Genomic DNA, 121,973 nt, shown 5'->3' with positions numbered 1-121,973 from the left:
GAAGCACGCGGCGATGCAGAGCGCCGAAATCGGGGGGGGGGGAGGGGCGACAAAAAAAATCAGAGAAAACGGCTGTCTGGAAAGTGGCCAGAGAGCTCGGCCGAGTTTTCGGCAGCGTCTCGGCCGAAACTCCCCAAAATGGGAGACTTCGCAAATATTTGCAGCTAAGTTAAGCTCAGGCAAAGCACTGCCCTGGGCGGCTGGCATCCAGCACACCCCTGCGCTCAAGAAAGATATAAAAGCCACGGGTGAATCATTCTCCCTAATTTTATAAAGGTTAAGGAGTCGGAGCTCATGGAGATTTAAGCCCTGTCTTCCTCTGCGCTGAGCTGCTGTGGCTGACCAGACGGGTCAGGAAGGAAAAAAAGACGCCGAGAACGGGGCTGGGTGACAAATAGATGCCTAAATTGGGGTTATGCAGCAGCGAAGTTCCCTGGCTGTTTTTCAGTGAATATGCAATTATTATAGCAAATTTGAAGAGGCTCAACGTTGAGGGATTTGCTCCCAAAAGGGGGGGGGGGGGGGAAGAAAGGAAGTCCATCACACTTTCAGCCTAAGCCGCGTGGCGAGCCTTGCGTTATCTGGCATTAAATTACTAGCCTGGTCTCGCCAGCGGGAGCATCTGCTGGGGTTGGACACGGCGCTTTTAAAGCCGGCAGCAGCGCGGCCCCACGGTTCATCGGCTCTGCTCTCACCACACACATCGCCGCATCCGACGGGGCCCCACTGCGAAAGGTCTCGTTGCAGCCGCGACGGATCAGAGGGGATGCGGATTTTGCACATGGCGGAGGGCTGCGCGCTCAGCGCACGTGTGCGCGAGGGTCTCCCGTCGCGCGGTGTCCCCCCCCGCCCCGGAGAGGCATCCCGGCGGCTGCGCTCCCGCCGGCGCTGGGATTTCCCTCGACGAGCCCTGCAGATGGTGTTTGTTTGCTCAGCTAGGAGGGAATAAAAAAAAAAAGGGAAAAAAAAAGGGAAAATATTTGGTGCGATCTGCTCGCAGGCAGCGTCAGGCACGTGGTTGGTGTGAGCTGCCGGGAACCCGCACTCAGAGCTTTGCTTTTTTCCCCCAGTTCTTCAGATTTCTATTTCCCAAAGATCAAGGCCCAAGTCTTAGCTGGGACGAGCCCCAGCTGAGCCCGACCCCGGGGAGGGGTGCCGAGCGGGCCACGCGCTTCGCCCCCAGCAGCAGCTGTTTGGGCGTCGTTTCTTCAAACGTCAAAAAACCCTAAATTTCGCGCTAAATTTCGCGGCAGGTCAGTGATTTTCCCGCGCTCCGTCCGGGCTCAGCACCTCCCGGTTCAGCGGGACGAGAGGGACCCCGGGGAGCACGGCGGGACACCGTGCCTCGTGCCTTTTACACGCAGAGGCGAGAGCTGAGCCGCAAGAAACACCCCCCCGGTACACGCAGCTCTATGGCACAGGAGACGTCTGTGCGGGGCTCTGCAAATCAGCGCCCCCCCGGTTGCAGGACGGAATTCTCTCTGCCGGGACTCGGCCTGAAGCATTGCAAACCCTCGCGTTTAACATCCCTGAATTTTTTCCTGACTTCCTTCCTAGCAGGAGAAAACTCGGGAAAAAACACCGCACACAGAGAAGAAGCTCTCCCTCCCCCCTTTTTTTTAACAGGTGAGGATGTTTTTCGTTCTGCGGAAATCCATACTAAATCCAAACAAAAATCTATACTAAATCCAAATTAACACCGAAATGGTTCCTCATGATTTATGTTGTTATAATAAATAACAGCAGCCGCGTACCGCTTAGCTTGTGATTAATGATCCTTATTTACAGTGCACTCAGCTCAGACCTGCAGTTTACAATTACAAACATCAAAGGAGAGTTCAACTTTTCTTTCCTCCTGGATTTTGAGGCCACATCATCAACCGTGCCAGAGCAGCTCGGACGGCTGCATTTCAATTCGCAGATAGGATTTGCCCTAACGCAGCTGCCAGAAGCCGTGCGAATGTGACCCCAGAGCTGCTGCGGTGGTTTCCTCCCAACTGGGGCACGTGAGCATCTCCCCCAAAACCTGCCTCTTCACCCCAAAAGCTCAGGCAGGGCTGAGCCCCGCACGGGACAGACCCGAAAGGATTTTTTTGATGAGTGCTTCTTTCTTTTTTTTAACAGGAAACACCATGTCCCTAATTAAAGCTGAGGTCTGGTAGCAAAACAGTGCAAAAGCAGCATTGCCAAGCAGAGGTTTGTACCTTAGGCGTGCAGATACCAGCTAAAATTTCGGTAGCACGCATGCTGCCAGTGGAGGCTCATTGAGCAACTCCGTGGGATTTGCTAATCCTGCTGGATTTTGCAAATCCCGCTCGACAACCCAGCCCTATTTAATCCAGCCAACTTCAACCTGACGACAGGGGTGATTCACAGCAGACGTGCAAGCTTTGCCTTTGCTGCCACCCACTGATGTGCGGCAAAGAGCTATTTACGGGCAAAATAGTCCTGAACCGAGTCTATAATGAGGACGGTCCAATGCTGAAGGTGCACGTAGCTGGTCCACTGGCATGGCAGCACCTGCGGCTGCGGGTTCCTGTGGAGGCTCGGTGCTGCGTGAAGCACCAGCCCATGAATAAATGCTGCTTTTGGGGTGCCACCCTCCCCAGGGAGGCTTAATAATTTCTAGGGGGGCACTGAAGGCTAATGAAAAAGGAAAGAATAAAGAGCTCAGCCCGAATGACCACTCTCCTCCTTTTTTATCCCAAGCCCAGCAAAAGCTGGGCTGCCCTGGTTGGAAGGAGCACATGAAGATTTGTGAGACAGGGGCTTCTAGGCGCCTAGCGAGAGCAATCTGCAGGCACAGCCCGGCGCAAGGTGCTGTGATTGGCATTAAAGCCAGGCCCCAGGTTATCACACACCAACTCTCAGGCTGTGATACAGTGGGCAAAGAGGATTCCCCTTCAGCTTTGTCTTCTCTCTTTAACAGCATTTTAGCTAGGAAGCTTGCAGAGCAGGATGTAGTCCCACTGCCCATGGCAGGGTAGACTTCAGTAGGTTTTGGGCTAGGGCTCCAAACCTGGACCGTGCTCCTGACTCGCCTCAGCTTGGTCTGGCCCAGCTGTTTTGGGGAGTTATGCTCAAGATTAGGGTCAGAAAGGCATCTGGAGCTCCTACACCTCATGTAACTCCCAACAGATGGTGGAGAAGGACAAGGATCACCTGGAACATCTGGTGCACAGCTCTCTATGGGGGTGGGTGCCTGTGGCTTTTCATTTGCTCTGCTGATTTACTCCAGCTGAGGCCCTGGCCCGTAGCAAAACAAAGAGTGCTGCTTCGCTGCAGAGCTATTAATCCCTTAGGGTTGAGTTGGGTTGGGTTGGGTTTGGCTTGGCTTGGCGCATGCCCAGCAATGCAGCAAAGCCTCATGGCACCGGCCGCTGCCAGCTCAGGGCAAACCTCTGCATTCAGCCTGGCAACTCTTTCAGCAAGGTGAGCAGCTCTGGAAGGGGTAGTGTTTCCTTTAACTAGAAGGCAGCCTCTGCTCTAATGAGGTGCTAGAAAGAAGCTCTAATTAACTGATTTTCACCCTGGCTGTCTCCAGGCCTGCCTGCTTTGGTCACTGCTTTGTTCGTCCTTCTGAAAATGCAGCAAGCAGGAAGGTTGTAGCCTCTACCACAAGGCCAAGAGGCGGGTGCAGTGGTATAGCCCAGAAAGCGTTAAATCTTGCTAATCAGGCTCGTGACGAGCTTTGGCCGCTCACTGTGAAGCCCATGGGAAGCTGCAAAGCCCCTCCGTAGCCCGCGTGGCTGCGGGTCGCCAGACAGACCCCGCTCGGTAGCAGCAGTCCTCTCGGCATGCATCTCTCTGAAACTCCGCCGGCATCATTAAAGGCGCGCTATTAACTGGATGCGTGGCCCCAAGGGAGCTGTTTTAATTGGATTTCAAGCTGGTTGGCATCATTTTAACTTAAATCCATGCCCATTTTGCACGAGAATAACCTGATCAGGTTTGGGTACGGGGGAGGCAGGATCATCCTGCTTCTTCTTAGTTATCGCCCGTTGTAGCACTTTAATTTGCAGGGCTCCGACTATGAAATAGCCATTGCGCATTAAAATGGATGGCTGCAAGCAAGCCCCTTTAACCGGCAACAAAGATGCAGACAGTGGAGGGCTGCGAGCTCACCTTGACTTGCTAATGGAGGTAAAAACCTCAATTTTTACCCTGTCTTCACTTGAATTTTTATCTCGCGCGCCTTCCCATAAATCCTCTATCGTGCCTTGAAGAGGCGCTCTTTTTCGTTTGGTTGGTTTTCGGCACCAGCGAAGACCTGACCTCCTTCGAGAAGAGGCTTCCAAACCAAAAACGCTCCTTCCTAATGGAAGACCCGCTGCTTAAAATTCGAGACCCCACGTTAAGCTGGAGGTCAGGGCCGACGATCACGTTGTCGCTTTGGGCTTTAAACCTCGTGGGAGCCCCAGCATTTCTCTCTCTCATCTCCCAGCACGTGCCCTCCAAAACAGGGGGAAAAACCTGCGGCTGACGAGACGCCCTCACCCCGGAGCGCTGGAAGGCACCAGCAGGATCCCTGGGGGCGGCTCAGGTTCCCAGACGTTTCGGGGTGTTTTCGGGACCCGAGTGACCCAACGGGTGTGAGGTCGGGCCCCAAATGGGCTCTGCTCAGCCAGGCTCCCTGAGCCGCCTTTCGCCACCGGCACCAGCGCCAGGCACGCAAACAGCGCGAGGAGCGAAGCCAGCGGGAAGCTAGCACCGGGCACCCTCCATACTAATGTTGTTCTTGCTATTTCAGTGCCATCTTCCTTGTTTCCACCCTCTCCCTGAACAACTAAATTAATTACAGTGATTTTTTTTTTTTAAGTACTGTTGTAGAATAATAATTTCGGCAAATTCATTCTTGTCGCTCCCCACTGCTTCCTTTCCCTGCCGCTGTCTCCTCTAACACGCTGCCGATATTTTGTTATAACTATGCAAGATCACAGCTGTTGTCTGCAAAAAAAAAAAAAAGGGTAAAATCACACTATGCGCTGTTACCATCCAACAACAATTTTTTTTCTTTCACTAGCTTACAGAAAACATTTCCCCTATTAAGTGCAGGAGCTTACATTTTTCTTGGCTGGTAAAAAAAGACAAAAGAAAGCTCGCAGCAACTTCAGCGAAACTGTACAAATTTAAGGAGGCCCGGGCCCCATTCTGAGCCTCTAACCTTTCTGATGAGCTTAGCTCCTGCTCAGGGACCGACCCGCAGAGCTGCCTTGGCCGCCCGGTGACTTGGAGGGCTCTGGATGGACGTACGTTGGACGCTGGGAGGACACACTGGGGTTTGCGTTCGTGGAGTGGTTCTCCTAAAAATCCCACTCTGAAACCGCTTCGTCTTGCAACCCTCTTCTGAAGGCAGCCCCTCCTCCCGCCTCTGATTATGCCCATCCATCGGTAGCGCGAGGATTGCTGCAAGCACCGAAGCCAGGGCAGCGTCCCTGCCCATCCCCCAATGTGTAAAGGCTATTTGTAATTTTTAAGACAGATTTTAGCAGTTGGTTTCTTGGTATGTGCTCTGTATTCCCAGCTGGCCCTGGAAGCAGAATGCAGCCTCCTCCGGGAGGACAGAGGGGAGGATGAGAGACCCGGCGCAGGCTTTCTGAGGCAGCACAGTATTCGCCTCTGCGTTCAGCGTCCTGGAAGCAACGCTGGGGCACATCCTACCTCAGAAAAGGACATGTTGAAGCTATAAGGCTCTGTAGGGAGGTTTGTGATATGGCAAAAAAGATAACTCAGCCTCTAGTGGTATCTGCTATGTACAACGTACCTGCCAGATGCTTCAGTCCCCTAAACGGTTGTAACTATTTCTCTGTGGGCTTCAATTAAATTCCCTTAAGTACGTAAACTTTTGCTTGTTTGGACTAATACCTATAGACTTGATTGCAATAACAGATGTTTTATTTTTACCTGTAAGTATCAATGGAGAGCATATATCATGGCCATGACACGTTTTGTATGGAGCAGATGTTTCTATTAATGCTACAATTGGGTGGAAATTCAAAGGATGCTTTTTGCTTTTTTAAAAAAATTCTATTCTACCCAATTAAACTACAACTTGCTGAAGTGTTCCAATGAATCATTTCCTTTTTTTTGATTAGTAGACTCTAAAGGGACAAAAGAATAGCTTTGTATCACAGTTTCCCTCAATTAAATGTAAAGTACATCTGGACAGAGTCTGAAGATCCATCTTTCACTGGCAGTTGCAAAGCCATCGACATAATAAAATAATACTCTGATTGGTATTACAAGACTGCATTTAAATCATTGGCATTCATGCTCTGAGTCCTTTGCAGGGAGCGCAAGCCCTCCATTAGAGGAAAGCTTAATTTTATACTGTGATCTGTTTTAAGATATGCAATGAAAATGAGGAAAAAAAAGCTTTTGCAGAGCTGGAGACATAATAATAGAAGCTACACTGAAAGTCTGGGCAGCACTTTCAGTTACTTATAAACTGCAGCTGTCAAATGCATTCTGGAAAGAAGCTGAATTCCAGTTTTAATTACAGTCAGCAGGTTGAGGCATAATTCAAGGCTCGGTAAGGCCTTCCATCCATAACAAAACTCCTCCTGCTATCAGTGAGAAGTTTACACAAAGGTCACGAAGAAAATGCGACCTCCTTGCAGTAGCTGAACTCTGAACTTCTGAATCCCACTGTAAAATCCTGAACATGCTTGATATTTAAAGTACCTATTCCTTGCACGATTATCTTGGTGAGCCTTAGCATCAAATGTGAACTGAACTAGTAAAGCTCCTCCGATGATCAGGGCAAGGAAGGCTTGTCATTGCAGCTTTCATCTAGAGTTTCCCTGGGCTCAAATTAGCTTTGAAAAAAATAAAAAAAGAAAAGAAAAAGAAAAAAAACCCACTCTGGCTGGAACTGTGTACGTGAACCAAAAATCAAGTGTCACATGTGCCCTTCCAGGCCTTACAAGGTAAGTGTGACCTGGTTTTATCGGCAGCCTCTCCTTTCACCAGCAACAGTAACTTTGTTGAACTCAAAAGACTAAGTTTGCTATGTGCTTAAATAGCGCCACGTACACCAACATGCTGGCCCAAAATGGAGTCCTTCAGGCCTTATGCTGATATAAACAATAAAGAGCAATACAAAACTCTTCCATTTACTAACTGTTCTGGGGGAAAAAAAGCAAGATGTGCTGGTATGCTGCACTCAGCTGCTGGCGGTCTGCTGCTCAACAGTAAGCAGCAATCTTATTTAAAGCCAGTAGGCAGTCTTCAAAGAAGAAAATCATGCCTTATTACATGGGAAAACACAGCTACAGAGTTACGAGGGTGGTCAAGAGTCTGGGGTGGAGGATGAAGAGGCAGAGCCTCTTGGGAGAGGGAGGTCGAGCAGATGCAAGGATTTTCTGAGCACGGGAAACATGCTCAGGGAAACAAGACCTTTTAGAGCAAACTTCTTTGTATCTTGCTTCCGCTGGAAAGGAGAGGCTCTGAACGTCGGTCAAAAGGACAAAGAGGGGCCAGTTGGTGGAACAGTGTTCCTGGGCTGGCTGGGTCTCAGAAGCTGTGTCCTTGTCCTCCTCCTCTGCTACAGCCCGGGACGGGCCAATCTGCCACAAGGAGACTGACTGGCAGTCAAAGGTTTTGGGAATGACAGATCAGTTCTCCAAGGTCAAATGCTCTCTTGAGGTATAATTGAACCGGGGGTACCGAATGCCAGCAACTGCCTGGAACTACAAGGCTTATTCTAGGAATTACATAGAGCTGGTATAAACTAAAGGAACAAACCAAAACAACTGGAAGCACTGATTTTAAAATAATTATATTTATACTGACATAACCCACATGTACAGATAAGCTTTATGTCATTACCAAAGGTGGCCCCCACCAACGGCATACGCAACTCACAGTACATAACACCTACATCCTCACAACACCCCCGCGAGGTAGGGCAGGGCCACGAACCCCATTTTACTGGTGGGGAAACTGTCAAAACCGAGCGACTTTCTCACGGTCAGCCAGCAGGTCTGTCGCCGAGCAAGGAGCGGAGCGTGGGTTTTCAGAGAGGGCAGCCGCGGGGCTGCCTTTGTGTCAAATGCCCCGCGCTGCCGACAGCTCCTCTGCTCCGTCGCGACCATTCCTACTGTAAGCAAATAGCCACCAGCAGCAAGAGCAGGTGATGTCAACTAAGTTCTCACAGGCATAAAAGCAATCATAAAACAAGAACTGGGAGGGGAGGGAAAGAAAAAAAAAAAGAACCTGTGGAAAGATCAATTTGATTTGTAACCAAATGCCAGTTTCAACTGTCTACCATGCTCCTAGTAACAAAATATGCGCATATCCAAAAAAAAAAAAAAAAGTACTTTAAGAAAATGTGACTTTTCATTCCCACCATCCTAGAATCATCCAAAACAGGGCAGGAAGAACTCCCTGGGGTCATCAGGTCTATTCCCCCGCCTTTGATACCCTGTGGTTGGGTCCCTTCAATAGATGGAGCTTATGGTGCTATCTTGGCTACTTGTGTCACAGCTGTCTGATGCCATGTCGGGACCAGTATCCGCACTGTCAGGATCTGCTTGATCTTTAGCAAAGTTGATGAAAACCTGGAAGTTTAAAGGAAAATATTCAGCATGTGACAGTCTAAAGAATTAATAATATAAATGAATAAAAGAGAGGAAAGGCTGTTGATTTGACTGTGAGCCTGGAGAGTGCGCTCAGGAATGAATTCATGCTGGATTTTGGAATTTCAAATGTAGGGCTTCTTTGGTCTAATGTAAATAAATGGATGCATACTCCTATACCTCTATGCCTGCACTCAACTGAAGAGAAACCTAGGGATGCGAAGTTAGAAGTTCCTGTATAAAACCTAATTGTCCTGCAGCTCATGCTTCAAAAGTACTAGTGAGATATACTGCTGTGTAGCAGCTCTGTTTGTTCACTGTGTAGTACATCTATATTCTTATTTTACACACCTATCTATATGTAATTGGCATCCACACTCACATATTATATAGATAGATAGATATGATCACACAGTCTCCATTTGAACAGTATCTAGTGAATGCACAAACATTATTACTAGATCACACTGTGATCACATTTGGACATACACAAATCTACACTGTCTTCCCACAAAACATTACCTGGGGCTTCCTGCTGTATGTCTGCCTGTTTCTCTCACACCCACAGCTCTTTTTTAAAACAATACCGAGGATCTCCTTACCCCCTCCTGCAGACCTCTGTTCAACAATAGACAGCATTATAGGGCTGCATTTTTGCTCTTATCTCTGGGACCGACCTAACACTCCAGGCACCGCTGCTCAACAGGATGCTTTCCTGTGGGTAGTCTTTACAGTTGAGGTGTTTCCCGGATTTTGATGCCAGTGGAAATGCTCTTCCAAGAGAAAATGGAAGGAACATAACCACAAAGCTGAGTTTGAAGTAATGCTAAATGAAGTTGCTATCCAAATATGGTACAAAAAAGAGCAAAATCAAGAAAATTTCCAGGATTAGTGGACAAAGTCTACTGTCAGGAAGCCTAGCACTAGGCTCAGGGGTGATCCATGAGCCTGCCCTTTGTGGAACTGCTGAAATCAACAGTGTTGCACAAATGTGCCAAAAGGAGGAATAGATCCTTTACGCTACAGGCAGCTTTCTATGTGCGTTTTCCTAGCACCAGCACAGGCATCTGGAGGCAGTAGTACTGATAAAGTGCCCCCAGGAGGATTATGGATGGAAATCTCTTTCAAAATGCAGTCTATTGTGTGCAACAGTCCATTATGGTAACCATCAGTCTGCTCCCCTGTTAACAGTTTTAAACGGATGGCCACACATCTTTAATTCCTTACCTCCTCTAACGTTGTTTGACTCACTGAAAAGTGCCTGATTTTGAAAGCTGTTTTGTTGGTTTCCAGAAGATCAAATATGTTTGCTACTCCTCCTGCAGAGACTGGTACATGATACTCCACCATGTTGAAATGCCGATCCTGTAAGAACAGGAATGAGGGGTAAAGTCAAGAGACTGCCACCTATAAAGGTCAACAGATCCGATGGCCTTTTGGCTGAATATGAAAGTAAAGAGGAGCCGAATCATGGCAGAAGGAAGGGAAAGAGGGCGTGTTCTCTCCTTCCAGCTCCTAAAGGTGGAGAAAATTGTTTTCCAGTATTGCCTAATGTTTCCCCATTGGCTCATTTTGTGCTTTTTGTAACTGTGGGATGATAAATAAGCCCCTGAGCCTGGAGCTGTAAGGAAGCCACAGCATTTCCAACTCCTAGTCTGGTGTTTTGATTAATGCACGGATTGGGTTACGGGACTGGGGTGATGGGTGGGATTCATGGCTCAGTTACTCCGGTTTTATGCTGATTCTGTTATTGGAAGCACTTGACCAACACATTTCCCACTGAATATAAAGTGAATGTCCATGCAGCCCAGGGCTTTACTGGAACCAGTCACAGGAGCAGAAGTTCACCTCACTGAGATTATTTAAGTCACCAAGGAACTTGGGTGCTCCAACCCTCAGGCAATGCTGCTGATAGGACTGTCAAGTATGTGCGTATGAATCCCTTACATTTTGAGAGCATGGATCTATGCGTAAAATACGTTATAAGGCGTGTGTCTTACAAGATACTCTTGGTTAACATGAAGAGACTGAGCGGGCATCCCCTGATTCTATTTATCCTGTTTACCTTCAGGCATGTATTTGGAAAGTGTGACTTCATGAATTGTGTCAGCGTCTCTGTGCTAACTGTGTTGCTATTCAAGTGCATCTTCACAGTGAATCCTCTTCCAAACCTGGGGGAGGGGGGGAAAAAAATCACAATAAACACAGTAGGAAAGAAAAACAGAGAAAATCCTTTGAGAGAGCTGCACAGCCTCTTTGGGTGAATCTAACCCAGGCAGAGCACAACGTGAGTGATGTCAGCGATGTTAACCTGGGGTGAATCTTAATAAGGAACTGAGCTATCATGATGCTAATAAAATTGAAGTTCAACCCCACCATGTATTTTCCATTTTTAACACTGGGCAGATTACTTTGGGGAACACATCTCTTGAAGTTGGAAAAAAGGCTGCATGTGAGCAGAAAACACATTAGTTAACACAGAATTTCAAGGGTGTAGTATGAAAAACGAAACAAAACAAGGCTTTACTGTGATGCCTTATTAACAAAGGTCTCATGAACTGAGCCCTCAGTACTATCATATGTAAGTAACTCCATACGCCATTCAGTAGAAGTGAAATAGGTACATTTTACTGACCTGCTCTTGATATGCTGCAATGAGCCAATGCACTGAAAACTTCCATTCACCATAATAGCCAGCCTGGTACAGAGCGCCTCACATTCTTCCATGCTGAAAAAACAACCGAGGAACTCTAGTAAGTCATTGTGAAGGTATAAAAAAATATAACAATCAGAGAACATTCCTAGTTTCCCATAAAGCATTAAAGTGTGGGTCTATGGGGGCATCTTAATAGTGTTGAGTTCCCACACTCAGCCACAACAAAATCCCAAACCTGTCGCAGCTCAGTGCCCTGAAGCTCTGTGAGAAGCAGTGGGGAGTTTGAAGGATGGGCCTCTGCATACATCTTGCAGACCCTGAAACCAGAGACAAAGCCAAACCAGCCCTACCTGTGGGATGTGAGTATAACTGAGCATTTGTTCTGCACTTCCTCACTGATGATTTTCCAGAGGTGGCGTTTAGCATTTGGATCCATTCCAGAGCTCGGTTCATCCTATAGGGAAAGGCAGGACTGAAGGCAAGCTTTCACACAAAATCTGGTCTTCCTAACACTTGTGCTCTTTTGGGGCTCATCATTATGTTATGTTTTCTTGCAGTGACCCCTAAATCAGCTTCCATTGGTACAGATCTGGGAGAAAGACTATCTTAACTCGCATTTTGAGCGTGATCCCAGGCTCCCTTTGTGCAGAGGCAAGTCAGCTTGCCTAAGATCTCCATCCCCATTGCCCTTTGGAGCTGCCTCACTCCCCTAGTGACTACAGTGGGAACTCTGGGTCACCAGGCTCCCAGCCTCAGTTGGACTCCTTTGAGGATCTGTGGTAATGCCATCTAAGATCAACCCTACTGTGCATTTTATACCACACTGTTTTAAATTCCTGTAAACACTGTAGGTGCAATCTCAAATGAAAAGCTATCAACCGGCACTTGGCCCTCACATGCACCTGTGTTCTGCATCTCTCTCATGCTGACGAGGCAAGTGAGACAATAAGCTAGAGATGAAAGACGGTACATTGTCTCCTATTTTATGCATTGCTGGTAAAACTGTTAGCCAGTCTGAGTGCTAAATTGTTATTGTTGAGGATAACGCACTATATGAGAAAGAAATAAAACAGTTTGGCTTCTGGCAGTAGTCAGTACTAGGGAAATTTCCCCACCATCCATTTTATTGGGACTTTGTACACAGCAAAAGCAGCTGATGTACGTGGTGAGAAGTAAAGGCAGAAGTGCTGGATGCAAGTTGGGGCAAGGGAGATCTTTGTCCGCTAGGGATCAAACATAACACTGGGAAACCTGCTCACAGACCACTGTACAGATTCAAAACTCAGCAAGTGAAAAACTGCTCCAAAAGGGATATTTTAAAAATGGCATATCTCACAAGAAAAACTGGAAAGTTAGAAAGAAAGAAAAGGAAGCCAAATCTAGAAGAAATAGTTTTACGTTCTAAGCTTGAGGGAAGTTGCTCTTTTGCCTTCCTACAGATTTGGAAGTCTTGGATGCCACTCTTCTGCAGAGACTGTGCAAGCTAGTCGAGAGCTCTTTTAATTTATCAAGATCAAGAAACAGCCAGGGACTGGGAAAATTCAAATAGCAAATACAGAATCTCTTTTTGACCTCTGGAAGATACTAATAGAACAAAGTAGCAAATCCACCGCTCTGTTAGGTCCCAAAGCAAGTTTCAGTGTGTGCTCGAATCTAAGCTTTCTGCTGATGCACATGTCATCAGGCCAAGTGCAGGCATTTGGGGAGTGCCTTGTGGGCTGTGTCAGAGAAGGCTTCACTAGACCATCAAAGTACCCTTGCCAGCCCAGAGACTGGCTCATCTTTCACCCAACAAGTCCACCGTTTCTTACCAGTAGCAAAATTGATGGATTCCCAATGAGAGCCAGAGCGGTTGACAATTTTCTGTTGGTGCCATAACTGCACATAGAGGTGACTCTGTCTTTGTAGGCCATCAGATTCAACCTGTGGAGAAGCTGGAGTATGATCTAGGGGAGAAGAGTACTGATTTTGAAACAGTGTCCATGAATAAATTACCAGGTGGACGCCTATTACGAATCTTTTTGCAACCCCTCGTTAAACCCTGTCGTTTAGGAGCTGGCTCAGCAAACACTTGTAAATGCAGCACCTGCAATCCTGCTTCCTCTGAAGTTTTTCCATGGTTTCCATGAATCTGCTTTTAATGTCAGACCACTCAGCAATATCAAACTCAGTGTGTGCCACACTCTGACTCCACAGTACAAAGGAGATCTGTTTCACACAACACCCATCTGGCTGCTGAGCAAGAGAGCCCCAAGCCAGGATTTCAAATTTTGCCACCACTAACCTTTATTGTTTATTAAAGGACTTATTAATTCAAGGTAAAAGCTCCCCATGACTGAAAGGTGCCTTGAGTTAAGCCCCAGTGTTACTCACTCCTTTGATCTCTCTCTCGGGGATGCCATGAAGCCTAGCATAGTAATACATGTGCTCTTCCACTGTCAGCAGGTCATCCAAGGCATCTTCTTGGGGACAGTAGCCAAAGAGAGACCAGTGTGCCTCACCAATGTCATTCAAGGACCTGCGTAAGGAAGTCAGCAAGTCATTTTAGACACACTGAATGGCCAATACCTTCTGTGAAACAGATGGCAGAGAGAAAGACATGCCCCTTCTTCCTACTCGCCTTCCCCAACCCTTGAAAGAAAATGCTACGAATGCGCAGACCTTAGCCTTTTGGGCCCTCAGTTCTGCAACAGAAGAACTGTGTTTGCAAGGGCAGTTAGCCATGCTGTCTGGTACCTAACTCTCCAGTTACTTCCAACACTTTAGATGGCTCAGCTGCCACCAAGCCTACTCCACCCCAAAGAGCACTTTGGGATGAGTCCTACTGGTCTCCAGATACTAGCTCAGAAGCGTGATCATACTCAGCTAAGGATCTGATTCTGACCCCATTTGCAATAGAACAAATTGAAGAAACACCACGGAGAACAGCAGAGATACAATAGCAAAATACAAACCCCAGGGAAACAACTCAAAGGGCTGGATTCCCTGCCTTGTTCTTTTTTACTCCATTTTTGAATGTTTTATATTCTTCCTTAAACTTTACGTTTCTTTTCCTTTGCCATCCAACCTTACAAACTGTTCTCCAGGCTGATTTGCTCATGTGCCTTCCCCAAAAATCACATCCTCCATACCCAGAATGGTCCTGGACCTGCAACCTTCCGCTGGAAGCTCCAATATCGCCTGTCAGCATCTTAAAGATGGTTGTCTTTCCAGCACCGTTCACACCAAGCAGGCCAAAGCACTGGGTTGCAGGAAGGAAACACAGAAATGTAACCACACTGTATTTATAAGGCAGAAATATCGCTCTGAGACAAGTACTCAGTGCAGCTTGTCACTTCTTTTCTCTGGGCCCTTGAGTAAGATGAATTACACGAGAGGCAGAGGTACTCAGAGCATACGAACATTATAATGGAGATTGTTTATGGTGCAATATACTGCAGCTTATATTAGGACCATTTGTTTAATATGGTGAAGAATCAAGGACGTGTCTCTAATAGAGTCATTCCTTTTACTGCAAGGTGCATTTTCACAGTGAGCCCATCTGACAGGCCAAATCCCGATCATCTAATTTGTGCAAAGCCTCCCATTGACAGGAACAGAGCTATTCATAGGAGTGAGGGGAGTGAGGTTTGTCCTGTCATTGGTAAAACCTTAATGTGACTCAAGATTTTCATCAAATAATCTCACTAATGCACTACATTAATAAGATTAAGAACTTGCTCCCTGTAGTGCAGTTTAGTATCTCATGCTAAAATCCATGTTTTATTGCTAAGGTTGGAGATATGCAGCTCTGTGTTGCATAAGCAATCACCATTGTGCTGATAATTACTATTATTTTGATATCATTTATAGGGACTGGCTGATCTAAAAGCTGTGTGCTGGGCCCAGTGCAACATCGATCCGAGGCTCTCTCCTGCCTCGAGGTCTGTGCAGGGATGGTAGCCCAGCACAGCGTGTGGTGCAGGGCCAGAGCGTCTGCTGACAGATGGGGTATGGCATCCAAAATTCAACCGGCAGCTGGTTGACTTCTGCAAGGAGTTAGAAGCCTCAGTGCCAGTTGTGGCTCTGAAAAATCCTCTGCCAGAAAATCAGTGGCCACATTCTCCACGCGAGTCTGCTCTCCTCCTGCCTAGCACCCTAAGTCCTTTCATATGCCCAGTATCACAATGGGATCCAGGCAATTCAAAAAAGCTGGTACCAAGGACAGCTTTCAAGCTTCCTCACAAGTCAGCTGCAAAGCCTGAGATAGGATCTGGTTTCCAGAGGCTCTGAGAACCTTCCTTTGGGTCTCGGAGCTGCGCTGTGTGCTCCCATCTTTTCTTTCCTCACGGGTTAGTATTTTTACAGGTAATTGAACTGACATGACCAAAGAATGCTGCTTCTTTGAAGTCAGTTTTAATTCCTGATTCATGAAATGTCTATCCAGCTGAAGTGATTAGACCTAACCTGACGGAAAAATACAAGCAGATAAACCTTACTCGCTCCGTTTCACATGCGGTTTAGTTTAGGTGGATCATTGCAACTGGACAAATACTGCTGTTGTCATTTACCATATAGCAACAGCTTCCACAGTGATCTGCCATACGCACACCGGGTTAGGTGCTGTACAAGCACAGCATGGATATATGTTGCTCTAAGTATACCCTCACCACTGTCCCACCCGCTCTTTCTCTTTCCAGGGTATTCAGACCGTCATTTGGTGTCCCAAATCCACGAGGAGCCTTTGGTCACCACCATAACACAGAGAATCAATAAATAATCAGTAAGTGCAAAGCAAAGGAAGAGAGAAGGAAGAGGTGCAAAACAAACCATTACAGTTGTGCCAGGGTTGAGGCAAGGACTGCGAGAGAAGAAGGTAGTAGGACTCTCTGGATCTGTTCCAGTTCCCCCCCCTTCCCCCGGGGCAGGAGGTACTGCAGCTTTCCCCTGGCTTACCTCTCCAGCAGGAATCCCGAGGCTGACATTCTTCACGGCCACGATGCGTTTGTGAGGGAGGTGGTAGATCTTTGTGAGATTCTGAAGCTGCACCACATCAAAATCGGCTTTGCCGGACTCCACCCGGTTCCTCTCCGCCTGGACGTCCTCATCCTCATCGGCCACGGGTAGCAGAAGCGACGCTTTGCCGTGCACTCTGTCGAACAGGAATCTACGGGAAGGGCAGAGGGGCCCTTACCTTCTAGTGAGCGCAGCCAGTAGTGGCCCTGTGTGTTTGGGATACTAAGGAGCCTTCCTGTGAGATCCCAGGGCATGCAAGTATACACAGAGATGCAGGCGGTTTCAATTCTGTCCAACTGTTTGCTCCATTTAGGGAATTTAAAAACCCCATGTTCTCTTTCTGCCTAAGCTTCTTCTGTTGTTCAGCAAATACATTGAGCTGGGGCAGGTCCTGCCTTGTGGCAACGCTTGCAGTGCAGGTGACAGGACTGCTCTAGCAACAGCTCTGGGGACCAGCGCTCCCTCCTCCCTGTGCGAATCCAAGGCAGAGGAGATGGGGGCAGACGCAAACAGAAAAGGCTCTCAGTGGACTGACTCCTCTTTCCAACTAACTATCAACCCACTGAACCCTGAGCCCTGAAAGGAGGCAACAGTTCAAGCCAGCAGGGACTACCAAGGGGCTCCAGTAGCCTGTATCTCTATTAGTTAACACTCTAATTAGTGGTAGATACTGGGACTGCTGCCAGAGAAAATGTACTCTGTGTTTGCAAAGTATCTCGGAGATGTATGGGCTTCATTACTGACAGTGATGGTGCGAGAGCCCAGAATTAAACCACTGAGCACTGGCTTGGTCCGCTTTCACTGTGAGACTCCAAACACTACTTACTCTAACATGCTACTCCAGGCTTTCTGGATCATCCCGTCATGAACGATGAGACGAACGGCAAAGAACACAGTGCCCTGGATAAACATGGCAAGCAGCTTGGATGTGGTTTTGTCCAGCTCAAAGGTTTTGTCAGGGTAGTCCACTCCATAGGCTTTTAGGAAGCCCAGCAGTGCCTGATCCTGTGACAGTTCAATCAAGCCATAGCCAAAGCAAAATTGCGGGAACAGAAGGAACGCATGCCTCAAGTTTTCAGCGAGGTCACGCAAGCCCTGAAAAAGAGCAACACAGTCACTGCAGTTTTTATTCGTGGAATAAATTCATCGATTTCACTGTGGGGCTGAAGTGTAACAATTACATTGGGATTTGCTAGTGTCTCAGAGCAAAGATAAATTGAGAGTAAAGAGCTCCGGAGACAGCTCGTTTCACAGGTACAAGGTCAGAAAAGTCAACAGGCAGCTCTGAGGCTGTGAACAGTTCACCCATAGCAAACAGCACCCAATTCCTGAGACAGTCCCTCACTGCTGCTCCGGCTGCCTTACCCAGTGCATGCAGCAGCCAGGAACCTGCCCGGGAGCCGGAGCTGAATATCGCCTGCTAAGCTGCACAGCTGTGTCGTGGCACTGTGCTTCCCCACAGCTAGGAGCCGTGGCACCAGACCACTGCAGAGCGCCACTCTCAGGAGGAGCATGGGCTGCTCCCAGTCCTGCTCCTCCGTAGCCCAAGTCCTATCAGTTCTCCTTGGGCGACCATGTCCAGAAACACAGGGTTTAGCTCTAATAGACATAGAAGTGCTTTTCCAGTTAATTCATGGAAGAACAGCCAAGTATGCAGTCTAGCAGTTATGAACTATCTATGCAGAGATTTGGTACGTTTCTAACTAAAGTAGCAAGGATTAGCACGCACAGCAAAGTGGAGGGGCAATAAATTGGGATGGAGAGACTCTCTGCCACAGGGGCACAGACAGATAAAAGAACATAACTGTACATCCCTAAAATCCAGGGGTTTGTTAAATGGGCACTGTCAAGCTGGAAAGCAAATTCCAATCCAACTATTGTTTTATCAAGCAATTACCCTTAAAAAAAAAAAACAAAACAAAACCAAATATAAAACATAAATTTCAACCCACTGATTCCCAGGGAAATCTCTATTTAAGAAAAGGCTTGACTTCAGGGAAACATCAATGTCTCCAAGTCATTTTTCATCCTTGCAGGCAGAAGATGATTGCATTACAGATCTAGATGACAGACGGCTGTGTGTTAAGCACAGCACACTTTAGACTCGGGGCAATGAAATCTAGTTGTGACTCTCCACAATTTGTACTGCAAGAACTTAACAACGGTTAAGTCCCCATCAACCTTGCATCAAGCATCCACACTCACTTCCTGACCTTCTCTGCATGGCAAGTTTCTATCCTTTTTTTTTTTTTTTTTAATATAATCTTCCCTCTCTCAACATCATTTCTTTCTTCTCTAAGAGAGCGGATTTACACAGCCAAGGAAGACTTATTTCCCCCACGACCTACCTATATGGAACCCCCTTACATCCTGGGACTAGCATCCTCCACTTGGCCTGCCTCAAAAATCTTGAAACCAGCCAGCTGCTGAGGACTTGATTCAAACCCAAACTCAACAAGATGATTCCTGTTTTACCCAGTTGCTGGTGGAGACCCCAAAGGGTCAACTGAGGAACTGAAGCACCAGTGGAGACCTACCTGGTCTGTGGCCTTTTCCTGGGAGAGCAGAAACACAACCGAGTGAGTAATGATGGTATTGATGCCAAAAAACAAGTTGACACAGACGTAAACGATGAATGCCATTCCTGTTTCTTTGAAAAACCCAGCCAGCAGGTACATCCATGAAAACGTTGCATATCTATAAATCACCAACAGTGCAGAGAATACTACAGTAACTCAAAGAGTGGTTGAAAATCAACAACTAAAGACCTCAGCTCAGGAACCTATACTTCAGGCACTACATAACAGTGCTGTTTTGGTGTGTTAATAGATTTTCGTATTATAGGAGCTTAAGGGAAGAAAAATGGCTTCTAGGGGAAAAATTCCACTAGAATTTGGAGAAAACGTTTATGATACATGTTTTAAACATGTAGTCCAGATTGAAAGAAAAGACAGACTGAGTGTAGGATTCAAAGCCAGAGAGAGAGTTTTGCTAAATTTTCCTGTTTTATCTAAATTTGGCTGGTTTTTTTCCCCCTCCTTTCTGATTTTGAAATGTTTCTGTATCCCAAACTTTGCAATAGTTCAGTAAGCATGTGCTTACAGCGTGGGCTGTCACTGTGACCTTGAATATTTCATGCCCTTACTTAGAGGTTGCTTTGAATAAAACAGGCATGACAACAGCAGTTTAGCTCACTGCTCCTTGAAGGAGCAACCAGTCACCTTTTGTCAAGTGTACACAGAAGAAACAGAGTCCATGTATTTCTCCTTAGGATTCCAAATCACAGCAGCCTGCAATACACAGTTTCTCACTCTGTGCAATGATATTTAAATAACTAAGCTCCACACTTACCCGAACAGTAACAGCAGAAGAAATACAGCCAGTAAGTTATTGTTGTTGCAGAACGCTGGTATCTGAAAGGCTGAAATAACTCCTATTGAGAGTCCAATAGGGACCATAAAAAGTACCTGTAAAATGATATTAAAAACATGTTATTAGGATGATAATTCTTAAACATTTTTCTAGAACTATACAGAAGCAGGAATGCCAGGTCTGAATTTGGTCCCACAAGTGCTGTTTGGGTTTTCTAAGGGAAATCAAAAGCAGGTGGGGTCCCAGCCTTCCTCAGATTTTGGGAAGACTTGCATATGAATTCCCTTAAAGCCTTTTTGAATAGGCTAAGCTTCAACATTCAGGACTGTGGGCAGAAAGTGCCTTGAAAAAACGATGCAAATGAAAAATACCCCTTTGGGTTTCCCTGTTAGCCTTGTGGTCAGACCACTTCATTGTGCCCTGTAAATCTGCTCTTTATAATTTTGTGTTAAGGCAGAGACCTACCAAACCTCTGCCTCGAGAGGTTCCTCTTTTCCCCCACTTTGGGATTTAACAGAATTTACTGGCAGGGATTCACGGAGAAATATCAAGTTGCCGAGAGCGCTGGATTAGTTTCAGCCCGCTGAATACTGATTGTGGCAAGGACTCTGGGGATTTTTCCACAGACAGATTTACAGACATGCAGTGCTAGAACGAGGGCCCAGAACAGGGAAGCAGAAACAGTCCTGCTGCATCCTTGGGCTTCCGCACAGTGGCTTGGGGCTGCTTTGCCAAGCCGGTCCGCAGCCGCGCTGCCTTCAGACCCCTTTCAAACCCCTTGCGCAAAGCGGGAGGTACTTGTGCTGTTGCCCAACCATGCCAGCTCCTATAAAAAGGCAGTTTAGGATATTCAGTGGTGAGCGCCCTATTGTTAGGGCTGCTTCGTTAGCAAGCATTGGTGTTACCGTAACACCTAGAAGCCTGAGCTGTGCTGGGTGCTGTGCAGAAAGAGCCAAAGCTCACATTTCCTAAGGATTTTTCGGCCCTCAGCCCTTACCAGATCAAACAGGGGCTGGCCACCTAAATGCCCTTGAAGACTTCATATTTTCAAGAACTGATAACGTTGCTGGGATTTTAGACGCTAGTAGAACTGCACCAGTGGAAATTTGTAGGATATGTAGAGCTGATCACCATTACGGCATAGCTGGCCATGCCAAAGCTCACAAGCAGAGACAGCCTGCATGTGCAGATCTCCAGCTAAGCGCGGGTTTGACATTGTGCACTGCAGGTAATTCATAAGACACAAAGCACTTCAGCCTACAGACACCATGCATATTTATCCTCATAGCCCAGTGATGCTTTCCAGCAGTGCTATTAACCCTCTTTATCATGAGGGAACTAAAACTTCAGGGAAAATAAGGGCATACCCACACCTCATAATGCAGCACAGCGCTAGGGAGCACAACTATCTATAGGAACAAGGTGGTAAATCTACGCAGCGCAGTGCAGCATTGTAGCAGGGAACTTGCTCAGGTCCTAGAAGACATATAGCTGCATTAGTAGCTTTCCTTGGCTTAGAAACTTTTACAATATGAAATCTTCAAGTGAGCGTTCAACCCAGCCAAGGATTTTTGCCCAACGGAGGACTGTCAGCTGTCAGCCAACGTAGCACCCTGCATTCCCAGGGTTCTCAAAATGACTGTAGCCTCAAGCCCCAAATCCTTACCCAGATGCATAAAGCCTGCATGACAACTAATCTATCCCTGGAAGCTAACAGAAAAGCAGCTTGGTGCTTGCATGCTAAAATTTAAATCAAGCTCTGGCCTGTTCTGTGTTGCTTTCATACAAATGTGCCGAATGTTTTGCATACACTCGAGAGAGAAGGAATGCCTTGGCTTAGCAAACTCCAGTGTTGCGGTTCATATTTAATAGTCTTCAATGCCTTTGAGAACAATTACTACATAACACTCTTGATAGTGATAATATTAATAAGTCTAGGCAACCAACTTTAAATAAAGAACTTTTTCCCCACTCTGCTACTGAATGCTATTCCTGGTGCATTTAAGAATGTGAATTATTTACCAGGTCATAAACGAAGTTAGTCACCCAGTAACTTGTCATTCCGATGCCTGAAATATGCTGCAGTTGTTTGGCTTTGGTTTGATGCTCTTTTACTACATATAGCACAAAACTGGCTGTTGTGATAGAGTAGCCAACCAGAACAGACATCGAAACTATGATATCAAGCAAGCTGTTCAGCCTGGGGAGAAAAAGCAGAGAAAGATGTACATGGTGAGTCAAAGTGGTAGATCTCCCTTATAGCAGAGGCATAGTTTGGAGCTCAGAAGCAAGAAGGTCCTGATTCAGTACCAGTATTTCTTGCTGAACATAGCGACTAATGATGGCGGTAGGTATTATGCCTAACAAAAAGCACTGACAGCAGTGAGTCATAACACTGTACCATAATATTGATTAGAAAAGCCAAGAGAAAAAATTTGTAATTATTACTGTTGTGCCCAAGTACAACAGCATGTGATGCTGTAACTGTGACCTCCAGATTTATATGGGATTCTGTGAAGAAACCCTAACAGGAGTCTCTGTGGCATGAAGGACGCTACTCGTGGGTAGTGGGAATGAAGGGAGGAAACAGAACAGTTTCATCGTTTAAAGGAAGTTATATAGTAATTTAGGCTGCTTATGGTTTCCAGGAAGCAAGTTTGCTTCTGTTGCAGCTAAATAATTCAAGCATCAGTCAAATGAATCTTACATTACTTGTTCTTGACTCTGTCCTCCAGGATACGGGTGAGCTGACAAGAAAATACCTACAAAAAAAGAAAAAAAATTAAAACGTGGCTAGCTTAAAGCCTCCTTTGCCGGTTCTTGAGATTGGCAGTAGTACAGAAAGCTGAGGCTAGAGAAGAAAAGCAGACCAAAAGCTGGGTTTTTTGCTCTGTCATCTTGGTATGATCTTGGGCAGGATTGCGAGTGTCTCTATTAGGGCTTACTTTCCACATGTGCCAAGTACCTGACTCCACTTAGATGCTCAGCAGATCTGAAATCCAGATCCTGGCATCTGCCCGACTTTAAAGGCTACACTGCTCACTTCAGTAAGAGCACTCCTACGCCTAAAATTAGGCACATACACATGGACCCATGTATTTTTGGTTGGATTCCTCAGCACTGACTCATTCAAAATTGGTGAATATGCTTTGTTTTAAAGTTGCTGCCTGATGATCTCACTGCATTTCATTCGTTCCTTTACCATAAGAAACAAATCATTCCCTTTCTCCACAACTATTATCTTCCTATTATATATGTTTTTCTCAATATGGGCATCTGTTGAGATGTTAGCATAAAACCAAGTAAACTTCAGACACTTCTATCTCAGTTTGGCAATGACTTAATTCTGAACAATTCTGTCTTATGCAGCTAGAAAAAAACCTTTTGCCCAAAGAAACTACATAAAATTCAGTTACTGGGCTGATTAGCCCAGTGTGACATGCATGTCTTTTCCAAAAAGAACCCTTAAAAATGGGTTTGTAACAGTCACAAGCAGCAAGTGACAAATGTTCTGCTCACGTGCAGACATCCTCAGAAGGTTTGCTTTAAATACTTCTTTACAAAGGAGAACATCTAGCCCAAAATACAGTGGTATCATTCATCACGGTGCATTTGCTTTGTTCAGTGGCAATTTGTGTCTACAAAACAATTTCATAACAAGAGGAGGAACTTTGTGGGGCTCCGTTAGGCCAGTTCCAATCTCCAGCAAATATCCGTGCAACTACAGTCCAGTCTCTAAGACTCTAGCACCTGCAAAAAGGTTTTAGTCTAAGATGCTTATATGCCTAAAAATGAGGTTCTAAATCCATATTTAGGCACTCAAATAAATGCCTCAGGCCTCAGAGAGGGCTGGAGAACCTCTAGCTGCTGTTAAATCAAAAAGATTTGCTAGAACACACCATCTCTGAAATTTAAGCTCCTTACAGCCAGGTGCTTGACTTTCAGTAGTTAATATGAGACAGAAGAACTATTTTGTGCTATTTTCCCTAAGAACGAGCACTCCGACATATGGGTAGAAAGGAGGAGACTGCAGGTTTACTTGATCAAGTGCCATACTGAGCATATACATTTGAAAGGGAAGATTTCACATGAAATTCATTTTTGAGGGGGAAAATCTCAACCTTGTTGTCAGTGAGCAAAATGGAATTAAAAACTCAGGTTGCTGATAAAGACGTGCAACAGCCAGGAAATGTTTCCCTTCTCTAAAAGGGAGAGAGAAAAAGAGATACAGTCTGTCTAATCTGTTAATGCTTCACTATAAAGCCATTTTTCTTTACTGAAGCTTAGGCTAGAAGTCAAAATTTCCATTTCAATGCTTTCTCTTTTTTGTTGGTCAGGATTGAGAGAAGAAAAAGCACCATATACATAAGTCAAAAGCTATTATGATTTGCTTAGTGACAGGGTAAAAAGCTCTTTATGTATTTTTTAAAAATATACGCAGTCTAAGTCAAATGTCTAAAGCAGGACTGGCACCTCTCTCAAACTGCTGAAATGACAACACACTTTTATCTGGCCATTTCAATGGTTCTTAAACTGTCATTTATTTGTCATAACAACAAATAGCTCTAGCTGCCAGGAACACACCACACAGACGTTCTGTCTGTTCAATTGTATTTCAAAGTGGATTTACACTACCCCAGGGGAGCTATCCTCATCCATTCATTTTATTTTCCCCATTCTATGGATGGGATCATTAGTGAGAAGTGGAGAATTATCTCTCTGGACATTTACTACTATTCATTTTTTTCCAAAAACACATAAGCAGCAGGTCAGATGGAATAAAAAATGGTGCTATTCTTTTTCACTGAAAATTGTTATTTTGCTGGTATAAAACTATCTCCAGGAAAACTTTCCGACTGTTCACACAAGCTTCCTGCCTTCGCTCTCACTGCAGCATGCGCTGGGAATACAGAGAGATGGCAAACTTCACCGCTTAATAATTCAGCTGCTCTGGGATGTTTGTGCCGCTGGAAGCGCTCCGCTCGGGTCTCCTCTCTCCCCACTGGGGCAGAGGCTGCAGCTTTGCAATATGCTCTTCCCGCGCATACCAAAGAGCTCGACCGTTCTGACCTCGAGGGCATGCTGCAAATCTCAAGTGCACTAGCCAGCAGGTATTTCAGGACGGTGGTGGGACAGAGGTGCTGGTTTTGCTTGTTGTGAGCTGAGCTTGTTGGGAGGGGAGTTTCAGAGCATCAGGATGTGGAGGTGGGAAGAGAGACATGCTGTTTTGACTTTGTAATCAGCATCCTGCCGTGTCTTTAATTCATGGCATGACACGCAAAGCTTCAGACCAGATGCCTTCTTCCATTGTATTTAAATTCACAGGCATCACTGGGGAAAAGCCTTATGAGCAAAGCGACCTTGTCACCTCTTTCACTCTCACCTGGAACTGCAGCCAGCTGAGCTGAGGGGGACTAGGTACGACCAGCACACGGCTCAAAGGCCAGTATTCGTCAAAGAAAATCTACCGGCAGAGCATTTCTGCACACAATCACTAGTCTTGTCACACCCCACAAATCTCTGAACAAGATCTCTCAAAATGCCATCAACATAATTTTTTCCTCTCCCTGCATCCCCTTCCATTGCTAGAGACGTATACATACACATAAATATTTGTGTCCATGCTGCACTTTTAAGGTAGGCTTAACAGCAACCAGTACGATAGGGCGCTCCAGTTTATCAGTGGGAATTTGGATTGCTGCATCACGTTAGTCAGGAGAAGCTATGAGAACTGATAACCCCAAATGGGGCAGCAACACTCTTTGGAGTCTGCGTATGTCACGTGTCAGAGGAAAAATATAGCTGAAAATTGTTTCTCACTTAATCTCACATTAATCTCCCTCATTCACATTCACAAACACATGCACACACACATCCTAAGTTCCTCTCAGCAGAAGGGTGAAATATTAAAATTAACTCATCTAAACCACCCTTGGAGATGACCTAAAGTAGTTTTTCTGTGCATAACTAATGGGCACCTCTCAAAAGGCAGTTTTTCCAGTACGATGGTGAAAGGCAGTAGGACAAATAGCAACCATCGCCAATTGTGTGATAAAGGAAGTATTTTAGGGTAGGAGCTAGGGGCTTCTTGTTCAACTCTACTGAGTCTTTGAGAAAGATTTTATGTGATTTATTCATATTTTTCAATTCATGTTTTTAAAGACATCCATGTATTTGGGAATAAAGAAATGGGCTCAGTGAAATCAAGATAAATGTTGTCACTGATTTCAACAGAACCGGGATATTCCCCCCAATGGGGAGGAATTATCTGCTCATGTAAAGGCGGCACCTACCATATCTGGAAGTCTCATTTTTTGGCAGGTTAGCTCGAAGAATGAAGTTGTTCAGGCTGTTCAGATAGGCTGGAAGGCTGTGATAGCCTTCTGGATTGTACCACACCTGCACACAATTGGGAAATTAAAACAAATTGGGAAAGAAATTGTTAGAGATAATATTTTGGTTTGTTCTGCTTGCACAAATGAATCTTTCCATAGCTGTTATGTAAAGTCATAAGATCTACAAGTCTGAGTCCAAGTTTAAGCACTGAATGAGTATAAATGCATATTTCATTTTCAGTATGAGTGGTTCTACCAGCTTCATTAAGACCTAGTTCCTTTCCCTCCTGGGAGAGAAGAAAGAAGTGCTAGCTGGATATGTACAGAAAGGATACTGATACTTGGTTACTATGTAATGAGTTGCTCAGACCTTAGCAATACCAGCAGTGGAGACTTTCAAAAAAAGGCTAGAGCAGTTAAACATCTAACTCCCCCTGAAAGCCAGTAGGAAGAGGTGCTCTAGGACAGAAAATAGCCACATAATCTCAACATCCTCTTCGTTCAGCAACAGCCGTTCCCCTCCCCATGATGAATTTTATTGCTTATGCCACAATAAACCTTGAGTACTGAAGGGGAGAAACAGAACACAGGACACGCACTTTGCAGGGATTCACCATCACTTATTTCGGGCACAACACACAGGCCCCAGGTCAAAGGTGTAAGTTATCTACCAAGGACATCACAAGGTTTAGGCTATTAAGGTTAGAGACTTAAACACAGCCCATAGCGTTGTCTTTGCCTGTTCCGAGTCCTCAGTGATTTTATTCTCATTGGCCTAGCAGAGCAAGCACTGCTAGAGGAAAAGAAGGCTGGAAGTTTGCCCCTAGTTCCAACACTATCGAGGTTTCCAGGTACTAAATCTGACAAGTAATAAGCAAATAGAAATAGCTTTCAAATCTAGGATAAGTCTGTAAGATGGGAGGGGTGAAAACATCTGCAAACTGAGCACATGAGCTCTGCATGTTAGCAAAACAATAAACCCTGTGATTCCCTTTCACTGGAGCTACCTCTGAAAACAGCACTGCTCTTGCAGGAACACTCCCCATGGCAGTCAGGTTTTGCAATGAGATAACTGGATCTTGTCAACTCTCTTGCATTTCCTGCTACTTCAGATTTCAGCCTTGGTGCTTTTAACACTGATGTGTTACAACATTTTCACTGAGCAGAAACAGAGAAACCGGTAAATCAGAATGTACAAGCCAGCTCTAGTTAATGTATATACGTTCTCTCATGAGAAAAAGGTGCCACTAACTTCTCTTTTCACCTCTGTATAATAAAATTTTAAGAGCAGAAAAATTGTTTCCTGCTAGCAAGAGAAGTCAGACCAATAAAGAAGAATGGGGAGAGGAAAGGAAATGACATGCAAGTCATCTCCCCCCCGCCAAGCTGCGGCTTTCAGAAGGATTCGTTTTATCTCCTGAAATATCTCTGTATTCACAGCACTCCTCCTCAGTCCCACGTTTCCTGTGCTATGATGAGCAGGAAGAGCTTAGTTACCTTAGTCAACGTCCTGTTGGGGGGCACAGGTCTGATATCAAACTGGAGATCTGCTGTCAAAGGCAGCCCGAAGCTCCAGCCACCATACCTGAGTGGAAACCAAAGGGAAATATGTTATTACCCTCATCTGGAAGTGTTAAAGCCTTGGCTGGTGTCAATTAGCATGGGCTCTGCTGAGGAGCTCATGTAGTGCATGCCCCTGTCACCCCAATTAATCCTAGCTTGACTTAAAAGAGACAATACGGAAGAAAAGAGCTTGTGGCAGTATGTGCTGTGAGGCCCAGCCAACACTACTGCAGGAACCCTTTTGTGGGAAAAAAGGGAAACAGAAACTTGGCAGCTCTGTCACAAACCTGTGCTGAGAGCCTCTATCTGAAAAACACTTTGGAGCCACGCAGACTCCTAACCTGCTTGGCTACCACACTGGAATAAGATGAGTGCATTTTCCAAGAAGATGAGCAGCTTAGCTGAAATCAGTGGACAGATGAACACATTCCTTGACTACCTTAATGGCAGGATTTGTCTGCTCCAGGCACATTGTGCAGCTCTCTGTTGCAGAGTCAGGATACCCTTATAGCTCTGTTTTTTCTTGTGTTCCTTGGCACAAGAAAACACTCAACTTCTAGCTTCACTGGAATGGATGCACTTGTTGAAGTGAAGCACACACTGAGACTTCAGACAACCAAACTTTGATGAAAATCTCTCCCTAGGGTTTACTTCAGGACAGGCTGTGTCAGATCTTCCTCTTTTTTAATATTTCTGAGCCAGACAAAGGCTTGTCTGCAGATGCAGCCATCAGCCTATCAGGTGCCTGACAAGTTATCCCTAGGCTATCTCTGCTATGATGAAGCAGAGCACTTGCAAGAACTTTTACCTATAACTCTGTCATCGCAGTACATTTTACCTCCTTTCATCAGATTCACAGAAACCACAAGCAGGGAGGCCCTTCTATTCCCCTTCCTGCATTGTCACCTCTTAAAGCACAGTAGAAGCTGCCACAATCTGGGGCAGGAAGAGGGAAAGGGGATAATACCCCCAGTACTGACCCCCAAACCTCCTTCTACTTCCAGCCATCAGTAGTGCAAGACAGCAGTACAAAATAGCTGGTTAACTGGAATACCATATAATGGAATTATATGTATGAGAAGCTGCTGCCCCCAAAACAATTCAGAGGAGAGGGATCGGAGACTGATGCTGCACCGTTTTTGCAGGAAGTCTTTGGCAGTTGCCAGAATGTAGGTCTCCACATTGTGCCCTGTGAGGTTATAAAGCGTCCGCGTGGAGAAGGTTCTTCTGTGAGGGGGAGAGTAGTCCGTCGGTGGACATGTCTGAGAGGAAACAAATGAACAAAATCATTTGTGTCATCATTTTAGTTAAAACTTGGTATTTCAGAACAAGATTGAGAGCAGGCAGTGACTACATTCTGGTCCTGGGACTGATTCCTGCAGAAGCTAGTGATCTGCGAATCAGGGTGCTGAGACACCCAGCATACATCCTTGTGTGCTGAACCGAACACGTTTAGCAAGGTGCTTACAAAGACACCTTGAATCTACACTTCAATTCTACTGACAACGGTGAGACCTTGAAATGTGCTTGGTGCTAGGTAGGAAGATTTTTGCTGAATTCAGACCCGTCCTGTTTATCAGAGCCTCAGAGTGACTGCACAGACAATGGCAGAGGGCAAAACAACTCACAGAGCAGCAACCTCAAACTCTTATCTTCCATTCATTAGCAGCCACACTGTATGCTTTTGCTGTATTGTCAGTCTTTGGGAATATTGTCCAGAGCTGCAGAGAAACCTTGGGTTAGTCCCAAATATGTAATTTAACATGCTGAGGGTCAAACTTGTATCAACAGCTTCATAAGGTTGAAACGTCCTATCAGACAGCATGCTCGCTGCTTCTTTCAGCTCATACATAACAGCAACCTTAGCCTCCCCATCATGTATCTGTTCATAACTTTGCATCAGAATAGAAAAAATAGCTTCTCTCATGCTGAGGAACACCTGCCTGTGCCTTCTGGAGGTGGGAATCAGCTTCAAATATTATCCTGACTTACTGGAAAAATGATGCCGTACTTTTAATGATGCGAAATTAAGACTATGTCCAGAAAACTGCATAAAATAGCTGCATTTTAAGGAATGACTAGGAACATTCAACTAAGTACATGCTTTATCTTACAAATAGCATCACACTGTGCCTTGGGTCTTATTTCCTACTGGAAAAAGCTGAAGACTGGTGAACAGCACTGAAGGGAGGTCAGCTGGACTCCAAGCTCAACACATTAAACTGTAAGGTCCTTGGGGCAGAATCTGCCTTCACCTTAAGCGCATATAAAGACACTAAGCTCAGCAGGGCCCATATCTGGTTCTGTATGTACCACTGTAATGCAAATTATTACTATTAATCATCGCTATTTATAATACTGAGCAGAGTAAAAGCAGATGGATCTACACTTTGTGTAAAGTTAAATTCTGAAGAGCAAACAGCAATAATAGCTGTGCTTTCATACAATGACAGTGCTGTATAAAATGCAATTTTCCTCTTGAATACATGCTCACCTCTGCTAAATGGGACAATCACACAACAGTCAAAAACACTACTAAACCTTCTCCCACCAAGAGGAGCTAGGCAGATAGATATATTAGCACGTGATTCTTCTGAGGATGGTGTTTCCTTCCTTCCCCCAAACTGATGCAGTCAGTGGTTAGTCAGGGTACAAAACCAACAAGGCCATAAAAGAGACAAATCTGAACACCGGAGTTCCCCTTAGTATTGTGCCGGCCCACAAAACCACACACACCCTGCAAGGCCTCCCAATGCCCCATGTTCATTCTGTCTCCTCTGAGTTTATTCAGTTACCTGGATGCCATCCGTGCAGTTGCAGGCAGAATACTTAGCTCTTTCATTTCCACTGGTAATCCACTGGCCAAGCATGTCCTCAGTTAAACACCGTCTGAAAGCGAGCACATTTTCCCCTGAGGTTCTCTATGTTCAGGTGTGCCAATGACACTAATGGCTGTCACGTTTAATGACAGCAAGGATGGCAGTGCATAACTTAAGCAGAAGAGCAGACCTTTCTGTCAGCCCTGGGTGCTCCAGAGAATATCCTTCCTCCCACTGAGTTCAGTGGCTCCCAGCAGACAGCCCTCACTACTGCTCTCCGTGCCTGGATTTGTTCAGCTGATCAGCAAGAACCGAGACACTGCCTGACTCCCACAGCAGAGAGCGTAAGGAGTTAGCATGCAAAGGCCAAAATCATCTTACAGTTCAAAACTAGGGGCTACTCTCACTGCAGTAATCAGGGAGTTCTGTGATGGTTCAGAAGTTGTGTCTAGTTAGTATAAACATTTGCATGCAGGTCTGCCCAGGGTTTACTACCGATTTCTTGAAAACGTATCTGCAGAGCCCTAGGCAACCAGCCCTTATGGCACAGCTTCTAGATGTAGATAAAAACAGCTATGCCGCCAACTTTCTGGGTGGGTTCAGTGCTACAAGCGGGTTATTGGCAAGGGAAGGACTGCTTCCTGTGTATGAGAATAGCCTGCTCTGGTCCTGGCATCCTGTCACCACCAAGCTGCTCCTTTACTACTCAGAGTAGTCAAGGAGTCCACTTGCAGTGGTGAATACTTCTGCAGGCAAACAAAGTCACTGGTGTCAAGGAGCTGGGACTGTGTGGAAGTCCCAACTTCAGCCTTAAAGTGTAGTATGATTTACTGTCTTCAAAGATATTTAGTCTTGCACTGGCAGATATGAGCATTCACTGCAAACTAAACAGAAGCCGGGCAGACCCTCGGCAGGGCTGAGGTCTACTTTGCACCGACTGCAACTATGCAGCTCCTGGTTCAGGACTGATTTGCATCCCCCCAGGTCAGCCTGCGAGCAGAGCAAGCTTGCTCCTGCCTGTAAAAGGATGGTTAGACATCTCCTCAGTGAGCTGAGTCTGGAATTTCCAAACATCTCAGGGGGATGCAAGTCCATCTGAAGACAGGCAGAAGATACTTTTTCTCTGCATGTGGCACCAACATATGAAAATACCATAGATGATCAAAGACTGTTATTAAGGTCTGATGGCTATTAATGTTAGGGCAGTTCCTCTTGCAGATCAGGAATTTAAATGGAAGACCAAGAACTACTTACGAGTTGCTTTCATTCATGCATGTGTTATCTGTTCCAGGGAAAGAAAGCATCGAAGCAACTAAAGCATCTGTGGTTTCATTAAAATTCCTAAGATTTAACAAAAGAAAAAAAAAGAGAGAGAAATGTTCAAGGTACTTCTACTACCATTGAGCAGAGGAAAACTGTGCCTGAATGAAACAGGATTTATCTAGGATGCTAAATAAATTATTATGTTAGGTGCAAACCCTGCAAACAATTTAAGAACATACAACACATTAGGGCATCCATGCAGGTTTAAAAGAACTGCTCTCTGCTTAGAGCTGCACACCTACTCCAGCGCTTTGTTGCCTCCAGAGCTAAACAAGATCTTGATGCACTTTTGGACAATCAAAATTCTGTTCCCAGGGACAACCATCTACTGCAATTTTCAGGGCGATGTAGGACTAGCACTAGTTCCACTCTTGTCTCAATCAGCTCTCACATCTGTGAAGTCCATGTGCTGTAGGCCATGAAGTCCATGTGTTCTAGGTCATTCAAAGGTGCTTCTCCCTTCCAATCCAGCTCTCTAGCAATCACCCATCAGGAGAAATAGAGAACTCAAAGAGACAAGTGGTTCTGGCTCCTTCTCCCACCTAGCCTTACTGAAGCAGAAAGGAATAAGCAGTCCTGGGGGAAAATACCTTAGAGTGGACGTGCATGATTTGTAATGATGTTTAAGCTAAGTTTTATACTTGTGACTTAAAGCTGAGAACTACTGCAGAAAGACAGGATTTGACATCATGAAATCAGAATGATACAAATTATACTACTTTGGTAAATGCTTTTTTTAAGCACAATGAAATCATTCAGCGGTGAAGTTTTAATGACACTGAAAAAGTGCAAGCCCTTCAAATGACTGCATGCCCTGGACAAGCAAGGCCTGGGCAGGAGAGCATGTCCTTTATTGGCAGAGGGGAGGGTGATGCAGACAGTTCACCAGACAGATAGAATTTGATCCCAGACTTTAATTTTGGAGCCAACTGATGTGGGCGCTTACATTTCTAATTAGAGGAAGAGATTACATATTAAAAAAAATCCTTTTGGGGGAAAATGGCTGCCACAGGGCCAGAGGTCTCCAAAAGCAAACACAGTATTTCTCACATATTTCACAGTTCATTCCAACAGAGAGGTTGCTTTTCTAAAGCTCTCTGCTGGGCTGAGCAAAGCCATCTTCCCAAGAGACCCACTAGGAACAGGATTTTATCATTACATGGTTATCTGCATAACACTTTTCCACTGGATTTGCTTAGAAATAAGCCTGATGGTACAACTGGATCTTTATAAACCAATAGGTGCAACGATCAGAAAGAATACCACTCACCCAAAAAAGTCTGCCTGGTCAGATGTGCCATACAAGGAGGGGGAAAGAATCAGTTCTGGATATTCAGTCTCCTTAGTTCTCAGCGTCCCAAGTCCCATGGCAGCCATCACAAAGAGGACTGGGAGGATGACCTGAGCAATAAAGCCTCTGACATCCCGGCGAGTGTGGTGGAACCTCTTAATGAACATAGCCAATGTCTTCTTGAGCAGCAATGGCAAACCCTTCAGGCTTTTCGATCTAATCAGAAGCTGATCTGGGTACAGAAGAAAAATGCATTTTGTCAAGGATCAGCACTTGTGAAATGCAGGGAACCAAAGGTTAGAGTACTCCCATAGCTAAGTTTAGCTTCCTGCTCTCCTTTACAGATGGAAAATCAAAACTACAAAGTTGGAACATATGCAAGTGTGCAACAGTGTCAGACCTAGGACAGAACTCAGGTTTTGGCTCCAGAGTCATGTGCCCAAGTAACACCGATTTTCTGCTTGATTTCAAATATGTGTGCGTAGCTTATGTGTTCTGACATCTTGCAAGAGGAACACAGACTTCCAGATGCAACAAGTCATCTACCTCCTACCTACCCAGCTGTAGCTTACCAGGGAAACATATTATTCTTTTATATTTGCAAACTGAAAATTCTCATCATTTAGAAAGCAGGTCCTCAGACACAAATCAATAACAGAATTCATTTTGAAACAAGAAAACAAGGCACAAACTAATCAATCGTTTGCATGGACAAGGTTGGGGCATACTAAAGACAGAGCCAAACCCTGTGCAACCCATTCTTCTTTATGAAATATTCATCTATGTAATACAACACGAAGCAAATCATCTTCAGAGCTCTCATTAGGGGAGACATAAAACACTTCTCTACACATTTGAGTTACTGTTTATGGTGCTGCACATTTAAAGCGCAGGTCAGCTGTGAGAAGTGAGTGTGAAAATACCTCTGTGTTGTCCCTTGGCTGCTTCCCAATCTATAAATGATAAGTAAAAAATCATAAGTAAAAATATGTTTCTATTCTGTGAGAAAGGAGATGCAGCCAGCTATTTGCTCATTTTTAGGCAGTGCTACCTTCTGCAGCCCTCAGTCCCTGAGACACACCGGTAAAGCTTGACACTCGTCTGAACCTGATCTTACCCCACTGTCTGGCCCTTTGAGCTGTTGACCATATTGGAACGGCTGGGACAAAGCAAAAATCAGGGAAGAGGACCCAGCTCAGAGCTCTGCTGCCTTTGCCGCGGACTAAGGGGATTCCACAAAGTTTCTCTCAAATTGTGCTAATTGTATGGAATTAATCCTCTACAGCAATTACAGCAATTACTTTCAGAGGTATACATTTGCTCTTTCACCCACACACTGTATTTGATTAGATTAAAACCTGAATCAATTTAAAGGAAGGTGGATGCAAACAGAACCCCTCTGTAATTTATTCTGTGATTCAGACTGTTCCAAACCAGTGGATCTAAACAACTGTCGAGCACTGTACTTTCATTGATTTACTGTTTCATGATTCCTGGTTGGGTGAAACTTGGTCTTCAGCAAAGAAAGAGGACAATGGAGCCTGAATCAGTACATTTGTCACTGTTTGCATCTCGGCCAAATCTGGAATAAAACCTGGAGGTAAATCAGTACCGTCTCTTTCCGTGAAGGTATCTGTGCTCACAGACATTTCGTCACTGCCAGTTTGACCACTGGATCCAGGCAGCTGTTGGGACAATTCAGCATCTTCTTGCTGGTCCTTCCCTAGTTCTTTTGTCAGATTGAGAAACACCTATGGAGCAAGAAAACATAAAGGAAGACTGGTCCAAATGACTCCATTTACTGAAATGATAATCAGAATCCACTCTCCTACACACTTCTGTAGCCCCTATTCCTACTCTGCAGCTGCAGTTGTTGGGGCAGTTGTTTCCTTTATACTCTGACAGAGAAATGCTCTTTTTTTCTGTATAAAATTTCTGTAAGAAGCAAAAGGGTCTTTACCCCTTTTGTCCAGCTCCTTCTCAGCTCCTGTTTCTCTTTCCCCTGCTGCAGCTGTAGAAACCAAAAACTTTGCAGCTACCTCTGACTTACCTTACCCTAATACCATTTGTTACCATGACTAATGAGTAGGAGTAAGTGAAGCTAGATTTCAGCTCAGGCCCTCGATAACTCTACTCCTCCCACACCCACACGGTGAGAAGTAATAAACAGGTGGCTCTCCCCACACGGCACATCACTGGTGACGAAACAAGTGGGTTTATCTCCCTGGGTATTTTCCTCCCTCACCTCTGACAATCCGGACTGCTTCCACACTGCGACTGCACGCACTCAGGGGGTTTGCACGTGGGAGCACACTGGCAAAGTGGCTAAGCATGCACAAAAGGCACCCAAGTTACACGTAGCACGTACAGTACAATTTGTGCTCTTGCTGCCTTGGGAAAGCACCCAAAATAGGCAAGAAATTCTGGGCAGAGCGGAGAGACAGACTCCCTGCCTCCTTTCTGGAAGACATGAACAGTGCTCATCACTGAAAGCTCCTTTCTTGTTTCTGGCGTAGCTAAATGTTTGTGTTTATTTGACAAGAGATTCCCTGTGGTCAGAAAGGGGTTTGTGATAAGAAGGTATGCTTGCTAGAATCAGTCACATTAGACTCTGAACAGGCACAAGGATGAGTGTGGTCCTTACACCAGCATCTACCACTCCCCAAAGAATTGACTCTTTCCATTCTTCCACTGGGAAAAACATTCCTAATTAGGAGCAGAAGCAAGACCACCTCTCAGATTGAGCAGCCAGTCAGCAAGAATTACCCTGAGACGCAACAAATCACTCACTTGTACAATACAGCATTCACACAGAAGTTTATCATTTAGACTGTTTGCTAACTCCCTCCCTGCTGATCGTGTTTGCAGATAAAACCCAAATTCTTGAATTCAAACACAATTCACACAGCACAATTCAAACAGAAGTTCACCATTCCCCTCTCTCTGCAGGCTAACTCCAGCATCTTATTTTCTGGGTAAAATGCTAAAAAGCACTTAGCAAGGTGAGACAGGGTTACACTATATGCATGAATATATGTATAGATTTATATATACATCTACACATTCATAAGGTTTTTATAAACGTAACACAAACAATGAGCCAACCAAACCACATCTTCCCTGCCCGCAACTCTCACATCCAAAGTATGCCACCATCTAGCCCAGAAAACAGAGTTACACACTGCTGTGAAGTCGATCTCCACAGCATTTCATTAAATTGAGTGGATCCTGAGCTCATACCTCTTCCACGGTTGTGTTTGAAATCCCATAGCAACCAAGGTGGAGATCATTCAAACTGGTATCAAGGGCTCTGAGAAGTGCCTGGTAGGCCCCAGAGACTGCTGACTTGAAGGGTGGAAGCACGTACACAAGCTCTCCACCAATATCCTCCTTGAGATAAGCCTCTGAGAGGTGTGACTGGATCAGGGAAGTCACTGCTGCCGTGTCACACTCCTCTATCATGTTCTGAAAAAGGAGAAAAACACTCTGTGGTCAGTGAGAGGGCTACAGGGTTGAGCTTCCAACTGCAGGATTCAGCTGAAATCCTGTCTCACAGCATAACCATGTAGGTGGTCTCTCAGTCCACGCATGCAACACTTCAGTTTAAACATCAGAGAGACAAAATCAGGTTTGTGTCCCTCGAAGGAGACACAGGAGGTTTAATGCCAAGACGTGGTACAGATTTTCTCAGGCTCCACACTGCTAAGGAAAAGCTGAGTTCTGGGTACTTTGGGGACCGTGTTGTGTGCAGCTGGGGTCCATCCAGACTTGCACGTTCATGGCTGGGCTCCCTCTGTCTGCAGAGGTGCTGGGATTGGGCTGAATTGACTTCTTTGCACCTGCTGGAAAGCTTATAGTAAGACAGAGGAATAGCCTTGCTACGACAGAGAGCTGACACCTGCACTTGGCTGCCAACACAAGCACACTCTTTCTCCAATTAAAAATGGGGTTTGCACATGGGTCCTTTTTTTTAATTTTCTCTATCTATACTGCCAGCAATTTGGAAGAGAGGGTGATTTCTCTCTGTATCTGCACATGAGACTATGTGCTGGGTCTACAAATGGTACCATAATAAATAATAACAAGATCAGAGTTCCCCCCTCCTTGCACGCAGCAGAGCATTTTGCCTCAGGTGACACACCATCTACAGACTTGCCTGTTGGCTTTATTTCCCTGCACTCTTGACTACACATTGTGCACGTGGCCTCGCCTTTAACCCTCAGTGAGACCCTGTTCCTTCCTCACAAAGCAGCACACTGATGTTCCTGCTTCCAGAGGACCAAAGGGGCTGGTGCGGTGGCCTTGCTGGAGAGCCTCCCTCTGCTTTGAGGGGAAGTGGGGATGACACGCTCTGTTAGCATCTCTCCGAGAAGCAGTGTTCACACATCCAGACCTTCAGGAGTTCTTTGGTGCCTCTCTGCATCTAACACAACCACTTAGGTCCCGCTGCCATCTTCAGACCTGTCACTCAGCTCCCGCTGACAGCCGTAAGTGCCTGCATCCCTGAACAAGCCCTGACGGTCCCCCTCGGAGATCAAGGGGCTGAGAGCTCTAGCTTAGCGCAAAGTGGGTCTGCAAACCAGGCAGATCTCTGCCTCTCCCCCCAGCAGTGCCTGCTGGGGCGGCCATACTCACAGGACACCGAAAGGAAGCTAAGGCCCAGCAGGGAAGAGAGGATGAAAAGGACTGCATCGCTCACCTGGCGTGTGGCTCAGGTTCAGAGCTCTGCCTCCTCTTTTAGAGCAGCAATGCTTTGTGCGGAGGGGCTGAAGCTAAGTCTCCCAAGTCTGGGGGAATGATCCATATAGCCTGTCTTTCTGAAGGAAACTTATTTAGAAATAAGTGGGTGAATACCCACAGGGCAGGCAGAACAAGCCGGAGAGCAGAGCACATCCTAACCCCGAGTGTCTCAGTGGCTGGGCCATATGGAAAAAGGACAGCTGAGGGAAACAGTCCGGCATATTCTTGAACCTCCATGGCCAAAAAATGTTCAACTCAAAATCTAAAAAAACCTCCCACTGACTTTCACTTGGGTCTTCTAATGATACTAAGAGTGCTTCCTCCTACGGGTCACCCAAAACTAAGCACATGTGGGTGCTGCTGCCTCACTGTACCAGTCAGAGAAAGGCAATAAAGCTCCCAGTAGTCATTTTTAAAGCTCTCTCTTCAGGGCTTGTCTTACTGTCTATGAAACCAGAAAGCAAACCAACTGAGAAATAGCAGGCAAACATTCCCAGAGGTTTTCTGTGCTTTTGGCAGCCAAAAAGAGCAATGACACTCTTTTCCCCACTCACGGCATTGGAGGAACATCTGCCTAGCCCTTCAATTCCTGCTCAGCCTTCAACTCTCATGCAGCAAGCAGAGCTCACTTGCAGCCCACACTGCCTTTTTCTTGTCACAACACACTGTTCCAAAACAGATTATTCTAGCCCTGGTCCACACGCTTTCATCCTGGAACAAAGTGGTCACATAGAGAAGTTATTCCACAAAAGTGAAATTACACTGGAACACCCATTCCACAACAGGAATGTGAGGCTGAGATGAACCTTCTGCAACACGCTTTATTTCTGTGGGACACTGTAACTTGTCTCTTTCCTTCCTGTCACACAACTGACTAGGCTTCCCACCCAAGATGTCTATCATAAAAACAAACATTTATCTTCATTTGAGTCTGAAAATTTGGGATGAACTCTGACACAAACCTTCGTACACAAACTTCTATACATTCTCACATAAACCTTCTTACACAAACCTTCTTTTTGGTGAGAGTCAGGTGGTATCCATCACCAAATGTTTCCTTGAGATAGAACGGTGACCCACAGCATTTGAGCCCGCCGTGCTCTAGGAAGGCAATTCGGTCACTTAGAACTTCCGCTTCATCCAAGTGATGCGTTGAGAGAATAATGGTTCTGCCTGGAAAACACAGAGCTGATGTTAGCCAGCACAGAATAAGCACACATAATGATGCGAGACAGGTGAAAGCTGCACTGAATTGGAGGACGCAGAGTATCAGGTGAAAATACACAGCACTCTTTTGGAATTAATAGTAAAACTGGACAAACGGCAGCAGCAGAGAAACTGAAAGTCAGCATAACATAATCTGCCTATTATGGCAAACCTACATTTCCAATGACACTCTGAATTTACAAGAAGAACCCAGGATTTCCCCAGAGGAATCTGCAAAGTCCCAGTTCCCCCCAGTTAATTCTCTGTGGTCTCCAAAACTCAGAGTTCAAAGCCACTGATGTCTTATTTTCAAAAGTGACACACATCGCCTTTGCCACTGGGTGGCATCTTGTCTCATCACAGTACCTTTTTTATTCTTGGAGATAATTTCCCAAATACTCCTCCGAGAGCATGGATCCACCCCCGTGGTTGGTTCATCCAATATCACAACCCTTGATCCACCCAGGAGGGCAATAGCTATAGACAACTTCCTCTTCATCCCCCCGGACAGGGAACCAGTTAGTTTATGACGATGGCCATATAGTCCAGTCTCCTTCAAAGTCCTTGAAAACAAAGAAAAAACAACCCCCAAAGGTTGCACATCAGGAATATTTTAAAAGCAGGTAATCTGAAAACAGCATACAACATAACTGCAGATGAAAAACTGCTCAGATGTGGACTGCTCTGCTGAATGGTCACAGTGCTGAGAGATGATTCACCCTGCAGCTCAGCCACTGGGATTTTATTTTTAACATTTTTTAGGGTGTTTTCTGACAAGCCAAGGTTAAAGGCTCAACCTCATGAACTGAGAACATCAAGATCCAAATTCCCTGTGATGGTCTGGCTGCGTCACTTCTTTGCAGAACCAATAAAGCTGGCATCATCTGACTGGTTGATTAAATCTCTTTCTGGGGAAAATTGTAAAGAAGCAAGGACCCAGACCTTAGGCCTGTAATTCATCTCCAAAGAATTGCCACAGAAGCTTGTAAACCCCCTGGAGAAGAGAGCTTGTTTTCTTACAGCCACAGATTTCAACACTCAATATATTCCTCTAGTCAGGCCTTCTCCATTACTTGGACTCTAAGCTGGGCACACAGCAGAGCTCAAAATCATGCATCTGAGCTTTGCAGTGGCAACGGCACCACCGCACAATGAGTAATTTTGGCAGCCCTCTCCCTTCTCCAACCCTGCTATTTTTATACCTTTTCACTTCTTGGAGAAGCTCCTCTTTACTCCAGTGAGGGACTTTGATGTACCCATAGAGCAGCAGGTGCTCCTTCGTGGTGAGGTAATTGAACAGCACGTTGTGTTGCATACACACACCCATGTTCTTCCTGATAACTTCCTGGTCAGTCTTGATGTCTTTGCCATAAACAAAGATAGTACCTGATGATGTAGGAAACAGCCCAGTCAAAATAGATCTGAAAGGGAAAAATAAATAGAAAAGGAAGTAAAAAAGGAGAAAGCCACAAGAAATCTTTCATGGCCTTGTACCCATCATCACTTGAAAAGTTTCCCTACATCACCATCACGCTCCTTACAGCTCGAGACCACTGAATACAGCTTATTCTGGTGTCTGCCAATGCTTTGGCAGAGTGGTGGCTGGCCATCATCAAAGGGCATCCTCCTCCACCTCTGCGAGAACGCAAGGGGAAGTACCGAGATCACACACTGAACTCTGGCTACTTTTAACGTGTACTTTTATCTCCATCAATCTTCCCCTTCCCAAGTCAGACCACTGTGCATATCCCATACCTCAATACACATGAATCCCCTCAGATTCCAATTTAATCACTGGAAATTCATATAATGCAGTTACTCTTCATTCTTTGAGGTTTGGCTGCAGTATCCAGACAGCTTTATATTGCTAACCACATCAGAGCTTGAAAACCACATCTCATCTTGCTAACCACATCAGAGCACAGAAATCTGATTTCACTGCCATTATTAGCAAGAAATGGGGGAGGACTTCCAGACAAGACACCTCATGGAGGGCAGCACTTTCATCCGGCTCAAGCAAATAATTACCTACCTAGCAATGCCTAACAGACCTGAGTCAAAGGCCTTCTGCCCAGAATAACTACTTGCACAATATAGGTCATTTTTAATGCTGTCCTGCAGAGACTAAAGGGAGAAGATGCATCTCAGACTGTCCTTCACCTTTCCAGAGCTTTTCTCTCTCCTGGGACTTTTAACCATCATTAAAAAGAAAAGGAGAGGTAACTTGTGACCTTTCTCAGGATTTGAAGTCTGCACTAAGTTTCTAGAAGCCATTATACTCTTCTGTATAACAACTTTGCCTACACTTTGCGAAGAGGGCATGAGATGAATTTATAACTAGCTGAGATGAAGCACACACCTGTCAGTGTTTTTGGCTCTTCTGGGGCTTCTACTTATCAGCTTATTGTGGCTTTCACAGTGATACATATATATGTATGTGTATATCAGTGGGAAAATTAAGTTCGACAGGTCTGTTTTAGTGCTGTTATCTAACATTTGAATAATAATTTATAAAAGGAAAGGCTGGAAGGGCTGAAAGGCCAACAGATTAACCCACTGTCCTCCCTGCTCAGAAAACGTGTTTGTACAGCTGAAATATACCATTACTAAGCTTTCTTGCTGATACCACTCAACTTTGGCTTGTGCACAAGCTACTGACAGCTTTCCGAGCAACCTAACCCTGGGCACCAAAGCATCACGGAACAGAATGCTGAAACAGTTGCTGTGCCGTGTACTACAGGAATCCTGCAGATTAAGCAGCATATTCCTAAGCAAAAAAGGACCCTTAATTCTAATAGATGAAGGTACTGCTTAGGTTGTCAAAGAGCAAGATAAAACTACAAAAGAGATCAGGCCTCATAAAGCATCTTATCCAGCCTCAAAACACAGTGCAGCCCCACTTGCTCTCTCGTTCACCCACCAGGCCCTACAGAATAAAATAACCCTGCTTTAAAGGAGACATACATGGTCGTAGTTTTCCCAGCTCCATTGTGTCCCAGCAGGGAAGTGATATTCCCTTCATAGAAGTTCAGGCTGAGGTTCTCCACTGCAGCTTTGGATCCATAAATCTTTGTTATGCCATGGAGGGAGACTCCTAGGGCGAGATGAGTGGGCTCCGGTTCCAGGTGAGGAGGGGGCGCACCTTCAACACCAAAGGGAAGGGTCAGAGGACAGTTATTGCACTGAAGCAGATGTTTGTGCTGCTTTTTTCATCTCAGAGATAACCAGGGCTTTTTAAAAAATAAAATGTAGCAAAACTAAATGTGTTTCAGCTGGGAATGTAGAGAACATTTTGTAGGATCTGTATCGTTTTGTGCTCTTCAGAATTTCTCCCTTTCACTCCTGCAACTTCTAGTAACTCCTGACAGTAAGCATTAATCACTTTCAAAAAGGTCCCATATTTAGATGTTTCAGGGCACCTAACTTAATCTATGCTAAGCAAGCAAAGAAAAGCAGAGGGCATAGAGCAAAACTACTGAGATATTTTATGTTAGGTAGCATCAGCAAGCTCTTACCTGTGATCTCAGAATATTTTACAGGTTAAATATTTAAAGAGATAAAGGCAGAAGCACACATCCCTTTTCCCAAGTGGAAACCTGTATTTGCTTGTACAAATAAAAGTGTATTTCTGCACGGAGCATTGTAGTGTGAGATAGCTATATCCAAGGTACCTGCCCACCTATAATGTACACATACACAAATACACATATAAATATCAGTACAGGATTTCCACACCAAATAGGAAGTAAAATTTAAAAGTCAAATCTCCTTTCAGATAAATAACAGCTTCAAAGCTTTCCTGTGCTACAAAATAGGGATCAACACAGAAACGTGCTCTCTGAGTGTGTCCACTGAACTAACGACTACAAACAAAACAGTGGCCCTTTGCACATTTGGCTTCATTTACCTAAGACATAAGTTAGCATCGTTACCCTAACTAGCATTCACATACATATCTTATTGTTGAGGGTGGCTTCTTTCCTTAACACCAGCTTGGTGAAGAGAAGGGCTCTTCGTTTCTCATTCCAGAAGGGGATATAACCGTTGTATTCGATCCAGTAAGATGGAAGCAATGGAAAATACCAGGGAGCAGCCATACCATATCTTCCTGCATTGAGAAGAGGAAAGATATTCAAGCATCTGCTTCTATGGGAAGCATCACTACTGGGGTACGCTCAAAAAAACCGAAAAACAAAAAAGAAAACAAAACAAAAAGCACACTCTGCAGAGATCTCTCTCCTCTCTTGGTGTGTTCATGTACTACCGACACTTGGTGGAGGATTCTCCCCTAATTGACATAGTAGGAAGCATTAGCTAATATATTATTCCGAGTAACTTCATAGCCGGAGGGCTGGAGTACTTTACATTTTCCACTGGGTAGATTTCTGCGTGCCAGTGAACTGCTTCATTAGGTGGGGAAGAAAAGCAAAAGACAAATGTACTGTCTCTTGCCCACGGCAGGAATTACTTTTTGAAATCAAATGATATAAGTAACACAACACAAAATCACTTGCCTGACAAATGCAGGCCAGCATGCTCTGTTCTCATTTCCACCAACCAGAGAGCACACGCATCCTCCCCTGTCCTTGGTCTCAGCTTATTCAGGGGTCCCAACTATCCATGTGATAAGTAGGGGAACCCTAACGCTTCCCTGCTCTGCCCTGTCCCAGGATCCGGTAATACTCTCAGACACCCACCAAGTCATGCCCCTTTTGATCCAGAAACAGAGGCATCCTGTGTGCACAGGTCCTCTTACTGCCTTAATCCCGGAATCAACCAGTGTTGCATTCACTGTTTTCTACAGGAGACAGTACTGCACCAGCCTCGAAGCTTCCAACCTTACCTGGGAAAACATTCCTTATATACCATCCCAGAATGAAGTAAATGAAAGAGTCTATCAGGATGAGCCAGCACATCCAGCCAAAGGAAGTGTTGTCTCCAATCATTGGGGATTTATACATGTTGTCCCACTGCAGACCTGCAGAAAGGAATTTAGAAATACAGACAAACAGAATCCATCTTAATGAAATGTCGCAATCATGACAGCTCAAAGCACAGTTTTGTCTACAGTAAACATACCTATGCCCTGGGCCTCATATCGAGCAATGTATTGACTTGCATAACTGAATGCAGTTGGAGACAACAGGCTCTGTGGAATAAAGAAAATTGGAAACAAAGAATTTATGAATTAATCTCAAAGAGAAATCAAGACAGTCAACAATCAGGTACCTCACTGGCTTGATCCAGCAGCCAGAAATATTAGCGAGATTTTTTCCAATAGTCACAAAGAGCACTGGACCAGGCCAGTGATGGGTGACACTTCCAGTGACAGGCTATAATCCTGCCTTAAGCATCTTCCTTCCTTTTGTTTCCCATACTCAGGGCCCAACTTCCTTCCTCATACAGGGCACTAATTTTCCATGAGTAAACGTATACTGAGATATAAGGAACATGGGTAATAAACTGCCTTAGGTACAGAGTCACACAGATGGAAAGTGAAGAGCTTAAAAGCAGAGTGAATATGTTTTTGAGAAATTCAGATTAGGTTTTTGCAGTTAGGTAGCGCTTGAGAATTACCTGACATGCGGCTTATAATTTTACTACTCACATTAATGGGTGTCACTTCCTGAATTCGGTGGACTTGAACAAAACAAACCTGGCTTCTGGAACCTAAGTATCTAGATAACACCTACATAATTTCTTTGACAAGAAATTATCTACCTATTTCTACCTGTGGCAAGAGGCATGGTTTTACATCTCTTTCATGGTTAGGAGTTTGAGCAGTAAAGGATGAGCAGAGCCAGCTATGAGAGAAACAGGCATGTGCAACCTCCGTTCACAGCCCTGCTATCTAAACCCCTTACTGAACACAGCCTTGCTGTTCACAGTGGTTGGAGCTAACCCATTTTGCTTTGCGACTGGAAAAGACAAAGTACATAGCTCAAACTACTCGGACTCAGCTGACAGGCTGTAATTTATTAAAATGCCACAAGTATTGCTTTCAGTCATGGGACACAACTAAGTTCAGGTTTCCCTCAAGCAGGCCACAGACACCTTTCCTCTTGTCACATGCTGCAGCATTTGTCAACACCCACTCCTGGAGTTTAGAAAGGCACCAAACTCATGCATATTTGTGACACAAGCCATAACAGAAGTGGAAGCATATGGAAGGTTAGTGTCCGTTTTCACACACGGGATCCTTGTTACTGAAAAGCAGAACTTACCAGTAGGCTCTTTACAGAGAAGCTCAAATGATTCTCAATGACAAGCAACACGATGAAGGGGAAGAAGGTGAGGATGTATACGAGACTGCCCACCAAGGCCGCTATGTTGGTGTTGTTGAAGAAAACACTGATGAAGTAGCTCATGGCTATGATGGAGAGGCTGTAGTCCATGAGGTACAGGAACAGGAGTGCTGTGTTTGTTTTCGGAAGGATGTCACCCACTTTCAGCACAATGATGAGGAAGGTGACAGTGATTAAAAGGAAGATGGCACACTCTATGAACCAGGCAATGAAATGGCTGCTGGCATTAACGCCCATCATTTTCATGTACTACATAGAGAAAGGTGAAAGACAGAACCACAAACAACTCCTTATTAAGGGATCTTTTTGCTGATATCAAACTGCTTCATTCTTCTCTTTTCAATGTCTCAATAGGGCATAAAATTAAAACATGTTCTTCCACATTTTGGCATACTGCCATATTGCTAACCAGGGAGAAACCAAGCATTCATGTTTCTGGAATGCCCTGTGTTTGCAAAACAGTCCACTGCAAAGGGCAAGGCAGATAGGATCTACGAGTACAAACTGTTGCAGCCCACAAGCCCCAAAGCAACTCCTGCCTTAGATTTGCTGCTTTTCTAAAGCATTTTAGATACTTTTAAGAATAATACTATGGAACTGGGTGGCTTGAGTGTAAAAACTCTTTTTTAAAGTGTCTTTGAAATGAAAACATTTAACCCTCTCCAAAAGACAATAATAGATAAATTAGCATGGTTATAATGAAGCAATATTAATTTATATTATCTGATGAACGAGTCCATAAGACTTGAGCAGAACTGTAAATTTATATTGCAAAATCCCAAAGAAACAACAGCTGCTGGTGTCTTCTTGTAGATTCTTATACACCTAAAAGGACAATGAAACTGGATTCCCAAAACTAGGGTAAGGGGCTGTCAACTAGCCACTGGGATTCATTCATTTTAATCTCATTACAGTTCATAGAGTGCCCTTTCTTCAGAATGTTTTTTGGTGAACCAGCATTTGTTTCCATGGTACCAGATGAAAAACAAATCTGCTCAAGCTTTTGTTGCTTGCTGAAGCTTAGGTTTTACAAAAGTTCTTTGCTGTTCATCTCTGTTGACTTTGTGCACAGTGAAAACCTGAATTAATTAAGTAAATTCCCTTTGTCTCAATGTCATTTCTTTTCCAATAGGCAACCTGAATCAAGAACTCCATTTCAGAGGAGCTCATGTAAGATGTAGCACCTTCTGAAATATTAAGTATAGTAATTTCAAGGATAGGAAATAAGTCCACTTTTCATGTCTTCATTCCCACTAGGTATGATTCAAAATAAATTTTTAGAGAGCTTTTAATCTTCAGCCAACTTGTAATTTTGTGACATCCCAAAGTTTCTAGTATTCAGAACTACAAAGTAACATTCTCACCACTTTAAGGGCAAATGCCCTGCATTTTTACAGTTTTGAACTTGGTTACAATGTCAGAGTTCAAGCAGTGCAAGACAAACAATACATACTCAGAATATCTTTTTCCTTAATGCTCATTTTGCTTCATTTAATACTGCACATGAGATGTACTACTCACTAATAAGGTAAATCTGTTTATAATTTTGCATGCATACCTCATAAAGCCTCAGATCTTTCTCTTGAACAAGTGTTTTAACAAAATCAGCTATAAACAGTACCCAGGCAGCCATCAGAGCAAACGGAAGAGAGTAGGTCACGCTGGTTAAGAACCTGTAAAAGGCAAATGCAGGCTTTAACCGAATACAAAATATTCTGAGGATTAAGGATTTATACTGAATATATTTTTCAGAATAATACTTTGGCACAGGAAAAGACATGCTTATATTTCAAAACATGGAGTATAATTAATAATTACAAAAAAGGCTATTTTGCCCTTGCAATGGATTTTCTGTTCATGAAACTGCTGAAGCAAAAAACTCCTGTTTCAATTTTTTTTTTTTCCCCCCCAAACACAGGGGTATTTCCAGCCAGATTCTGGAAGCAGTTTCGCTCAGTACCACCACTGGCAGGAGCAGGAACTGCTGCTGGCAGGGACATCGCCTGGCGCTCTGATGGGGAGCATATCTCAGTTAGCAAAACCACAGCAGCCAGCCATGACTCCCAGTTCTGTCAATAGATATAATGGCCAAATTTTCTCATCAGGCCATATATATCTTGTTACTCGAGTTTGGATTTAGGCACTTCCCAGCAGAGAGCCATATCTGCCCCACTAGCCCACAGGCAGCTGTTGCAGACCGAGGCCTGCAACGTGGACTTCACAGTTCTCTGCTCCTGGCTTTAACCAAAACCTTCCTCCCATGGCAAATGTGCCCAGAGAAAATAAATAACAATGGCCAACAGTAAAATCCTCCTTCTGGGATGGAAAGCGAGTTTTTATAGCAGGAGATTCACTTCATTGTATCTACAGGGCTTATGCTTTTCTTCTTTATTTCTAGACCTGGCTCTAAACAAATACCAGTGTTATTCCTGGGAAAAGTTTAATGTACAGTAACAGTAAAAAATGAACTTTGGGGTTTCATAATTTTCTCCCTGAAAAACTGAAAATTTTCCCCAAAGCAGTGCTTTCGGGAAAGGCTTCTGTACAAATGAACCCATATTTATAACATGCAATAAAAAGGCATTTCAGTAGCTCTACTTTTTCTTTTTTGGCTACCACCTTGTGCATGATCTCTAGGCTATTAAAAATTCAGCATTTCCCCACACCTTCTGTACAGCAGTATACAAGATTCTCTCCATTTCCCTAGAGGATGGCAACCATGCGATAACAATCAATACAGGTCCATTTTATAATGACTTCTCCTGGATGCAATTCCAAAGCCTTTAGGTATTTTAATAATTGAGCAAACTCATGTCCCTCTGAACCTGGGGTAGAGAGGGAATGCTGAAGGAAAGCTGGTTTTTTGGCAGCCCGAGAACAAGAAAGGGAGCAGATAACCCTGTACTAACCCCCCCAGCAGCCAGTTAATCAGGGTATGGAAGTATCTCACAACAATAACCCATATATTTGCTGCAAGAAGTTGACATTTGGTTTGAACGCTTACTGCCTGTGTGCTTATAGGAACACTAAAGTGGCAGGCACTTTGTATGCAGTTACCTTAACAAGAGATTATAGGTCCCTAGCTGTTCTAAGTGGCGGGGCAACACATGAGGTTAATGCGTCTGCTACAGCTCCCACTGCCTTTTAGCTCACGCAGGAGAGATGCAGACTTTTCCAGCAGAAAGAGCTTCCAGGTCCAGCCCGTACTCTTGGTCCAAGCAAGACACTCGTATCGTCAGCTGTGGCATAAGCGTCCCCCCCCCCACTAATATTTGCTGGACGTCCTTCAGTGCTTTGTAATGGACACGAAATTCCTTCCCTGTGTGCTTTCCACCCAGTTTGGCCACCAGCTGCGGTCAGGGTAGTGACTCTGAGGAAGTACCACGTTGCCAGGTTTCCAATGCCAACCAAAATTGTCTTGCCAGAGGGCCAGGTCCTCAGCTGCGAGATACTGGCTTCTCTGTATTGCATTTGGCAGAGTTACAGTTTATACTAGCTGCAGATCTGGCTCAAGATGAGTGGAAAGGAAGATAATCCAAAACTTTTTGATCTGTTTTATCATTCAAAACTTATTCTGGTCCACACACTGTTCACACTGCGCTGCTCTATATGATAGGCTGTTAACCCTGACAGCTCAGTGCATCAAAAGCTCCTCCGTCTTCCTTCATTATTGTGGAGATGAATGGTACAATTTCGTCCTCCCTCTTACTCTTCTTAACATATCTGTGAGAGAGGCACCTGCCTTGAGAACTATTCACTATGCACTGAATATTAGCTAGAATTGCTGGAATGAACAACAAATACCACAGCTAGATAGCAATATCCAGGAAGGAAGCTCATAAACTTAGGGACTCTTTTTTGCCCAATAAAAAGATTTTCTCCTTCTGTTGTAGTGTCTGCATGTAAACACCTGCAGAACAAGCCAACAGTCATATCTTTAACGTGCATCCTGCCAATTCAAATCTCAGTTCCACCACATGTGAAACAGGGACAGCAAGTTTCACCTGCTGTAAAACCCACAGTTACTATGACAATTCAGGTACATACAGAGCACTGAAAATAGAAGATTGGGCAAACTAATACTAGACTCCAAAATTCCCCCTTTTCTGACCCCTGAAAAATCCCCAAAAGGAATTTTAGATTTCTATCCCGTGTGAATGTGGTGTTAAGGAGACCAGTGCAGCGGGTGAACTCCATCAGTCAGGTGAGATGAACTAACACAAAACATGAAGACAAAAAGTCACATAGACTTACATATCCTTATTATAGCAGGGGTAAGGCATGGCCTGGACTTGAACAGCTACATCCTCTGGACTCTTCCCAGTCTGTAATTCAATAATGGCTCTTTCAATGCTGTCCTGGATATAGATAAATGCCCGGCTGTAAATCTGGCTCTGCGAGGTTGAATTGTGCGGGCCCACTGTCCAGATCCGCTCCCTTATTCTGTTGGTGGTTTGAGTGATCCTGCTGCTCATCCGGATGGTGTAATTGAGCACAGGAGGGAGAGCCAGAGCCCCAGGAACAGCATGTCGAGGGGTGCTATGACTTGAAGGCAGCTTGAAAATGATACCTTAGAAAAGAAAGGGAAAAGGCTTTCCTTCACTCAGAGTCAATAGCAGGTGAGCAGTACACCCAGATACATAAAAACTTCCAGTTTCTATTAGTCTTTTCCACACTACAATCCCTCATCCAGTTCCTTTGCTACGCAAACAACGCTCAGATGGGTAGGCTGCTTACGGTCACCACTGAGGGTCTGGAAGCAGAAAGCACACATCACTGCAGCCACTTGTACTTTCAAACATGACTGATAATCCTGGATGCTAAATACCGCCTCTTCCCCCCCCCCCCCCCGAGCCTTAAATTCTTTTCCCACTGAGCATTCAAAAAAACAAAGGCTCTCAAAATAACCAGCTGTGTTTGGAAAAATCTTGGAGTTAACATGGACTGTCACACATCTATCGTGTATGTCATGCAGCATGTGCACTGTTTGTGAATGTACCCAAATGTACTCTGGCAACAGATCTTGCATAGTGATGCTGTAACCTAAAAACCTCACGGACACTGTTCTAAAGAAGGTAGTGTCCATGGCCTACACACATTTTTGTGCACACAGGATCTCCTACAAAGCTGAGAAATGTCTTAGAATCTAAGAGCTTTGTAAGTTCCTGTTAGGCAATGGCATGCCGTAAATATAGTCTGACAGGTAGGATATCTTTTTGTTTTAAAATGCCTATTTGAATAGAGGCAATGCCACAGAGGGTTCTCTTTCCAGAATATTTTGCATAATTATTCCATATATAAAGCATGAAATTGAATGGAGGACAAACATGGAGGAAACTTGTCTATTCCTGTTGAAGCATTAATATTATCATGGTCTGATGTTTGAAGAAAAGGAAAAGTTTATGCCAATACTTCAGTTATGATATGTAAAAATCAAACAGGTCAAGGGATTTATAAGTAAATCCTAAAATCCTAACTGAGGAGGTATTATGCCTTTTTTTTTTTTTAATTAAGCCAGGTGTTTATCATTCAAACTAAGATAATTCCCCCCCCCATCCCATTCTGTGGTCTGACCTGAAGCTTGCAATCCACTCCTACAAATCTAAAAGCTGTGACCATGAAGAGACACTGTAGTATTGATGTGTTTGGCTGGAACATGTTCTAATAAAGTGGACAGCCTTGTATCTTTCTTGAGTAAAGCACTTTTTTCCCTTTAGAGGGAGGCCTGAGAGAAGGCAGCTCTGTCATGAAGATCTACCAAGGGCACTGAAACTTTGTTCAGCTGAGAACTAACCTGGAGAAAAGACCAGTCTACCAAAGGCTTTCTATACAAACAGTGAAGGTATAAAAACAGGTATGTATAAAAAGGAGAGTGTAAAACATACCTCCATAAGGAGGTCTGAGTGTGCTGGTGCTACACCCACTGGGTAAAGACCCATTGTTGTGTGGTTGGAGTCATGACCACAACAGTCACTGATGAAGAGCCAAACCTGTTGCACTGGACTCTCACCCTGTACGTAGGCTAACTCTAATCTACAGGGGAACCTGAGACTGTCACGTACTTGCAAAAAGTTCATTCTTCAGAAAGAGCTCTTTGGCCACCGTTTCCATTTCCTCTATGTTTCTGGCTGCTTGAATGCGATTAAATGAGACACAGGAGGACACATTTACAGCAAGAGTAGCTAATGTATTCAACTGATTGACAATGTCAGCATTGTTCTGTAATTCCAGCCGAATATTATCTGGAATAAAAATAAAAATAAGTAGCATCACCACACACAACAAAAGAAGCATCAAATCATTTTGCTCTTTACACTAACAATGACATCAGGAAGGAAGAAAAAGCATCATAATAACCATTAAGTGTAAAATACATTTCTGCACTTAACAGGGCAATGAAAGCATGTTGTTGACCCAATTTTTATGTTAATCACTTGTAATATACGCGTGAGTTTGCCCTTGGGAGGATGCCAGCAATGGAATGTGACAGCCATCCCAAATCAGAAGTTGCTGCTAACCTGCTGGGTTTTTAGACTCGCCTGTGACGCTCGCCATTCATTCCACATCTAATGGTTTTCAATGTAATCAGCACATCAGCTGATCTGCTCTGTCTCAGGGGAGAATGTGCTTTTTCCAAGCACATCAAGCAAAAGGTAGGTCTGTTGTGCTGATGTGTGTACTAAACCTGATAATGCAGCCTAATAAAGATACTGCTGTTTCCTGTCTGTTTTAAAAGGTGACTGCACAATGCAGTGTAACTAATATGGAACAGCTGCTGCAGGGACCATGCTTTTATTGGGAGTGCAGACAGAGGTACTACTCGTGAGATGACTAATATGCAGGGTTCGCTGTAAACAGTAGGTTGATATCCTTTTGACTGTAATGGACTAAAGTCATCCCTGGCTTATGCTGAGTTTTGCTTGCATAAGCCAGATCTGTATTTACAGGTATGACCATCCACTGAAAAACGGGAAGGGGCTATACAGCCAGCTAGGAAGGGGCTGCGATCACTGCGCTGTGCACTAACAGGGTACGTCACCATCACCTCTGTTAGCTGACAGCTCCCATAATGCAGACCAGGAACTCCCACTGTGAACGACCATGCAAGACTGCTGAAGAACAGAAAATTCCGGCAGAGTATCTTTCTTAATGTCCTTGACTTGATCAGCCTGGGTTCTTTTATTTGATCCCTTCCTTTACTGCTCTGGGAAACTTTTAAGCTAAACCCTGATGGTGATGTTAGTGAGCTCTCTACAACATTTCCCAGAGTCCCAGGTAGCTCATTTGAAGTGATAATTATGGCTAAACAGTGTCCTCCAGTGGCCGCAATCAGCTGCAGAGATTCCCATCCTGCTGTTCCTGCAGTGTTCCTGAGCAACTTCCCTTCAAGCAAGCCCTTTGCTTTCTAGCAGTCTTTGCCCATAGGCTACTAGGTTTTCAAATGACAGCTGAGATTGCCTTGTGCTAAAGTATCAGATACTGGCCAGAGGAAGAGCAGTACCAGAGGATGGATGCAATATGGTGACTCTGGAACTACCAGGCCTGAAGTACAAGCAGGAGGGCTGCATACATGGAACAACTTACCCAGCTCATTTATTTGAGTCAGCAGTTCAACCGCATCCAAATCCACCATGAGCTTGATAAAAACCTGCACAAAGGGATTCTGCAGGGCGTTCTATCAACAAGCAGAGAGAGAAAGCATCAGTTTGACCACAAACCCTGTGAGCTTATTCAGTGTATTTCTAAAATAACACAGACCAGCTTCCTTCACAGCATTTGTACAACCTCCTCCTACTCCTTTCTTGACCTTCCATTTTTCACTCTGTGTGTCACGATGGGAAAATGTTAGCAATGAAAAGGTCTTACAGAGCCCTGTGAGTCCAAGCCAGTCTTGGAATCAACAGATGACACCTACTGACACCACTAGGCATTAGACTTCCATGGAAAAATCTTGGGCCTGAAATCTTTGTTAGTAAATGTCACTTCTGTCTGTTTTAAGTCTTATGAACACAGCCAGAGTGCAATGGATGGGGTCCAACATGTAGCTAGGAGACCAGCTGTCAGATTTTTGTTTGTTTGTACATTATTCCACAAACAAGTGCAGTCAGCAGAGAGTATTTCATTTCACTTTTACATATTCCGCCCTGGATTTTCTCACTGTGCCATGGAAATTGCAACACATTCCAGCCACTGAAATTAACTTATAATGCTTTAGGGTTCCAGAGATCTCATTTTTATAGAAAGCCACAATAGTTTTGTAAGAAAAGGAGACAATTTTTACGGTGGAGAATGCAAAGCAAGTATATGAAACACTACAGCATTACTGCTTTCTGCATCCAAGCAAAGATAGGCTCCTTAGGAGGGGGAAAAGGAAATTTTATTTAGATTCACTGAGGTACAAAGACATCTTCTAGCTCTTATGTGTGTACCCAGAACTACATGCTTATTATAGGTACTTTTTCATTTTCTGAAAAAGTCATTTCTTGCCTGGTCTTGGCTGGCTGGATCACTCCATCAAGCAGAAAGTTAATTTACAAACTGCAGAGCATTCCCCACTCATCTTAGCCCTCCAGCAGGCCTCAGCATGGCCAAAGTGTCAGGGAGCATATTACAGACAAATCATTTCAGAAAGAGGATTTGCATGGTAAGGTGCTTCAGGAGTATTTCTGTTAAGGGAACAGGCAGGCATGGCTGGGAACTGTGAACTCAAGAATAGAAGCCTGAGAAGGGTTTCCTCAGCTAGAGTAAGGTCTCCCTGAAGCCACTGGAACCCCAATTTACTTCAGTGAAGAAAACCATCCTCCCAAATCCCTCTTGCAAGAGGCACAAGGGAGATAAGACCCTCATACCTTGATAATCGGAACTGTTTGGTTTAACTTAGTGAGTGAATTCATGATGACAGGAGACTTGTCCAGCCATTCCTGGGACTTCAGGGATAGGTCAGCCATCTGCTTCAGGGTTGTATTAGACTACAAAAAACCCACAACACCACATAAGGGTCCATTTATTCATTGCCTTAAAGCTTTAAAAAAAATAAAAATAAAAGAGCCAAGACCAGATTTGGTTTCTTTAGGATTTTTCTTAGCACCCTATAACTGTTTGGCTAAATGCCACTTTAACACATGCTGAAATTGGATGTAAGGCTCACATGCAACGTCTAGAGCATGTCTTTGATGCCAGCTTTCCTTCTACCATTATCCTGCTTGCCAGCAAGTGCTGGTTAGCCTTTGTCCTGGGAGACATCTCTCTATTACTGGCTGTAAATATTGGGGTGATACTTCATAAACTGAAGGCCTTAAGAAAATCATATTATAGATATTAGACCAACAGCAATTGTTTGGCAGTAAGATTTATATAAAGACAAAGGATGAAACAGCAGCAGAACTAGGAAAAAATACTTGGACTAATACTCCAAACAGGCAGAAAACAGACTTTGCTTCTCAAAAAAACCAGTCTGTGTTGGACACAAATTAAAATCCCTTTCAGTGGGCATATCCTGATGTACTATGAACAGAGTCATACCTTCTCCATGATTGCTCGAGTTTCTGGAGTATCTGGTGTATAAAGGATCTTCCCAAGCACCATTGGTTTTAAGAAAGACCAAATTAAAGCTCCAGTAGGGGTCTTGACCAAGTCCAGGTAAAAGGATAAACAGAATTGTGCTGCAAGGGGAGAAAACCAAACAAATTGCATAGAGCACAAGCAGACCAGACACAAGAAAGCTACCAGTGCATTTTTCCTGTCTGCCCAGTTTGTTGCTGCATCCAACAAATTACTTCAGAGCCCTCCTCACTGACTGACATAATCTGTCTTGACAAAAGTAATCCACCACCATCTCGTATTGCTGAACTCAAGACAACTGTTTAAGCCAAGATTCTCTCCTTGAAGGTTAAATGGAGTTTTTGTGAACTCAGAGGAGCTAATGTCAGTACAGTCAGAAAAACTACACATCAAGAAAAAGCAGTGACCTGTCAAGCCCTAAAACCAAATCATTAGCAATTGGGAAACAGTGCGGCATCAAGCACTGCTCCTCTACAGATGCTGTTTTCCTTTTAACTTTTATGAAAATAAGCCACCAATAAATAGAACAGTGCAAATTCTCAGCTAGCATAAATCACCAGCTCTCCAGAGACATATGGGGGAACAGCTGATTGCTGAATCTCTCTGGAAACATTTGGGTTTAGCTCCAAAATGTTTTTGCCTCAAGGTAAAGCCAAACTTACTGGAATCGTGAGGAATCCCATATTTCCTCATCAATTTTTGGACATAGGCATCCTCCACGGAAGAACTGTTGCTTACATGGTCTCCAAAATCAGGAAGCAAAGACTCAAAAAACAGGGGTGTGATTTCCTGGTTGCAGAGAATTTTTGACATGGACTTAAATGTGCCATGTGTTATCTTAGAGTTGTTTGATTTCAGTAAGGTCTGCAGAAGAGAAAAAAAAAGGAAATAAATCCTACATGTTAAAAGCATCCCATTCTGAGGGAAAAGAAGGATGGCAGAATTAGAGAATTCTAATTCTTATTAGAATTAGAGAGCAGGGATTAAGCATTTTTACAGATTTCTTATCAGAAGTTCTTCTCTCTAGAAAACAAGGGGCTTTCCTTGGAAAGCCTGAAACTACCTGCATATTCTTTTGCACCCTTACTTGAACACATGAACATAAAACATGCCCTTACGGCTAACCTTTGCTATGACAGCTGTGGGAAATTCACTTCAAGGCATGAGATACAATGCAGGAATTGCTTGTAATGTGTGTAATGAGGGTGCCTGACAACACCTACACACCCTGGGCTACAAGAGAGAGTTTGTCACACAGATGTGCACATCCCTTATCCCCATCCAGTCCATGACTACGTATGGTCCTGGTGTGACTGAGTAAAGTGATTACCAGTGCTACCTGGGCTGCCATTCACTGCAGATCAGAGCAGGAGGGGATGCAGAACTGGGTGAATTTAGTAAAACCTTTAGAATGGGTAACAGCTGTCAGAGCAGGGCTGGACTCATATTGAATGTTTTGGGCAGCTCTGAGGGTGCCCAAAACCTGACCCGATCTAGTGCATGCCTAAGCCGGAGCAGATTTTTGCTGTTGACTTGAATGGTTTTGGATGGCCTTTAGTGGGCAGTTCAGTACTCCAGCTGTTTTCAGAAGCTGTCCCCTTCCACTGCACCTGGATATTTCCTTGAAAGTCTACCCTGTTTCGAGACAGTTGTTCATCCCCCTGCCCCTTAACCATGTCAGGCACATGACCGTCCCACTGCTCCAAATCAAAGCACTCACCAGAAGGGAACATGGGAGTTTGATCGAGATTCTTCTTAGGACACTGCTGCTTTAAAATAGATTCAGTAACCTATGGTTTAATGCACCTTTGGTCTGTAGGGTAAGAAATTTCTGTGCAAACTGTTCCAAAAGCATACTGTCTCCAGAGCAAATGCACACTACACATACCTTAGTCAGAGGCACATTTCTAGACTGCCGGAGCTTTTTGAGTGAATGAATAGCTTGTAGCAATGGATGCACGCCAGATTCAACCTGGTGTCTGAAATATTTCATTTCTGTCAGAAGGCCTAACATCTTGTCCACAGGTTTCTGAAGTTCCTTAGGGAAAAACATCTACAAGCAACAAGAAGGAAATCAATTACGATTAGCAGGAATCTCTCTGTGCACATGCGTGCACATGCCCGTATTCTTGTGTTGATTCCAAGGCAGAGATTGCGGCTTTTCAAAACTGTTAGGAGGCTTAGGGAACAGAAGTCCCACAGGAAATGAATGGGATTTGTATTCCTAAATCTCCAAGTGCTTTCGCAAACCCCTCCCTTGATATTACATATTCTAAACAGTGCATGTTTCCAAACACCTACAATTTGGAAACGTGTATCAGAAATTGGCTGGGATATAATCTGAGCCTCTTAGAGGTAGCATATCGTACAACACAGAGGTCAGACACTACAAATGGCTTTTGACCTCAGCCAAACCCATTGGCATTCTCATTTAATAATGTTTTCCCCAGGACCTCTTCTGTAGCATTTTAAAATACGCATTCAATACATGCTTCTCAGTGAATGTATTCTGGCATGTTGCTTATGTAATTATACATGTGGGGTATCTGAATCATGTAATTACCTGGCAATGACAACTGGATTAGGAAAATATATTTTTCAGGACTTTCTTCAGGGCTTTTCTTTTCAAAGAATAAAAAAAAAATTAGCCCAACGTCTTATTTTCGGGAAGCCTGAACTCAACTGGGAGTGTTCAAGGGGTTGTGACAGCATATAAATGATACTAGCAGATAGGGAGACATTTAGAGTACGTCCAGTGCCTTTAAATGAGGTCTGCTGGTTTACACCAGCTGGGATCTTCATTTATATCCACACTGTTACAGCATGGATATCCAATAAAAAATACTGCATGAGCAAAGCCTGATCTTTGGCTTGTGTAAATCAGCATAGCTTCTGGCCACCGCAATGATATTTTATGACCTTTCAGTCACTACATGCAGCAAGGACTATAGAAAGCACTCTACAAATCCAGCACTAACCTTGTATAGGAAATTGTAAATGTCTAAGCGTCGCAAGAGAGTGACCCCTAGGATGTACATCTTACGAGTCCTCTCCGAAAGAGAGAGATTGCAAAACTCCTCTGCTACTGTTTGCAGCTGTGGGTCACCAGGAGGGACAGTACAAGACTCTAGCTGGAGGATCTGAGAAATGAGCTATGGAAGAAAAGGAAGAAAAGATTTGTTAGGGGCTAGACTGCTTCAGTATGCACGGATTAATCTTGCCTTGTTGCTCTTTCCACAACGTCATATTTCAGCCCTGAGAACCAGAACATGCCTACCCATTACTCCTGCTTCAAAGAGCAAATCCTAAGGATTGTGCTTTAATGTCAGCTTGCACAGCAATAAAGGCTTTTATGGCTTCAATTTCCTATTGACTGACGCATGCAAAGTTTGGAAAAGCATGTGCTGTTTGGGGCTCAGTCCAGACTAGGTGTTTGGGAAGGGGGAAAAGCATCCGGAGCTCTGCTTGCACAGGAGGCTGAAGAAGGCAAGCTCATCTCTCATTACAGAGATCTGTTCCCTGGGAGGCTATTTTTGGATCCCTGACTGCTCTCATGAATCCTGGTTAGAATTGTGCTTTTCCATCCGGACTGCAAGGACTCCTCAGCACTGAGGACCCCACTTAGTCCTCATTAGTCTGTTACAGTGAACTGTGCCCTTGCTACGGATCCAAGCAATCACTCACCAAGCAGTGTGTGGCTGCTTACCAGCTACTGGTGACAGCCAAAGACACCATATGGCTCTCGGTCTCCAGCAGCTGAACTGACATTAGTGACTTCTCCTACTCCATACCTGATGGCCACTTTTGGTCTGTAACGTGCTACACTGTCTGTCCCTGCGGGATCATATATGCCTCTCTACTATCATGTGTTCAGTGATCTGCTCAGCTGCATTCACCAGCAAATCATGGATTTATCAGTCCGAAAGGTAAAATCAAGGGGACCTCCCAGCAGAATGACAGTGAACTTACCTGAGTGCTGTTTTCCGGGAGAGATGCTTCCAGAAGAGCATCAATACTGGCTGTGGACATTCCTGCTGTGTTTCTGAGATCCTCTTTGAGCTGGTCCACATTTTTAAACATCTCTCTTAACTTTTCTGTAAAGCAATGCAAAAAAAACCAATTTATATTACAGCTTTCTCCAGACATACAGCAATCTCAAGCACAAAGGACTTTGTGTTTAGGCAAAATTTGCTTAATGTTATACCCAGGGGCATAGATCCCACTATCCCTAGACCTGCCATCTTAAGCTCACAGTGGACAACTTGACTGTAAAACCTAGCACTTATGACTGTCTCCTGCAAGCTTTTTCATCGGCAGCTATATACAGCACTTCCATCCTTCACCCAAATCAAAGGCTTGGGGCTTTCAGCATACAGGGCTTTTTTGGGCAATGCAGAAAACAAAGGACAGTCTAGAATTGGCTCTAGAATTATCCTAGATAAAGGATCCCAAGGAAACTGTGTACACTTATGTCATTAAGACTGCTTCTTCCTGACAGCTAAATGAATCCTGGGATTGCCAGCAGAAATTATGATATCGGTGATGATGTTCACAAACCAACATTGTAAAGTAAATACGGGAAAATACCTTGCTCACTAGTATCTCTTAAATTCCCAGTGATGTTCAACATGGAATTCAAAGTAGTCATATACTGAGGAATCTCTTGAAAGAAAGCAATTTCTGGTACATTTTCTTGAAACCTAAATCGGAAAAAAAAACAAAACAACAAACAAGTAAAATGGGGAATATGAAAAGAAGGCAAGAAGCCATTCAATCATTTCATAAACAGAGTATTACGGAAGCATAACTCAGAAAGATAACCTCACCACTTCATTTGCGACTGGATGTCTGTGGCATCCCCAATTAGAATATCTTGAAGCTCTTGAGAAACTCTTCTGCGATTCAGTACATTGGTCACAATTTGATTGCTTAGTTCAATAGTGCGGAGGAGCTGCTCATGAGATTGACTCTGTTCACACAGTTCTCCAAAGCTAACACTAGGGAGATGGCAAATATGCTGCATTGACTTAAAACTCTCATAGTCACAAAGAAGTGCTGTCAGATCCCGGAGGCGAGATATCTTTAAATGCAATTTTGAAAAGGAAGAGAAATAAACAGACACCAGTTAGATGACAGAATTATAAAGGGCAAGTTTTTAAAAAACTAGCTGCTCCTTTGCATTTTTCTTTAGGATTAAATATTTTTGTATTTAGTTCATTCAGAAGGTTTCAGATAGAACAGTTCACAACAACCATTCCTGCATGAGTTTGTAGCAGACCCAGCTACATAACACTGCACAGGATATAACAAACCTTGCAAGCCTTACCATACCATTTCCTCTGTCCAACGTACAAACACAGCAATACCCAACTTGGACTCACCTGTTGACCAATTAATCTTCCCAGAAACCAAACAAATCACCTTGTGCAGTAGATTCAGCTTTTTGGACACCACATGGCCTTCCCTACTAGAGCAGATGAAAAGGAGTTGGCTAGAAGTCAGGACTTCCACCTCTGGCTACTTGCTGCATAAAATTGCAATCCATTGCCTACTCTTCACACTCTGGGCTTCCCTCTTGTCTGTCATTGCTATTTAGATTATCAGTCTTTCATGGCAAGAACGGTGTTCTGTTTTGTGCCTATGAGTACATGGCACATCAAGACTCATGGTATTACTGCTGTGGAAATATTAAGCAGCAACAGCGGGGCATACCAATGCCCTTTAAAAAAAGGGTCTGAATGAGAGAAGTAGAATACTATAGGGCTACATATATACACTATATATGTAGGAATGGTGTAAACAGCATTTTATCCAAATGAGGCATTGCTAAATCCAAAGCTGATGGAGGAAATCCATGAATCAGTACTGCTTAGGTGCTTAATCTCAGAAACCGTTATTTTGAGACATCTAGCACTAAGGGAGCATGTTGGGGAACATGGACTCCGGCCATGCTGCAGTTGGTGTAGCTCAGTAGGCATAGCAGTAACTAACTTAGTGGCACTTAGTGGTAAGTATTCTATAAAACAGGCTGGGAGGACAGGAATACCTCTACCTTCTCTGAAACCTGGGTGCACGCTGGGTAGTGGCTGGTATAGGAGACAAGTTTCTCAGCCCAGGTTAATGGCAACCTCTAAGTACAGGCAGCAGACATAAAACAGATTTTCAGTCCTGCCTTCTATCAGCTGTTTTTCTAAACCTCCACTACACATTTGTGTATCACTGTGGGATGTCCTTCAAGTCAGCATTTTAAGCAGACTCACTTTTAGCTTCAGGAGCTCTGGTATGGATGAATGTTTCTCAGAAGTATTATTTTGCATGAAAGGGTCCTTTTTCAGATGAGTTTGCTTCAAAAGCAGTGTGATGTTTTCTGTGGGAGTTTAAAAAAAGAAAAAAAAAGTTACTTTAGACAAAAAGTGGACTTATGGAAACTTCACACCTGGCAATGTCTGCACTTTGTCTCTGAGGCCTACTGAGCACATCTATTTTCCACCAAATTCACATGGCTTTGGACCTAGGAAATCACACTCAGAGACCTAGATTGTGAGCTTCTGATCCAGTCTGAGTGGGTGCTCTGCTCCCATAAAGAAATCTACTCCACACTAGAAACAGGACTTGTGACTATGCCTGACCCTTTGGACACGTTCAGTACCTCTGTGAGCAGATAAACCTCTCAGGTTTTACAATAAGCATATACAATGAATATCTATGTGAAATATGTTAACTCTCAAAATACCTGCTGCCATCTTAAGGGCACATAAAGCTGTGAAGGGAATATAGGCTTCTATTTTTAAGGATTCTTTATCTGAGTGTCAGCAGACTGTCATCCCATAGCAAAGAGTACACGTTTTTTGGATATAGTTGGATGGAAAATTTCTATCCACGATGTGACATAACTCAAACAAAAAGGAACGTGCCTTCCTGAGGCCTCACAGCTCCAGCTAATTGCCAGCAGGTGAAAATGCATGGCACCTGTCTTTCCCATCATTAGACAAAACACTTTGAAAAGACAGGCACAACCACACTCCAGCTTAGGTCCCACTACATTAATGAAATCATGATTACCTGTCAATTTGCTGTCTTCAATTTCAGTGGCATTTATTAAACACATCAGGTAAGGATTGTAGCTGTTATTCACTGTCACCTGTAGGATGGTGTTTTCAAATTCTAAAAATAGAAATCTGAAAAATAAGATGGAGCTTAAATTGAGTTTCTCTTTCAGAAACAGGCATATTACTGTGTGACCTGTCAGCTGCATAGATGCTGCTTCTTGGCAGTTGTAAATAAAAATTCCAGATAAAGCCATGTGTCTCATGACTTTTCCTAAGTGGGTACCCTCCCAATTTTATTTCATCAATTACTTTTTCTGTTATCGCCTCAGCTGTCATTCACTCTCAAACCATACAGACAAGAAAATAGGCTTGAAAGGTTCACTTCAGATGAGAGATATAGTTGGAAAGCCATGCCTGGGGGAGACTGAGGAAAAAAAGCTAAGGAGTCATACCACAAGGAAGGGTCTTCTAAAAAGCTTACCATTGGTGTAACCCAGCTTCTAGTGGACATACTTCCTAAAGGACCCTGGTCCCACTGTGAACTGAGACACACAAACACTGAGCATTTTTGAAAGTCTCACTTTCAGCTGCCTGTTCCATTCTGTGGCTTCAAAGATAAATTTCTTGTCCTTTGCTTCACCCCATGCTAGATCTGGAGTCCTAAATTACGGTGTTAGATTTCAGGCTAAAGTTGCTCCACTGGAAGAAACTAAAATACTCTTCCTGCCAGAAGTAAGCGGTGTTCACTACCCATAATGGCAGTTATGATACCCAAAAACCAAACTCACCGTGTGATTAAACTGGTTGGAGACAGGATTCGGTCACTTTGAGTCCAAGGTAGGGTCTTGTTGAACAGGGTTTCTGCCCTAACAATGAAGTGATGAGCAACAATGTCGAACACACTGTCAAAACCAGTTTTGTTGGAGAGAGAAGCTGACCTGGAACCTATATTCAATCCACTTAGCAGCTCAGAGGAGTTCAGCCTCTTGAGAATGGAGCGACTGGCTTCTACAATTTCTAGAGCTGATACATTGTTGGCAGGACTGTTTGCCATTGCTTCCAACAACTTCACATAGGCAGCCACTTCTGTTAGATTCCATTTGGTGTTTAGCACACTGTCAACCGCATCCCAGATGCTTAAGAAATAACTCCATTCAGTGAGGTTGAAGGCACTCTGGAGTCTCTGCAGCAAGCCATTCACGTGGAGCTCATTCTGCGCCATACTGAAGAGTGTGGACAAGTTATCCCAGTCTGCTGGGCTGCCAGAGAAATTTAGAGAATTCAAACCTGTTTCGTTTAGCATGAAAGGAACGAGGACGTTCAAAAGCTGTGATGGGAGCACACCACCCACATCCTGCAGGACCGGGATAGGGCAGGATGCATTACTCAACAGCAGCCCCTCCGCAAGAGCAGTCAGAGCTTTCGTCTTCTCCTGTATCCAAGAGTTATGAAGCTCAGAGACAAGGTCTAACTTTGAAAGGAAACTCAGAGAAAACTGCAAAGACTGGATGATACACGACAGCTCCTTGGAAAAACGTTCACTGCTGTGCTCGTAGGCAACATCAAACTCCGGAGACAGCTTCAGGTTCATTATGGCAAGTTGAAACATTTTTGTAAAGGTTTCATTGTGCATTGTTCCACTCTCCACACCCATGGAAGCAAAGAGGGGCTCACAGGAGCTCCTGGCTAGGGACTCACTTAGAGTGGCATTTTCAAACAGCATCTGAAGTGCTATGTGGAGAACATCTTGAGCAGAGCAGTTCTGGGGTGTCTTGTAATCGCTCTTGTTATTACCAAAGAAAGGAATCAAGGCTAAATGCAAGAGATCCATCATTTTTGCCTCTAATGAAGTATTGTGCTGTAGGATAGGCTCATTGAACTCCTTCTGCAGTAGCCAATGTGAAAAATGATAGATAATGTTCATTTTTTCTTCCAGTGTTTTGTTTAAGTTGGTATCATGAAGGATTTTCATTCCTGCTCTCCATACTTCAAACAGCCTCTCAGTATATTTACTATAAAAATTAAGTAATAGATTGATAGTTTCGAGCTCACTGATATTATAACTTTTCTGCACATCTTTTAAAAAGAATATACTCCTTTGTATGGCTTGTGAGTATATGGAGATGTTGGCTCCTCTGGAGTCTTCTTCACCATACACCTCAAATATGGCAGATAAAAAGTTTACCAGCTGCTTTATTTCTTTACTGAAAGGAAGACTGGAATCATTTTTCATGGTTTTAAACTGATTTTGCAGTATGTCTAGAAGTGATTGGGAAGTGACACTGTCCATGCTGCCCCAGTTCATGGACTGGAGTATTTCAGCAATCTGCCAGAAACGATGAAGTTCATTCCCCTCATTTCCGTGAGAGGAACTCTGGAGTCTTTGCATTAGTTTAGACAAAGAAGAGAATAGCAAATAATGATCACTGGTGTTCACCTTTGCCATGGCAGCCAGAAGCTGCTCAAGGACCAAGAGCTGTTCTGCAAAATTTTCAGAAGTTATGGGGGTCAACAAGAAATCAGAAAATGATGATATTTCTTCATTTGTGCTGAGATAATCCTCTATGTTTTCAAGTGGGATTGCATGAAGGGCTATCATTTTGATAATCTCCCATGCTTTCTCTGTATTAAAATGAGTCCTATTTAAAATGATCTGATTCCAAATCGCTACAGCCATAGTTAGAACATCTTGGTTTTCTTTCCCATAGGGATTAGGATAGAACAATCTTTCACCAGCAATCTCATACAGTGGGGCAATTTCTTGAAATGTTCTTTCTAAGTCCACTGTGCTGTTTGCAGCAGAAGTTAAATTGAAAAAGAGTTTTAACGAACTATAAAAATCTTTCAGATCTGACAATTTCATTCCTCCACTAGTATTACGAAGGATCTGAAATACTTCTGTTTTTCTGGGAGCTACCCCAATGTCGACAAGAATTAGAGCTTTATTCATAATTTCCAGAAGTCTCACATATTCATCCACTTCTGTTAAGTTCCATTTGGTGGTCAACACATTGCCAGTGGCATTCCACAGCTGGGAGAAATGTCTCCATTCAGACTGGTCGGAAGCTCTTCCACGCATCTGTAGCAGTTCATATATACTACTGTTCCAAACGGAAAAAGTCGGTAACAGATGGGAAAACAGAGGCAGCCTATGCCAGTCTGCTGGGCTGCCAGAGAAATTTAGAGAATTCAAACCTGTTTCGTTTAGCATGAAAGGAACGAGGACGTTCAAAAGCTGTGATGGGAGCACACCACCCACATCCTGCAGGACCGGGATAGGGCAGGATGCATTACTCAACAGCAGCCCCTCCGCAAGAGCAGTCAGAGCTTTTGTCTTCTCCTGTATCCAAGAGTTATGAAGCTCAGAGACAAGGTCTAACTTTGAAAGGAAACTCAGAGAAAACTGCAAAGACTGGATGATACACGACAGCTCCTTGGAAAAACGTTCACTGCTGTGCTCGTAGGCAACATCAAACTCCGGAGACAGCTTCAGGTTCATTATGGCAAGTTGAAACATTTTTGTAAAGGTTTCATTGTGCATTGTTCCACTCTCCACACCCATGGAAGCAAAGAGGGGCTCACAGGAGCTCCTGGCTAGGGACTCACTTAGAGTGGCATTTTCAAACAGCATCTGAAGTGCTATGTGGAGAACATCTTGAGCAGAGCAGTTCTGGGGTGTCTTGTAATCGCTCTTGTTATTACCAAAGAAAGGAATCAAGGCTAAATGTAAGAGATCCATCACTTTTGCCTCTAATGAAGTATTGTGCTGTAGGATAGGCTCATTGAACTCCTTCTGCAGTAGAAGATGTGTTAAATTATAGACAGGGTTAACTTTTCCTTCACTGGAAGCTTCATTTGCAGTTGTATAATGAAGGATTTTCATTCCTAACCTCAGTAGTTCAGACAATCTCTCAAAGGTTTGATTGTCAAAATTAAAGAACAGATCTATATATTTTAATTTACTGACATTGTAATGCAGCTGTAAGTCTTTTAATATGTACAAGGTCTTTTGTACGGCTTGAGTGACCAGTGAGATATTGGCTACTTCAGAGTTTTCCCCAAACTCTTTAAACACGGCTGTTACAAATTCTGACAGTCGATTCATTTGTTCACTGAAAAAACTGTCTGAATTATTATTCAGTTTATGCAAATGGCTGTTTAATACATCTAAAAATTGCCCATAAGCCATGACGCCTGTGATATTCCACTTCATTGATCTCAGTTTTTCCCCCATGCGCCAGTAGACATTCAACTCATCCCACCAGGCTTCACCCATGGAGCTTTGTACTTTCCGCATCAGTTCGAACACAGGCATCAGTAGGTACTGATAACCTAAGTTTGTATTTGTCATTATAAAAAACATCTTCTGGAGAGCTAGGAGCTGGTCTGGAAAGTTTTTGTAGGACACAGGTTTAAGCAAATAGTCAGAAAACAAAGATGGTATTTCTTGCATTTCATTTAAACGGTCTCTTAAGTCTTCCAAAAATGGCAGCATGTTAGTGGAGAGTAAAATTTTGAGAGCATCCTTAGTTTGCTCTGTACTAAAATTAGAATTATTTAACAAATCTGGATTCCAAATCATTGCAGCTAATTTTAAAGCACTCTGAATTTCTTTCCATTGGGTCATTGTATTGAAAATGGAAGTCCCATTAAAATCACTCTGTAATTGCAGTGATGTGAAGTTATAGATTTCATCAATTATTTCCTTATTATATGGTTCCTTTAATTTATAATAATGATGTGGATTCATTCCCAGTTCAAGAATTGCATACAGTTTCTGTAATGTTTCATTCTTTAAATTCCTGAATAAATTTAAGCTTTTTAATACACTTCTATTCATTTTTTTCTCAAAGCCTTTTAAACGATATAGAGACTTTTGTATGGCTTCTAAATCATCTGAATTAATGGACCTCTTGGAATCTTTTCCACCAATCTCTGGTAACTTTAACTTTCTGGGGAAAAAAAAAGTATTTTAGAGAATACAAAATCAGTGCAAGTGATTTAGAGCAAAGATCAAAGATTTGAATTATACTCTTATATTATATAACAATATATAATTATATATAATAATATCCCTTCATGCAGTGTCTTACCTCAGAACTTCCTCCAAATCAGATACTAAAGTCTGGTTGTCTTTCCAGTTAACAAAGAGATTACAAATATCTCTGGTCACCAAACTTTTTTCTTTATCTACAAGAGATATATAAAAAAGATATGAATATCAGTTTGGAAATTGAAAAGAATGACATGGCAAAACTGTCAATGAAAACATGCATGTCTGAAGTTAGGCTCCTATGATGGGAAACAAGATCATGGTTAGAAACTTGATTGCTCTTTTGGGGTATAACTCTCCACGGCCTTCAGTAGGAAGTCAGGATGCTACTTATTGCTGTAGAAATGATTTTGCATGCCAGGAACAGCTCAGTGCCCCTATGATCTGGGTGCTAATGAAGCTCTTTTGCTTTAGGGGCACCTTGCTATCAGTAACACAGCACAAACTGAACTAATATGTTATGCAGTTTGTGTTTCTTTCCCTTCATAGGTCTGCTTTCTTACTACCTGCACCTGGGCTTTGACTGCAGCATCATCTATGTCTCCTATAGCTATTTACACTCGTCTTGACATCCCCACATGTCCAGTCCTCTCACTAGCTGCGTCTACATGTTTTTCCCTCCTTACACTGTATCAATCTGCTGCTTTCTTATCAACACCAACCTCCACAACCTCCGTTGAACTACAAGAAGAGAATAGATGGCATTTACCAATCTGTCCTTATCGTCTTTACATGCCGCACCTTTGCAGCGGTGGATGTCTAGGGTCGTGCCTTTGCTGTAAGCTGAAAGGGGTTTAGCAGAATAGCTAATCCTGATATACATAGCCTGTTGTGCAGCCTCAGCCCCCCACTGTGAGCCCGTCAGGTGAGTTCAACAGAACCCACAACTGGAGGCTGATTTTGACAAAAAACTGAAGATAAAAGGTACCACTGCCCATTTCCACTGAGACTGCAAACTCATGCTAATTGATTGGCTAGTGACAAAACCATGCTTTTTTATTTCTGCATTTGAAATGAGGAATTTTATTCACATTTGTTAAAATTTGAAAGGAGAATTCATTATGCCCTGCCCTGAACAGTATGCAATCAGGATGGTTACTTATTAGCTTGCAGTTTGCTTCTCCTCAGCACCACAGGTTTTCAAACAGATACAACTATGTGGAGGAATCTTACCTTGTTCGGAGCAGTTCAGGGAAAACAGAGGATCTGTAACCCTGTTTTGAACAGTTCTGAATCTGTCTTCAGTCACAAACAATGCAGAGACATTTTGAGCTGCCAGCACAACACTATAGGGGAAAAAAAAAAAAACAACAATGAAAATAAATTGTGGTTCCAGGTTTATGAGGGAAAATAAAACAAGTGTTCAAATAGGAAACAGCTGGAGTGCAGCCTATCATTCTTAAAATATCTGACAGAGAAGACATTACCCCTACTCTTAATTATTTGTTTGATTGTGCACAAAACACAAACAGAAAGGGCTCTGAAGGAAAGCCATGGTGGTAACATTGGCAGAAATGTACATGCTGTACTCATGCAATGTAGTTACTCAAAGGTTCAAGCAAAACCTATGTGCCACTAAAATCCTCACAATGGGGCTTAGAAAACACTCAAGTGATGTGCCATCCTGGTGATTCACTGCTGGGACTGAATCTCCTCCTAAAGAAACCAAGCAGCAGAGCAGACAAGGCTCCAGGGAGAGCCGGGACACCTAGGAGACAAGATCTGTGGATGGAAGAAGCAATCACAAATAACTGTTACCATTTCAGATTCTCCTTCTTTCCTCTTTTGTATTGTAATAAGCAGGCTGACAGGGAGGCAAGGGATGTTTTTCAGTCTTAGAAAAGAACAAGCTGATTATCTGGCTTACTGTATCACAGAGGAAGTCATTTAAAAGAATGTCTGTTCAATATGCGCAGGTTATTGAAAACTTCACGGTGATTACCAGTCTCTTTTGCTTCTCCTATATAAAGAGTAGCTCTTCACTGTAGATATAGGGTCACTGTGAAATGCACAGTCCCTCGCCTGCCTGAATTTTTGCAGGTGATACACAAAGCACCTAGCTGAGCTGATTTCAGCAGCAGGAATAAATACATAGTGATTTGGGAGAACAGATCGCCAACGAGAACATAGGAATCTCTCTTCTCCACATTTAACATAATGTCTCCATGCAGGTTTTATGGACTCGGTGCTCACCATTTTCATTCTGCAGAGGTGCTTGTTAGCAAGAGTCTCAGAGGGGGAAGAAGCTGCCATTACAAGCCATACACTTTTAGCTAAGCAATGGCACAACTAAGGAGGAGGGAGGCACAGGCTTGCCAGAAGTGGATGCAAATTATACAGACCAGAAGGTAGCAAACAGGGAAACAAGTGCTGCTGGTGCTCTTCTATTTCAGTCTCTCTAGGACTTTTGCAGATATGTGCTTTAGAGAAGTCCAGCTTACAAGCTTATCAGGAAATTTATTTTAAAGCAACCAACAACAGCATTTGTGAATTCTGTCTGTAAATCAGGCTTGCATGAGTAATAAAATTTGCTCCTCAACTTATTGTAGAAGTCATGACTTTGAAATCACTATTGCACTGTGGTGTTGCTACTTATCACATGGTTAATATGGATGTCACAATGAGCAAAAGTTCTTTTCTTCTGCATCTTTGTTTTACCACTACAAAAAATTCCTTCTGCACTATTTCTTTAGGAGGTCAGTACTGTGTCTGTAAAAGACACGGCCCAGCTAGCCAAGACGTGATTTTGTAAGCATCATTAAAAATATTATTTGTGCAATCTCTTTGCAATAACTGTTTACTCATGCATTTATGCTGCCACATGCTAGGCAAAAAAGCACTGAGGTCTGGTGATGAAATTCTCTGTGGCTATTTGTTGTGCCTATGATAACTTGCCCAGCTCTGCAGCTGAAGAGCAAAGCAGAGCAGTAGAGTAAATATTAATTCTTCCTGGGCAGTCAAACAGTGCGGGTTTTAAGGCTTGATTCTACAAGCCAGTAAATGTGGACAAATGCAATAATCCTGCGACCGAAATGGCAGAAAAGACAAAACATGTCTGAACAGAGTCAAAATTCTTGCCACATCATTGATACTGACTTCTTTAAGAACAAGAACATCAGGTCTCACAAATATTTTTCTCAATGCAGGATGGCAAATTACCTAGATACTAACGGCATGGGTTTTAAAGTGCCTTAGCAACATGCCAATGATGAAAAGTGAGTTCCTCCAAGCCTGGTTGTAATCAGAGTGGCAAAGTTTCTACAACCACTTCTTGCATCTTTGTCCAACCGCTCATGTTAAGGCCTTCTTTTATCAAAAAAAAAGTCAAAAGACACTCAGTTGATGTCTGTTTTCCTCCATGTGCTGTAACAAGTGGACTATCCAGAATAATTTCTAGCAGTTTCAGTCATAGACAATAGATGATTCAGGACAGATTCACCCAATCTCCTAGGTAACTCAAGTCTTTTAGAGAACAGTGAGAGTTTAACCCAAGTATAGACTAAGAAAGGGAGTTTATAGGGCTACGCTCCTGTAGAAGTTTTCATTGTCCTAGCCGCAGACAGCATCAAATATTTCAGCATAGTCAATTAATGCAGTTTACAGAGCTCAGCCAGCTCTTGTTTTTCATATAACCATTGAGCAAGAACATAACTGGTATTTTCTTCTCCTTAAAGTCACACGCATTCAAAGCCCCATATGCTAAGAACCAGAGTCCCTCTCTTCTCTGCTTTCTTGGGATGAATTTAGAAGGATAAAAAGGCTGTAAACCAGGTAATCAATTTCTTTTAAAGTGAATTTCTGCCTCCCCCACAAATGCTTGAGGTGTTCAAAGTAACCTGAATTTGGCTCCAAGCTTTTCCGGAAGGAAGTGGCCAGCTGCTGTCTTTGGCAGAACAATTATCCAACAAGGAGGCCTTTTCTTCAACCAAAGACAAGGGCCGTTGCCCACCAGCCTCTCAATCTGCACACACACATGACAGTGTCTCAAAGTATCCTGGAAGACAACTAAAGTTTCACAGCCAAGCTCCCGTTTTAAAAGTGACAGAAGAGTCAGTGAAAGTCAAAACACTGCTCATTGCAGAGACCTTCAGAGATACATTAGTATGGAGCCGTACCACCCAACAGAAACAAGTCATGCTTTTAAGCTAACATCCTTCCAGCTGATGAGAGGTGACCTGTCTTCAGTGTTCAATATGCAAACCCATCAGGCTTTCAGTGCCCCTCCTGGCATTTTTCTGCCTTCTTACCTGCTTGCATTCTGAAGGTAATCAAATATGTCTTGCAGCTGCATGCTGCCCTGAAACACATCTGGGGCCAGCAAAAGAAGATGCCACAAAGAGGTGTCATTCTGCACTTGAGAGACGAGCAATAGAAACGAGACCATTTCACTGACAAACACTGCCTGGTATTGTGGGTTGAGTCGCACCTTAAAAAATAACAATGCAAGAAATTATTTAAGCGCAAGAGCCCTTGTTGCCAGTGAGCCTTTCTAGGTTTTTCAGCCTGCACTGCACTTGTACACAATCCAACAAACAATAGGTTCAAAGGACTCTAGTGACAGACAATAATGGACAGAGTGACCGTGCTTTACCTTTACACTCTAGATGACTGTAAAATAAACTTTGTATAGACAAGCCCTAAGATTCAGAACATCCCAAGTAGTTTAAAGACTGCAAATATAAGAAAAATGAGTATCAGTCCTCATCCCAGCAAAAAAGAAGGCATTACTTTTAAAGGATCCATTTGCTTTAATTATATAGCTTTCCCAAAGACAAGTATTGCCTCGGTCGTGAGTTGCTGGATCAGATGCAGGAGTTATCGGATGAAGTTATATGGCTGATGTAATACAGGAGGAAATTTATTGCCTCCCCTAGCTTTAAATATTCTTATTTATGCCATATTCTTACACTGTTCTATCTACTTGTCACTGCAGGAAGGCAAATAAAGGAGAGGAAAAAAAAAAAAAACTAGGCATGGTGAGGAACTCTCAATGGACACTAGCTGATGTCTGGCTGTCCTTGACTTTCCTCAAGAGCTGTTTGCTCAACTCTAAGGTGTTTGGGCTAATCCCATTCACAAGAATTAGCTCAGCCTCATCCTGCACAGTAAGTACTTTGGTGTGGAAATGAGCTATTCCTAGTCATATGGGGTCATGTTCTACCTCCAAAAGTCTGCAATAAAGTGTGGGAACCATCACAGCCAACATCCGCAGATGTTAGGAAAGATCCCAGATACTCACCTGAGAGAGCTGATTTCTGAACTCTTCGGTAAATGACTCTAAAAGAGACAAGTTGGTAAAGCAGAATGTCCTGTGGATACTGGCTGCCATCTTCCCTTCAGTGAGACCAGGACGTGCTGTATAGCGTGATAAGACCTCACACAGAATGACTTTGAGATTTGCTGCCGTTGAATATTGCGTCTGACTCTAAAAGTAAGACATAACATTAGACGCTAGTTTTAAAACAATACTCTGTCTGGGATGGTTTCAAATATAGTGATGAGACATTTTTAAGGGATAGTAGAAAGGGTTTTTAAGGGATCTGAAAAGCACCGTCCTTACAAGTAACTATGCACATACAGAATTTTAAGAAGTGAACAATGTCACTGAAATCCCTGAAACGCCTCATATATAAAGAGAAATGCGTGTGTAACTGTAGGCAGTAATATGAAAACATAAGCATATTTCAGATATTTATTAATCTACCCATTAATGGCAATGTTTCTAGCATACTGGTGTCATTAAATGATACCAAGGTTTTGTTACAAAGAGGAATTGTTCCTACAGTTATTCAATTACCTATGCAATAAACACACAGTGCCTCTGATATCACTCCACGAGTATTGTGGGCAAATAATGAATTCAATGGCAAAGCCTGTAACATTGCATCTTTAATTTCACATGAGAGAAAACGCTCTCTAAACATTCTGGAATAGCCTGCTGCCTTAACTCACACAGAAGTTTTGAGCAAAATATCTCAGGGTATAGTCTGTCGGTATTTGGTCATTCACGGTATCGTGTCCCAAGGCGTCTGGTATATTTGGTTTCTGCTTAGAGGATAATAAATTCACCATGGCGCTTAAAAGCCCACCTACAACAAAGGTCTTCCTCTTCCCAAAATAAAGCACATTCAAATAACAGGGGAGATCCTAAAGCCATAAAAGCTGTATGTTGGTATTTTGGGCTTTTAACTCTTTAAATGTGACAATGCATAAACGTAAATTCAGACATTACCTTTCCAAAATGGAAGATTTGGTTGAACACGCTGATGCTGGAAGTCAAGTTGGATGGTGATGAAATATTCTGAAAGGTGCTTTCTCCATGAGATACCAAATCCTCAAATGCTGCAATAGTAACAGTTTGAATCACTAGATTTTACTTAATGACTTTTAACCTCTTTGCTACGTCATACCAGTACACAGGACAGGTAAGTGACTACAGCTTTGGGTATGCCATCATTAATCTGTCTCCAAAGGTACAGCCCACGGCATCCCATAATTACCTACTTAAGGTTTTTTTCTGATGTAATCAAATCCTGGATTATACTATTTCCTTCTGTAACTTTTTAAAATCAAATGCATTTAACTATTTGCTTGCAGTTAAACAATTTCTCCAGTCCTGCAGCTCCTCCATGCAGAGAGAGACACTGGCAGTCTTGCAAGGAAGCCCACATCAGCTTGAGTCGACAGCCCTGCAAGTGAGAGTTCTCCAGGCGTCTTTGGCGCCAGTGGGTGGTACTTGTTATTCAGAAACGGCTCCAACACAGACTCGGAGCACTGCTGCCTGCTATGCACAGAGGCAACACTGCCAGGTCGCCAGCTGACACACACCAAAGCCAACATTTGCACTGAGTCGTACTCTCAAAACAACTCAGCTCACTGAAAACAAAGGAGCTATGCCAGTTTGCACCAGCTGAGGCTATGACTTTTTTTTTTCTTTTAAATAAGAGGCATAACTGAGTCCCTTCCTGACCATCCATGTCCATCAAAATGGGCAAAAAAGTCATTCTGCAAAAGCTGTTCACTGATTTTTTTCATTCCTCTGCTTTGAGTCCTTTCACATGCTGTCTTTCTCTGCCCAAACACCATAGAGTGACTGCACTGGCAGGAATGCTAATTGAAACAGTGAATGGCTGGGGCAGAACAGTCACAGAATGCAAATCTGTAATCTTTCATTTGATTGTGAGCTCCCTGGAGAAATGACTATCCATCATGACGGCTTGCAGATAGTACTAGCCATTACCATCAATAAATAATAACTGTAATGATTTTTCCAAAATTTAAGCCTGAAAGTTCCTTCAGGAAAGAGAAACACATCAGAGGAGAACACCAGTAACAATAAATATCCACTGTAGCACAGAAGAAGACTTATTTGCTGGATAACTGTGAATAAAATATACATTTGAAAAAATAATAAGCTCTTTATGGACAATTTGTGGGCAATAAAAGGGCAATATTCCACAAATATCCAGGTCTTTAATTAATGTCCAGTCTGTGATCTCATATTGCTCCTGTGAAGCACAGCAATTTAATCCTGGTTTCTTGGCCAAATTCTGAGTCTTTTCTACAGACAGCTACTTGTAATTATTCCCAAGAATTTACACTTATGCCATGGACATGGTCACATGCCTGTAAAGAACACACAAATCATTTTAGGAGTGCTGTAAGAATTGCATCTCTGTCCACAGAGCTTCAAAATATCAGCCTTTAAAAGATCAGCCTTCTGCATGCTGCACTGAGCAACCTACCCAGCGAAGTGTTCTTGCTTTTAGGAACCTCAGCACTCTGTGGTGATGGGTGGCTGTCCTTGCCCACATTAGTCGATCTCTTCTGCTTACTGGGGAAAAGAAAAGGGGGAGGGGGAGAAAAAAAAAAGAGCCTTGTAATAACTCAGAGTTTCTTATGATTAAGCTTACGCTTAACTACTGCATGACTCAGGACGGGTCTACAGCAGAATTTCAAAGGTGGTGTGTTGAAATCTGAGTTGGGCAGAAGTTTGGTTTCTTCTAGAGGACTGCTGTGCATTTTGGGGGAAATGCACTGCAGTGCTCTCAGACACTAAAGAGATGGAGGGGACTGCATTCATTCCTGATGCCTCTCCACTGACAAAACTTTCAACCCACCCGAGACAGATAAGGTTTGATAAATGTATATTTAGTCTAACCTTAAACAAATTCCCAGTTCTGCAAAGAAGGCCTCATTGTATCAGGTCATATTCTGTCCTCCACTGACACATGCTCAGCAGAAAAAACAGTGCAGATCTTCATGGCACTGTTAAGGACACTCTGGCTGAGCAGACAGGCCTTGATGTAAACTGAGACAGCTCTAAGGTATAACAGCAGGTTGCATGCCTGTACTGAGAAATCCTTCAAGACATCAGGACCTTACTTCATCCTTTCCAAACATTTCACTTCAGGGGAAAAGTAAGGGTGGAAGATGTTGGTCTTGAGCTAAGTTTTTGTACTTCAGTTCCCTTTTATTGAGGGAAATTTCAAATGGCCATGTTTTGCACTCCTCAGTATGTGCTTCTGGGGAACAGAACCAAAGGTGAGAATCTTGCCTATTTTCTCTGCTGGCCACTGGTAAAAAACAGTTTTAGGGCAAGTTAAAAAAATGTTTAGTAAGAGCTTCAGTGAGTTGCACAATGGGGGAAAAAAACCACTCTGGGTTATTAGCTGAATATTACAAACTCTAGAATATTGCCCAGTAATACCTCCAGACAGTAAAGGGTCACAGCTAAAATATTTTGCATTCATCACAAATTCACCCTGGCTGATCCTGCTCACGTAGGAGAGTTGAGTCTATTCACATTGGCTTCTGGAGCCTTCTCTTGCCCAGCCAACCTTCTGCCAAGGTTTTATATTCTGCTGTATCCTGCTAGGTTTGATCTGGCTACTTAAATGCGGGTTCCTTTTCTTTAGAATACAACATATTTCTAAGACTAACGTTGACCATGCAAGTGTAGGTATACTCACATAGATGCGTGATACTTTTTACATAGCTAACTTCTAGCATCAACAGTGGTCACAATGCTTATTAAAGAATCACGTGACTTGAGCTATAATTTAGAAGAAAACTTTGATTTTCAGCTGCCAGCAAAAACAGTTATTTCCTAAGCAGCTGTATGGAAACCAAAACCAGAAAGCAAGGAGGATCTATAGCTATTGAAGCCCATGGAAGACCTCCAGCTTTAGCACTAAAGGTTCCCATTTCTTCATTTCAAGGCCCCAAACTAACCACTGTTTAAAATGCCCTAGGAAAACAATGACACTGAGTAAGCGACTGAAGAGCTAGGAATCCAGGGATCCAGTCTCTGTATGGCTCTGCCCTCTTCTGCTGTAATCTTGAATTTGGTTAGGATTCACTTTGCATAAATTTAGTCATCTAGGAGGTTTCTTCTAACCAACAGAGAGTTACTGACCATTGACTTGCCCCAAGAAACACCAGTCCCTCTGCATTGACTGAAAAGGACCCTTTAGGAGTCACCCACCCCAGACTCCCTCCATTCTGTCTGATGGGCTCTCTGGTGGAAGGGTTGTGGCCCAGTTGAAGCTCTTCAGACTCAAAGTCTGTCCGAGAGGGATTTTGAGGCTCTGAAATAGCCACTCTGGAGCAGCCTCCCATCTGAAAGCAAGGATGAGGAACCTGGGACCTTGGATGGGATATGCCAAGATCTTCAGTTCTCTGACAATCAGCCAGGCCTTAGAGCTGCACATCTCACAGACCATGTTCCCCAGTGGCCTGCCAGAGTCAGGCAGCCAAGATGCGGAGGCATCCCTGGCTGGCATGTCTCAGAGCAAATGTTACTTGGCTTCCACTGGAACATCACTGAGATTGAAATGCACCTGCTAAACATTTCAATTTCAAAAAACCTGCATTCCAGCAAAAAATCCCCAACCAGCTCCACAAACCTACATGCTCTTGAGGGCAGAAACTGTCTCTTCATTTTTGTTTGTCTATATGTTATGTCCTCCCTAGCAGAGAAGACCCCCATTTCTCCCATTTTGACTGGGGTCTGAACGCTCTACTAAAAGAGCAGACGCTCCAACATAAATGTATCTCTAAAGCAAGAGCTGTTTGGGAACATTTGCCAGTTCTAACCAAAGTGTCCTGAACCAATAGCCATGGTCTGGGCTGCTCTCAGTGCAGTTTTACTGACTGACGCTCCTGAAGACCTGACCCCTAATCACGCAAAAAAGTATCTTTGCTCTGATTTGAGAAGTCTGGTTCATCAGAAGCATCTTGCTCAGGGAATAAAAACCTCTTCTACTAGAGAGCCTGAAGCAACTGACACATCACTCGGAGCTATTCTTAATATGAACATTTTTAAAGCATCCAGCTTTGTGCCCCATATTCTCATTTTTAAGTGCTCAAGTATCTGAGACTACTCTGTTGGGGAAACACACACATGCATGGCTGCTCCCTCCACATCAAAGCAAGTCTTGCTCTACAGCTTGTAACACCCAGAATCATTCGAATTCCCTTACAGTCTGAGAGATGAGATGCCATTAAGTGTTGGCAGCAGATCTTCTGGCATGTATGGTGTGCCTTTACATCTGGCGTCTGAATCACACAGCACGGTTTGCAGGAATGGGAAGAAACCTGCACTAGGAAGGTTTCGGGGTGCAAGATAACCTGGAGGAAGGGAGAGAAGAAAAGAAATGCCATTATTGTGATGTGGATGTGTGCTCTGTTGCCACTTGTTTCTACCAGTATGTGCTATTTTCTTCTCTGAAGCCACAGGCTTGATTCTCAGTTTTACTGAGGTTCCTTTATTCCATCCCAGCAGCATCATTTCCCAAATCCCACTAGAAGGCCCCCGACACTGACAGAGCCACGAAAGGCTACTTAATAAAGAATCAAGCCATTTATTTGTAAGATACTTGTCAGTCCCAAAGCAACTGCAGACGTTTTTACCAAAATGGATGGAAACAGGCAAGAAATGACAAAAGCATCCTAAGATTTATGTCCTAATTCTGCCTTTTTTTTTTTTAATTGGACACATGGCCAGACTAACCTGAAGCATCCATAAAAACATGCTCTCCAAGACTGGGTAGGACCAGGCTCTGCGCAAAGCCACAAGCTTCAGTTTCAAGCCAGGCTATTAAAACAGGGCTCTGTCTCAGCTTTTACCACAGGAAGGGCAATGCAACCAGAACCAGACGGCCTTCTTTGCTGAGAAGTGCATGCAGATCTGCCCAGGGAAGGGAGAGGAGCAATCTGTCACCGCTCCCCCTGGGTCTCCTGCCATCACAGAGTGGCTCCAGTGCCATCTGCTTGGCGACCTGTGGTGCTGGCAGCCAGTACTAAGAGGTGAGATGTATGTCCCTGTCTCCCATTTCTAGAAACAGAGGGAGGACTTGAGCAATTAGACTTTAGTGTTTCATGTGCCACTTGCCCTGTGCTGCTTACCACCCGCTCACAGAGTTCACTTGCTGCTTTTCCTCTCAGTGACAAACACACTAATAAATCTTGAAGCTCTTTCACCGGATCACAGCAACATATTATTTTAAATAATCATTTGGAAAATTACCTGGCAAAGGACGTGGCTATTATTTCTAATATGGAAAGGAGCCAGATATCTGAAAAGCCCACAGGCAGGCTTGGGGTAATTGATTACCTTGCTGCTCAGTCTCCACAGATGACCTATGACTCTAGCCCAGGCACAGCTTTATCTCTAACCCCTCCAAATGAGACAGTACTACATTTGTACTACATTTATTAATTATAGCAGTGGTCAAAAATCAGACATTCCCAGAGGGAACAGCAGCGTTACGTGGAATATATGGTTGTTGGTCAATCAGTTAGGAAGCCTTAAATGAGAGAGATTTCCTGACTTTCCTGAGCTTTCCTCAGCATGAGTGGTCACAGCCCAAGAGTGTGCACAACAGCGTTGGTCCCCAGACATGAAAGGGGACGTTCAAGCCTCCAGCAGCAGAGCTCTGGGTCAAACTGCAAATGCTGATAGTTTAGTGTGGGAGGTTTGTGCTACCTCAGGCAAGGAAACAACTTGGCATACAGTGCTGCTGAGACCTGCAAGGGTCAAAGGCACTCATTTTGGGTGGCTTTCTGATTCCCTTGTACCTCAGCAGAGAATTACTCCAGAAAGTTAAAGGGTGAACCCCGCTAAAGGAGAAGCCTAGAGCTCTGTCTACGTCGGGCTGTTTGAAGCTCCCCCAATAGTTGCTGCATCCCCCAGGCCACCCAGAGTTACATGACAGGCCAAGCCAGCTCCCAGTAATCATGGAGGAACAAGGATAGCAAAAGATCTCTCTTGTCCCTACAGGCACTCCTTCCGGTGCTCGGGCCAAAGAACGAGCCATACGCCACGCTAAAGGTTTTGAAGTGTAATTAGTCCACTGCCCATGAGGGAAACTTCAGACTAGCACACTTTAATCTGGAAGCATCCTTTTGTAAACATCCCCTGCCACGTCTTAGACTATTGCCTTTTGAGATCACCAATTACAACCCTGCAAAATCACTTTTTGCACACGCTGGCATTTTTCTCTCATCTTCCTTCTGATCTTCTGTACTCTCACTCCCACAAAGGAAAGGGACTCATGCCCCAATCCAAATATGCACACCACGGACCTCACTTTATCAGCACCTCTACCAAAACGCAACTTCAAAGAACTGGAAAGCCATGGGGTTCAGTATAGAGAGTGTAACCACGGGAAAGCAAAACAGGTAAGAACTGGGAAGGAAAGGGCTATCCCCTCTACTACCATTCACATCTACCAGTGACAACCAGGGCCAGCAATTTATCCTAGACATCACTTTAGTCTGCAGGAAAAGGCTCCTCTCAGTCCCAGTGATTTCCTGTCTTTGTCAAGAAGAACGATCATAAAGGGAAAGAGTATCTCCAGGGGGCCCAAAAATATATGGCAGATACATACAACAGATTCAAAACATGAGGTAAACAGCTCACAGTTTATTTGAGACTGGACTTGCCCAGCACCCACTCAACTGCCACTTACTGGAAGGACCAGAGTTTGGTGGCTTTTAAAGCTTGTGTTTCTCAGGAGACCTGGAGATCTAAAGCTGTGTTACTGCTGAGTGTGAGAGAGGAGACACAAGCACAGGATGGGGGGCTCAGGGAGCATCATTCTCCTCAGGAGAGATGCAAGATGTTTACAGAGAGAATTATGCAAGGAATCCTGCTGGATCCAGGGCAGGGGAAGACACTTCCTTGAGACAAGCAGCAATGACAAACTTTAAAATTAGACTCAAAAGGGCGGCACATTGAACCAAGAACAATTATACAATCAGTTTCTGTATCACAAGCAAGGTGTGTGGTGTAACGCAGTGATGATTAACTTTTTTTTTTAAGCAGGCAGGCAAAAGATTAAGAGCAGATCAGCAGGCTGAAAAATAAAGGGAACAAGAATTTATGAACTTCACGGTACTGTGAAGGAAAAAAATCTGACGTCTGGAAGTGCTTCTGCTCATGGTGGCAACATGATGCCTGTGAAGACATCAGTGGACCAACGCAATTGAGATATTCAGTGAAGCTGTGCCAATTCGCATCAGATGTTGAGCAGTTCGCTGGCACCTGGTTACAACCACAGGGCCTGGTCCATCACTGAGTCACTGCAGTTGTGCACTGATGTAACCCCAGAATGTTCTTGGCACAAAAGCAGTGGTGATGACAGAGTGGACTTTTCTGGAAGAGGCCTCGACTCTAACAGCAGTTAGAGAATTAAGAAAGTTTCAAAAAAGACCATGACGCAGAAAAATCTGCAATGTGTGGGCCAAATTCTCATTTGGTGTAAATTAGATCTATGCTGATTCTTAACGCTGGGTATCTAGCCCAGACATGCTCTGGTCTGTGTCAAGAACACAAATCTAACAGGGGTTTATCCTTCAGGATGGGATGAATTGTTGCCTCGACTCCACTGCCTGCACTGATGATATCTCCACTGACTATAAAGTCAGACACAGGCAGCCCTCCTGCCGACACTTACAGATGGGAGAGGAATCCTACCCTCGGTCCCTCACCAAGGGAGGAGCTTGGCAAATTCATGGTGCTGAAGGAGCCACACCAGAGCTGAGGCGTCCTGTGAACATGGCCTCCTTCATGCACTGGCCCTGCAGAGCTAAGAACAGGGCAGCAGGACTGGTGTGACAGCAGGACTGGTGTGACAGCTGACCTCTGTCACTCCCAGGTAACAAGCAGACAACCTCACCACCATCAAAACCACCAAGTCCCTGTCCCCCTGTTCATACTAGCTTGAAAATACTATCCTTCAGGGGCCACACAGGCTAACAACTTCATTTAATGGAAGCTAAGCAGTGCAGCCATGGGAAGTTCAGCTTCTGATTATGCTGACTTTGGCCAGTCCATCTGAGCTCAAAGCAGTCAGTGCATAAGATACCGTGCAGGAGGCTGGGCTGACCTGGGGTCTGAGCCCCAGATGGACATGACACAGTCTCAGAGCTCATTCCTGTAACTCCCTCTCATCCCGCAAAGGAAAGAATTTATTGATGAGGAGGAGGCAAGTCCAGAGACTAATGCACTTACTGCTCCATCCTCCCTCCCTCAGTCCACTTGCTCATGGCAAGGAACAGTGACTCCACAGAGCTGCACTGGCTGCTATTCCCACCCACTCAAATTCATAATCTGCATCGGTCCCATACACTGGTGCAAGGATGCCTGGGGAGGAAGCTGGCTCCTGACTCCCTTATACACCTCAGGAGACGTTTGTAACCATCTGTCCCTTCTTGGCTGAGATTCATCCAGTATTTCAGCCATATTAATATACAATATAAACATTAACTATGAAATGTTTTTAAAGGAAACTTGTCCTAAATGCTTCACAAATTTTAAAGGAAGGTGTTTTAATAGGGATGGTTTTGCAATCTGAAACACAACACTGATTACCACCATTAATGAATCCTGTAATATTTCTACTGTTATAAATAGCTTCACCTACTGCAGAAGGCTTCTCTTTCTCCCACTGAAGTATATAGCAACACCATATCCAAGGAAAATGGATTTCCCTAGCTCTGTAGTACTCAACCCGCATGATCCCACAGGTCACAAAATAGAGCAGATCCACAACACATCATATCACATCTCATTCTCTCCACTGGCCTTGGTTTTGAATCTTTTATTTCTTAAAACTGCAAATACCTTTGGAGGGTCTCATTACTCTGCCTATGGGCCATGAGGTGGAGACACTGCACCAATTGCTGCCCTTTATCAGCTCTGCCGAGAGGTTACCCTAGCATATTTCTTGACAAATTGATTTGTGTATGAGCAAAATCAGAGCCCAGACCTGTACCATGCTAGTAAGGACTGACTTCTGGGTTTGCTAGCAGTGGAATCCCAAGCATACAAGCTTTCTCCATTCCCTCACTGTGGAGTGCTTTGATTTTCTGTCAACACTGAAAGAAAAGCACCAAAACTCAAGAAAACAATACAGGCATCCCAAAGGGCAGGACAGGCCAAGGTCTCACCATGCCACAGGCTGGCTGGGTTTGGCCTGTCTATAGTTGGTCTAGCCACATCTCCCAAGATCCGTAATGAAATGAGCATTTCTATTCCACAGGAAATTCTGGTATGTCCACATTTGCTTTCACTCCGAATAAAATGAAGAAAATCCATTTCTTTTACTTTCCTGAATGCTGGAAATTTCAGCACATTTCTCTTCAACATCAGCAAAACACTTTTTTCCTCCGGTAAAGGTGCTTGGTGTAATAACAATGAAACATTCCAAGGTAATAATAAATGTCATACAGGAAAGATGGAAATTATTATTTCACTGTGATCTACAAGATTAATTGAAACTGACTGAAATGTCCAAATCCAAATGAAACATGTTTACCTTGCCACATTGATTTGGTTGCTTTTGCTGTGCTGGGGTTTCAGGCGCTCTAACTAGCTGAGTCTAACCATTCGTTTCACGGAAATGAGGATTTCAATGGATCGCAGGCAAGGCGCAATGAATGCAGCCCTTAACACAATCCACTTCAGATTGAAGTCAATGAGGCTGCCTGTGCCAGAGGAGGCAAGCACTGACTCCTACTGCTAATAACAGCCATTATTACCCATGCCAGGGCAAAGGAAACTAAATATCTAGCATTTTCAGGTTATCGCTTCTTGTATTTCTTATTACTCCTCTGCATGAAACAAGGGAGTTTGACTTACAAAGATGGGAACATGATCAGGTTTGATATCAGTTATACACTGGTTTACACCAGCCAATGGTCTCCCATGTAAACTATCAACCAGCTCACTTCAGTGTGCTTATTACCTTCCTTTTTCTCAATTACCCAGTCTCAGCTCTGCTGCTCTGATAGACACTAATTATATTGCAGCCCCATCATTTGAACATGCAAATCCTATTAAATGTAATGGAACTACATAGACCATTTCTTTTGTTTTCAAGATATCATGCATGCATTCCTTTTCTCTTTAATGTCCACACCATCCTTCTGGTTTCAGGGCTTCCTATCTAGCTCCGCCATTCATTCTGCAAAACCAGACAAAATCTATATTCCATTCTATTCACATCAAAGATATGGGATTTCCATTATGAGCAGCCACTTCTTAAATAAATTGAGGCACATGAACCAGGTTTTCTTCCTCCTTTACCATTAATTAATAAAAGCTTTGCTGATGTTTCCTGTTTTCTACCTACCCATAGTTTAGTGTCATATCACCATTCTTTGGCCAGGAGAAAATTTCTCTTGCCTTTCAGAGCTCCCACACTCTAATACTGCATACACCTTACCCATTAGGTCCTTCCACATTCTTGCCCTAGTTCATAAAAAATCCATACAAATTTCAACTCTCCAACTGGTGAATGAAAGGCATTTATGGGTAAATGACTTCATTAGAAAGTACTGTGTTTAACTGAAGGTGCATTCCGTCATTGCTAAATCATAGGAAGAAGGACTTGTCTGCACAGAAAAAGACAGCCAACACCAGTATGATAGAAGGACAAATAAAATCATGATCAGTACTGAAAAGGGTGAGTAAATGATCGTTCCCCGTAAAACAGGGACAAAGAAAAACAATGAAATTATGAGGTAGCAGGCAAAACAGGCAAAAAGTATCTTTGTTCACAAATGTCAAAATATTGTGGATCTCTCTGCCACAGACTGATGTATGCTGAAAAGTATACATTCATTTAAAAAAAGAATTAGACAAATTCACAGCAAATAGATTTGTCAGTGTCTATTAAATATGACCACCTGCATTCCACTTCTTCAGCTTCTGGCTGAAGAAACCTTAAACTCTCAATCCCTTGAGGATTATTCTAGTGGAAAGATGTGCTTGCTGTTCTGACGTGCTCTCTCTCATGCAACCCTGAGCAGTATCAGAGGGTCTAACCCAGAGGGGCAATTCTGACTGTTTATTAACTGTGATTTATATTTATCTAAGAAATCACAAAATATACAATGAAAATATTTAGTGCTACAGTCACCCCTTCTTCCACCTTTCTAAGCAAAACATTGGACTACATTGTCTACATACAACCTTCTCAGTTCCTTCTGAGGCTTTCCCACAGTAGCACAGCAATGCTTGAAACTTTATTCCTTGGTCCTGTTACAAATCCAGAGTCAAGACAACAAAGAACATGCCTGATTCATGACACCAATGACTGAAATTGTTTGTCATCTACATGCAACCGCCCATTTCCAGCTTTCTTTGCATCCACTTATGATTAATAACTCACACTGCCTATCTTTTGTAGAAAGTATTACAATGTGCTAGGGCTACTGATAACTCTCCAAAAACTGGACCTGATAATCATATCTATGAGGTACGATTATTTCTGAAGCAGGATATTTATACATACAGAGAATGATGCAAATAGCTGGTTGGCCTATCCCTTCATTTCTGAAATATTTAATTGCTGTTGCACTTGTATCGCTGTGAGAAATATTCATGTGCTCTGAAACTTAAGTCCGACCTTGAAGATGAAGAAAGGGGCCTGCACATTCCTGGTTACCTAGAAACAAGATCTTTAGTGGAAGTGGGACCAGGAAGCAAATACCAGCTGAGCCTTTCCTCTTCCTTTTTCACACCTTAAGATCAACACCCACAGCAGTCCCACAGCTGTTGCAGAAAAAGGGTGAGGACAATAAGTGCTACAGTTCCAGGCGGTACAGTCCAAATCCTGTTCAGTGTGTCCAAAGCCCACAGCATAGTAGTGATTAGTCTTACTGATTTTAATGGGATTACTCAGGCTTCAGGTTAAACACATACTTAAGAGCTACGCTGGATCAGAGCTAATGGCTTGGCCTTGCACTCCCATCATCTGTTGAGGAGGCTGCACTGGAAGATGCGATTCCCTGAGCTCACCCTGAAGTTGCAAGGCACCCAACACTCTTGGGATCTATCCTCGCGCAGTCATCCTTGTTCCTCTACGAGTCCCCATCACTGCTGTATGTTAGGGCAGGTCCCTGTCACAGGGTGGGACACAGTAAACTCAAATCCACGTGGTGCAACATACTGCTGCGTGGATGTACCAGCACAGGTCTAAACAGCATGCAACACAGGGAAACCTGCCAGCTGGGCTTATTGGCTTGGGCCCACCAGTAATTATGATGATCTGGTGCTAGCCCATGTCTTGCTGTGCCTGAAGTGCACGCACTCCCCACCTGCCTTTCTATTATGCTTAAGCTCTGTCACCCTTGGCTTTCTTTCCTCCTCTTTCCCTCAACACAAAATGGAGGTTTTTTTCATTTTTCCCATGCAAATAATTATGTAACATACTGCAAAAGATGCTGCGAGTGCCTAATACGCGTACACCGGTACGCAGTGGTCTGTGCTATATCACCCACCCTGATTCGTAAGTCATACACTCATTATCCAGTTCCTATTTTTCAAAGTGAAAGCTTGGCAGGACTCTGGATAAACATCAGCCCAGGCCTCCATTCAACCTCCCAGAGGCTCGGTTCAACAGCGTGGGCTCGAAGAGTTTGAATTTTTCATCTTTACGGTAATGGCATCCTTCTTTCCCTGAGTATCCCAGTACTCAACTCTCCTCAACTGTCTGCCTAGAACAGTGGGGTCGAAGTAGCAGACAACGCACCACCTGGCTCCTCCCAGTGTTGGTGGTCTCAGTGGAAGAAGCATTTCATATTGCCTAATTCTTCCCTCTAGTATTTCAGGCTCTGCAAATAATAAGACCAGCCCACAGTAGACAGCATGCTTACTTCCACGCTTATTAGGACTAGGCAAGCCAGTTTTGCTCGCCCACAAACCTTCACCTGTCACCTCCTTATTTAATAAATTAAAAATCAGCACTTGAATCAGAATGCATTGGGTTCATGTACTGATCACAGAGATAATAAAAAGCAGAAAAAGAGCTTAAAAGGAGGAGAAAACCCCCCAAACCAAACAAAGAACAAGGGAGGGGAGACGAAAACCTTCTAAGAGATATTATGAACTCAGGTCAAGACGGGGAAATAACAGAGCTAATGTCTACACCACAGGGCAGAGCTGATGGAGTGGGAACAGCGTGGCCACAATCGTACTGGAGGTTGATTGCCTTGCGGAGAGACACACCAGTGACTGCAGCACAAACACACCAAGAGAGAAACACCCGGTCTTCTCTAAGCAGTATTTAATGCAGACAAGGCTATCTGGGTCTTGTTGTAGTAAAGCCAGCTTGGTCTTATTTGTATGAGTAGGAGGCACTGCGGCCACAAACAGGACCAAAACTGAACCTGAGCAGAGTCGAAATTTCCCAGCAGGAACCTAACAAGCCTAAATCCATATCTAGACTCTGGAGAAACTGCACAAAGCTGTGTATATTAAACCAACATCTTTCAGTGCTGGGTGGCTCCAGGTAGTCGCTGGTGTCCGTATTTAGATTCTTTAAACAGAAGCAACCTCCTTGTCAGAAACACAGACACCAACAACGGCTTACTTCAGTGCAAGCTAAACTGCTCAGCTCCTCTGGAAAAACAGTTCTGGACTTTTAGGTCCCTGCATATGGATTCAGATGCCTTGTTTCAGGAAGACAATTAGAATTAAGTGACCGCCCCAAGGCCCTGTTGTAATTCACTGGGGAGAAAAAATCCTGGGAACTCAGGGAGTTCCTGTCTCCAACTCTAAACCTCCTTCAGTCTCACCTCCCAGGATGGAGAAGCCTGAAGAAAGAAATGGAGGTGGGGAAAGATTTATGAAAAGGGAAGCAGCATAAATATCACAGGGCTCTGTACAGTCTGTGGGTCTCTGAACTAAATGGAAGCTTGGGTAAGTCACAGGGACCTGTACAGCTGCTCACTGCTTATATATGTAAGGAGGCCAATGTGTATTTTTTTGTTCCAGCAAATGTGAAGAATAATTCATACCCCCTTCAGCAATGTTTCAATGAAACAGTGTTACAGGGCAGTCTGTTCTCTAGCAAAAGGGCAGCACAGCAAGACGAAATAAAACAAAATGCACACAAAGCAAAGACACTTAAGGAGGGATCTGAAGAGATTATTTTGCTAATCATACTGTGATCGAGCAAAGACAAAAATCTGGTTTTGAGGTGTCTAGAAAAGGGAAGCAAACTGATCAAAAAGGAGAGGAAAATAAAAATAGCAGTGGAAAGGAAATGGAGGAGGGGGGCTGCTGCACCACAGGCAAATTGTGAGGAAGAGCTGGGAGTCTGATGTGTTCTTGTCTGTATACAGAGTAGGTTGAACCCTCAGGGAGGATTGTACCTTGCATAAATACCCATGACTTATCCAAATGAATGAAGAGGCCTGCACAGCTAAGCCATCATCCTGACTCCCTGTAATTAGCATGGGAACCTATTAATTTATCCACACTGCTGGGCAAAAAGACGAGCTCAAGTCTTTCCAACTCTGAAGCAAATTTCTTTAAAATGCAAGCATCTTTTCAGAGCTTTCTCATTGCCAGCATGGTGTCTCAGAGGAAGGACAGTGCTGTGGCCCACCTTGCTCTCTGCCCTCTGCTCACACATGTGTCCCTCTGACAGCCAGAGCCATTACTTACATGGAGAAATAACCCAGCTTAAGGTCTTTCACTGTTAACTGGGTGGAGGGTTTCTTCACTAGAGCAACACGCAGAGATTTATGCAGGGAACTGTCAGAGCTAAAAGCAGTTTGAGGTCCTTAGCCTCGGCAGGACTCAACTCATGCTGATCCACAGGGCAGAGGCCCACAAATATCTACCAGCAAACTACTGCAGCAGCCAGTGGGGCAAACAGACACTGTATGCGAGTGGCAGAGATGGAGGGTACCAGGCACCGCCTGCCACACATCTGGCAGAACAAACACCTCGGGCTTGTCACAACCAGCTGCCTTGCTGTCAGAAGCATGGAGAAGGGCACAGAGCAGAGCTGACTCACCTGAGCTAGGTAGGCACTTCTCTCCTCTGAACAGCCAGGAGCAACCTGGCAGCCACACAGGGTATTGTCCTTAGCAGGGGGTTACAATGTGGAAATGGCCTTTAAGAACCAAGGCTGCAACGCATGGGAACGTATGGATCAGCTCCTGGGGGAAGAACATTATCTGCAACAGAAGTGACTATGTTCAGAGAACTGAAGAGCTACTGCGCTAACAGAAGCATGGCTTGGAAAAGTATGTTTGTCCCATAAGCCCTAGAGTAATGCATCACGTTAGAAGGTCCCTGGTAGGCACCCTGATACCACCTGTATTCATCCTTCTCTAAATTGTATAGAGCATCCTGCCTCTTCTTCCGGCATTGCCCTGGACAGGGTAACTTGTGCCTCAGTTACCTCTAATATATAATAGCGCTCGGCACAAAAGTCACAGGAAAGCTCCATTTGCAGATACAACAAGCTACAGCCTCTCTCCCAAGGCCTCTCAGAACTGTACTCTGTGATCCAGACTGATCTTTCCAACCAGTTCTGGACCTGCTGAAGTCCTAGCTGCCAACCACGGCAAGACTGAATGGACTACACCTCAGAGATTGCCCTTCTATTCTGGACTCTCTCCCAAGAGCACTGGAGTCAAGAATATGAGCAGGGTATGAGTACCTGCTTCCAGTGTTGTGCCATGCAGCACTGGCTCTAAACTGGACCTAAACAGCTGTGCTGGTACTGGAAAGGAGTCTAGTGCTTAATTATCCTAGTATTCCCCCAGTCTAAGATACCCTGCAAAGAGGAGCCTGATGGAGTACTTTACTGGTGAGTCTAACACAAGTATCTCTGAGTAAATGCAATACACCATGCAGATATCTCCATGGGAGTAATGAAATCTGGTTGAAAATTCTGGGCAAGAGGTGGAGGGTAAGATGTGCTTTGCTGAGAAGAGTTCAGACAAGGAATTCCCTGGCAGAAACAATTTAGTATATTTTGAGACCTGAGCCAAGGGCACAGTGTTAGGACTCCCTTTCTGTGATGAAGGAAGAACATCCATGAATAAGGGACGGCTTTTACAGTCCACTTCCAGCACTGTCTGTTGGAAAGCCAAGGGGAGCAGAGCCTTTGGTGTAACAGGACAGCAAAGCTTCTACCACATCTTCTCCATGGCACTAAAGAGCAGGGTGGCAGGATGAGCTGACAACTAACCACACCCAGGAGAACTTCTACAGAGAGTAAGGATGAGGTCAAACTGACAGGAGGGGAAAGAAGGAGAACAGAAAAGGAAGAAAGCAGGTGGGGAGGGTGTGACAGGGTGTGACAGTGCTAGTTAAAGCAAAGAGTGTAATTGGGCTTCTCTCTAGACTGAGTGGGTTGAGGCCTGAGGGACAGATTGTATCTCATACACAATTCCCATACCTTGCAAAAACCCATAGTGATGGAAAGGGATTTTTGTCCCCACTCCCTGTAGAAAACAGGGTGATGAAGGCACAAAATACTGGAAGACACCATCAAACCCCATTCATTGGCTTCCATGCTGCAGGATTCCACTCTGTAACTTCCTACTCCACAGGTATACCACAAAAAACATCCCAGTACCTTCTAGCAAATATAAGAGCTATAATAAAAAGGTCAACAGCTACAACTGCTATGTGCACAATGAGTTGGATGGGTAATTTGTTTGGTGAGACTCTCAGATGATCACAGGAACTGGGTCTGCAGAGACAGACAAATCTCTTTTCTCATCTCTCCTGCCAATACTCTCTGCTGACCTTGAAACACATCACCAAACAGAACCCTGGGAGAAAGAAGAGAGATTCCCCCCACCCCCCCACTTAGATACTGGATGCCTTTTAGTGAAGGAAATTATATATCAGGTAGATTTCAGCTCTTTGTTTTTCCTCAGTTCTCGGTTTTCTTGTGAGCACCCTCTTGACTAGAGATGTTTATTTGGCAAGTCACTAGCCTTTGGAGTTCAGTTCAGCACCAGTTCCCATTGCATTAGGTGCTACACAAACATAACGCAAAGCAAGCAACTTTCAGAAGGAGATCTCACCACTTGTTCATTCTTGAATGATATTTGTTAAATATTTTCTCCAAATACTCCTCAATCTATTAGAGGCCTATTAGACAACCTTCAGAAGAACTTACTATTTCAAATTTGAGGAGTTGGTTTTAACTGGGCAAATCATAGATTTCCCAGCATTTCTGTGGCCCTGAATACATGAGATAAGCTTACAGACTGAGGTTTTCTGAGAGGTTATCTCTAAGGCTTCAAAATTCAGCATCTGAGAAGCTTATTCTATTCTATCTCTGTGCCACTGATTCTGTGCTTCCTGACTTTACTGTCTACCTGCAATAATCTCTTGACAGCAGCAGAACTGGAAACAGCTGCTTGTCACTATTTAATGATTGTGTCCTTCAAGGCAGGTACTGGATTAACAATAACTGCATTAGCAGAGAATGGATTTTATTCCTGCTCAAAACGAGCAAAAAAACCCTTCCTGCAATAGTTTTCTTAGATGTGTTCCCTCTCCCCCTTTTTTTTCATCTATCAGAAAAGCAAGTTCCCCCAAAATTTCTCTTTTGGTTTTCAAGATGAAAGATGATACATTTTTCAGCTGTCAATAGAAGAGGGTATTTTTCAAGTAGGTACTCTTATTTAGCTAGAAAAGCCCCAGAAACCGGCTGTTCTATATTCCAGTTAATAATCTCCTCCACCCTCTCTGGAGATGGTCTCTAAAAATCTGGAACACATGAGTACACCACAACCATTTTCCAGCACAAAAATCTCTTTGTGATAGAGAGCTGCTATCATCCTGTTTCTGAGAGAGAGACAGACACACACACACACAAAGACTTGCCCCAAAACACAATTCATTTATGGAAGGAAAAGGAGCAAGTCCCAAGATACTGCCCGATCTTTCCCTTTCCTGCAAAGCACAACTGATGAAGCTACTTGCTGTTCCTAGGAACATTCCTTCCAATCCATTAATTTGAAGATGCAGTCATCCAGAGCAAATATGCTCCAAATAAATATACATACAAATTAATAGCCACGTACAGTAAAAGAATAAATATTTTTAACATCCAGCTGGCTCTCTTGACATCATCTTATCTGATTTATCAGGAACAGGAAGTACAACTGATGGAGCAGCGTGGGAGGACTGCCATTTCCACACTTGGCAAAATCTGGGGTTTTCACAAAGTACAACGTGTCCAATCTTGCCTGCTCCAACTGGTTCAAGAGAACTGGGCAGAGCATAAAATACATAACATGCCTGAAGAGGCCTTCTGCAGACAGCAGATGGGGCTGGGGTTAAAAGACCACCCTAACACACCAAAAATGTTGTTCTTCATTAAAGACTTCCTGTGATACTTTCTGAAAGTCTCTAACTCTTCGTCCTTGTCTATAAAATGGGGTACAGAAATCTTTAGTCAGAGTAGGCTGCAAGCTCTCTGGATGAAGGCTATATCTAACTGCATATCTAGTGTTTGTCACAATGCGGCCCTTTCCCACACATAGCATATAAAAGACGTAATTGTTTCTCCCTTCAACTTCAGTATCACACTCAAATGTTAGGGAAATGCCAGAATTAGGGCTGTCCTCTACTTAAAGACACATTCTTTCTGACCAGAGAATCACACGTGTCACTAAGTACTGAGCTGATCATTTCCAGTGCACACAGACACCATCTAGGCTACAGGCACAGATCTCTCAATGACCACATTTTACACATCTGATGGCTACAAACTCTGGAAGCCAACTGCTTGTCCTCATTGCTGTCAGCATCTGCCATCTCTCCCCCTGCATCAGTCTCCTCCCCTCAAATATAAAAATCCAATGTTTCCCATACCAGGGCTTTGTTCCTGTCAGTCTAGGCCAGCCCAATGCTGGTCATCCATACTGGTGTCTCTCCTCTGAACTGGGTGCTGCAAATCTTCAGCCAGGGCAATTTTCAAAGGTGTATTCCTACCTGTGTTGGGAAGCTCTGGCTGCTGAGATATGAATTTTAATAGCTCTCTGGCTAGCTTTGCGCTGAACCACGTGGATGTGATTCAGCAGCTCAGATGTGCAACACACAGAAATAAGAATCTCACACGCTCACACATTGCAGAGAGACACTTTCAGGTCTCTCTGCAATGGCAAAGCCAAGGAAACCCTCTAAGGAGATGATAGCAAAGAGGGTGCAGCTCCATGACTGATTTCTCTCAACACAAACCTAGGCTATTGCTGAAAAGAGGAGCCAGCCCTTCCACCCAGTCCTCTCCCTTCCCATGGGCCAGTACTAGTATCTGTGAGGCCACACAGAGAGAAGAATCAAGGAACTGATCCAACCATAATTAACACTGCAAAAGGGGAAAAAAGTTTCCAGTTGAATAAAAAATTCTTTGCTCTGGTGCATCATGCGACTTCGTGAACAAACGTGGCCAGGGCTGTTGACATGGCAGGTCTGCTTCTTCTGGTGGCGACAGAGGCTCAATAAATCAGTGCAGATTTTTTAGAGCAGATTCAAGCGGACCCAGGCTCTGAGATGCAGACGCATGTTCTCCTGACCCAGGAGGCAAGGCTTGCAAGTGAAAATCAACTTGTGCAGCTTCTTCCCCCTTTTGACCACCACCATTCACCCACCCAACATCTGGCATTTCCCTTGCAAGTATGGGCTCACATAACACCATCAGGTCACAGCAACCGAATAAATTACCACTCTTCAGCTGACCCTTAGTAGCAGCTGCCTGAATAGGCACTCTTTGTCTGGGGCAAACAGAAGGTAAAACCTTTCATCATGACCAAACTCATGGATTTTACCTCACCTTCATAACCCCACTTGATGTCTGTACCCTTACTCATTTTACTGAATAGAATCTCCAACTGCTCTCTTGTCCCTTAATTTATCTTCCTCTTCTACTGTCTACAACAGCAGTATGAGTGCATCCTGATAAGACATTTCTGTAAAGTTGTTTTCTAATTATGAAACTAATTTGAAAGAAGCATAAATAGAAGCAACCTCAGAGGAACACAGACATTTTATTTACAGCATGCTGTATCCCAGGAAATCTCTGCTGAAAACTACAAAGAACCAAATTTGTAAAAGTAACAAAACCCATCAAAGTAGCATATCAGTCACTGAAATGAGAACTAAACCCCAAAGACATAAAAACAACCCAGTTACTTACAGTTTGGCTGTGGCTCTGGAGGAAATTTGAGACGGATAATGGCCAAGATTATGAAAACAACCACAGGCCAGGAAATTAAAATGAACGACCATACCTATAAAATAGCAATGAAAATATATTGGTTATATTTGCTGTATTGATGTGTTCCAAAACTTGCCTGGAATGTAAAAGTACTACCCTGAATGAGTTATAAGATACATTGTAAATAAAGCCTACCTTGGTACACGCACTATTAAAAAACAGGTATTATTATGCAGAAAGAAAAACGACATAAGTTTGTAAGAGCAAATAACAAGCATGAAAATAACACAAGCCTTCCCATGTTTCAGTTTGGCTGATAATCATGGGGGATGATGCTTACACAGCTTTGTCCAACTTTGAGACACTGCTATGTAATAGTAAAAGCATGCTGAGAAGTACAAGAATTCTTGAGGTACTGACTGCAAGATACGAGAGCTAAAGTGGAAAGGCTGATTTCACTGTCGGGTAGTACAGCACTACTCCAACAACGGCTTAAAGATTACTTTGATTTGAAAAATTATACTCAAAAAAATAAAATGTTTGACATAGAAATGACAACTCCACAGCATTTTTTTCCCAAAAGTTTCATCATTCTTCACAAACAGTAGTTCAACCTACAGTAATAGTAGCAGTATGGATAAAAGGAAGAGGAGATTCACAGTATTCGTTTAGAAACTGAGCTCACATGAAGGAAGGGGTTTATGCAGTCATGTATGCAGTCAGTGGTAGAAGTCACATTTGAACCCCAGCCACCAGAACCCCTTGTATGAGCTCCTGACCAGAGCAACCTAATGCCTTAAGATGTCTGCCACCTTTACATTTCCAAACTGTAGCAATCTGTGTAGATGTAGAGCTGAGATGGAGGGAAGGTGATGTAAAACTGGCCTCCTATGCTCGAAAAAGTATGAAGATTTATTAAGCTCTTGTCTCTGGCATGAGGGTTGACCATTTCAATGGATGAGACTGAAGAAAATGCAGCCTGCTTATCATCCAGTGTAATAAAGTGATCTAGGTAAGAGGCCCAAAGACAGTCTTAAAACTGCAAGCCTTTGAGTTTTGTAAGCTAGGAAAAGGCAACTCTTCATGTAATCAATTGCTTCTGCACTGGTTGGCTAGTTTGCTACTCCACTTACTAGATTAGAGTTTTCCATCCATTAGTAGTTAAGTTCAAACCACCCGCTGCTGCAAAATTGCTGTGTTATCTTCACGGCAATTTTTGAAACTGCAAAGATGTCTTTCTCCAAAGTCATCCCATTTTTCATCATTGTGTTGCTATTTTTTTCAGATCAGCACATATTACCCAATATTGTTTTCCCAGAGGTAATTCCAAGCCCATAACAGTGTTTTCATTTCCTTTAACACTTACTGGCACGTGAAAACAAACAGACAGACAAACAAATCCTGGAAAGCAATTCAGCTTAAAGATGGTTGTTTTACAGCCATCCATATCATCCCTGATGCGATGACACTCAGCTACGCTAAGTGGAAGCAAGATTTTATTCCCCGAAACAGGGAACTGACAGAAGTCAAACCACAAAGTCACCTCCCAACACATTCCTTTCCCCTCAGAGAGGGCACTCCTATAATTTTAGCATTCAGCAATGTTTTAGCTTTTACAGACAGCACTATTTCTGTCTTTTAATCATGTTGCCATTTATAACAAGATTCATCACTGAAGCAAGCACCTTTTTATCATTTCTTTGTCACATGCTTCCCCTATAATCAATCCCCAAACATGCTGTTTAACTCAGATTAATTCACATGCACACAGTATTATTAACACATCCTCCTTGCTTAGAACCATGTAGGCTAAGGCAAAATTATGGGGTAACAGCAAAGAAACTGATATTAGTCAGAGGCTGCCTAAAGGAAGGGCAAGAGATCTGTCATTTTTGGTGGGGAGAGAAATGAATAAATTCTGGTTGCCTCTACTCAGGGAAATCTTTGTACCTCCCAGTTTGGAGCTAAAATGATGCTTTTCTACTCCCTATTCTCCAGACAGCAGTTTTCTTAGTATCTCTGTGCCTTGACTTAACTGGGTTTAACAGTAGTTGGGAGCATCAGTTGCAATGCTACAGTGTTCTCACTGTCCCAGGCATTTCTAGTTAACAGAAAAAAGACAACCACACCAGCCAAATTAATTGCAGGTAAAACACCTTGACTTGAATGGAGATTCACCACTGTGAATTGGCTCTTGGGACGTTAAGCACTGTGCTGTGATATAGGTTGCATAACCCTTTGGTTGCTGGATATTTCACTGCTAAAAGTAGATTTAATTGCTCAGACCTCACTTAGCTCATCATCCCCTGAACGCAGGTACCTTTTGCCACCCTCCTGCTGCCCTTTAAATAACCAAGCTGCCTAGGAATGATAGATGCAGTAAAAGTACAAGAGGCACTAACTTCCCCAGTTCCCCTTCATATGTAGGCTAAACCTTGCTCCCTAGAAGGCTGCAACCTAAACTCGTATCTATTCCTTCCTCAGCAGGAGTAACCTGTACTGAGGCACTCTCTGGCCATGGGTGCAGAGCCTCTGCTGATTCCAGCAAACACTGACAGTCAGCAAGCCGCAGCTCTCCCCGTGCTGCACAGGTAAAGGCAGTCTCTTCAGGGGCTCTGCAGAGAGCGCACGGAGGAAATAAAAGCGTAAAGCAAAACACAGAATCAAATGTGTTCTCCAGCCCTGGGGAGACTGATAAACTGAGCAAGAACGATGGGAAAGCACTTCAGAACTTGGGGGAAGACGGGAGCTGATTTCTGCCAGACTATGCTGTGACACACCAATCAACCCCAGTGAGGGAAGCCACCACCAGCACAGCTGCGGGAACCACATTCACACGTTCCCTTTACTTATCAAGGATCAAGAAGCACAACTGAATGCTTCTCTTGCAAAACAAGTACGCTAAAGAAACCATCTAAAAGTCTGGTCCATCAGCGAAATCAAACTACACAGATAAACTGCAAGCAGCAAGGAGAGAGAAATCAGGATGTTTTGGGGAGCAGAGCTCCGGATTTATCTCCTTACACCCTCTTCAAACTGAGCAAGTTCCCAATTTGGAGAAAGGGAGGGAAAGAAAGGAGGGATGGAGGGAAACGCCTGCCATAAACAATCAGCGGTGGCCGTATTTTTATTCTGACATTTCAATTCTACAGAACTGACATTTCAACTCTACAGGAAACCAAGAGAAGAATTAAACTGAGTGAGAGCATATGATCAGAACTGAAGACAGGGCTTAGGTAAGCATTTACTCTGACCTTACAGGAACTAGAAGAGACTTGAGCTTTCTGCTTTTAACAAGGTTGTTTGGATTGCTCTTGGGAAATAAGAGAGAATTTGTTGGCCATGATCCTCGGGTTCCTCTGGATCTCAGAAAAAATCTCCTGTATCCTTCGCAGCAGCCACTGACTTGACTCAACTCTAAGGCATACAGCATGTCTGCAGCTCCTGCGGAGGATCGCAAGGAGTCAGGTGAACTCAGCATCTCTCAGAATCAAGCTCCAGACCCAAGAGAGGCAGGAAAGACCAGGGAAGAGAGGATCTTGCAAAAGCATGTAGTGATTAGAGGCCTTTCCCTCCATCCCCATTTCACTCCCTCTGTGGCCACTTTTCTTCCATCTGTCACCATTTTCTGCACCTGCCAATGCTTCCCATTCAAACAAAGACAGTTTAAAAACCACCACATTTGGATTACTAGCAAGAGATGGGTTGCAATACAAGTCCATTAACTGCAGTGTGATTCTGCTGAAATTACAGTGCAGCTGTATAGAAACCAGCCTCAGACAAAACTACTGGGCAGACACTGCCTGGACATGCAGTGCCACCCAAAGGAGCATTTGCCTCTCTGATGCTGCTGGAGTTCAGATTGCTCTCTGGACATCACTGGCAACGGTTTATCTTTGGAAAGAAATACCATCTGGGGTGTTTGATTTGCAACACATTGGACTGCACTGGAAGACTGTTCTTCACCTGCATCTCTCTGAGCCATTTTTTTCTTTGTCCATCCTTCACAAATGGCTCTATACAAGAACATCCTCCTCCATCCCCAAATTCTAGGGACTCCCTGGAGGCTTTACACAGACTGCTGGGTCTGCTCCCATGGGAGCAGATTCAGGACTGTAGCCTTAACTTAGGTCTGCCATGAGTATGTGTGTTTGCATGGACCACTGCCCCGAGAAAACACCAGAGGCACCAGCGGTACTCAGTCTGGACTCTAGAGCCAGCACAAATGAGCTCCAATGCAAGACGCACACCTCCTCTTCCATGTCATTCCCTTCCTTCCCTTTCTGCATCCGTCATCAGTCTTCAAAAGCCTATTTTAATACCATGATCTTCCTCCCCTGCAGTGCCCTCCTAGGTCCTCAGCCCCTGTGATTTCCAGGTCCCCCTCCTCTCCTACTTTGTTTTCACACTCACCGGCTGCCTCTTGACACTCAGCCAGTTCTTCCACAGCAGGATCCTCAGGTGCTGAGAGAGTGCAGCCATCCTTGGCTGACCCAACCAAAAGCAAACGGGCTGCGTATTCTTCCTCCCTAGGCTTAGGAGGCAAAAGGGGAGGCTCTAACCCAGACGAGCATCCAGTGTCCAGTATCCAAGCTCCTGCCTCTTCCCCACAGCATAGCTCTGAAGCAGCTACCTCATCCACCTGTGGCTGCTGTACTCCCCGTAACCGTAGCTCTCGTCCTCACAGCAATAGCTCCTAGCAAATTCAACAGGTTATTCTTCTACAGGCAGGCAGACAGAGGCAGCAGCCTGCCTCCACTCGTGTTAATTATAATATCCAGCCTCTCCTGGCTGCTCTTTGTTCAAGCCCTAACCAGTAAAATGGATAGCATTCCAAAAAGATGCTTCTGCTTAAACAAAAGGTGAGGCATGCCTCCTCCTCCTCCCCATGATGAAACTACCTATCTGCCCACACACCGCTTCTGCTGGAGAGGTGTCATCAACAGTGAAGAGTTAGGCCACTTGCCAGGCCAGTCTGACTTCCTTGAGTTCACAGGGAATGGCTGGGAAGAAGAAAGTATCGACAGCCACAGCATGCATCTTCTTGGCACTGCTGAAGTAGAACTCACTTTTTTATACTTTTGAGTGTCTCAATGAAACCAGCTCATTCAGGGAAATTTAATGAAAGAATTAAGACATATAAATTAAAATCCCAGAGACTTACTCAATTGCTCAGCTTCCTGCATCTTCCCTTTCTCTCCAGGGAGATCAATTCTGCAGTTATAACTGTCTGAATTCAATATAACGCATCAAATCAAGTGGGAATGGGATTGCAAGATTAGGCCCCACATCAAGGCTTCAGAGCACTAGTGTGACTTGAAAACTGTTTTTCTTATTATTGAATTTTTCAAGCTAGTGGCAAGATAGGTGGAAAACCAGCTGGAGATCAAAGGAGAGAGTAAACTGCAGGTACGGAGGGAAGCACAGACAGCAGTGGACTGCATAGAGCATCAAGGAGTATAACAAATCTAGATTTCAAACCAGACTACAGAGTTGCCTGATGAGCTCAGGACAGCCAGCAGAGCTCTGATCCCACCCGGGAGAGGACAACACAGGCTCCAGTACCCCATCTGCTGACACTGAAGGCACCCTCAAAATCAACATGCTTTTGTTACAGATCAGGTGTTAGGAAACCATCAGGCATTTCAACAGACAGTGCAACTCCTCTGCAATGGTCAGAGACCAGTCAGGAAATAAGGCTTTGATTTAAAACCTGATTTGTATGTTACAACTTGAGAGTTTGGGTGAAACAAGATCAGCATGTTTTGGTTTTACAAGATCACTGAGGGACTGAAACAAAATGGGACTTTTCAAGCCATTTATCTACCAGGGGAACTGAAGGGCAACAGTATGAATCCCTTAGAGAGAACCGTGTCCAGTGGTGCAAGCAGACACTGTCCACTATCATTCACTGAAGTGAAGCTTGCTACAGGAGCACAGATACAAATCCTCCGGGGGAGACGTGCTATCTCAGTGCAAAGCTGGCACAAGTTAAGATGCTACGGTGCACTTTTTCAGTTTTTCATGATGAAGAGTCAGGGCTTCAGCCAGATTAAGGACATAATAAAAAGTACCTGCCTCAAAAACAAGCAGATTTTTCACTAGAAAACCAGAAAACAAAAGGAGTTGAGCAAAAGGAAAATACTGAACTTTTAACCAAAAATGGTTTGGAGCACTCTTACTTAAGGATTAAAATATCTGCATACAGTAGTTTCATGGCTAAATTTTAAGGTTGCAAGGGGTTTAATTTCTTCAGTGCATAAGTACAATTTTCCAAGAGAAATAAAATATACTTCTGACCAGACAGTGATTCATCAAATATTTTGATGAACAAACATGAGCTTCCCCAAATTTTTCATAAATCTAGTTATTTAGGACCATTCCCCCTAACTTGGTCAAACAGTCTGTGAGACTACATACAGGCGTGCCCTACACCTCAGTTTACCCATTTGTCTACAGTAATGCCAACCTCCCAGAGGAGAAGAAAGTTGTATTTTGGGAATGGGAGATCCTCATGAGAGAAAAAAATATTATTGCTCCTCTCCCTCTAGGGGTGGCTGAACCAGGACCTTTGCTTTACTATGTCTCCCAGTCACCAACCTCACATTAGGAACCTCTTTAAATTATCTTCTGCTCTCCAATGTCAAACAAAACTCTGCTTATTTATGAAAGCTCTTGCACTGTTGTGCATGGCAAGGTGACTCATCAGGTTGTGATTACAAAAGCTCCAGTTACTCTTGATCATTCCTCATGGTTTTTATTCCCATTATAGGAAGCGTTACATGGGCTGACCAGGCCTGACCCGTTTTCTGTATCCCATGGCTGTTCGGCACACTATACTACCTTGAAGGAAGAACATGGCAGCACGGGTCCCTGTCAGTGGAGGCAAGTCATGCCCACCAACTACCCTTCCGGCTCCAACAGCTTAAGATACACTACAGCCTAAACCTCCCTGGCTGCCTAAAACAGTGAATGAAACTAGATTTGAGCAAACACAGCAGCACTATCAATACCCTGAAAGGCAAGGGTTACCTTCAACACCTAACATTCAGCTTTGGGACATTCAACATCAAACCCTAACACGTAACAAAACTCTGACCCAGTAGCAGGCTACCCATGTCCTTCAGCACCTAGACAAGCCATGTAAGACTTCACTGCTCCTGGCATATTTCATAAAAAACACAGATCAAGAAAGATTCTCCTGTTAATAGCATGGCATTTCTTCCAGCCGTGAACCAACTTTGTGCCTCAGAAACTGAAAACATCTTAAAGGGCTCCTCCCTTTAAGGGAGCAGGCACAAAAGCGGCAGCAGCAATCCTGCCAGCCAGAAAGATCTTGCAGCAGGGGAGCTTTGATCTAAGGGTGGTTGCAAAAGCTGGAAGAGAGAAAGAGGGAGAGACGTGGTACCCGCTGAAGAGAAACAGCTTCTCTGGATTGGTTAGGAAATACTTCAAAGATGGGATTAGCAAAAAATACTGATGGAGAAGTCCCCGCTCCATCTATTTAGACCTTCTAAACAGATTGGACACTCCAAGGGTGGGAGCGGAGCTGGAGCTAAAATGAGCCTAGCAGACTCCCCTGGTGTAATTCTGATAGTGATTGGGAAGAAATCCAAGCATCTTTAACTTTCCAGTTCTACATTCACATTCCTTCTACTAAATATCCTTAGGAGAGAGGGATGTCTCTTGGGCTTGAGTCCAGAACAAGCACTGCTCCTCAGGACATTGTTCTAGTTTAGCTACATGTAAGTGGTACAGCAGGTTTCATTTTGTTTGATCCAAACACCATTTGCAGATTTGATTCACTTCCTCTCCAGGACTGAAAAAAACCTCCCAAAATAGATAATTCTGCTCTGAGGGGGTAGAAGAGAAGAAATTTATGATTTCACCATTCAGTGCTTTGCCAAGGTCTTTTGAGGCAAGCATCTGATTGCTTCTTTTTGGTATTCAGTCAAACAAGTCTTTCAAAAGAACACTGTGATTTGGATAATAATTTTCCCAAGCAAATGCACATCCTTACTTCCTTTGTGAACTGAGTCAACAAACATTCCCCTTGGGAGGTACCCAAAGGGTAATTTGTTCGAGTTCACTACTATAAAACCAGAATAAGTCAATGTCAACTGCTCTCAGAGCGCCTGCACTCAACTCCCCAAACACCATACTGTTCTAGCTTGAGAACAAGATGAGAACTTTATTAAGCCATTACATCTTTTTGCTTTCTAATTCTTTCACATGACAATTCCTGCAGATGGCACAGAAAGCTATGCAACTACATGGCCACTTGTCAACCATGTGACCAGAGTGGACAGATGTCCCGAAGACAGTGCAAATGTGTATACAGGAAGAGGGGAAGAGGATGGAAGGGCTAAGCTCTCCCTTCTCCCAGCAAATCCTCACTTGCTTTATTCAGTGGATGAAGAACTAAGTTTCATCTCTTCTGTGTTGAGGTGCAAATTGTTGGTTCAGGTCACAGGGAAGAAAAGCAGAGCCTGCTCCTGTGAATATGGAGCTGAAGGAACCCTCACAGGAGCTCTGAAATGTGACCATCCATTGCAGGTCTTTAGAGACATGGATCATCATTTACACTACACTGGTGGCTATAGCCCACGACAACACCATGCTGGGGGCTGCAGAGTTCAGGGCAGAAAGACTCCCCCTGCACAAAGAACTCAGACTGAGTCCCTTCCTTGGGATGTTCATTCAATTAGAGAAATTTTTACTTCAGCAAAAATGAATATATTCAGCTTCCCAGGTTTGCCTATTTACCTCTAAGAGGAGTGAAAGCTTGGGGAAGTGATACGACAGAATTGGGAAGAGAAGAGAATGAAGCCAAAGACTGAATGATCTGTAAGAGCATTGGAAACATGTTTGAAGGGCACATCCTTATGGGTCCTGCTGTACCAGGGCCAGAGCGCTCAGCAGCCTGAGCGATTATTTGTGTGCGCCACAGGCAACAGCACCATGCAGTGCAAGGGAGGGATAAAGGGATCCATTAATAGAGAAAACTGTCCTTTGAAACCACCACTGCACAGGGCCACACCAGGAGTGCGGGGGCTTGCTCCAGATTTAATACACTGAGAGAATGAGAAGAAATGGCCAGTCTCATAATTAATGTTTCACTAGTTGCTTGGTCAAAACAGTAGGTCAGCAAAACAGAAATCTAACAGCACCATGCACAGCTGTCTTTTATTAACACTCTTGGCTTGCCTTTCACATGCAGGGGGGTGGCTGGAGAAAGTCTGACAGGGCAGAATATTTACCCTCTTGAATCAGCACTATGAAAAAAACCCTGCTCTGTTGACAATGTGTGTGTGGGGGGGGAACAAGAACAAAATGCCAATCTTGCAATGTTTGTGCATTCTGCAACTAAACCATAACAGAGACATCCAGAGGTACACAGGTGAAGAGTGGTTAGGTGCCCTCAGGGGCCCACAGGAGGAGAGATGACACTAGCAGTGAGTGAAGAAGCATAACCAGATTAACTACCATGCCAGAAGAATACACACAAAGCAGAACGAACTGAAGGAGGCCTGCAAGGGGAGAGATGGGGTAATGCAGTGACTCATGAAGACGCAAGATTCTGAATTTGGTACTCTTACATAGTTTGCAGTGCCTTTAGTTACCAAACTTAGCTCAGTAGCAAGGCAGGACTCTGCAGATGGGCTCTCCTCATCATTTGTGTAGGTTAGCATCAACCAAATGTTTGACTGTCTCTCTGTGGAAAGCTCAGAGATGTGTGTAGACTTCAGCTGTGGTCTCCTGTACACAAACCAAGCCAGGCCAAGGACTACTGAGAGATTGTGCCTTTGACCCCATATTCCTATCTGCAAGTTGTAAGGCACTCACAGGCCAATGCCATCCTATCTAGTGCAGACCTATCTGCTCGCTTACATGTCCTGTTAGACTCTGCTCTTTGCTAATGTCATATACACTCGGTATATGCTACAAAAGACAAGCGTCACCATTTCTACCAAAATAGAGACAGAAGCAGAACAGCAAGAAAAGCATTCATGCAATGGGAACTACACTGCTGATTTTTATCTCCAAGCCCTTAGGCAGCTGTTCATTTTCACAGATTAGCCCTCTATCAAAGGGCAGGCCTTCAAACTAAGTCAGAGAGTTTTGGGATCCTCTGAAACCAGAATGGCTAGGAATCAAAGAGTGCCCTTGTAGCACTGAGGAAGGCAAAAGTTAAGTCTACAGTCAGCTTAAAACACTGCCTTCCTCACAGATAGGAGTAGTTGCCTGAGGATTTGACAGCAGTAAGCAATTCAGTGCACAGTGCTGGATGATGCCGAAAGGGCGCAAGTCTTGTGCTAACTGGAACATCACTTGCTAAATGATAAAAAAAGGCTTGTGTTGAGCAGCCCACAGCATTCTTCAGTGCATGATTACACATACTCTCTGGGTAGCTCCAAATTCCTTCCAAAGGCACAGCAGAGCCTGGAAATGTACCGTTCCCTACTTTTCCTGGGTGCTTAACGTAAGACACCTGAACGGGCACAGTTTTTAGAGGGCTGCTTGTTCAGCTTTTTTAAAAAACACAAACAAACAAAACAAACAAGAACAGATTCCTCAGAAAACCTCGCAAGATGGATGCAGCAGTATTTTTAGCCAGTATGGGAACTGCAGGTGATCTAGCATCACCATAGTGCCATTCTGCCATCAGCAAAGACATTTCCACAACGTTTTGGTGATTTTTTTTCTATTCTTAACCAGCATTTCCAAGACAGTCCCTCTTAGAAGCAATTTGCTCTCCAGTGATCCAGAGTCATCAGTTAGCTCTGAAGTACAAGGATGCTGTCACACAGTACCCAATCCAGGGAGTTCAAGGAAAACTGCACTGATGATTTTCCAAGTATTATCCAAAGCCCATGGATAATAAACACTCATTGCCACAAAGCAGCCCTGTTCCTAGGAATGATCCCTCAAACCAAGGGCAAATTTGGGGATACTCTTAAAACAAAGCAGTTAAGCACAACAGTCAAAATGTCTGAGCTTTCTGCAAGTGAACTGCAGGCACCCCAGCCTGAAAACTTTTAGGACAGGATTTTCAAAAGAGCTCATCATTGGTCCTTTCCTCTCATGTCAACGACTTCTGTGGAAACAAATTTAGGCTAATACTGAGCAGGTAGGGAAATGCAACTTTTGGCTTTAAAGCCATGGTGCCTCTGTTCAAAAGTACAGTGCAGAGTCACCAGCCAGCCCTTTACCCTACTCATCTGCTCCTAAGGCCATATTCATCTACATCTGGTGCTAGCAAAGCTACAGCTACATGAATCATTTCCCACCACACCCAGCAGCTGAGGCCTTTATTTATGAGGTGCCCTCACACATCCACCTTGCCATGGGCAGCTCACAGGCTCCACACTGCCCCATTTCAACCAGTTACAAAACACCTGTGATACCATCCACACAGGGCTGGCTGCATCAGGAATGAAGATTAGTCAGAAAAGAGCTGTGGGCACAAGTAATGGACAGTGAAAGCAATCATTCCTGCTAGATCCTGGCAGCCATCAATAACCTTAGTTGAGTCTCTCCCTGGTACAATAAAAGTTCACCAGCAGAGCCATGCACCTCTTCCTTTCACTCTCATTCCCATCGAATAAGCCTGGCAATGAATAACCCTTCAGGGTGTGCATCCAAGCCCATCCCACTAACTTGGGCACTGTTGTGCTCAGACAGATACGCCTAGTGCCTCCTTTACTAAATCCCATTCTCACAATCCTCATTCTTGGAGCCAGAGTCTAGCTCACATTCCACCCAAGCCCATTGGTGCCATGGCTTGCAAGTGGGTATTACTTGATGCAACAACTGGCATGCCCGTTCCAACGCAAACTTTGCTCAAGAGCCTTGCTTGTAACAGCAAGCAGATGATATCACTGAAAGTTTCATTAGTATGTCCTTTAACCCCTCTTCCAGATCATTAACAATGTTCAGACCAGATCTAACACCAAGCCTTGCAACAAGACATTAGACAGTTACTAGCATCCAAATCCTCTGACATTTCTCATTTATCATTCTGTGTGCATTCAGCTGGTTTCCAATCTGCGTGGCAACACTCATGTCCTGTCATGTGAATCTGGACAGCTGACAGATGGACTAATTAGAGATCACACTATTTATGGTAAGACTGATAACAAGGTCAAAGCAAGGTCATTGTGAAAAAATGGATTTGACTTTGCAAAGAACAATGGGTATTTCCAAAGCTGGGCATAACAGTGCTTCCCAAATGAAAGTGTCAGCAAAGCTGCCAAAAAAAATTTTAAAGGCAAAGACAGAATGCAAGGACAGGGAAACAGCAGAGGCCAGATGTGTTTATGACAACAGTTGTATGTGTACTGTTATACATGAAATGGAAACAGCTGTTTTCTGAAAGATGCAAATTGTATTAAGTTAAAAATTATCTATAGTTACCTGCAAACACTGGAAGATAAACCTCCAATCATGTGGATTTAGAAAAGAAGGTTTTTTTCTCTATTCCATAACAAATACAGGATTGGCCTCACAGCTGGCTGGCTTGAAACAGTGAACAGAAATAACACCAAGAGTGTATTTCCAGACAGATACTACATCACAACACAGAGTGAAGCCAGCATCAACTGAGCAGTGGTCACCAGTACTGACAAAGAAAGCTCAGATTGATTCATCAGTTCAAAAATGAGACCGAATAGCAAGCATGCTTGTATAGAAACAGGCAGCCTTCAGAGTCAGAAATAGCAGGTGGAAAGACCTAAACATATGTCTGGGTTGAGTATGGATGAGTGCAGATGACTAAACAGCCAACTTACCTGCAGAACATGGGGCAAGACATTCTTAAAGAAGGTATTTGATGGTCTTGAGTGCATAAAGGTAGAAAAGGACTTGTTATTGCAGATCCCAGGACATCACCGAAAAATAAGTCAGATGAAAACCCACCAAAACAGAGGCAAAGCAGAAGGTGAACTTGTACAGAGGAAGCACTTGATTTTATTGAGCCATTCAAAAAGCATCCAACTAGATTAAGAACCCTACTCACTGAGATAACGACAACCAAAGGAAAGCTTTGCTTAACTCCAAACAACACAGAACACATGGTTATACCAGGCTGACTGTATCTGATATCAAATGCTAAAACGTTCTTGGCCAAACACAGACCTTGATGGCAGACCACTTCAAAGCCCCAGGCAGCTGCAGCAAAAAACAGCGAAATTCCATTGACACATGCTAAAGACCACAGAAGCCCAGCAAATTGAAGGACATCACTAAGCTGCTGAGATAAGAGACCAGCCTTAAAAGTAGCTACAGGAAAACACAGACTGCATTTATTATGGGGTAATAAAACACCTACTTATCTTCCAGTTTGCTCAGACTTAATAACTGAGCTCTAAGAAGTGTTTCCCATAGCTGGGGCATTCATATATTCTTCTTCCCCTGTGGATTTTCTGCTATCTAAACAAGAGCAAGTTTCTCAGTCCAGGTACTTAAACTGCTCTTTCTCTTCCACCTGGTTGCACAGTTCTATGAAATGTCTAAGAGCTTGAATCATTTCTGTGGGATTTATCCATCAACACAACCTGGTTGAAAACAGCCAATGGATTTGAAAGCTATTAGGAAGGATGGACAAACAACAATCTGAGAGAGTATTCCAAAGATATGGGATTACTATACTCCTACTTAAAAGGTTTCTAGGGTGTCACTCCATCACCAAGTCACCTGGGGATTATTATGAAATTGGCTAATTAAAGCCACACCCTGAGATCCAAATGAGTATGGGATGTGCTGATGAGTAATGACAAGTTACACAAGCTGCCTGTTAACCTCCCATCTCTGGGAACTTGCTTGCTGTAGAAGAAAAATATGCGTGGATATGCTCTCATACAAGCACTGCAGGTGATGGAGGAGCACAGACAGAAGCAATGAAGGGCTGGCTCCCCTTCAGAAGATGTTTTTGACAGCTCCTCAGGCTATAGCAAAGCAAAGGTTAAATAACCCTGTTCCCTCTTTAGGTCACTGATAGAAGACAGATGTCCTAAAAATGGTTTTGATCCTCTGACTCCTATGATGGGAGATGGAGAGGGAGAAGATCCAGGCAACTGTCACTCAATGGGTGAGGGAATGTGGCTCATCTTGAGGCTCCGTTAATCAGCCTGGGAGACAGTGCTCACCACTCCTTTCCCTAGCGACTAGCACCCTAACACCCTTCCTAAAAGAAAACAGTGTGGGTCTCCATGAAGCTTTCTGGTCTGATTCACCGAGCTGAAGGCAACACAGTGCACATGAGAAGGCCATATTATAAGGCTAGCCAAGTCCTCTGAGTTTATGGCCCATATTGCAAAATCTTTTATGCCTGAGCACTACAAGGCACACAGCATGTACCTTGGAGAGCTGGGGGAGCAATAGGAGTGGTGCATGTGCCAGAGAAGACAGCAGCTCCTTGAGAATTACTGTAAGACAGGCCAGCCATGTACCTCGGCCTCAATCTGAGACCTAGAGTTTGCAATTGCCCAGCAGCCTGCTACCAGCATGCCCCTACTAGTAGTTGCATGATGTGCCCTTATCTTGGGAGATGCCCTTGACACACACAGAGCTCTTTAGCTATGATAAGCCCATCCCTGGATGACCAAATGGACAAGACTCAACTCGAGGTTTACGTCTCAGAAGGCTGTCACCTCCAGAATTATTTAACAGCATGCTATAGTTTTATTCTTGAAACGGAAATGGCAACGAGACAAAGCCAAGAGTTGATATTGTGACTCGGCCATCACTTGGAAGCTTTTCTGTATATGGAACAGAGCAAGAGGAGAAGTTAAACTCAATTATTGTTGGACACAGTCTTGCACTAAGGGCACCGCAAGTTCAACATCTTCTGGTGAAGCACTGTTAGTCCATCAGATCCAAACCAGGCCATGCTTCATGGGCATATGGCAATCCACCATGCAGGACCTCCTCAGTAGATCACAGATTCTGATTGTGCAGGTCCTATTGTATGTGCACTGCAAAGCTGATATGCAAGTTGTTTATGGCCATTAGTTCAGGACTTCTGGATGTCTGGCAGCCCTGGCAGAGCCCCCGACTATTAACAAGGCTGTTTGGTGACTATATTCTGGGCTCCTTGGTCCAAAGGTTGATTTCACACCCCAAGTGACTTGCTGGGTTTTGCAGCTACCTAGTTGCAGAACTGGGCCAGAATTCAGGTCACCTCCAGTCTGGATGTCTGGAGATCCCAAACAAATGACGTTATTTGTTGCTTCTTGTTTTCCTCTTGCCCAACCAAAATTTCTGTCTGAAAAAACTTTGAAATGATTAAAAAAACCCAGACATGTGCCCTTTTGGACATCATTACAACTAGCACAATAAGAAGTATGTTCTGTAAGAAATAGCCATGAAATATAGTTGGACCAATGCTAAGACGGGAGCACAGGACAGACACTGTGTCCTGTGCATACAGATGAATAATACCTTTCAGCAGGAATTTACAGTCTGTCTACAAAGGGTGCTGAAGAGTCTTATTGTTCATGGACAGTCCCATTATTTAGAGTCCACAGGTCTGCCCTTTTTCTACAGCTTGTTTCAACAAACATCAAGGGAGAATTCATCAGTGTCTTCCTCTCCACTGCCAGGAAGTAGTAGTAATAAAAATAATTGGGGCTCTTCACAGTCAAAATGCTTTTTAAAACCATTCTCTAATTACTTAAGAACAAGATATTTGAAGATGCACTGGAAGCAAGAGTCATTGCCTCCAAGAAAACAGAAGGAGCACCAGATGTCTGCTTAAGGAAAAAATACCATGAAAGGGTACGCTCTCCATTGACATTAACCTATATAACCCCTTGATATAAGCTAGCTGATGCTTTCTCTTCCCAAACTAGTGTCAATGCAGACTATAACACGTATACTTATTTCTCACTAGAAATGGTGAACAAGCCGCAGTTTGTGCCATTTTGATACTTCAAAGATGGCAGTAATGACCTCTGAGGGGAAAATGGGATTGTGGTATTTATCTGGGAGATAGCTTCTTCCTAGAAGTTAAACCAGAGCATAAATGTGGAGATGTTATCCAGTATCAGTCAGAAGACATAGTAAGGCATTAACCTTCTCCCCATCACAGGCTGTTTAACTTGTATGAAGAAACCTAGAGTGCACAAATAACATAACATGTAATAGCAGAAACCGTCAACAAACATATCAACCATCTCTCATACAGCTAAAGAAAAATTTCTCTTCCCAACACAAGAACAGCAATCTTAAGGAGTCTCTGATATTTAGACATTGGCTTGCACAATGACTTCCCCAGTTAGTCGTTTTCCTGTAGCCAGAACTAAACTTTGTTTCCTGCTTTCTACATGGAAGCAAGCTAAACACAGATTAATTTGGCAAAAGACTAGCAATGGAATAAAATATTCCAAACGAGTCTATGCTGCCTGACTATTTTCACATTGCCTTGAGCACAGAGGCTGCCCAAGAAGAACTCATCATTTTGAGACAGGCGAGGGCCTGGGGGCTCCATTAATGTAAAACACTGCATTCCTGTGCCACTAGTAACTTGCAGAGACTCACTCAGTCCCATATATTAATGCCACTTTGAGGGAGTGTCTTAGAACTGGTCCAAATGGATGTTTTTTGACAGTGAAGTATCTTAAATTTCATGGAAAAGTTGATGAAAACCTCAAGAATAAAAATTCTTAACAAACATTGATTAAATAACTTCTGAGGGAAGGAAGGGAGATAGACAGATTTTGACAAAAAACTCTCATGCAGGTGAGAAGTTAGTTTAATAATTCCCCCACTCACTCTGGTGAGAGCACAGAGTAGTCTCAGCAGTACCTTTCCTTGAATATTGAAGAGTCCCTGTAATTCCCCTGATTCTCAGAAGCAAGCATAGTTGTTGCTGCATTGAGAGCCGAGTATGTTCAGTTCCCTGAAAATTAGGTCCTTTGGGGGGTTTTGCATTCACTTGCTAGTAAGCTAGCTTGCTAGCAGTAGACTCTGGGGCCTTCTCATGGCAGAGGGCTTCATACACCACTTCCTTGCATGCATTCAGCTTAGGTGTGCTGAGTCACTCTCCCAGCAATGCCACCTCTCTGCTGCAGAAGAGATGCCCAGGCTGGGACTCCCACCGAAGGGCTGGGTAGTTGAGTCATGATCAGTAATATGGATGTGACCTCTCCTACTGCTCCGCGCTAAGCAGAAACAACGCAAATGCAGTCACGGTGAGAGGCACGGCTTATCAGCTAACAATGGACCCATTCGAAAAGCTGGTGTTTTCCTTGGAGAATGGGCAGGACAAACTCACATTTGCCTGCAAAATATTCAGAAGAGACCATTTTGAGTCTCATAATCCTTATTATCCCCAAACCCCACTTCCACAAACATTTATACACATGCTTAACTCCATAGTCATAACTTTAATGCGGAACAGCTACCCATATACAGGAAGAAAAGCCTGTGACTGCATCCTTGCAGGACTGGGGCTCCAGAGAGAGTGAGCCAGAAGCCTCTCCTCGATGTCAGGAAGACACTTTGCATACTGTGGGTGCAATGCAAAGCTCCAGAGAAGTCAAACCTTAACATAATCTTTAGTTAGAACAACCTCATTCATACCTCTGGAAAGCCGTGGTGTCTAGCATCTTCTCCTTTTTAAATGAAAAAACATGTGAAAACCCTGCACTGCCTTCTTTCTTTGCCCTGGATTGGAGGTTGGGGTCTTTCAGAGAGGACTCTGCTGCATGCATTGGCTTCAATCCTTTTTTTTTTTCTTCTCATTTTCCAGGGAGCACAACAAGCATTGCTTGCAGTTATTTTCCTCCACAGAGAACAATCAACAGCTATAAAACCAATTCCAAATGCAGCCTGGATCAAGTTTCAAAAGACCTAATGTTCTCTCTGTGTGTGCATGCAATTTAATTTACTGTGGCTACAGAACTGCATTTGTAGGACTATACTTAATTTTTTTTAATCTCCAAGTCAGTTATCTATGACAGTGAGTGTGTCATAGGACAACATCACTTGCACGGATTGCACAAACCAGCCTCCAGCCTCTTGCCTTAACAAGCTACGCGACCCAGTGATCTTAAGCATGACACTCCTTGCTTTTTATTGCTTGCTGGAAAGATTTGTTTTGAGTTCTCTTTCAGTGCCAGAGGTCTTTATTGCTAAATAGCCCTGGCTGTTGAGTAATATGTGAATTTAATGTACTCATATTGAAATACCCACTTGGAAGGTAGTGGAAATTCAACTTAAAATATTGCAGTCAGGTCTTTTTTGCCCTTTTCCATTCTGTCTCTGAGCTTTTGCTTTGCTGCTTGTAAACTACTTCTTGAGCCATTTCACATGCTGTTACAGCTCTTTATGAAGCAGACTATCACCTCAGTCCTGTCCAGGCACACAAAAAAGGTGATCTACAGGAGAGAGGAGCAGCGGCAAGTCTCATAAAAGCAGCATCCTACTTGTGCTGCTTTGACAAGACATGAAATAGTCTCATTCTCCCTGACCATCTTATTAATAATCAAAATGCATCCACAACCCAAAGCACTGCTGGTAACTTTTCAGCAGTCTGTTTGGCACAGACGCACGGAAGAATCTTATAAAAAAGAGCACCAAAGCCTCCGCAGAACTGTTTCATACTCAGAAGAGGTCAAGGAAGGTTTCTGGGGGACAGGTTTTGGAGGGGGAGCAGAAAACATGTTTTTGAACATTCTGCATCAAAGCTCTCTTGAATGTACCACTGCTGCCTATGGTACTTTTGGCCAGGAAACAAAAAGGTTCTGTGACTGTTACCAGCAGTTCCAAGAGTGGGGCTATGTTACTACTGGGGAAAAAGTCCTGTGTTTGTAAATACTTATCTGAATTTTTAAAGAAGTCTTTTTTGCACTTCCTGTGGTGCTTTTCAGCAAGCACTCTACACTTCCAGCTCACTGACTGCTCACTGGGAACAAATCTGGTGTGTTACTCTGACTGAACATTTGTGGTTAGGTGCTCTCAGGGTACTTCATTTTCTCCCCAATGTTCCTGATTCTGGGATCTAGCGTATAGTGAGAATACTGTCTTTCCTTAAAGCAAAAGATCCATTTCCAGCCCTACCAGCTGCAAAGAAATATTGGAAAATATAAACTCCAAAAACACATAGACATCAGAAAGACCACATACTTCGAGAAAGTCACACTGGGGTAGCGAAACTGAGCTTGTGATCATCCCTCTGCTCTTTGCACACGAGAAATTTGATTCTAAGAGTTACGCTTCCATGCTCAGTGAAGAGAATCACACTGAATAGCTATCTGTCCAGTTAACACTCCAATTTTGATCAAGGAACATTGCAATAACCTGCTCTCAATCAAGTTACAGACTCAGTATTATTTGCAGAAATAATTACAACCAGCAATTTGGCATCCTCTGAGAAAACTGTTATTTTCTAATGGGCTATTCATGATGACCCCAAATAGACAAAATTAACCTAATAAGGTATTCATTATGTATCATTTACCAGTCTGTGCAAGTGTCAGTCCAGAATGCAAGACCACACCTGACCTTTTAATAGACACATTTTTCTAACAGCCACTTTCTATCAGGTTATGTTGTAAAGCAGCCTGACTTTTACCCTGTTGACTGATCAGAATATTCCTCTTCCCCTCTAGTATTCAGCATCTTACTGTCCATTTCCCATTCCCTTATAGCTCAGCTGCCCAAAGATGAGAGCATTTCCACAACTCTTTTCAAGCCTCTTGTTAAGTCCTGCTCCTGTGATGAAGAGCAGATTCAAGGACCATTGTGTCTTTTGGGTCCTCTCAGGATATCTTTACTGCAGCTGGGGGTACAGAAGAAAAAGACTCCAAGCACAAAAGCAGTGGTCTGCTCTCGCAAGGGGATGATAGTAGAGGGTATCTCTGGCAGGTCAGCGTGTGTTGGGATGTCCTATCTGTTACCGAGGCGGCTCCACTCTACGTCAAAGCCCATGGGTCAATGTGAAAAATGAGATGTTCCCCGGGTCAGTGCCCTGACTCTCATGCACTGACACAAACAACCGTAGCTGTTTAAATATCACTGCCCATGCTGCCCCTGTGCTCCAGGTTACCAGTCCCCAGCAGGGAACAGCAGAAGCAACTGTGCCTCTGTCCCTGTGCTGTGCATACACCCACACACCCACCTCCACTGGCAGCCTACACATACTAGCCAGGCTGTGAATTAGGAGCTTGGGGTACTAGGACATGTTCCCTGCTGCTCCTCCTGCTGCAAGGCTAGTCACTCTTGGCAGCTGGGCATGTCAGCAGCTGAGATCCCCACAGCCTGATCTGCCAGAGCTTCTGGGGCAGAGTCTGTAGGTGCAGTTAGTTCAGGTTATAGTCATATGCCACAAGACTGTTGAAGCTAATTTTAACAGGCAGCTTAGCAAAAGGGGCTCGTGAACCAACAGCTGCAAACCAGTTGCCTGCGAAAGCATTCATCACCCAGTGACTCTTGAGCCTGTTCAGCTAAGCATAAAGCTGTATCCTAACATGTCCACAACTACCACGGGGCCCAGAGAATATTGGGGCCCATTCTCAGCTACCTTGTTTGCATTGAGAAGTTCCTATGTTATGCCCTTGATGTGGGGCTCAAAGCATCTCCCCTGCTGTGGGAGAACAGACAGCTGCCTTGAACCTGCCATTCATCTGAAGTGATGCTATGAGATGCTCCCACTAGCAGTTCTGAAGAGGGAGGGGTTTGGCATGGTCAAGACTGGAGAGTGTCTCTGCTTATTCCTTAGTCAACATCTCCCCAGTGCTATGGGCTCCAGAGTCCCCTTATTGTGTTTGCCTCCACCTTGGTTGCTCTGCGAGGTGAGGGGGACCCAGTCAACTAACGCATGAGTCCTGCTAACCAACATGGACAGACACTGCAAAAAGTGGAGATGAGTGACCTTCAGATTTGCCCTGGGACAAAGGTAAGCAGGTGCCTGCTCCCATTAACTTGAGTGAGGAAGCAGATAAGGTATCTGATTTCAATGTCTATGAGAAAGCAGCACCTGCATAAGAAAGAAAGACAGAGAAGATGCAGAGATTTTTCTTCCCCCTCTTTTTGGAAGTGGCTGAAGCAATCTACAGACGGGTGCCTCTGTTGTGACTGAGGGAAACCCTCTTACAGCTGTTGGGGAATTAAAGGAAGAAGAGTATGAACATGATGATCAGTCTTGTTTTACAACAAACAACAAGCACAGATAGGTCAACTGTGCCAAGTATAACAAGCACGGCTCTAAGCTGCCTTTTGCTCTGAGTATACCTGGGGTCACAGTCCGAGACAGTGACTCTCAAACCCTCCATACGAATGCCAACATGATACAGTCAATGTTTCAGACAAATCCCAGACTGTGCCATGGCTGTCAATGCAGAACCCAAGGGTGCGCTATGACAATATGACAGGCAGGTAGGGAAACGCAGTCAAGGGGTTGCCAATGGATTGTAACTAGCTCTATCTGTGGCACATTAGAAACCAATACTCATAGGCTGGAGGATTTTTAATATAGAAAGACTTTTTCTTTGGGGTATAGTTTCCTTTCACTTGAATCAATGATCATTTGTTACATTAATTCAGAGACAGAAATCAGCTACACTGCATTTATGCTCTTTAATTGTCCAGCTGGAGAAATCAATGCTCTTATTGAATTAGCTGGTTGCCACAGCAAGTCTTCTTTGATTTCTAAGGTTTCCATGAATCAATAAGAGCTTGTCATTGCCTCTAAGTAGAGCAAAGTCAGGCTCCCAGTCACAGGGGGCTGGTGAAAACACAACCCTTTTTGTCCTACAGAAAGCCCCCGTATTAAATGGATATGGACCGCTTGACAATTTGATGGAAAACTACCTCCAAACTCTTCCTTTCCTCACCATCTGCCCTCACAGAAGATATCAGCTCATAACTCCACCCCTGCCTTATCAATTTTCATATCTCACACTTAGTATCTCCTGTTTTCCTGTTTCCTCATCAGCTTTTTCTGTGCGGTAGGTAGGATCTTCTACCACTGTCTCTGTATCTTGTTAGATGCAGGTGTCTATGCCAAGATCACTTTCCCCTACACAGGCCTATGTCTAATAAATTTAAACACGTCTTTAGGAGTACCTTCCCTGTGCTGTCAGCAATAAATAAGTCATGCTTAATCAAAGTGCTGATCCAAATATTTTGTATTTTTTTCACAAAGGTAATTTTGTTGTTGCTGTTTTCCAGCCTTCCCATAAAACCGGCCATTTTTTATCAGCACAGCTGGCTGGGAACTGTGACTCATACATAAATTACCAAGTTTACTGCATTCCTTCCCTTTGTCAGTCCTTTTGCTGTCAGTTATGTGGGACAGGACCATTATTCTTCAGTGTTTAGCAAACACTCTACATATAATGGGCAATACTGTAGATAAATGAAAATAAGACCTGAGATCAAATCAAAGCTGACTGACAGAACTTTTGCGAAACCACCTGGGCTTTGCACGTTTTTAATCAGCCACCCAGCACTGTGTTACATGGCACTTACAATGGCCCTGCCTTAATTCCACAGTGTTAGACAGGATTGCAGGGGGACAGCAGTGGAAATTAGGTCTTCAGCTCTTTTACCTATTGCTCACTTCAGCTGATTAAGAATGATCTAGGCCTCGTGGGCTGAGAAGCACCATGTAACCTGCGATTGGCACGAAATGATGGATAACCCAGCAGTTATTGTCTAATCAAAAGAAAATCAGGGGAAGCGATAGAAATAAATGCTGAGGTTGCAGGAAATGTCAAATTGAAAAAGTGATGGGGGAAATTTTAAAAGACAAGTTGGCCCACAGTCACTAAGTGCAGAAGTCCTAGTAGAAAACCTCTGCGGATGAAATTTTATCATGTTATGGAGAAAAGAACAAGGAGAAAAGCCGGTGATGGCAGAGACAAGTGTAAGCGCCCATCTGAGCACAACTGAAGATGAGGGGAAAACAGTAACACAAGCACAGAGACCTGGAGTATTTCAGCTACCATGTGGAAGTAAAGAAAATAGTAGCAAGATGAAAACAAAACTGGTGCATTGCATGACACAGATCAAGCTGGGACATTAACCTTGTATGGATAATATTACATGGTAATATCTGTAGGAGAAATAGTAGCGTTTTAGCAGCAGCAACAATGAGAAGCTTGTGGATGCACGTGTTTGAAAAAGATATTGTTTGCATAGTTCTGCCTACCCCAAGCATTCAAAAATCTCCGGTTAGGCCTGGAAACTGTGAAATTGGCTTGAAAATTAATATGCTTATAAAAACACTCCATATATTCTGAACATTTGCATTCTAGTTTTCCACCTTCAAGCAACTTTCAGTTGCAACTTTCAGTTTTCTGCAGTAACAAAACTTGAGCTTCACCCTCTGAAAAAAAACTTTAGATTCTCATCAGATCCTCAGAAAAAAAACCCAAACACTAATTATTGCAAGATCTGTAGTGAAATCATGCGATCAATGAAAGCCAGCTGCAGACCAAATGACAATGAGGCTTTGGACAGAGGAGACCATGAATACTGATGGCAGTAAAAAGGTGAAATGGGAAGATGGGAAAGGACTGGAAGGAATTAATCTAGTGGCTGTTGGTTCAGATGAGCACAAATGAGCAATTTTGTGGCATGCTGTTAAGTAGGGTCCTTTCTACTTGTTCACACAATTCAGGATGGTGCGTTATCATGAATAGCCTGCAGGAAAAAAAATTTGGTAGAGCATATTTTATTGAGCATCTTTCAGGATGGGCTGATTTCAGAGGGAAACGCTTATGTAGCTGCTCCTGATGGGAGAAATCCATCAAAAGCCAGGCAGGCGCACACACGGCGGCACGACTGCAGGGAGCGCAATGGCTGACGCTCCTGGTGCTGGTGGCGAGGCACCAAAGGTAGAGAGAGCCCAACCAGGAGATTCAGTCCTGCTCACACCGCTGAAGCCAGGAACAGACCCTGAACGCAGGCGTTTGGAAAGGGAGACCCCTCACAGTGTCGCACAATGCTGCACGGTGAACATAAGCAAGTGTCTCTGCCAGAAAGTGAGCTATTGCGAGAGGGTCGCAAAACCCCAAGCGAGGGGCTGGGAGGCTTCTGTAGCCTGCTGGCGCTGACCCCGTTCGGCAGTCCTCTGGCAGACACGCTGCGGAGAAGGCCGTCGGTGCAAATGCCAACAGCAGCGCGCACAGCCTCCAACCAGCGCCAGCCAAGAAGGGCTAGCCACAGTGCTGAGCTGAGCCAGGCCCGGCCTAGTTGGGAATGACAGGTGTGAGTGCAGGAACCAAGGCGTACACTTTTGTTAACAAGATGGAAATTTCTTTAGGGATAAAATTGGAAAGGTTCAATCTATTGTAGCCCTGGCTCATTTCTTTTGTGCCAGGGTAGAATCTGCTCCACTTGTCACACTGGTGGTCTGCAACAGAACTGGAAATTGGATTTCAAACACCGGACTTCCCACAGCCCTCTCCTTTATCACTGCTTCTTTGGGAACATAAGGAGCTCCCAAAAGTTCAGCATGCAGTCCTCCCTGTATCCAAGATTCTTAAAAGAGTCCTTAGTCTAAAGTGTCTCTGAAGAAAAGATCTACCCTCTGGCCTGATGGTACGATACTGATAATGCGGTGAAATTAGAACAGTAGATCAGTATGGCAGAAAAGTCAGAACTGAACAAAAAGACAAGGTGTGAAGAATTAACCATCCTTTTTCCAAAGTCTAAAATTAGACTGAAGCCTCTACCATTAATCCAGGAGTAAAAAAATCATTTCAGATAATCCAATTACAAGTACCTTTAATGCCTAGTCTCACTGTGCTCCTTGCTCTGGATTATAGCATCAATGAGATTTGATGCTGACCAACACCAGGATTTCAGCCCCTTGCAGGAGTTGATATGTAAGGGAAGAACTCCCCATGTTCTATTTAAAGGATGTTTATCTGACTTATCATGATTGAACTGCTCTTGCCTGCAGAAATCATTTTCCCTCAAGTGTGTTTGTTATAATGGTGGTCTGTGCTTGGGGGCACAAGATGAGTTAAATGGACGTGACCAGAACCAAGCAAGCCATCCTCCAGCTTCTGACAAGGTTTGTATTTATGTCAAAAACAGTGTACATAAAAAAGTCCTACTCTTTAGTTTTCCAAAAGTAGTTAAATGCTGCATATCATCAGCAAAATTTTATGGCTTGGGGATTCTGTTCCCAGCATGTTTGCTTCTTTTCAGCTACATCAAACTAGTCAACAAAACACAGCAGAAGAAACTGAAGTGTTACCCTGTCCTTACTGGACACCCAAGTCTAGTAAGACAATGGGATGAGGCTATAATTACGTGATTAAAGATATTATCATTAAGTAAAAGCAGGGGGTGGAGAAAACATTAGTTAGGTAAATTGAAGAACATGTTTGAAAGTCTATAGCTGTGTTTTGCAGGAAGTTCCACTAAATTACTTTAACCATTCCTTCTGGTGCTGCTGCCTTGGCCTGAGTCCCAAGCTTAGTCCTCACCACTGACCTCATACGGGGCCAGAATTTTTGCCCCCATGAATCTGTTAATTTACTTCAGGAAAAGAGCCTAGCCTGTTTGGTGCCATTTGACTTCCTGCTCCCTATAATGCAACGCTGAGGGCTCCCTCTCCTAACCAGCAACAGCCAATGCATGAGGGTGACAGCACCCTCCTGCCTACCCGGAGACAGTATGCACTGGGAACCATATGAAGACTAACCCAAACTCTGTCAAACGACTCTTCTGCTCTCTCAACATGACTGAGGACCCACACGCAAGCTTCCTGTGATCTGAACCATGTTCAAATAGACTTGACGATAGTGGCTCTTTTCCAAGAGCCCTGCTTTCCACTCTGTTCCCCTCTTGTTCCTGCTTGCCACAGGAATTTTAAGTGCCCATGTCCACAAAATTACATCTGCAACAACCTGTGGATATACAAAAGGTTGAATTTCCTACAGAAATCAGGCACTAGAAGAGAGCAAAGTCTCACTCATGTTGAAAAATGCAAAGACAAAATAAATAATCTTTAAAAGGACAATATAATGCTTCCCTTCAAATTTCCACACAATTAAAGCATGACTGATATAGTTCCAGAGACTCCAGAACAAGAGGCACTGAGCAAAAATGGGCACAGAGTCACAGTTCCTACACCTGAAATGTAGGAAAGAAGTGGGAAGGAAAGGGAGTGGGAAAGGAGTGCTAGCGCAAAGCCAGTGTTGATCCTGCTCTCACCCCAGAGGGGTCAGACCCACCCTTTTTTACCACACTGCTGATGTGCAAGAATCAATAAGCAAGTCAGGACACAGCTCACACGCTCGCAGGAACCACGAGCATCCCGACTCTGCAGCTCCAGGGTAATTAGTACCTGCCTCAGCTCTGCCTAATGACGGGTGGTACTTGTGATCCCCATCCTGAAGGCTCCCTGCCTCTTACAGGTGGATTTGCCACATCAACGGAGACAGAGTCTCTGCCTACGATTAATAATAATACTCAGCAATGCCCAGGGGCTTTTCATTGATAGAGTTCAACTGCACCGCAAATGAGGAGAGTGTTGGTACCCCCAGTTTGTGTGTGTGTGTGGGGGGGAAACACAAACATCGCTCGCTCAATTGGCACAGGATTCTCATGCAAGAAGCAAAACTCACATTTCCCAAGTTCGGAGCTGTGCAAAGCCTGCTCAAAAGCTTTTCTGTGGACCCTGGTTAATGGAAAAGTAGCTACCTGATTAAACCCAGTTCTCTCAAAAAAATCATCTGGAAAATTACATTTTTTATTCCAGAACCTGGAAATATTAATTTTAAGGCTTCTTGATCATTTTAAAATACCTGTTTTTTTAATCACAGATGAAAAATTCAGCTGTGATTTAGGTGAAAAAGAAAAGAGTGTGGTTTAATGAAGTTTTCTGGCAAAAGAAATCTCCTTTGCTAGTCATTCCTAGCCATAAGACTTCAGTGAGATGATTCTGAAAAAAACAGAATTTTTCCTGGTTTGAGTGGAGACTCTGAGAAAGAAAGGTCAGAACAGAAAAGTAAAAGAAGCCACAACTGATTACCAATGCAGGGCATACAGGATAACAGCATTTCAGAACGCATGAGAAACTCCTGGGGGATCCAAAGCCATTGAGTTTTGGAACAGAAAAAAGAAACAACATTTTTTTTTCATTTTTTCCCCACAGTTCTTCATTGAAATGTTATCCATGTTTCTAAGGCCAAAATACATTGACCTTGTCCAGTTTCTTGGGAGGAAAAAAAAAGAACGATTTATGAAAAAATGTTTCATCATCTCTCCTTCCTCCCTTTTTTTGTTCAAATTAGACCAAGTATGAAATCAGCAAAATCTGAAAATGGATCATTTGCTGCATCTAACATCTTCTATGAAAACAAACGTATCTGGAAGTCAGAGACTGGTTCAAGCCCTCCTTGCCTGTGGCATTGACTGCTATATAATGCTGGACACGTCACTTCATACAACTCTGTCTTTTCCCATCCTCCTATTTATCCATGCTTTCTATTCACATCACAAGGTTTGGGGGCAAGACCCCTTTTTATTAAATATCCTAGCTCTGACGATCAGTTAGCTCTAATGTAACACACATAAATAACTATGACTGTATTTCCAAGAGAGTCTCACTGCGCTATCTCTGGCAAGCTGCCATTTTTTCGGGCATGCTACAAAATGCTAGCTATGTCTGTATTTGCTGTCAAGTCTCTTATAAACCTGTAATCAATCTGCTTTTAACTGAAAGGGTTTCCTGGGTCCTCCAATGAGCTGTTAATGAATACAGGTTCACAGCGTTTGCCCTTCCCTGTAAGCCAGCTCCTGGATATTAGACAGAAGGGTGAGCAGGAAGTTTGCTGGAACTGAGTGATGGGGAGAAGTTTGTTTGACCAGTATCTAAACCCTTCAAAGTCAACATGACCAAACCTGAACTTTTTTTTCTCCCCTGTCTCCAGAGGCCCTGTATTCCCTAGGCAAGCATCTCAGGGACTTTGTAAACCAAAGATGACTGAGGCTGGACTGCAGTGTAAAATGCACGCTTTCTTAATCTGCTGCAGGCAAGCTTCGCTGGTTGTTGCACCAAGCATCACTGATTTCCAGATGCTTCCTGCCACTTTACAATCAGCTTTGACTTGATTTGCATTGTGCACTAAGAACTCCTCGATGACGATCTGCTTTGCTTTTTCCTGTAGATCCCCCACACTCTACATCAGACAATGCCTGCTGGACAGTAAATCTATGTCACCTATCCCTTCAGGCTCTTGCTGGGAGACACGAGAACACCCCACCCAAGGAGCGTTTCATCATCTCCCAGACCTTGTCTGAGCAAATTCCAAATATCCAGGGAACCACAACAAATTAACATGCAAATTGAATCCTAAGCCAGGATTCATGTCACTGTCATCTTTATGTATTAGACTGTAGATCATGAAATGAATTACACTCCAGCTGGCTAATGCAATAAACATGAAGCAGACTAGGGGAGCAGACAAGGGCTAGGGTTTGGAAGGCCTGGCCAAGGTGGAAAATTCTTGTGTGATGTTGGGCAACCTTTTTAGGAGGGGCTTTGAACAGCACAAAGGACAATAGGAGGCCATTAATGGACCCTGAGACAGACCCCTTTCTTGTTGACAAAGTACACCAAAGGGCTCTACAGATTTCCCCTTCCCCTGTCACACAGATCAATAAGCTAA

General features: G+C 43.8%; 1 protein-coding gene across 1 annotated transcript; it reads right to left on the bottom strand.

The window, feature by feature from the left end:
• Window positions 1-7,764: 7,764 nt before the first annotated feature.
• On the bottom strand, window positions 7,765-97,821 carry ABCA12 (ATP binding cassette subfamily A member 12). The gene is made up of 54 exons (XM_067298732.1): window positions 97,753-97,821; window positions 93,319-93,412; window positions 77,332-77,479; window positions 74,593-74,681; window positions 73,080-73,189; window positions 72,087-72,272; window positions 71,095-71,273; window positions 68,021-68,133; window positions 66,888-66,984; window positions 62,583-66,746; window positions 61,808-61,923; window positions 61,006-61,112; window positions 59,572-59,825; window positions 59,333-59,445; window positions 58,715-58,839; window positions 57,724-57,897; window positions 56,634-56,798; window positions 55,408-55,609; window positions 54,707-54,846; window positions 54,034-54,153; window positions 52,769-52,859; window positions 51,247-51,426; window positions 49,439-49,754; window positions 46,743-46,857; window positions 45,104-45,433; window positions 43,959-44,028; window positions 43,723-43,857; window positions 42,832-42,987; window positions 41,844-42,021; window positions 40,082-40,300; window positions 39,246-39,442; window positions 38,686-38,846; window positions 36,174-36,398; window positions 34,546-34,684; window positions 32,913-33,165; window positions 31,574-31,660; window positions 30,296-30,389; window positions 28,635-28,762; window positions 27,435-27,522; window positions 25,896-26,001; window positions 22,310-22,364; window positions 21,625-21,802; window positions 19,582-19,697; window positions 18,768-18,927; window positions 17,057-17,325; window positions 16,171-16,381; window positions 14,367-14,476; window positions 13,609-13,753; window positions 13,047-13,181; window positions 11,586-11,689; window positions 11,215-11,307; window positions 10,645-10,750; window positions 9,807-9,944; window positions 7,765-8,561 (listed from the first exon to the last, which is right to left on the bottom strand). Exons 1-54 carry the CDS (start codon window positions 97,819-97,821, stop codon window positions 8,442-8,444), a joined length of 11,973 nt encoding a protein of 3,990 aa, XP_067154833.1. The 3' UTR covers window positions 7,765-8,441.
• Between the last annotated feature and the right edge of the window lie 24,152 nt (window positions 97,822-121,973).

Source organism: Apteryx mantelli, chromosome 6 (genome assembly GCF_036417845.1).
Source record: "Apteryx mantelli isolate bAptMan1 chromosome 6, bAptMan1.hap1, whole genome shotgun sequence".
Classification (NCBI taxonomy): Eukaryota; Metazoa; Chordata; class Aves; order Apterygiformes; family Apterygidae; genus Apteryx; species Apteryx mantelli.
This window is presented reverse-complemented; position numbering and strand designations above follow the sequence as displayed.

What these genes read in the sequence shown, in the direction of transcription:
- ABCA12 (XM_067298732.1), bottom strand. Translation starts at nt 97,821, where the DNA reads ATGGCTGCACTCTCTCAGCACCTGAGGATCCTGCTGTGGAAGAACTGG. An exon ending in ATCCAGTCGCAAATGAAGTG is followed by an intron (nt 59,446 to 59,571) that starts GTGAGGTTATCT and finishes TTTCCGATTTAG; the next exon opens with GTTTCAAGAAAATGTACCAG. An exon ending in TCCCGGAAAACAGCACTCAG is followed by an intron (nt 57,898 to 58,714) that starts GTAAGTTCACTG and finishes TTTCTTCCATAG; the next exon opens with CTCATTTCTCAGATCCTCCA.